Here is a 144,179-nt window from a genome sequence, read left to right on the forward strand (position 1 = left end):
ACGAAAATATTTTGTTCACGCAATGCCAACAGAAACTATTTTGATAAAACGAAGCAACGTGATAAGAAAAAAAAACGTAAGATAAAACAAGGTTCGGCGTGGAATCGAACCCAGACCTGCTACTCAGAAAGCAGACACTTTACCGCGGAGCTAACTTACTACGTTGAACTTTGTTTGTTTTATTCTCCTCAATATACCACATAAGAGTCCAAATGAAGGCAATTCAAAAATATGGCAATTTTGCATTCAAGATGGCGACTTCTCGAATGATTTGTTTCTTCACTTAAACTGAACTACGTCCTTAATAACATAGCGAAACCTGGCTTACCTACCAAGAGCACTACTTACAATTTTCATGGTTACAAATTTTTGAGCCGCCATTTTGAATCGAAGATGGCGACTTTTCCAACATGTCGGAATTTTCCCCTCACATACGCTGTAATCTACACACTTGAACGCAATTTCGTGATTCCACCATATCTACAAGTTGTGTAGAATTAGACGCCCCCTTATAACATTCCTAGCACCATCTTACACCGAACATGACTATTTCTTTCAAGTTTAAGGGCGGATTCGCAAACTACGCATCAGAATAAACATCACCTCGAAATTTCAACGTCCTACATACAGCCATTACAAATTTCACATTTTTTCGATTTGCGCCGCGAAACAAAAACGAATTTTAATGCTCTTTTTTCTATCATAAACTATGTTCCTAGCTTCACTGCCTGACAAAATATGACGTTTCTATGGTGTGTGGAACTACTCTAAAAACCAGCATTTCGAAACGACGAAAAATTTCGACACTTCATTTCCATGGAAAATGTCGCCTTTTTCGTGATATCGGAATTTTCCCATTACTCACATCCCATGACGAACAAGTATGCAAAATTTGGTGTTTGTATGTTTTGTGGAAGTATGCAAACAATTAAGTGTGTTTCCGATTATAGAGGTATATAATTCCCCACAGATGCAGGCCGCAACGTACCAGTATTATGTGAGCAGTAAGAACGAAGTCGAAAATCTAAGGAAATCGGTAGTGTAGGGGATTGACGTGAGCCTACTGGACAGGAGACCTGGGTTCGATTCCTAACAATCTTTTTCTCACTTTTTCTTTCTTTGAAAGTTTATTTTTATAGCATATATTGTTTGCCTAAAAGGTTGAGTCTATTATAAAACGCATTTCACTCCAACCGGTCCCTTAAACAAACTACTGAACCGAAAGAGGCACTATTCCACGTATCCCGTATATTATAACTATATACGCTGCCAACGAGAAAATTGTCAAAAGGTGCGTATATATATATATATATATATATATATATATATATATATATATATATATATATATATATATATATATATATATATATATATATATATATATATATATGTGTGTGTGTGTGTGTGTGTGTATTTCCTTAAAAGTTATAATCTTATACTTTTTCAGTTGTGGTATAGACTTCAAACTTGGTATACGCATCTATCTAAACGACCAGTATAAAAAGGGAGATTGTTTGCAATTATTTCCGGTTTGAAGCACACACTATCCTCGCGAGACAAAATGTATTTTTGTCTCGTCTCTATACTATATCGTGCAAATGATGCTCAATGTTTTTTTTCCAAAATGTTTTTTGGGGGTACACTGCCTCCTTGGGGCTCTTAGAGTGCCCCCGCAGGAGACCAAATAATACGTGTATAATAGAATATTAAATAGAAAACTATGAGCAGTGCCCCTGGGAATACTAACTGTGATCCTCAGGAACATTGTTTCTGAAAGAAACACTGGTGTTGCCCCATCTCTAAAGCTACATATGTTTCTTTCTAAATAGTTGAGTATCGTCTCGAAGCTTCACACGAACAAACTGCCTAGTTTCAAGACGATATCAACAGTTAGTGTATAAATATATTCTTTTCGTCTATGTCTGTAATAACGAAAATATTTTGTTCACGCAATGCCAACAGAAACTATTTTGATAAAACGAAGCAACGTGATAAGAAAAAAAAACGTAAGATAAAACAAGGTTCGGCGGGGAATCGAACCCAGACCTGCTACTCAGAAAGCAGACACTTTACCGCGGAGCTAACTTACTACGTTGAACTTTGTTTGTTTTATTCTCCTCAATATACCACATAAGAGTCCAAATGAAGGCAATTCAAAAATATGGCAATTTTGCATTCAAGATGGCGACTTCTCGAATGATTTGTTTCTTCACTTAAACTGAACTACGTCCTTAATAACATAGCGAAACCTGGCTTACCTACCAAGAGCACAACTTACAATTTTCATGGTTACAAATTTTGGAGCCGCCATTTTGAATCGAAGATGGCGACTTTTCCAACATGTCGGAATTTTCCCCTCACATACGCTGTAATCTACACACTTGAACGCAATTTCGTGATTCCACCATATCTACAAGTTGTGTAGAATTAGACGCCCCCTTATAACATTCCTAGCACCATCTTACACCGAACATGACTATTTCTTTCAAGTTTAAGGGCGGATTCGCAAACTACGCATCAGAATAAACATCACCTCGAAATTTCAACGTCCTACATACAGCCATTACAAATTTCACATTTTTTCGATTTGCGCCGCGAAACAAAAACGAATTTTAATGCTCTTTTTTCTATCATAAACTATGTTCCTAGCTTCACTGCCTGACAAAATATGACGTTTCTATGGTGTGTGGAACTACTCTAAAAACCAGCATTTCGAAACGACGAAAAATTTCGACACTTCATTTCCATGGAAAATGTCGCCTTTTTCGTGATATCGGAATTTTCCCATTACTCACATCCCATGACGAACAAGTATGCAAAATTTGGTGTTTGTATGTTTTGTGGAAGTATGCAAACAATTAAGTGTGTATCCGATTATAGAGGTATATAATTCCCCACAGATGCAGGCCGCAACGTACCAGTATTATGTGAGCAGTAAGAACGAAGTCGAAAATCTAAGGAAATCGGTAGTGTAGGGGATTGACGTGAGCCTACTGGACAGGAGACCTGGGTTCGATTCCTAACAATCTTTTTCTCACTTTTTCTTTCTTTGAAAGTTTATTTTTATAGCATATATTGTTTGCCTAAAAGGTTGAGTCTATTATAAAACGCATTTCACTCCAACCGGTCCTGTAAACAAACTACTGAACCGAAAGAGGCACTATTCCACGTATCCCGTATATTATAACTATATACGCTGCCAACGAGAAAATTGTCAAAAGGTGCGTATATATATATATATATATATATATATATATATATATATATATATATATATATATATATATATATATATATATATGTGTGTGTGTGTGTGTGTGTGTATTTCCTTAAAAGTTATAATCTTATACTTTTTCAGTTGTGGTATAGACTTCAAACTTGGTATACGCATCTATCTAAACGACCAGTATAAAAAGGGGGATTGTTTGCAATTATTTCCGGTTTGAAGCACACACTATCCTCGCGAGACAAAATGTATTTTTGTCTCGTCTCTATACTATATCGTGCAAATGATGCTCAATGTTTTTTTTCCAAAATGTTTTTTGGGGGTACACTGCCTCCTTGGGGCTCTTAGAGTGCCCCCGCAGGAGACCAAATAATACGTGTATAATAGAATATTAAATAGAAAACTATGAGCAGTGCCCCTGGGAATACTAACTGTGATCCTCAGGAACATTGTTTCTGAAAGAAACACTGGTGTTGCCCCATCTCTAAAGCTACATATGTTTCTTTCTAAATAGTTGAGTATCGTCTCGAAGCTTCACACGAACAAACTGCCTAGTTTCAAGACGATATCAACAGTTAGTGTATAAATATATTCTTTTCGTCTATGTCTGTAATAACGAAAATATTTTGTTCACGCAATGCCAACAGAAACTATTTTGATAAAACGAAGCAACGTGATAAGAAAAAAACGTAAGATAAAACAAGGTTCGGCGGGGAATCGAACCCAGACCTGCTACTCAGAAAGCAGACACTTTACCGCGGAGCTAACTTACTAGGTTAAATTTTGTTTGTTTTATTCTCCTCAATATACCACATAAGAGTCCAAATGAAGGCAATTCAAAAATATGGCAATTTTGCATTCAAGATGGCGACTTCTCGAATGATTTGTTTCTTCACTTAAACTGAACTACGTCCTTAATAACATAGCGAAACCTGGCTTACCTACCAAGAGCACTACTTACAATTTTCATGGTTACAAATTTTTGAGCCGCCATTTTGAATCGAAGATGGCGACTTTTCCAACATGTCGGAATTTTCCCCTCACATACGCTGTAATCTACACACTTGAACGCAATTTCGTGATTCCACCATATCTACAAGTTGTGTAGAATTAGACGCCCCCTTATAACATTCCTAGCACCATCTTACACCGAACATGACTATTTCTTTCAAGTTTAAGGGCGGATTCGCAAACTACGCATCAGAATAAACATCACCTCGAAATTTCAACGTCCTACATACAGCCATTACAAATTTCACATTTTTTCGATTTGCGCCGCGAAACGAAAACGAATTTTAATGCTCTTTTTTCTATCATAAACTATGTTCCTAGCTTCACTGCCTGACAAAATATGACGTTTCTATGGTGTGTGGAACTACTCTAAAAACCAGCATTTCGAAACGACGAAAAATTTCGACACTTCATTTCCATGGAAAATGTCGCCTTTTTCGTGATATCGGAATTTTCCCATTACTCACATCCCATGACGAACAAGTATGCAAAATTTGGTGTTTGTATGTTTTGTGGAAGTATGCAAACAATTAAGTGTGTTTCCGATTATAGAGGTATATAATTCCCCACAGATGCAGGCCGCAACGTACCAGTATTATGTGAGCAGTAAGAACGAAATCGAAAATCTAAGGAAATCGGTAGTGTAGGGGATTGACGTGAGCCTACTGGACAGGAGACCTGGGTTCGATTCCTAACAATCTTTTTCTCACTTTTTCTTTCTTTGAAAGTTTATTTTTATAGCATATATTGTTTGCCTAAAAGGTTGAGTCTATTATAAAACGCATTTCACTCCAACCGGTCCTGTAAACAAACTACTGAACCGAAAGAGGCACTATTCCACGTATCCCGTATATTATAACTATATACGCTGCCAACGAGAAAATTGTCAAAAGGTGCATATATATATATATATATATATATATATATATATATATATATATATATATATATATATATATATATATGTGTGTGTGTGTGTGTGTGTGTGTGTATTTGCTGAAAAGTTTTAATCTTATACTTTTTCAGTTGTGGTATAGACTTCAAACTTGGTATACGCATCTATCTAAACGACCAGTATAAAAAGGGAGATTGTTTGCAATTATTTCCGGTTTGAAGCACACACTATCCTCGCGAGACAAAATGTATTTTTGTCTCGTCTCTATACTATATCGTGCAAATGATGCTCAATGTTTTTTTCCAAAATGTTTTTTGGGGGTACACTGCCTCCTTGGGGCTCTTAGAGTGCCCCCGCAGGAGACCAAATAATACGTGTATAATAGAATAATAAATAGAAAACTATGAGCAGTGCCCCTGGGAATACTAACTGTGATCCTCAGGAACATTGTTTCTGAAAGAAACACTGGTGTTGCCCCATCTCTAAAGCTACATATGTTTCTTTCTAAATAGTTGAGTATCGTCTCGAAGCTTCACACGAACAAACTGCCTAGTTTCAAGACGATATCAACAGTTAGTGTATAAATATATTCTTTTCGTCTATGTCTGTAATAACGAAAATATTTTGTTCACGCAATGCCAACAGAAACTATTTTGATAAAACGAAGCAACGTGATAAGAAAAAAAAACGTAAGATAAAACAAGGTTCGGCGGGGAATTGAACCCAGACCTGCTACTCAGAAAGCAGACACTTTACCGCGGAGCTAACTTACTACGTTGAACTTTGTTTGTTTTATTCTCCTCAATATACCACATAAGAGTCCAAATGAAGGCAATTCAAAAATATGGCAATTTTGCATTCAAGATGGCGACTTCTCGAATGATTTGTTTCTTCACTTAAACTGAACTACGTCCTTAATAACATAGCGAAACCTGGCTTACCTACCAAGAGCACAACTTACAATTTTCATGGTTACAAATTTTTGAGCCGCCATTTTGAATCGAAGATGGCGACTTTTCCAACATGTCGGAATTTTTCCCTCACATACGCTGTAATCTACACACTTGAACGCAATTTCGTGATTCCACCATATCTACAAGTTGTGTAGAATTAGACGCCCCCTTATAACATTCCTAGCACCATCTTACACCGAACATGACTATTTCTTTCAAGTTTAAGGGCGGATTCGCAAACTACGCATCAGAATAAACATCACCTCGAAATTTCAACGTCCTACATACAGCCATTACAAATTTCACATTTTTTCGATTTGCGCCGCGAAACAAAAACGAATTTTAATGCTCTTTTTTCTATCATAAACTATGTTCCTAGCTTCACTGCCTGACAAAATATGACGTTTCTATGGTGTGTGGAACTACTCTAAAAACCAGCATTTCGAAACGACGAAAAATTTCGACACTTCATTTCCATGGAAAATGTCGCCTTTTTCGTGATATCGGAATTTTCCCATTACTCACATCCCATGACGAACAAGTATGCAAAATTTGGTGTTTGTATGTTTTGTGGAAGTATGCAAACAATTAAGTGTGTATCCGATTATAGAGGTATATAATTCCCCACAGATGCAGGCCGCAACGTACCAGTATTATGTGAGCAGTAAGAACGAAGTCGAAAATCTAAGGAAATCGGTAGTGTAGGGGATTGACGTGAGCCTACTGGACAGGAGACCTGGGTTCGATTCCTAACAATCTTTTTCTCACTTTTTCTTTCTTTGAAAGTTTATTTTTATAGCATATATTGTTTGCCTAAAAGGTTGAGTCTATTATAAAACGCATTTCACTCCAACCGGTCCTGTAAACAAACTACTGAACCGAAAGAGGCACTATTCCACGTATCCCGTATATTATAACTATATACGCTGCCAACGAGAAAATTGTCAAAAGGTGCGTATATATATATATATATATATATATATATATATATATATATATATATATATATATATATATATATGTGTGTGTGTGTGTGTGTGTGTATTTCCTTAAAAGTTATAATCTTATACTTTTTCAGTTGTGGTATAGACTTCAAACTTGGTATACGCATCTATCTAAACGACCAGTATAAAAAGGGGGATTGTTTGCAATTATTTCCGGTTTGAAGCACACACTATCCTCGCGAGACAAAATGTATTTTTGTCTCGTCTCTATACTATATCGTGCAAATGATGCTCAATGTTTTTTTCCAAAATGTTTTTTGGGGGTACACTGCCTCCTTGGGGCTCTTAGAGTGCCCCCGCAGGAGACCAAATAATACGTGTATAATAGAATAATAAATAGAAAACTATGAGCAGTGCCCCTGGGAATACTAACTGTGATCCTCAGGAACATTGTTTCTGAAAGAAACACTGGTGTTGCCCCATCTCTAAAGCTACATATGTTTCTTTCTAAATAGTTGAGTATCGTCTCGAAGCTTCACACGAACAAACTGCCTAGTTTCAAGACGATATCAACAGTTAGTGTATAAATATATTCTTTTCGTCTATGTCTGTAATAACGAAAATATTTTGTTCACGCAATGCCAACAGAAACTATTTTGATAAAACGAAGCAACGTGATAAGAAAAAAACGTAAGATAAAACAAGGTTCGGCGGGGAATCGAACCCAGACCTGCTACTCAGAAAGCAGACACTTTACCGCGGAGCTAACTTACTAGGTTAAATTTTGTTTGTTTTATTCTCCTCAATATACCACATAAGAGTCCAAATGAAGGCAATTCAAAAATATGGCAATTTTGCATTCAAGATGGCGACTTCTCGAATGATTTGTTTCTTCACTTAAACTGAACTACGTCCTTAATAACATAGCGAAACCTGGCTTACCTACCAAGAGCACTACTTACAATTTTCATGGTTACAAATTTTTGAGCCGCCATTTTGAATCGAAGATGGCGACTTTTCCAACATGTCGGAATTTTCCCCTCACATACGCTGTAATCTACACACTTGAACGCAATTTCGTGATTCCACCATATCTACAAGTTGTGTAGAATTAGACGCCCCCTTATAACATTCCTAGCACCATCTTACACCGAACATGACTATTTCTTTCAAGTTTAAGGGCGGATTCGCAAACTACGCATCAGAATAAACATCACCTCGAAATTTCAACGTCCTACATACAGCCATTACAAATTTCACATTTTTTCGATTTGCGCCGCGAAACGAAAACGAATTTTAATGCTCTTTTTTCTATCATAAACTATGTTCCAAGCTTCACTGCCTGACAAAATATGACGTTTCTATGGTGTGTGGAACTACTCTAAAAACCAGCATTTCGAAACGACGAAAAATTTCGACACTTCATTTCCATGGAAAATGTCGCCTTTTTCGTGATATCGGAATTTTCCCATTACTCACATCCCATGACGAACAAGTATGCAAAATTTGGTGTTTGTATGTTTTGTGGAAGTATGCAAACAATTAAGTGTGTTTCCGATTATAGAGGTATATAATTCCCCACAGATGCAGGCCGCAACGTACCAGTATTATGTGAGCAGTAAGAACGAAGTCGAAAATCTAAGGAAATCGGTAGTGTAGGGGATTGACGTGAGCCTACTGGACAGGAGACCTGGGTTCGATTCCTAACAATCTTTTTCTCACTTTTTCTTTCTTTGAAAGTTTATTTTTATAGCATATATTGTTTGCCTAAAAGGTTGAGTCTATTATAAAACGCATTTCACTCCAACCGGTCCTGTAAACAAACTACTGAACCGAAAGAGGCACTATTCCACGTATCCCGTATATTATAACTATATACGCTGCCAACGAGAAAATTGTCAAAAGGTGCGTATATATATATATATATATATATATATATATATATATATATATATATATATATATATATATATATATATATATATATATATATATATATGTGTGTGTGTGTGTGTGTGTGTATTTCCTTAAAAGTTATAATCTTATACTTTTTCAGTTGTGGTATAGACTTCAAACTTGGTATACGCATCTATCTAAACGACCAGTATAAAAAGGGAGATTGTTTGCAATTATTTCCGGTTTGAAGCACACACTATCCTCGCGAGACAAAATGTATTTTTGTCTCGTCTCTATACTATATCGTGCAAATGATGCTCAATGTTTTTTTCCAAAATGTTTTTTGGGGGTACACTGCCTCCTTGGGGCTCTTAGAGTGCCCCCGCAGGAGACCAAATAATACGTGTATAATAGAATAATAAATAGAAAACTATGAGCAGTGCCCCTGGGAATACTAACTGTGATCCTCAGGAACATTGTTTCTGAAAGAAACACTGGTGTTGCCCCATCTCTAAAGCTACATATGTTTCTTTCTAAATAGTTGAGTATCGTCTCGAAGCTTCACACGAACAAACTGCCTAGTTTCAAGACGATATCAACAGTTAGTGTATAAATATATTCTTTTCGTCTATGTCTGTAATAACGAAAATATTTTGTTCACGCAATGCCAACAGAAACTATTTTGATAAAACGAAGCAACGTGATAAGAAAAAAAAACGTAAGATAAAACAAGGTTCGGCGGGGAATCGAACCCAGACCTGCTACTCAGAAAGCAGACACTTTACCGCGGAGCTAACTTACTACGTTGAACTTTGTTTGTTTTATTCTCCTCAATATACCACATAAGAGTCCAAATGAAGGCAATTCAAAAATATGGCAATTTTGCATTCAAGATGGCGACTTCTCGAATGATTTGTTTCTTCACTTAAACTGAACTACGTCCTTAATAACATAGCGAAACCTGGCTTACCTACCAAGAGCACAACTTACAATTTTCATGGTTACAAATTTTTGAGCCGCCATTTTGAATCGAAGATGGCGACTTTTCCAACATGTCGGAATTTTTCCCTCACATACGCTGTAATCTACACACTTGAACGCAATTTCGTGATTCCACCATATCTACAAGTTGTGTAGAATTAGACGCCCCCTTATAACATTCCTAGCACCATCTTACACCGAACATGACTATTTCTTTCAAGTTTAAGGGCGGATTCGCAAACTACGCATCAGAATAAACATCACCTCGAAATTTCAACGTCCTACATACAGCCATTACAAATTTCACATTTTTTCGATTTGCGCCGCGAAACGAAAACGAATTTTAATGCTCTTTTTTCTATCATAAACTATGTTCCTAGCTTCACTGCCTGACAAAATATGACGTTTCTATGGTGTGTGGAACTACTCTAAAAACCAGCATTTCGAAACGACGAAAAATTTCGACACTTCATTTCCATGGAAAATGTCGCCTTTTTCGTGATATCGGAATTTTCCCATTACTCACATCCCATGACGAACAAGTATGCAAAATTTGGTGTTTGTATGTTTTGTGGAAGTATGCAAACAATTAAGTGTGTTTCCGATTATAGAGGTATATAATTCATGGCATCTTTTGGAAGCATTCGCGTTCCTTACAAAGAGAGCTGTAAAATTTAGTTTTGTTTAAAGAAAGCACTCTTGATTTTTTTTTCACACAGACTTGCATTTCTTGCACTTGTGGATATGAAACAAAAGGAGAGAGAGAGAGAGTCAATACTTTAAAAAGAAACACACACACAGAAACACTAGAACAGTTTTTTTCTTCATGACAACGAGCTATCGCTGTGACTGTGTTCCTCACGCTGTGTGTAAAGCTGCAGGTTGCTCTTGTTTTGTTTTTTCCAGTTCCTGACTCACAGACACTCGCAGTGAGTTGAAGCTGTGTAAAAACGGAGAGGGAACGGTTAAGCATACCATACCATAAACTAAAATCAATCGCTATTAGTAATAAATAGTAAGCTAATTCTGAATAAATACGTCATCAGAAAAACAAAAAGTTATTTCATTATTATACTGTATTATTTCGTTTCTTATTAACTTAAAAATTATACACTTTCTACAATGTTTTGTAAAGAAAAAAAATTGAACAGGACCGGATGGGATTCGATCTGGTGTCAAAACAGTATAAAAATTACTAGTCCGTCACTCTACCCACTTGACCACACAAATTTTCTTTTGTTGTCTATCTTTTTCTTAAGAAATAAATGCTCATGGCTATAGAGCAAGTCACTTCCAAACTTAAGACAACAGTTTTTCTCTTTGTTTATATTTTCCGTATAACATCTTGCTTACAGAAGCTAATTTATATTTGGCAGACAATTTACACCCTAGATTTAAGCCAATAAATGCAATATGTTGCTCCAACTTCCAGTTCCTTGATTCAGCTGTTCTCCTACTAATCTTGTTATTCTCTCTGCAATCGTGCTGTGCTACTCCAAAAATTCCCTCGAAAACATTATTGCCAGTATACACAAAACCGAACATAATTTTGTTTTTTGCTTATATTTTTATTATTTTATTATATTTTTTGGAAATATCTCCTTAGATGGATTGCTTTCTATTATCTCCACGTACTAATAACTGAATTTTACCAATGAACATATGGAAAATGGAATAATTGCGAAAAATTGTGAGTTACAGTATACGCGCAATATTTTTTGCGCATGGGAGTACCAGAAAAGAGAACTGTACTGTCGAGAAAAGAGGTATGTTCAATAAAAACGCAAATAGGTAATTAAAAAGCCTACTAATGTACCAATTCAGGAGAAGGAAGGAAATGATTTCCCTAAACTTGTGTTCACAATGGTGAATAGGAAGATGTGAAACTCTGTTACAGAAACTTCCTCCAAAATGTACTCCTTGAAGGCACTTAAAGTCACTCTCACACTGCGAAGAATATCCACAGAAAGAATTTACATTCCATAACTGTTCGTATCATAATTATAAAGTGCTTCGTTTGATGGTTTAGAACGCAATACCTCGTACAGGTTCTTCACGTCACGAAGAGCGTATCCGGCTCGCTACACCTAACTTTGAAAAGGCGATAAATATAAAAATCGGGCAAGAACGGGCAGTAGATCACAACTGTATTTCGAAATACATATATCAAACTACACCATGACGAAAGATCTCAATACAGACATGAACTTACATTTTTAAATCTCAATTTCAATTTCCAATAGCAGTTCTTCAATACGTGAATACTTCGACTCTCTAGAAATGCTTCTACAGAACAGCAACGTAAACCAATCAATCAAAACTTTAGTCAAACAGCAAGTACATATACATACCTTTACTCATAGCTTATTTTGCGATCGTTCGTTGCCTTTTCACATGCGCAATTAAACCGCAAACCTTACGTTCATACTACCCCAATTCAGTGCGCTATAAAACAGATAATGAACTATCAATTTTGAAGTGCTGCTGCCGCCACTATATGCTGTTATCCGTGTTTACTGATACGCAGCAAGAAACCTTATTTATTACTTAACACAACTGAGCTGTTCGAATGTAGATTAGACGTAGTTGCCAAAACTACTTTTTTCCAGTCAGATTCTGATTCTGGCCCACTGTGCAACGCCAGGCATGCCGACTAAACAAAAATCGCGATGAGTTGGTGGAACAACTGAGTGAAATGATCACCCACAATTCGAATTCGACTGTGAAATGGTGGCGGAGGAATTAAATACGATAAAAGACATGATTCACGAAATTTTGACAAAGGATTTAAAGAAACGGAAAGTCTGCTTCATTTGTTCCGTACACCTTAACTGACTACCCAAAACTTGCTCGCGTTGAACATTGCAAGGACTAGATTAATACAACCAGACGGAACAGAACATTCCTGGAATCGATTGTAACTGGCGATGAGACTTGGTGTTTCAGGTACGACCCGCAAACAAAACGTCAAATTACTACGTGGAAGTCCCCAGATTCTCCAAAAGTGAAAAAACTGCGTTTTCAAAAGTCACCTGAGAAGACAATGTTGATTTGTTTTTACGATTTCAAAGATATTATACTTCGGAATTCGTTACATATAGACAACCTGTTAATGGTGAATATTATCGGGGTATTGTGAAGTGTTTGTGGAAACAATCGTTTGCGTAAGGCTCAAATATCAAGCGCCAGGCAGTTGGTCTTTATTGCACGACAATGGACCATGTCACAGAAACGTCTCAGTTCGTGACTTTCTGACTACAAAACAAATCTGTGCTTTCACATCTTCCGTATTCGAGTGATTATTTCCTATTCCCAAAATTAAAACTGACCACGAAAGGAAAATTTTATGACAATGTTACACACTGTCCAATTTGTCGTGACGAGGGTCATTGAGGCGATTCCGAAAAAGGATAGTAAAAACTCTATGCTAGCACTGGTTGAACGTGCCCTGCGTTGTATTGATGCTGAAGTTATGGATTTTGAATAAAAAGAACTACATTTAGTAAAATACCTAATTCGTTTTGTTTAATTTAAAACGTTCCGTTATTTTTCTGACATACTATATGTATGTACCTGTGGTGGGAATTCCGATCTACAATTAAGAAAGTTGTCCACAGTAAAAATAGTCTACTTTCACTGGCTTTCCCGAACGAGGCATGGCCGTTGTTATGGCACCATACATTGCTGGCTACACTTGAAACTATAGGCTTACTTGATGACAATATCAGTTAAGAACTATATGTGGAACGATGAAGGTAAAAGTGATTGATAACATTTTGTAAGGAGTTCATTGGTGAACTCTTCACTTCCCAGTTATATTCACTTACTAGGGAAGTACTTGAAGTGGTACGGGGGAATCTGCATGTGTTGTACTGTATATCGTTGGAAAGGCCACACCCAATACACCTCATATGTGAAATATCTCGCTTGAATGAAGCTTGCAGGGGTCGTGGCGAACATTTGAATATCAGAACAAGAAACGCTCCGAAACACCAAAAAAGTGTACAAAATAGAAAACTATGATGTAATTGCTTTGAGACGTGCTGTATACGTAGGTTTGAAAGGTAGCTGAGTACGAATCTGACATTAAATGTTTACAAATCAAAATGGCGGATCCAATATGGCGGACACAAATTACAAAAAAAACTATGGATTCAAAATTGGGTATAAAGATATTCGACGTTAATATGCATAAATCGGATACAAGTAGTATAAAATTCAAATTGGCGAATCCAAGATGACGGACAAAATTCAAAACAGTGTTATGGAACTGAAAGCGGGTAGGTAGAGGTTTTCGTCGTCGCTGAGTAAGAATTCAATGCTAAAAGTGCAAAAGATATGTACAGAACGGACATATGTGATTCTTACACATGTAGTAGAAAAATTCCTATAGTATATAACGGGGTAAGTAAAGGCAGGTGATATTTTACAATAAACAGGGAGCATGTTTTGACATACAATCATGCCAAAATTGAGGCACGGAATGCAGGGCAGTTTTTTAGCGCACATGAAAGTTTTATGATACGAACAGATTGCAATGCAATCATAGACAATAATTATTTTACTACCAACTTCTTCCCCGCTCCCGAAGAGATACGCGGGGATATGCATGTGTTATAGGCTATATCGTTGAAAAGCTCTCACCAAGAACACTTTACATCAGTAATATTTAGATTGAATGGCGCCTGTAGGGTACGTTGCGATTATTTACAGATACCATCTGAGGATCCGAACAATGACAGTGAAAAATGTGAGTTGGAGTTTAAAACATCGTCATGCCTCCATAACTGTCTTTCCGGTTTCACATTATGCCGTGTAGACTTGTGAACCATATATATAACAAAGTAGGGATGGTTCCGACATCAAGACTAATCTCGATCCCGTTTCGGTCTCGTCTCTAATTCGAGACCGATATCGAGACGTAGCCCAGGCTCGTCTCGATACACATATGTCCATTCTGTACTTTTATACATTTGTCCGCCATATTAGATCCGTCATATTGCATTTTGCACTTTTAACATTGGATTCGTACTCAGTGGCGACGAAAACCTCTAACCCGCTTTAAGTTCCATAGCAGTGTTTTGCATTTTGTTTGCTATCTTGTATTCGCCATCTTGGCTTTTACACTTTTGGTATCCGATTCATACATAGCGACGTCGAATATATCTGTATAATCAATTTCAGATCCGTAGCTTGATTTAGAATTTGTGTCCGCCATTTTGATTAGTAAACATTTGATGTCAGATTTATATTCACATACCTTTCAAACCTACAGTATATATACACATCACGTCTCAATACAATTTCATCACAATTTCCTATTTTGTCCACGTTTTCTGGTGTTTCGGAGCGTACCTTGTTCTGATCTTCAAATGGTCGCCACGCTACCTACAAGCCCCATTCAAGCGAGATATTTCACATGTGAAGCGTACTGGGCGTGACCTTTTCAACGATATATAACACATGCAGATCCCCGCACGTACCATGTTAGCAATTTTAAAACTGTGTAAAGAGGGTTTGATCGTCAGCAAAGCTAATGTGGATGTCATTATCCCTCTATGTGCCCAACAGGTTACTGTGGTACGTGGTTGTCCGGGAATTGTAAGAAGAACATGGCCTCAATCGCTCGAACTCCAAACACAGTACGAACCATTAGAAAAGAAGTTATACAGGACAATCTCGCAATGCAGAGAACTTTGGTGGTCAGAAATCAAAGTTCTCCGCTTAACCAAATTTGATGTGTTGCTAGATCTTTACAAGCTGAACATGCATATAAAGTATCGTGCTGTGCAGATCTTCGATCTCGAGTTATTGGCCAATATATGGGATTTGGACTCCATTAGTACGGAATCAAAGGTCTGAACAGCATATTTCATATGCATACTAAACTCAAAAAGGTCTACCATCGTGCCTAATTTGAAAGTGCACAATTTGGTCAAAATTGGACGAGTTTTATCAATCACGTCTAGTACTTTTTTGCGAAGATTTACTACGTTCAAATCCCAAATTTGGTGATAATTAACGTGAGAATCAAACGACTCCACTTGACCATATCTGATATGTTGGTGGATCACGAAGAGCTGTGCAAGAGCAAGCTTGTGAAATATTATGTTGCGAAGGTTTTTGGTCTAGGACTTATTGGCCATCAAAGTTGAGGTTTGGATTTAGTCAAAAAATAAGTCCAAGCTTAAACTTTTATGGACAATAATTCGCGACCCAAAAGCGTGCATAGCGTAATATTTTACTTGCTTTCCAATCTCATGTTCACCCGCCCTACCAATTTTGGTCAAAATCGGATGAGTTCCATCAATCGCTTTTTAAAGTAAGTTTCCTCATTTCACTAACCAGTGGCCACGTGTAGAAGAATGAACGAGAAGCATAGTTAGATGTTCATTTTATTATGTGTATTAATCTCGTGAACGTTTATCCTCATATCAATTTTGGTCAAGACAGGATGGTCAATTTTCCATGGATCGCGTACAGCATAAAATAGACCTACCCTTGATTTTCCTTTTGTTTTTAGAAAATTGAAATTAAGGATGAACAGAAGTCCACGATAAAGCTAGCGGTAAGCTAATGAATAACAAATTCTAATCATAAATGACAAAGCCCCAGTCTCTGTGTCATGTTACCTCAGTTACACTCATAGATGTCGCTTCATGCACTAACACTTGAATGTCTGACGCTACAGATGTTGCTATGTGCGCTATCTGCTGTTAAACTGTACAGGCAAATTGTCAATTTAAAACTATTGTGGCGATTTAATTACAACTGAAAAACTATTGTTTTAATGTAATTATTTAAAAATATATCAAAATTAACACATTAAATCTAACCAATTTAAGGTACAGTGAGCCTAAGGTTCTAATGAAACAACTAGTAAAAAATAAGTAACAACAACTGAGAGTAATAAGACGTAAAGGTTCAAGGAACGTTAACTACTTCAATCGCATGAATAAAAGATAAAATGTCACTAAAAGTAGTGTTACTCAAAAACTCCTGTAATATAATTAATCAGCCCAAAACATTCTGTAAAGCTTGAGTACTAATCTGTAAAAAAAAATTCCGAAGCGGGACAATACATTCTTAACAATAAGGATAATTGACATCACGCGTTAAATAGGAATATAGGAGATGACTGTCAAGAGAGATAATGGAACAGCACAAACATGTAGCAAACAGAGAGACAGAAACAAATTCGTTAGGATTAGACTCACAGGCACGAACGTGTGCAAGGGTATGTAGCTGGAGGACATGGAGTATATCGGTCGTAAGTCTGTTGACCACTCAGAGCAGAGTTACATGGGCGTAAGTTATAGAACGCAAAATGAGCTGTACCGTAAGACTTGCACAAAATATGAAAAAAGTTTCATACTCCTCTGACGGCAAAACAATGAACAGAAAAGCGGAAGTTTCAACTGGCACCTTAAGATAGAACATCTAATTGTATTTTTGGTTATAATGTTGGAGGTTAAATAAGTTCTAATTACCGGGAGGGTTCATTGTTGTAGAGGTACCCAGGTTGAAATTTATGCTGGAAATATTGCTGGTCCAGCATGAACTGCACATTTTTCAGCAAAATAATTTCCATTATATCTAGCAACAATTTGATGATGGACTAGGAAAAAAAGTCTAGCGTTTTTCCTGGTAGTAGGAACAACATTCAGCATATATTGCTAGATCATCCAGCTTTATTTGATGGATATTCTGGTGTTTCCAGCAATGAATTCTAGCATGTGCTAGATTTTAAGCTTGCTCCAGCAAGAAATTCTAGCATGTTTTGGTGGATTTATAGCTATTCTAGCAAGAAATTCTAGCATGCTTTGGTAGATTTATATGCTACTTACTGAAGTCCTATATTCCTTTCCCACGGTTTTCTTTACATGGTGATTACATTATGGAATAATAACCTTTTCAAATCATAATCCCCTCTACACTTGAACTCATGAGTAACAGTCGATATAAACTGCAAGCATTGTATCAAAAACTATTGAGACAGTAAACAATATTGATAACTTATTATTTCAAGTAAGTTAAAGCCAATTGTACTCACAACTCAACACTAAGCACACTTTAAAGAATTCATATGTATTTTTACACACAATAAGTAGCAATCTGTTTGCCAAGCCTCTATGTAAATAAATTTTCATCTCTTAAAGTCGTAAAACAAAATATATTTTCCATTGTAAAATATTTTACACTTAAAGATGTATTTGTACGCTCTATCGTGTAAAAATACATCGTGGAATAGAAAATATTTTACTGTCAAACATGTATATTGTTTAGAAATTCAAGAGCATAAATGGATTTACTAGAGGCTTGCAAACAGATTGGCACCATCTCTGTTTGTAATTTTACATACATACATGAAGATAAGTATAGGCGTATGTATGTAAATTTACAAAATTATCTAATATCTAAATACATAATCTGTGTCGATATTACTATATGCTCCATCAAAGCGGACAAAAGATATTCCCTACACTTGCGACCAAATTGTTCAATACCTTATGGAATTACAGCATAGCCTAATACTTTACGTTAAAAAATTTTAAGAGAAAACATTTCCGTAAGATGTGAAACACGAATGTCATCTACCTAAGTCAAGGCAGGGCGAAGCTGGGTGGCCTACGCGTTACCGAGGAGGTTCGCCCAAAAAGAGTAGACGCGTCAGCGAGGGTAGTTACAGCAAGTGGGTTTTGGCAATGATACGAGTTGCAATAGCACTTATCACGGTTTCATACTAGTAGCGCTACACCTGTAAACATAAAATATAACTTCTGTACTGTGTAGAAATACACCGCCGGTGGAAAATAGCCATATTTCATTTGCACTCATTTATCCGTAGTAAAGCACTTGTCATGATTTTACATTAGTATCACTTCACTTGTAAATATAAAATACAGGTGTGTTATTTGGTACGTCTTTAATGCTATCACTTCCAAAAATTTGTTGTTTATAATTGTCTTTTCAGGCATAACTTCCAAAATAATTTTAACTTCCAAAATATGGTGCGCCAAAATAAACCAACATCCTTCGTACAATAATTCATATGCATTCTTGCATGTAACATTTAATTTCTAGGTACATGACGTAGAAATTCTACGATATCTAATAAGTTTACAGTTCTCATAGATGCAGTCACTCATTTTAATCTTGGAATTCCACTTTTGTGGCTACCTATTCTACTTCTGCACGCTATTAAGCCTCTAAAAGATTATTTATATATCTATAAATGACACTTACTAATAAAAATTAGTTCTTACCTTACAGTTATTATTTGGAACATAATTCATCTTTTAAAAACAAACACCCATTTTTCTTCCTTTTTCCATCAATGGAAAACTGAAACACTAGAATTCTTCATTACAAGTACGCAACATTTGTTTCAATAACTGAAATAAGAACCAGCCAGCTATTCTGGTTTTTCTTGGAAGCTACGGAAAAGCGAAAAACGGAAAATTTTGGGAAAAAATTTCAGAAAAATGGAAGACAGAGAATTTTACGGAAAACAGAAAATTTTCCAGATATTGGAAAACTGTTTTCGAAAACGGTAGAGATGGACATCGTTTGTCAGATAATCAGAATTCGAAAAGCTTTTCCCGGAAAGGGAAATAAACTTCGGATTTTTTCGAAAACCGGAAAGACCAAAATGGGAACACGTTAAATTTTCGAAAAAAGCTTTTTCGGATATGTGAATACAAAAAAATTGGAAAACGGGAAATTTTCTGGAAAATCGAGAAACAGGAAAGTCATCGATAGTCAGAAAATTTCTCGGGAAACGGAAAATCAGCAAAAATTTCTTTTTAAAACCGAGAAAAATTTAGAAAATACCCATTCATAAACTACGTATATAACTTTGATAATTATTTTTCAAATATATCATTCCATTTCCTCTTACTTATATACAACACAGATATTTTTATACTAGGAGTATACGTATAGAATGAATATCTGCAGAAGTCAATTCATATGTTTAGCAAATATTGATTTTAAACATATAGTTTGTAATATCCAGCAAAGGTTACGAAATGCCAGAATATTTAAATGGAGAAAATTTCCAGCTAACTAACAACATATGCTGGAAATCAGCTAGAAACCGTGGATTTTTACCCAGCTATAACCAGCATCTGTTGCTAGTCCAAAATTTTCCAGCTAAAAAAACAGCAAGTTTTTTTGCTGATTGCAAAAATTTCAAGCTGGGTAAGGAGAGCAGTCACTGTAAAAGCCGCCAAATTTTGAGATATCACGTACAAGATTTTCCGTCAAAGTTAAGTCAGTTTCGTGGAATACTACTGTGTATAATGGGACTTTGATGCAATAGTTGAAATTGAATTGTGAAACGTTTTAAAGTCATGAACAAAGTAAAACTGGGCGAAGGCAGTTTTAGCCTCTAGGGGGGATTCATTTGCACCTGTCGAAAATACCGTTTAAATAGGAAATTATTACTACTGGAACCTCCTACATTCTAAATTTAGGTAAATTTCCTATTTAGGAAGATGCCGGAATGAATTTCTTGTTGGAAAATAAATTACGAACAGTGGCGGATCCAGAAAAGTAGTTTGAGAGAGGCTTCACTCACAAAGACTTCGTTTTTTTTTTTTTTTTTTTTTTTTAAGAAATCACTAGATTTTTGGGGCGAGCTTGCAGCTTATACGTATAGGAATGACTAACATTAGATTTAAAAAAATAAAAAAAAAGAAATCATGCAATTTGGGTGAGTTTCAGCCTGAAGGTCCCATTTCCCGTAAATCTCCCACTAATTACGGTTGGGATGATAGTCTTGAACATAAGGAATAACCAACGCAAATCAGTTCACGGGGATTTTTTTTCTGTTCCCGAGTTGGCATTTTTTGGGGACATATACTAAACTATTAGAATGTGGTTCCTGTACCGGTACCAGAAAATACATAATTTTCTTTACAAATATCGATAGTTCAAACTACTGATACCGGTACCATCATTCTAATATCAATATTTGTAGACTGCATGCAGTTTTGTGTAGAAAGTAAAATGTATAAATACTGAAGAGAAAACATTGCACAGAAACGTTATGTTCGTATGTTGAACATACTTTTTTGTATGTTGTGCAAAGTAACCCCAGCTATGCACTAATGTTTTCCTTATATATCTAGCTATTATATGGTTAAAATACAGTGTTCTAAATCATTACGTTTCTAAGTTACATGCGATTTTCTTTAAAATGACTTAAATCTTGTGCAAAGTAACGCCGTTTTACGGTATAGTTAACGAGAAGTTTCTCATGACGATAGGGTGCCGATGAATCGTTTGCTTCAGCATTAAGACTAGTAACAGGACTAGTGCAGATAGCAACAATATCAACTCGCTTCAGCACAGAGGAATGAGCAAATGAGTAAGTAGTTCCTATAACCAACTTAGACCGAATTAGACTATGGTGTAATCTTAACAGATTAATATGATTACCATCCAAAATAGGGTGAGAATGTACACGAAACAAATTCATAGCTCGGTGACAAAAGTACTTAAGACAACAAATGTGTCGTGCAGACATTAAGCGGAATCAGATCCAACGAACTAACCAGACTGTAGGTCTTATGCAGAGTCGTTCTGACCCGTGATTAGTGCCATACTTAAGACTTCGACTAATATGTTTCCTGCAGTAGACAGACCTTTAGTATGACCTTAATCATACATCAAAACGACTCTGCATAAGGCCTTGTATCTTCAAACGGGAAGTGACTGTCACCGAGAAACAGGCCCAGATCAACATGGCATGTTGATTAGCGGCTGCAAAAGTGTACACTCACTGGGTTTTCTAAACAAATGAACAAAAGCGAAAGTATATCTCATTTGACCATTGAAAAACACGCTTTAATATCAGTTGAAGCTGATACCCCGAAGGTATCGGGACTGATAGTAAATAATATCGTCAACGTAGAGCAAACCATAGACAGGAGGATGAATTTGCTACATAACATTGTTGACGGCAAATAATGTGGCACTAAGAACGCTACCTTAGTGGACACCGCTTTCATACAGAAATAGCTGTGACAAACTGAAAGTAACACACACTGTTCCAAGTATAACCAAATGAGTATTGGCTGACGGTTGATTTTTGGCAGAACCACCATTTTTCAACGGTTGTTAATACATTGATGAGTCCTCTTTGCCGCAATACTTTTTAGTCAGCCAATTTTCAACGGAAAAGCAATCTAATTGACAACCAGATTTCAACTTAAACAGCAAAAATAAACATTGGTCACGTGGTAAATATTGGTTGGTTGAATGCAACGAAATTAACAAGCATAAATTCTACTTGATTACAGTGAAAATTCATTGACTGAAATAAAGTTTTCAATACCATAAAATGCTTGTGTCTCTGTCTTAAGCACGAAAAATCAACTATTCAAATCACAAAGCAACATTGGCCGATCATGTTGGTTATTTTGGAGCAATGTTAGTTTCGAGAAAGTTTGATCTGAATTCAGCCTTGAAGATACTGAGGAATGTTTCTTAAACCAATCGCGCACCATTGCGATCCAATATGATAGCGCGTTATCAGCGAAAATTGCATTGTTGGCAGGATACACGAAGTCTATAAAGAGCTAGAAATGATCACTAAGCAGCTGAACATAGGGGACCCAAACCAAGCCATGTAAACATGATCCTAACCATTATAGAGCTACCAATCTTTTGGAGAGTGCAGTTGTCAACTGGGTCCATGAACAGATGGGAACCTAGCCTCCTTCACGCGTGTCAACTGCAAACGTGATTCATCTGACCATGCTACACGTTGCTAGTCTTTATGGACCAATCTTATGTTTTCAAACCCACGTGAGCCGACGTTGCAGATGGTCAGCGGTTAGTCACTCGTGTCGGTCTGCGGATACGATATCACATGGAGACCAAATTGTGCTGCACTGATCTGTGCGACACGTTGTAGGGAAGACTTTTCACACATGCTGTCATTTCGCACACTGTTGCTTATCTGTTTGCCAGGACGAGTCTGCCCATATGTCACGATTGTTCGGCACATGTGGATAGTCACTACGTTATCCCCACTGTGTCATAATGCCTCCAATGCTGTATTCACAGTTCACCATTGACACTGTTGAGAGAGAAAAGTTTAATGTCCAGACGATTTCCGAAATCAAACCCTAGTCATCTCGCACCATCATCTGGCGACAAAACGCCGGTAAGTCCCATCAGATGCCATCCTCACAGTACACGTTCGACGCATTCACATAATTCCAGCTGACAGGACTGAAATGCTTCGCGTTGTTCGACCGGTTTTCCACGATGATTCCGCGACGTCAACTAGTTCCTCTCCGCTATCTTATGACTTTTGGCATTTAAGTATATATGAGGGGCAGTCAAATGAAAATCGATCACACGTGAAAAGGCACCAATGGAATGTCTTCTATTGAAAAGCAATTGTCCGACGCGTTAATACATTTATTCAATTGGGAGATGAGACAATCAATTCCAGTCTTGTAGAAGAAGTTAAGTCGCTGAAGGATCCACAACCTCAACCACTCATTTACATCCTTGTCCGATTGAAACCGACTCCACGAATGTCTTTCTCCAGGTCACCAAAAATGTGAAAATCACAACGGGGAAGATCTGAGCTGTACGGAGGATGATGAAGTGTTTCCCAGTCAATAAGCTCTAAAGCATACCCCTCACGAGATTGGCAGTATGGGGATGGATATTATCATGCAAAGAGATGATTCCGTCCGACAGCATTCCAGGGCGTTTTGACTGTGTCTGGAAAGCTGTAAGGACTAACATCACCTTCTGTCCTGTGAGTTCAGTTCCATCCCAGCCTTTGTCCGTGGTATTCTTGTTGGAGTGAGGACTTTGACCTCTCTGAAGGAAATCGGCTACGCCACTGAAAGATCAACCGCTCGGATCTTTTGGGGTTATTACAACGTTCATTTAAAACTTTAAGAAGAGTATATACTTGCTTACGCTCTGGGTGCAGAAATCTGTCATTTCGAAGTTATAGACCACCGAAAACAAAAAAACGAGCTTCAAAGATCCATAGCTCTAATACCATGGGGCCTATCGTAGTCGAGTCAAGACTTCACTTAGAAACTACTATATGTGCTACCCAAAAATACATGTTTCAAAATCCTGCGATACTCACGCAGCAATTTTTATAAGAGTTTGGCTAAAGGCACATAATTTAAAGTATTCACTAATTACCTCTATAAAAATTATAGCGGAAGTATCAGAGGATTCTCAAGCATGAAAATTTTAATAGCAAACATATTAATTCCTACGTAAAGTCTTGACCCGACTACGGTAGGTCCCATAGTTTTGGAGCTATGGACCTTTAAACTTAATTTTTTCATGTTTTCGACAGCCTATAACTTCGAATGGAAGCATTTGTGCACCAAGGTTAGTCTATACTTTTTGTCTTATCTTGGTGTCAGAAATCATCTCCCAAACGTTGTCGGTGTTGTTTTGAAACACCCTATATAAATTACTTCCTTCAATTTCCTTCCTAATCGCATAATCTGGCACCTATCATTACCATTTATTTCTCCAGTTGAAGAAACCTTTACGTGTTGCGTTTTCAGAATTTGAGTCGTGTGAAACGAGCTGCAAATAGGTGGATAAAAGACACTCGAAGAAGTTTGTTTGAAAAATGTTTTAAGCAAATAGTTTTACGCGGGAACCAATGTATATTGTTAAATGGAAATTATACTGAAACACTACAATTTAATATACATGAAAACAGGACATAATAGTAATAGCAACTAAAGTTCGTAGAACTGGAAACATCCTCTTATTAGACATACGTTGTGTATTAAGAGGTTTAATTAAGAATAAAAGGTTTTATGAAATCTGTAAAAAATATATACTTGTTATAATATAAAGAATATGTTTATTTGGTACAAAATTCGCGTTCTTTATATCAGGTACACTAACAAACTTAAACTTATATACAATATACATTATCATTAGCAACCATTTTGTGAAAAGAATTTGCATCCAGTAAACCACAATCCTGATTTACATCATGGCGGTTCTATCAAAGTAAGGATGCGCCATAAACTGGCCAATCTTCGCTCCGTTTTCGTAATAGTTGAAGCCCTTGAAACACGTATCACAGAAAAACATTGGATCTTGAGGAGTTCTGGTATGTTCTCTAGTGATCCACCTGGAAAATAACAATAATACTAATAATATCGTAGGCATTAAAAATATTATAAACATATGCTAACCTACAATCTACAAAGGTTTCTTGGTTTGTATGTTGTCTTCATTGATCAAGACGCATCACATGTTCCAGCAATAACTATCATTTATGCTGTCCTATTGAATTTCCAGTATTTGAATTTTAAGCCGCATATATACACGAATGTTTGTCTTTCTCATGGAAGTTTGATACTTTATAGTTTCCAAAATGACAGATATATCTGAATAACTGTGACTGAATGTTTAACTTTTACTAATACGAAAAAATACGAATCTAGAATGTTATAACACTGTGCAGTGGTAACAATGAATAGCATTTAAGCAGGCCTGTGAGGTCTAGTGTGGGAAGAAACACATTCTAGAGTGGGAATTTCTACCACATTCCTTTCACTTTTTATATGTAGTTCTACTGTTTCAATTAAGTGAATTAATATCAAAAGAAATAAAATACAAAAAAATTATACAACACAGTTCTCTAATACAAAAAAATAATACAACACAGTTCTCTACGGAAATAAATAAATAAACTAACAAAAACACTAGAGCGTCAGACATTAGTGTCTCTGTAATAAATACCCGTAACATTATGGAGAATTACTGAAAATTTTCTACGTCTGAAACTATGCATTATAAACACTGTATTTGAATCGTGGCCTAATTCTTCAATACGCTAACACGGCTACAGCAAACAGTACTGTTGGAAGCTTATTTTACTCTCTATATACTTCTTGTTTCCGGATAATTCAAAAACTAATAAAATGATGTACCACTCGTCTCGATAAATTTAACACTTGAACGTCTAAACTCTTTCTTAGTCAACACTGGCTGCCCAACAAGTAACCACTAAGGTTTATATATATATAAAGGAAATCAAGTTTAGACTACAAGACTAAACTAGTTTAGACTACTTTAAAATCAAGTTTAGAACCGATTGTTAGAAGTCAAATTTGAAGTATATATATATAGTTCTCAATACCATCTTAACTATATATAAAACTAAATGAGCCGACAAATTAAAGCAGTACTTCCGGTTGACGTGGAAAGTTGAAATTTGTAATGATTGTAGCTTTCCGAGACTAATTAGCAGGAAAATTACCAAAGGTGAATATTTTTAATTTTTAGGGAGTCTAAAGGAGGGATGAAGAATTTCCCATGTTGTTTAAATGGGTGTTTTTTGGTACCTGGAATTGGAATAAAAACTTGAAATTCGGTATGCTTGTACGTTTTCGTTAGCATTAACTAAGTAAATAGCTAAAAATAAAAATTTCCAATTGTAGAGTGATTTTATGGGGAACTGAAAAATCTTTCCCATGATATTTACATGGGACATCTACACCCCAAAATATTTAGGCACTTTCGGCAGGATTAGAATGATGAAATTTCGCATGATTGTAGCCTTTCGGGACTAACATACAGGAAAATTACCAAAAGTGAATATTTTTAGTTTTTAAGGTATCTATTCGGGAGAAGAAGTAATTCCCATGCTATTTAAATGGGTGTTTTCTTGTGACAAAATCTTATCTTGTAGATAGTTGAAATACGAAAAGAAACTTAAAATTTGGTAGAATTGTAAGTTTTAGGAGCTCAAGGCTGTAGGCCGAGCAAAGACGCGAGTGTTGGGCGAAGTCCCCAGCTGGGCAAATTCAGAAAATATGAAGAGAAATGCACGAAATTCACTGTTGATGCAAAGGCTGATACATAAGAGATGCGAAGCCGTAGGCCGAACAAACGCGGTGGTCCGGGGGCGGAGACCCCGGCTAACCAAAGGCTAGTCCTTATATAAAGTATTGTTCACAAAACGGTAGTATTTTGTGCATTTTCGTTTTCAAATGATAGAAAACAACATTTGTCAAGAAACGGGCCAAGAGGCTTCCCCTGCCTGTCTCTGTAAATTTTATCCAAAAATTGGAAAACGTGGTTTTTCAAACAGCACACCAAGAAATTAAGTATTTCATCTATTTCAATTATGGAGGTTTTTGTTTTATTAACGAAACCCAAGCATAGCCCATGATCAAACAAGGAAATTGAGTTGTACATATCCCCCAAATCCAAGGACGCTATGTAAATGTTATTCGTAATTACGAGCGATGTGGTTTAGTCGATAGTCCCACTGTTATCAACTACACTGAATACTCGAAAGTTTTTGTAAATCGTTTCAAAAATAGGATTAAATATTTTGATAGGAGGTAACATGGATAATTTCTTCTCAATATGATAGGTCTACGTAGAATATCTTCCTTGTGCCCTTCAGATAGTCCTATGAAGTGAGGGTGAATTCATTTCTACTTTATTTATTTATTTATTTATTTATTCTATCTCTTCGAAATGCCTGAAATCACTCATAGACAGGCAGATGAGACTTTTTCATTACGATGAAGGGATTAAAATTGAACTTGGACATGGACACTTTACACAAAAGTCGGAATAGCCTAGACATCTTCATCATCATCAACCAGTGAAGAAGAACGAAAATTTAAGATGTGTATTCTCAGGAGCAGCAAGATGTTTCTATTTCTGAATGTAAATACTTATTTCATACATCCTGTTTACACTAAATACTTGTTCTTATCGAAGTCAGTTGTCAGCGAAAATCAGACGCTTAATATGATTTTTTATAACAATCTACAATAATTTGGGGAAAAAACGTGAATACCTTCCGAGTTCTTTTTGATAAGAATGCTCTTCAAATGGTTTACATTATAATATACTATAATTAAAAACACTAGTTGAAATCAGTTTCGCTGGAAAAAAAAGTACTGTAGGTTGTTTGAGGAAACCAGAAACTGGAAGTAACTAATTTTACTTTATCACTGTTCGTTAACTATATCAATTGCACTCATATCAATTATTAGATGCACATTTCATTGCTAATCTAAACAAAACAGACTTACTTAGAACGTATTCAGTTTACTTAACTGAATAAAATAAATTTAACATACCTTGAAATGTACAGTGAACAAACCATACAGTATCTTGCATTTGTGGTGCACATGCTGCGGAACAATGGATAATCACCTGATGCTAAACTATCAGCCTTTTGAATAAGTCTGCAAAGAGGATTGAAATAAAACAATCAATTAAAACAGTCTTTTTATGTGTGCTGTCAGACTTCTGAACCTGTCATACACATAATCTGAAGTTCTGAACCTGTCATACACATAATCTAAATGTAAATGTGTAAACGTACCTAAATGTGATGTTTTATTAAAACAGAAATAATACCTTAATATAATCACTAAACTGTTTGTTCACAGTTATAAACAAAAACAATAGGGAGTGCATGTATATTTTAAATCCTCTAAATTGTTAGTTTCATATTCAAATTATCTTATAAAAATACTGTTACTAATTAGCAATGTATTCCATTTATTCAAATTTCATTTTACATTATTGTCATTCATTTCTTTGCAAATGAATGTCAATCCCTTAGCCATATCTGGATAAACGTAATATTATTAGAAAATTTTTGCAAGTCATTCTTCCTGGCGACCCTATTAACCTTTCCCATTAAAGATAAAAAAGAAATCAGAATACTATACGAATTTATGGAAATTACACAATATGCATTTCATAATTAAACAAACAATAACGATTATTTTGTATGGCTTATAATCCCAAGAACAAATGAACGTTGTGAACCTACGCAGTACTAGTAATTCTTGGGACGATTGTTTCGATTTACTTACGAATATTGGTAATTATGCATAAGTTTTCATCTGACGCAGACGAAAAGAGTTCAACAAGAACATGGTTCATTTTAATTATTTAAAAATTTCAACAATAGGTTTAATAATGTACGAAAGGGTCTTGAAGCAGAGCTGAAATCAGAAAATTTTGATATATTTTGAAACATTGAGTGCCTTGCTGCAATAAGGGATCAGCTTCATTTTTACTCTTATGTTGGGATTTTTTTTTTTTAATTCCATTTTTATTCCAGCTAGAAAGATATTTACAGAACTAGTAAGAGAAGCTAACTCGTTTTGCACCAATCACTTGAGTGTGAAGGAAGAACGAGTAAATATCGCAAACTGCCGAATTAGGAGCTACCTTCTTATTGCAGAATGCACCTCAATCGTCCACTAATAAATAACTGAAGCCTAAGGATAAAAAATGCTCTAAACCATAGGACCTACAGCAGACGATCTGATTTACACTCGTTCTTGGTGCATTATTCTGCACACACTGAAACATTACAATTGGAGGTTAATTGCTCAACATCTCAATAATCTTATCAACATATGTTTTCCGTGACTACTGCGATTATTTTACTTGTATATTTACACCCGAATGATCGGTACCACTTAGCTAAATATCTGTTGCGCAAAATCCTGGAAACAAAATTCGCTTTCCCCACAGTTGGCAGTCACCTACAACTTCATATTTAAACTTTCTATTCTTACTGTGTATGTAAATCCACATGTGCTGGAAGTATTTTACGCCATCCGTTTATTTTCCAAAACTGTTTCATCAAACGATCTTTGTAGGAGTGCATTTGCATTTGCTTCTTATTTGATATAAGCGACGAATATTACTGATACAATTAGTCAGACTCTCACTATCGCCAATTTCCATTCACAAGCGTAATATGCGGAGGAAATTCGAGACGATGTCGAAAATTAACACTTTCAGCCCCATGTGTATTTTTTTGATACACAGTGAGGGTTTACTGATGGACCACGTGTATCAAATAGATACACATTGGCTGACAGTGTTCATAGCAAACTGTAGTCTGGTCCCGGGGTGAAATTTACTCAAACAGGGTTGGGGCTGAAAGTGTTAAACATTGCATTGTGACGTAAGTTTGAATGAAATTACAGATGGACTACGGATTCAAGTTGTATTTGTATCTAACGCGTACCATAATTTTGGATATATATCTACAAACGAAAGGTTCCCAGGTGCTTATTACATTAGTTTTCTATTTATTTATTTTTAACGCCGAATCTCACTTAGTAGTAATGCTTCTCTCTCAAATTGCCCCTTTTTTAAACAATAGACAAAGTGGCTGAAATGCAACTTACGGTTCCTAATTTGCTATTCTGTATCCTTACAAGCACATGTTTCTTCGTTTGCAACAGAACAACAACTCGGACAGGTTTTGAATACAGAAGATATTTTTACAGAGTTATACCAACCCACCTATCATTTAGGTAGCTTGTTCATACAAATAAGCAAACATACAATATATGCATTATGACTTACTGCCATAACATTAAAATAGATACTTATGAATGACACATGCACGCGACTATAAATATATAAAATTTCCATCTGAAAATAAGTAAGACCTTCTATCCAGAAAAATGATTTTTTCTTTTACATAATTTCGACCCTCTCTGGGGCCTTCCTCAGAATATCTCACTTGCTGCTTTTCTTCTTCGTCCCCCACTTTTTTTTTATCTTTATAGGGGTCGGCATGCCCCACTTCTCACGAAGTCGGCGTAGAGATCTTTTCCTCTACCCTCTTCTATCCCGGCGTCTCCATTTTTCACCTTTCTCCTTCAAATCATCATCTATCTTGTCCTTTCATCTTGGGTCTTTTCTCTCCCTTCTTCTGTTACTTCCATCTTTCCAATTCTCTTTCGCATATAACCTCGTTTCTTTACGTCCAAGCCATCTCAGCCTCTATTGTTGGAACTCTTTACTCAAGGGTCCAACCTTAATAGTACCTCTTATATAATCGTTCATTACTCTATTCTTCTTCGTAACAGATAGAGTATTCAACGAAATTCTTCAAACAACAAAAACAATTCATATAATATTCTGTACCGGAGAATGGTCCGTTACAAATGAATAATTACGAAAATAATACAAGAAAAAGAGAAGTTATTTACCACGAACTCATAGGGGGTTGTAATTACATAAAAAAGAAATATTTTTGGAAATAATATAGGTCAGTACTTATTTTTAATCTATAAATATGTATCTTACAGCGTCCATTACCAAGTATAAACTACTCATAAACGTGATATAAGAAAGAAGAAAACGCCTTCACTTGAGACGAAGTGCATTTTTCCACACACCTGATATATCTTCATGTAAAGTAGAACACGCACAGAGCTTTCTAGTTAGCCCAGAGGTCAGATGTTCACTACTGCTCAACGCGGGGACACACCCTGTCTGGAAGAACTATTTTTTTCTTAATTATTCTCTCTTAATACCACGGTGTGCTGTTTTATATGAACGGAAGGATTCACTATTAGTATTAAAAGATTAATTTCTCTTTGAATTTTTTTGTGCTTTGAGGAATGCCACTTTTTGAGCGAAGTAACTTACACTTGTGAGGAGATAATATAATCCGACTCTGTGACGAAAAGCTACATCATTTAAACAATTACCACTTTCGAATCTAAAAAATGTAAGATTTCCACTAGATGCAACAAGTTCTTTAGTATCGAAATTCTTTATTGTCATTCTAAACCCAGGATTTACATTTTGAACTATATTCTTAAGAACAGGAACAGGAATTACCAGTTCTATCTAGCTTTGACCGGGTATAGCGCCTGCTCTGCTTTTGGAAATACAAGGTATTTAATAATATTTTCACACAAGACACTTTTGTCCCATGTTAAGCAACACTAAATATCTGAAATCTATTCAATTCACTCGGGCTTCTCCACGTAAGAACATTGTCTAGATGCAAAAAGCACCCCAGGCACCCCTAAAAGTAGCTTGATCATAAAACGTAGAAACACTTGGGAGAGCAATCTTAACTCAAATGGCAATATGCTTTGATAAAACTCGCACTGCCAATTTTGCTAATTCCGCCCCCAATGGTGCTGGAAAGGGATAAATTTACTTATATGATATGTTTCTATTGAATCGTTGCAATCAGGTCACTGAACTGGATACTGGTATATGGGAGTCTTTTCACATACATAATTCATTAAGTAATCCCCATCATGAAGATCTCAAGAGATGGGAGCAAGTTCAATGTGGTCACAGCACTGAGAAGGGGCGTATTTGAACATCTGAATGTGGATGGGGGTAAAGATAAAACTTTAGAATTAGGAAAAATTCCAAAGTTCGAGTGAATTTGATCTCGTTTCAACAGCAAGTCAATTACCTCAAATTTAGCATCTTCGATAGGTCTTCCATACATAGAGGTCTGAGCTGATATTTCAGTAAATACTAGAGATATATTTGTGTGAATTTCACGTGAAATTACATCTGACAATATCACAATTAATGCATTTAACTCAACTTGCACGGCCATCGGATTTCGCCCGAGATACACATAACGATAATAACTGTTAAACGTCTTACCTTGCGTCTGTAAATATGATCAAGTGCTCACAGTTTCCTTGGTGTTGGTAGACATACGGATAGCCAAGCCTAACAGTAAGATCTTCAAACTTTGTGGTTTCCATTCGAGCCGTTTTTGTTAAATTAATATCTCGCTGCGCTGCCCATTCCCTAATAACAGCACTGTAGTCCTTAGCCATTGACGAACGAAAATCATTGTAAAATGTATCTTCTATGAAAAAGAAACTTGATCTATACATCTCCTAAATAAAATAAAGAAAACAAACTGTGGTGAAAATTGCAGTTTTAACTGGCACCACTGCTTATAGTATGCTAAATTAAAAGCCAATATTTGAAAAACAATCTGCTACATTTCTCAATCTTTGGAAGAATCAATTTTGTCATATACAAGTAGTGGGTTGGTAACAAAATGGCACTTCATTCTTACTGGAAGGGGGCCAGCTGCGAGTAATAAAAAATATACCGGAAGTTTGACATAATTTAGCAAGAACGTTCTGCATGTAATATAATTAATTTAATACTAAAGAAAGAGAAAGGAAGAAAAAAAAATATTATAGTAAACATAAGTTTTTCCTCCATAAGACTGCTACACAAGGGTCTGCTGATAATCAATAAGGCAATGTTCGTTTTTCGATTTTTTGAAATAACTACACATAAGAATTGACAATGGCCATCGCCGTGATACATGATTTAGAACAGGGCGCAAAATTTCAATGTTAGACGCACTCGCCAATACAAATATGATGGTCGCCAGTATCTCTCACGTACAAATTATGAGAGATCCCCCCTCCCCGAGGCTTTTGGTTTGACAAAGAAAGAGATTACATCAGAGCATAAAATTTGAAAAGCAGACAATTAGATTCAGGATAATCAATTTTGAACTGGACAATTCATATACATGTTAAAAATTATATGAATTGTCATATACATGTCAATACATGTTAAAAATTATATGTTACCTTGACTTAACATTTGTGTAACGCCCTAGGAGGGAGGGGCGAATTACAACATTATGAAGACCTTACTTTTCATGTCCGTTGTGAAAACTTTACATTCTGTGTTTCCTTTCACTCAGTGACAATTATTTTCGTGCGAAACAGAAACAGCGCAGGCCTGTAAGTTTAGGCAGAAACCATTCCTACTGAACACTGAACGCCAGCTCCTTTCTAGTCGCCAATGACGACCGGAAATTTTGCGCCCTGATTTAGAGACTATTCTCTATTAAAATTAATTTTTTTTTTTTTTTGACAAGGACATATAAACAAATCTAGCTTTAGTCAAAATGAGTTTATATGTACAGTCAGCGACAAAAGTTCTTTCAGTTTGATAAAATTTATACTGGGAATAACGATGGTATGGCTGGAATGAACAGGAAATTACATTCTTTTTAATTTACTGAAAACTGTACTCAAATTGTCCTTCATTCTGAAGTTATGTACAAAACTAATTTCATCAAACGGAAAGAAATTTTGCCGCTGACTGTACACTCATGCACAAAACAAATTTGCGCATATACTGTAATTGTTTTTTTTTTTTTTTTTTTTGAATTATTACGTTTTTCTTTACCTTTTTGGTTAAGTTGAGTGTTTATTAAGTGGAGACGGTAAAACGCCGGCATGTATGATATTCTTTTTCTGCTTGGGGAATTTTGGGCTTTTTTTTCTTTCTTTCAAAATTCTGCTTTAAATTGATAAAGCAGACTGTTTCACTTCTCTACAACACAAAAACTCATTTAATTAGTGGTTGATGCAGATAATAATATAAAACCTCGAAAATAAACCATAAATAACTAGTACAATGTAAAAAACGCTAGATGGCATAAGAGTGCGTTTTACCATTAAAATTCATGCCATGAACATTTGAAAAAAAAAAATCTGAAAGATATAGAGAATGTATATAATAAGAGAATATGTATATTTTGGAAATTAAACGTAAAATATTTGTTTTATGGGAGCTATGTATCTATGTATGATTTTAAGATATTGATTTGGTTTAAAAATATATTATTTTTGTGTTAAATGTCAAATTGATTTCTATGTAGAAATCTAATCGAGAACGGAGTTCCCTCGTTTTGAAGGGAGGGCATGTAGAGAGATATTGGTTTTAATATTTTATTTTTGGTGATTGGAATAAAGATTTGTTAGAACTAAAGTTAAAAGATTAGAATGTTATGATGATGTGAGATTATGTCATATTGACACGTGCGTTTGTTTGTTGATGTAAGTTGTTGCACATGGTTGTGTTTATGTTGTGGTATTAATGAAATCCTGGCGAGACGCTAAGTCGCAGGATTGTGTAAAGATGAAAACCAAGAACAGTAATGTCAGCTTTGTAATGTAATCAATGTGTAATACAATTTGTTGTTAACATTGACACCATTTGAATGTGGCATAACATTCAGATTCGCAGAGATTGATAGTCTGGGAATTTGGTCACGATGTAATACGGTTTGAAGCAAATGTTTTACCAATAGCTGAGGTAAACACAATTGAACAACATGACGAATTCCAGCGTCTGGAATAGACAACAAAAACCCCGAGTTAGAGAGAATCTGGATTAGTGGTGGACCAGTAGAACATCAGACACTAGCAGCCTAGCAGCGGTCTGAGATTAGTGGAGACCACAAGTAGATCAAGGGTTGATCTACATTACGTTTCAATTACGTCTACATAGCGAGTAATGGTTGGTCTTTAGTTGGCAATCTGTGGAGACCAAGCGCAGATATCAACCTTGTCCAGGAGAGATCTAGAGCCAGGCAGTAAGAAGTCATCATTCCAGACAGTCACAACATATCCAAGGTATGTGTGCCTCAGCTATGTGTGTTGATCGTGATCTAAGTTCCAGGCATTTAACGATTTGTGATCTGAATCATGCCATATTCACTCAGTACACACACACTAACACAATGACATTAATTAGTCAAATACATAAGTTAAACGAATTATAGTTTTTTTATAATTATCCTCTCATTTAAACATTTACCTACTCATTTTGGATAATGAGCAGTAGCAGCTTCGTTACGTCACTACTAAAATATCCCCCTGCTTTATAGGCACGACGTAAAGAGGTTGTTAATATATATATATATATATATATATATATATATATATATATATATAGAGAGAGAGAGAGAGAGAGAGAGAGAGAGACTTTTATAGTGAGTTTGTATCATTACCATTACATTTGCATAACGTTTCTCTTTTGTTTTAAAAACAGTGTGTGTGTGTGAATGTCAGAAAGTTGAGCACCAAGAGATCCATGCAAGACGGTCCTCCGGAATTCGTAAAAAGACAATGTAACAGTAAGTTGTAAGTGTTTCAGTTGTTGTGTAGTTAGTGCAAATAAACATTTATTCATTTATCACAATTAAGCTGTTTTGTGAACATTTATTCATCAAAAGACAGAAACATTGGTCCTCCGGGCCGGATCACAGTGAACTAGCGTTTGATACAAACTGTGAATGTGTATGTGAACAATTGTTATATTGCTCTTTGTTTAGTTCTGTTCATGTGTGCAGTGATGTTTATTAATTCTTCTGGAAACTATGTGAATAGACATAAGTGAGAACACGTTCATCAGTGTGGACTTGTGTTTATTAGTTAGTGTGGACTTACAATATTTTTCAAGATGGAGGACTCAGAAAGAAGCAAGTTAGTGAAACAATGTGGTGTGTGCAAAAGTCAACTGACAAGAATTCAAAACTACGTAAGACTGCAATGATTGAGTTGTATAAAAAGTTCGATGAAGTACAATCACAGTTAGAAATAAATTACGAACAAGTAGAGGACGATGCATATAGGGAGGAGTTTGAAACCAGTTACTATGATGTATTAGCGCAACTAGAGGATTTTATTATTCAGCGTAGCCAGGAATCTCATTCAAACAATTCCTCGAAAAACGAGAATCAGGTGTCAAATGATCAATTAAAATTGCCTCGTGTTGAATTGCCATCATTTGAAGGATGATACGAAAATTGGCTTTCATTTTCAGACAATTTTAAAGTTATGATTCATAATAACAATAACGTGTCAGTGTTGCAAAAGTTCCATAACCTTAGGAGTGCATTGAGAGGGGAGGCGTATGATTTAATAGCGAATCTGCAAGTTACAGAAGCTACTTATAAAATTGCATGGCAATTATTGAAAGACAGGTATGAAAATAAGCGTTTGATTGCAGCTGCTCATGTCCGTAATTTGTTACATATTAAATGTATCACAAAGGAAACTACATCAGAATTAAGAGAATTTATTAATACAGCTACTAGTAACTTGAATGCATTACGAGCTTTAGATTTGCAGACACCACTAGAAGAGGTTTTGTTAGTTCAACATTTCGTTTCACAATTAGACAATAACACTAGGCGTGCGTGGGAGTTACAAATCACAGATCATTCTTTCCCTCCCTTATCAGAGTTCTTTGCTTTCTTGGAACGTAGGTGTCAAGCATTTGAAACTATAAAAAAATACACCATCGCAGGAAGTAGTGTCAAGGTCAAGGGGCGATAAAAATAGACAGAGTGCTGAACCAAAACAAAAAGAAAAAACAACCAAATCATACGTGACAACAACTCAGTCTTTCTGTAACTTTTGTAAACAAAACCTAATACGTCAGTTGTTTAAATGTCCTGCATTTTTAAACGCTAAAGCAAAAGAAAGACAAGACTATGTTCGAGATAATTTATTGTGTTTCAACTGTCTCAAAAAAGAATGTAAAGTAAAGACGTGCAGATCAGGTGGCTGTAAACGCTGTTCCAAAAGGCATAATACCTTGCTGCATTATGATGTAATGTCAAAAGCAGATGAGAAAACCAGTGTTGCTAATTCACAATCTAGAAATTTTTCGAGTCATTCTAATACTAATAGGAAAAATATGACACAAGGTTCTTATTGCATTTTCAAGGGAAAACCAAATGTTACTGTTATGTTATCTACTGCTATAGTAAATGTACGAGATGCAAATGGTAAATTACATTCATGTAGAGTATTATTAGATTCTGCCAGTCAAAGTAATTTTGTGACTAAAGATTTAGTTTAAAGGTTGCGTCTACCTAAAAATAAACACCGAGTTCCAATTCAAGGTATTAATAGTGTGATTAGTGAAACAAAGCATTGTGTAGATGTACATATAGAATCAAGAATTCGTGAATTTGCAATTGATGTAAACTGTTTAGTTTTGCTCAAAATAACAGATAACATTCCAAGTAGGCCAATAGATCATACTGATTGGAACTTGCCGACAGACATAGTGTGTGCAGATCCTAACTTTCACCAACCAGATACTACTGACATTTTGTTAGGCGCGGAAGTGTTTTTGGACATTTTGCGATCGCATAAACTAACTAGACCAGGGAATTATCCAGTAGTACAAGAGACTGAATTTGGGTACATTTTGGAGGGTAAAGCTCCTACAACAAGAGATTCTAGTATACCACAAGTGTCATTTTTTGTGCAAGAAAGTAACCTTGATAGACAGTTACAAACATTTTGGGAGCTCGAAACTATATATTCAACAGTCATGACTCAAGAAGAAAGGCAATGTGAACGACACTTTGAGGAAAACACTACCAGAGATAACAGTGGTCGATTCGTTGTACGTCTGCCAATTAAGCCAAACTATAATCAATTAGGAGAATCATATAATTTAGCTCTTCGTAGATTTTACCAGCTAGAAAGACGGTTGCAGCCGTGTCCAGAAATTAACGAGCAGTACTGTAACTTTATAGGGAATATGAAGAATTAGATCATATGAAACCAGTGCCAGAAGAACATAGGGAAATTCACTTACCGTTTGAATTTGAGTCCGAGTCAGGTGTTTCAACATTGGGTCCAACGTGGAATCCTGCATCAGATAAGCTTCTCATCACCAACAAGTCAGTTAAAGAATGTCTCACGACCAACATACCAACCAAACGTTAAGTGACTTCGACCATAGCAAAAATATTTGATCTTTTAGGACTTATAAGCCCTGTAGTTACTCCGTTCAAGATTTTCTTACAACAAATGTGGATCCATAAGATCAATTGGGATGATCAAATACCATCAGAGCTCTATCAGCAATGGTTAGATCTGTGTCATCATCTTTTAAGTGTTAACGAAATACAAATTGATAGATGTGTAGTATTGAAGAATTATGTTCATGTCGAGATACATGGGTTTGCTGACAGCAGTCAACTTGCTTACGGCTGTTGCATGTATGTTAAAACTGTGGACATTTCAGGCAAAACTACTGTTAAACTTTTGGGTTCTAAATCAAGAATAGCTCCTATTAAAAAGGTAACGTTACCAAGACTTGAACTTTGTGCGGCAGTACTTTTGAGCAGGTTGTATCACAAAATAATTCCGATATTAAACATTTCAGTGAATAGTACTTACGTCTGGACCGATTCAAAAATAGTGCTTGCATGGATATCATCTCCAGCTGCCAGATGGAAGGAGTTCGTGGCAAACAGGGTTGCAGAGATACAGGAGATCACATCAGTCAACCAGTGGCATCACGTGTCGTCAATGGACAATCCAGCCGACATTATTACACGGGGAATGGATCCGAAACAGTTAAAAGAAGCAGATATTTGGTGGCATAGACCCGCATGGCTTGAATCATCTGCATGGCCCGAACAATCAGAAGTGGTAGACGATGTTCCAGAAGAAAGGAAAGTAACGAGCATATCTTTAGCCAGTTATGAAGGTGACATAAGCTGTCTGGAGAAATTTTCATCATTGTGGAAACTATTGCGAGTTATTTGTTTGTGTCGTCGTTTTATTTACAATTGTAAAAATCGCAACGAGAAGAAAGTAGGAACTATTTCCACTACTGAAATTAGTGATACTTTACAGCAATGCATTAAGCTAATCCAACAAGTTAGTTATTCGCAAGAATTCAAGGACTTAGCTTCGTCTAGTGATACTTTACAACAATGCATTAAGCTAATCCAACAGGTTAGTTATTCGCAAGAATTCAAGGACTTAGTTTCGTCAGGCCAAGTTTCATCCCAAAGTGAACTTAATTCTTTGTATCCATTTATAGATAATGAACAGTTGCTACGAGCGGGAGGACGGCTAAAAAACTCTGGCTTACCGTATGATGGCCGACATCAGATCATCTTACCACCTAAAGAGCATCTCACCAAATTGATAATTGAAGCGGAACATAGAAGATTGTTACATGCTGGACCGCAGTTATTGATTGATTTCATCATTGAGGCAAAAATATTGGATCCCACGAGCTAAACAAGTCGTTCGATCTATCATTCATCAGTGTCTAGTTCGTTTTAAATTGAAAGCGTCAGCCTCAGAACAACTCATGGGTCAATTACCATCAGCACGAGTACAGCCAGCTCGAGCTTTTATTCATGTAGGGGTGGATTTCGCCGGTCCCCTAATGATTAAGCAAGGTACTAGATCTCGTAAAGTGACAAAGGCGTATGTTGCAATATTCGTGTGCTTAGCAACCAAAGCGATTCATATGGAGTTAGTGAGTGATTTGAGTAGCCAAGCATTTTTAGCAGCTCTTCGAAGATTTGTAGCAAGAAGAGGCAAATTTTCGAACATATATAGTGACAACGGAACCAATTTCGTTGGAGCTCAGCGAGAACTTAAGGAGCTTCAACAATTACTCAGTTCACAACAATTTCAAAACTCAATTCAAGATGTTGCAGTGCAAGAAGGATTTACATGGCATTTCATTCCACCCAGAGCAAGTCATTTTGCAGGCATTTGGGAAAGTGCAGTGAAGTTATTTAAGTTTCATTTAAGAAGAATAGTAGGTTGCACGATTTTGACATTTGAAGAACTCAACACAGTTATAACACAAATAGAAGCCTGTTTGAATTCAAGACCAATCACCGTTCTATCCAATGATCCCGATGATCCTTCATTTTTGTCGCCAGGACATTTCCTTATTGGTGAACCTTTGATAAGCATTCCTGAACCAGATGTAGTGGACATTCCGACCAACCGATTATCAAGATGGAATCACCTTCAGAAGATGAAGCAGCATTTTTGGAAAAGATGGTCTCAGGGTTATCTACATGAACTCCAGCAGAGAAGAAAATGGACAACAAAACAACCTAATATTTCTGTTGGAGATGTGGTTCTAATCAAAGAAGACAATTCTCCTCCATTGTCATGGAAATTAGGTGTCATTCAACAAGTGTTTCCGGGAAAAGATGGACTAGTGAGAGTAGTGAGTGTAAAGTGTAAGACAGGGACTGTTAAGAGACCAATTACTAAAATTGTACCTTTACCTAAAAGTGATAATGTGGATTATGTGTAAGTTGATTGACTTGGTTCAATCAAGAGAGGGGAGAATGTAGAGACTTTTATAGTGAGTTTGTATCATTGTCATTACATTTGCATAACGTTTCTCTTTTGTTTTAAAAACAGTGTGTGTGTGTGTGTGTCAGCAAGTTGAGCACCAAGAGATCCATACAAGACGGTCCTCCGGAATTCGTAAAAAGACAATGTAACAGTAAGTTGAAAGTGTTTCAGTTGTTATGTAGTTAGTGCAAATAAACATTTATTATCACAATTAAGCTGTTTTGTGAACATTTATTCATCAAAAGACAGAAACAATATATATAAAGATTTTAATTAAAGATTTTAAGACAAACTGCACTCGAATTATGCCAAATATTGTATATTCACAAATACGGTACGGGGGCCCACATGAACTTTGGAGGGCCCGGGCCCCCTCGGCCCCCCAGGATCGGCGCCCTTGCCCAGAACTGTCATGTAGGGTAATAACAGATAATGAGACATAGGTTTATGGGTATGATATGAAACACAGGCCCAATCTTCTCAGTAGAATAGCTCAGGTTCACCACGACCAAAGGAAGCGCGACAAAGTCGGTCGAATGTAAAGACAATGTTGGTGATTTTCTTTTTTCGATTCTGCAAGTATCGCGCATCATGAATTTGCCTCTAGGGGGCAAACAGTCAACCAGGAATACTACAAAAGTGTTCTTCAGCGTTTGCGCAAAAATTTGCGGAGGGAAAGGTCTGTCCTCTGGAAAAGACAAGAATTGGGTAGTAGTCCACCACAACGCACCAGCGCATTGTGCATTATCGACCAAGGAATTTCTAACCAAATTCAACATTCCTGTGCTTCCGCAACACCCCTATTCCTCCGATTTAGCCCCTGCCGACTTCTACTTGTTTCCTAAATTAAAATTGTTCCTGAAAGAGAAGAGGTTTGACTCAATTGAAAATATTCAGGTTAATAAGGACAAAGTTCTTCACACCCTTACAAAAGATAATTTTCAGAAATGCTTCCAGAAGTAGAAAATCTGTTGGAATCGGTGCATTCAGGCAGCAGGGTACTACTTTGAAGGAGATCCATCGCAATATCCTGTAAGTACTGCCATTTTCAAAGCCTAGTCTTAAAACTTTCCAATCACACCTCGTATATTTCCGTCTTTATTATAAGATCATGCCATTAATATAATATAAATTAATACGGATATCTTTCCAATGAATAAACTTTACGTAGTATTCCAATAAACTAATACTATGAAAAATATAATATCTACAATTCCGTAGACTGAAGACACATGATGCCAATATATCTGGATTACACATACAGGGTGTTTCAACAAAACATCAACAACGTTTGGGACGTGATACTTGACACCAAGATAAGACAAAAAATATAGACCGACCTGGATGCAGAAATCTGTCATTTCGGAGTTATAGGCTGTCGAAAGCATGAAAAATGAACTTTAAAGGTCTATAGCTGCAATACTATGGGACCTAGTATTTCTGATCATTAGGTCAAGACTTCACTTAGGAACTAATATGTGCGCTATCGCTACGGACATATAATCTGAATTACTCACGAACTACCTCTATAAAAATTGTAGCGTAAGTAGCACAGGATTCTGAAACATGGATATTTGGATAGTTCACATACTAGTTAATAAGTGAAGTCTTTATACGACTACGGTAGGTCCCATAGTATTGAAGCTATGGACCTTAAAGTTCATTTTTTCATGTCTTCGGCAGCCTGTAACTCCGAAATGACGGATTTCTGCACCCAGGTTGGTATTGGTGTCAGGAATCATCTCCCAAACGTTGTCGCTGTTTAGAAACACCCTATATAAATCAGTGAAATCAAGATATATAAGAGAAATGTAGTTGGTAACGGGAGAATAAAAAATATTTAGATAAATACTACTGCTATTGTTTACATATTTACTGCTTAAAAACAAAATTTAATAATAATAATAATAATAATATTTCTAGCTGTGTGCCGATGGTGATAAGAAATATTAAATCACTCTTTATTCTTAATAAAAGCTATAGTACCATTCTATTTTAAATCTACAAAGAGAAAGAACAAGCAAACACGGTTTAAAACTTAATTTGAGATTCTACGAAGAATTTTACACATACGGAAAAAAAAAAAGAAACTGCTGCAACAACAATATTCGTGTAACTGTAAAAATAAACACTTGTGCTAAATCTTTTTATTATTATTTTTTTAAACGTTAACACAGATTACTTACCTGAGCTCTGTGCATCCGGTCTTGAAGTGGATTTTCACTGAAGTCTCCTGGCACGCTAAGGTCTGAGGCACATAAGATTTTATCTCTAAGAACAGTTAAATACTGTCTACCTAACACCATCATTTCTTGACTGCAGCGTGGTGGTCTTGTTCTGCAATGATTACTGTTTTCATTAAGAAACTGAAATTAATGAAAGGTGTAGGAAACTAGTTATCGAAAAGAAACTAGAATATAAATTACCGTATTTGCGCGAATACAGGCCGCACTTAAACTTTTAACACGAGATTACAGAAAAAGTATATCTCGAATATTTGCCGCACTACTAAAATCAAGAGGAAGTTTTGTGTTGCAGCTTTGGTTGTGTGTCAGTCAATCCATTCAAAGCTAGTGTAAGACAATTCTATAGAAATTACATCATGATCAAAGCAATTTGGACGCCAGGAGCCGTTTGCAACGTGCGTCTGTCGGAAGTGTGCCGTTGGATTTTGGCTTCTTGACGGTCAATATCGGAAGAACTTGTCATGAAAAGTTTGAAAGGAAGTAGAATTTTCAATAATCTTGATGGGACTGAAAATGATCTTTGTGATAGTGACTTTGAACAGCATTCAGTATCGTCTAGTGAGGGTAAAGAATCAGACGCTGGTGATACTGAGATGGTGGGAAGTGATTGTGCTTGATTTGGGTGCGTACAAACAAGCTGACGCACTTTTGCGAAACGAAGTTGCTTTTTTCTTCTTTCTTCACGAGCAGTTACTGTATATAAATATACCATATATATATTATATATACCGTATAACAAAGAAATGTATTCCTGTTAATAAAAGTATTAAGTGTACAAGTGGTTTTCGTGCCAGACAAGGTGTTCTCGATACCCAATGAAGGTGGCAAAAGTAGCGAACAAGGTAAGTTTTTCTTCTATTTTTTTACGGCACAAAAGTAGCTTATAATGGTACTAATTTCAACCCAGAAAATACGTGTACATGTCATTTTGAAATTGACGATTTATGATCTGAGGAGGAAAATTTCGATTATACGCCGCACCATTATGTTTAATCTAAAATTTTGGAAAAACAATGCGACCTATATTCGCACAAATACGGTAACTTAGTAGCTCTCCAGCAATAAAGGGCAACCTATTAGTCGATGTATTTCAGGCACAATTCGTCACATCATCATCTACTACGAGAATAATTATCGAAAGCCCATATTATAAAAACATCAAATAGACAATTCACTAAACTTAAATTTGAATTTTATTCCACATTTAAAAATTTGTCAATTACTTACACATTTTTGAATATAAACTCCACACGGAATAGAAGTTAAGACAAACATTTGGCAACACACACTGTTATCAGTGACGTAACTAAGGAAAGGGGGGAGGGGGGAAACGAGGCTTGTTCCGGGAGTCGGATTGAGGGGCAAAACGGCTTTTTTTTTTTTTTTTTTTTTTTTTTCCTATAACGCAAGGAAAGGAGTTTTAGCAAACTGGAGATCATAAAACATTACCTCAAAAACTTAACACAACAACGACGACTCACCAACCTTAGGATCACATCCATAGAGCATAAGTTAACTTCAAAGCTATCTTTTGACGACATTGTAAAATCCTTTGCAGCCAAAAGAGTTTACAAAGTTAACTCCATCTAAATGTTAGTTCCAGCTTTTCGTGTTTTCATGTAACTTACATCGACTTAAGAGATTTGCAAAATGTCCGAGTATAATACTCGAGGCAACAGCTTAACTGTTTGTCATAGTTAAATATTCTATTCTAATGCAACAGATTGCATCCCGATATAATTCCAAAAACATCGTGATTTGCAGTTACTATGACAAGACTATAAGAATATGTCACGCATGCTACTCTCAGATTATTTAACAATCAAATACAAATTAGTTTGGTGTTTTATCTTGTACTAAAAATTAAATTATGTACAGCCATTTTGAAATCACGCTCTATTACTTGAAGAAAACATCGGAATGGGAGAATTACTTACTGAATGATGTCAATATCAGGTAGTCGGGGAGAGTTTTGGATTGGTTGGTCACACGAGGGAAACAGGGGGGGGGGGGGCAAAAACTAGCCTAGTTGCGTTGCTGACTGTTATACACTCTTCATTATATCAGCAACACATTGAAATTTTGAATACTTAACATCTTTCTAACACCCACTCATTACATCTGCTTTACTATATGATAACTTTGTATTGCTGTATGTTCAAATGCTCATATTTTCACGTTGTGCAATGAAGTAAAAAAAATCTATCATAAATAGTATTTTATTATTATTACTGTTATTCATACACGTTTGAAGATATTATTGGAGGTAATTAAACCACATACACACACACACTCACAAAAGTGACAGAAATTGACGCATTTTTAATAATACGTAGTTTATTGTTTAAAAACAATCGTGATCAAGATGTAGTAAACGGATAAAAGAAAGAAGAATTCAACTGACAGATTATATTAAAAACTATGGCAAAATATAAAGGAAATGAGTGTGTGGAAGTGGCCTAGTGGCGGTAAATGACGACGATGCACATGTATTCAACATATAAATCCCAGCCTCATTCTCTGGTTTCGTCATCCAATACGACGAATTACATTATTTAACAGAAAATTATAGGTCAGCATTTCCCTAAATGCCTGCTTAATAAGTGTTGATTGTTCTTTCTTATCTTGTTTGTGATTTAGTCGGAATCATGCATTCTATAGAGGAAATTCAAGATACTGTTATACAAGATAAAGACTCAATTTGTAGTATTATAGATACGAAATTTGGAGTCTTGAAAGGAGAGATCTAGTATTCGACCAGAAATTCCTACAGAAAATATTCGATAACAGGTAAGGATACGGAAGACTGGCGGATACGGCACAACCTTAAGTTGGATGAACTACATAACAGTCCGAATATAATAGGCTTTATGAATTACCGAACATCTTGTATGGTAGAGTCACATCATTAGAATGGATGCACATAGATGGCCTTTGAAAATGCTAGACTGTTCCGAATGAAAGAAAGCCGCTACGTAGCCCAAGAAAGAGGTGTAAGGATGGAATCCGTGAGAATCTATTATGAATCATCATGTGAAACGACTGGAGACAGACCAAGAGAAAAAAAAAACCTGAGGAGGAAGGATCTTGTAGCTGCATGCGGTCCTCTGGACCCGTTCACATGACAATGATGATTTTAGAGTCGAACATTCTAGGAGCCATGTATTAATAAGTGCTTCATATTTTGTTTTTCACTTATGTGCAAAAGATTACCATGAGAATTTGAGATCTCTCACTCTGCCTGTTCGCTTACGAAGACATCATTGAGAGAAAGTGCTACTTTTTAACATATAACTTTTTAACATAACATCTTTTCTAGCCGTGGCACGTCACTTAAATTATCAAGGGACACTTGAAAACAGTCCATTAAATGTATTTAATAATAATATGAGGTTCTGTTTAAATTTTACTAACCCTTCCTTTCTGTATGTAATTCACTCATTTCCATCTCTTTCTCATCATTCTTATTGATAATATCAGAAGTAACTTCCCACAGTTTATTTGAGTTATTTTTACATACTCAATTTTGATTCCTGTTACCAACAGTGTTACCTTCTTTCTGTACTTTCTGTTATTTATATATATCATGTATTTTATATAAAATAATTCGATTAAGTCTAGCTCTTTCTTGTACTGAAGTTATTAATCCCTTTGTTATTCACGGTTTTAGCTTTCGAAATTTACTATATGTGCTTTTTACGTCAACTTTTACACTTTTCTGTATACAAAATCTGATATTATAAATAAAATTTTTAGTTGCTGTGTTTACACAAATACGTTGGACACTAGTTCCCTAGTCACATTTCTCTAACTCTTTATTTCAAAGTGAGTATTCGATACCACTGGACAAAATAGTCTTGTTTTAACAGTGCTATTGGCACATTTATACTAGTAAGACAACGATCTGTGATTGATGTTTAGAGTATAGCTGATATACATTTTTGCGGCATTTTATGATTTTAAAAAGAATGTGATCAATGTAAGGTTTAGAGTTTGTTAATACATGAGATATAAGTATTAGTATACAACATACTTTAGTACGTATCTTTATTTTAACAGTATTTTTCTTTTGGTATATTAAAATTAATATCTCCGAATCGTGAAGATAAAAAGTTACCTAAGGATTTTAGAAATGCATCTTCATTACCATTAGGAGACCAATACATACGTGGGTAGTCCCTGAAGTACCCGACCTGACGTATACATGGCAGTTGTTTGAAAAGCATTATTATGCTGGAAAGTACCAACCTTATAAAGTTTGAAGACACTACGTTGGTTAGTATTGTTTGGCAGCCATCAATAGTAATGCTCTCAGTGAATTTATAAACTGGAAAAAGTCATCGTTGTGTGATATAATACTTTCATTTGAAATGTCTCAGTCCAACCAATATCAAAGCCTAGCTAGATTCAACTCAACGGGAGTCAGTTCCTTCGTTTACAACAGTAAAATATTGAATAGCACAGTTTAAGGCTGTACGAGCGGCAAAGATGATCATCGAAGTGGTCGACCAAATGAGGCGACCACGTCAAATATGATGAAAAAAATTCACAAATTGGCATTGGATGACCGTGGACTGAACGTGCGCAAGCTAGCGGACATGATAGGCATTTCAAAAAATTCTGTGCATCACATATTTTGACTGAAAATTTGGACATGAGAAAGTTGTGCGCGAGATGGCTGCCGCGTTTGCTCACAATGGAACAAAACAGCGTTGTGAGGATGTTTCAATCGGGTGTTTGGCGATGTTTCACAACAATAAAGTCAAGTTTTTGCGTCGCTTCATAACCACGGATGAAACATGGGTCCATCACTTCACATTTCAGATGAAGGAATAATGAAAACAATGGACTGAAAGTGGAGAATTAGCTCCAATTCCATGCTAGCAAGGTCATGAAGTTAGTTTTTTTGAGATGCGTGTGGAATAAAGAAGCGAAAAATAATCAACGGCGAGTATTATGCAAACTTATTGAAGCTTTTGAATGAAATCCAGAAAAAACGCCCGCATTGGGCGAAAAACGAAGTGCTGTTTCATCAAGACAATACACCAGTTCACATCCGTGGCCAAAATCAATAGTTAAAGTTCGAGTTGCTTCCTCAAACATCCAATTCGCCAGATTTAGCCGCCACAGATTATTTTCTTTATCGAACTTGAACAAATGGCTGTGATAAAATATTTGCCAACAATGACGAGGTGGAGTTTGCTTTCAATTGTTATTTTGAAGAACTGACGGTTCACATTATAAATAGGGTATCGACGCTATTGAACATCGCTAGGAAAAGTATATCGAGGTAAAAGAAGACTATATTGTAAGGAGTCCCACATCACAACATGAGATACGTGCTAACGTTTATAAACAAGCAGACGATACAATGAACAAGAAGACACAAATATCAACACAATGGGAACCGAAAGAGGAGGAGCCACCTGAAGAAGGCCTATGAAAGACGAACCACAGAGGAAGGAGGTAGTTGACCACTGATCGCCAACCCACAACAGCTCTGGACTAAGAGACTCTACCTATCCTAACATCCCTGGTGGCTGCTTTGAAGCGAAGGGGATTCCTCAACACAAACCATACCTCACGAGACTGCCATGAGCCGGGGAAGTTTCCTAGAACCATAAACGAGTCGCTACAAGACACCCCGGTAGCTGTCATGAGCGAAGAGGTTTCCGCATGAAACGTTATTTCCTTCACCCTTGGTTATAAGGGAGATTCTGATATATTAACTTTGTAAAACATATCTTTATAAATAAATCGGTGAAGGGCTAGATTCCTGGACCATTATTGTCTTTACCTACACAAAATATTACAATATTGAGAAATAAAGATACTTTTTTTTTTTTTTTTTTGTTAGGTCGGGTACTTTTGGGACTATCTTTACAGCTATATTACAATATATAACTTTATACGATAACTCATTTTCTTCGTTGAAGCTGTTAACTCCTTACTGTAGATTCTTTTTTCTTTTCTTTGATGATTATGGTTTTTTATTTTCTACAACTGATCCAACAAAATAAATAAAATAAAAAAAAAAAATAAAAAATAATAAATAGAACCAAGTTCGAGATTTTGATTTTGGACTTACTTTAAGCGAAAATTATTATCCGCATCTGTTACATAATGCATTGACAAGTACTTTTCAGAATGAGGAAGATATACAATAACAGTGAGTATTTAATATCCTTCTATTCATTAATAATTTTAGACACTGAATTCTCGTACTCTCTGATGAAAACGAAACCAATTTGTGACCACAAAAATTCTAAATGACTGGTTTTCACTATTTCCGGTTTAACTTACTAAAAACAAGGACAATTGGTCTCACGACTAACACATCAGACTTCCACGCTGAATCAATTTCTAGAGATGGACATTACAGTACATTTCTTACGTTGCACTTCCTGTACTAAGGTGTTAAAAACAACCTAATTGTCGACATCGACAAAAATGTGTTCGTAGAATTAATTTTTGCGAACGTATTTCTCCTGACGCCAACATACACGGTCACTGAAAAATAATGCCGCATTACAAATCTAATAACTTGAAAATATGTATCCGAATCATTCTTGTATTAAAATGCAGCAAAGAACATGTTGATTGATTGTTTTTGCATGTTTTACATTTACAATTACATGCTAAATACTACAACACATGAGAAATGAGTGAAAATAATACGTGAATTGTGAACTGGAACAACACAAAAATTTCTGCACATGACTCGAATTCGTGACCAACAACTGTGTACTCGCCAGCGTAAGAGCTGCCGATTAATCGAATATGGCAGCCAGCAGAACTCATAACTCATATACTATCGAACGTTATATAGTATTTGGTCTAGGACTTAATTCGTGCGGGTGGACAAGAGATGACGCAACGAACGGAGCGTCCCACAGTTCCGTGTATCCACACATGTGTTGCAAACCCCTGTCATCGCGTATCGTTCGTAGTATAGGGCAGTGGATTAAAGCGTCAACAACACCAGTTTGTAGTTAAGTGAACATGGCGCAATTTGTGCCTGATAAAGTGTTTTTGCGGGGTGTCCTGCTGCATTACTTTAACATGCAGAAAAGTGCGACTGAAAGTCATCGTATTTTGGTGGAAGTGTATGGTGACCATGCTCTAGCTGAGCGAACGTGTCAGAAGTGGTTTGCACGGTTTAGAAGTGGTGATTTCGGCTTGGCAGACCAAGAGCAAGCTGGACAGCCAAAAAAATTTCAAGACGAAGAATTGACAGCATTGCTCGAGCAGGATTCGTGTCAAACGCAGGAACAACTTGCAGCAGCATTAGGCGTTGATCAAACAACAGTCTCCAAACGCTTGAAAGCCATGGGAATGATTCAAAAGATGTCACATTGGGTTCCACATGAATTGAAAGACAGAGACGTTGAAAGACGAAAAACCATTTGCGAATTGCTGCTTCAACGACAGAGCGGAAAGGGGTTTCTGCATCGAATTATTACGGGTGATGAGAAGTGGATCCATTACGAGAACCCTAAACGAAAAAAGGCCTGGGTGAAACCAGGTGAACCAGGTCCTCACAACCAAAACGAGGTATTCACTGTGCAAAAGTTATGCTGTGCATATGGTGAGATATGAAAGGTGTGGTGTACTATGAGCTGCTGCAACCGGGTGAAACTATGAATGGAGAACGTTATCGACGACAATTAATGCGTTTGAAGCAAGCTCTGGCCAGAACACGACCAGAATGGGAGAACAGACATGATAAACTTATTGTTCAACATGATAACGCTCGCCCACATGTCGCAAAACCGGTCAAAACCTATTTAGAAAATGTCGGATGGGAAGTTTTACCCCACCCGCCGTATTCACCAGACGTTGCTCCTTCGGACTACTACTTGTTCGATTCCATGAACAACGATTTGATTGGACAGCGGTTTACTTCTTCAGAAGATATCGAAACATGGGTCTCTGACTGGATCGCTTCCAAGGATGAGGACTTCTTTCGCCACGGAATCCGTACATTGCCTGACAGATGGGCGAAAGTGGTGGCTAGCGATGGACAATATTTTTCTTAAGGCATTTATGTATTTTGTGTTTGTACTACAGCTTCAATATGTGCGTATCAACCGCACGAATTAATTCCTAGACCAAATATTTTAAATAATATCCTTACAAATTTAGACGTACATGCGATTATTCAATTATTTGAAACATACAGTCTATTGATACACAGCATTATATCATATATACATCTAACTCTTACTACAAAACATTCATTTTATTACCAACTCATACATACTTCTTCATTAAGTGGTTAGTATGGACCCTTTCTGTGCATGTTATTTTTCCTTGGTAAGGAAATGTTGCTCTGATCCCATATTAAATTGTAGTACTCATACACTGTATGCGCTGAAAAAGAACGCAAATACACGATTATTCACACTACTTTCCGGTTTCGGTGACTGTGTTGTGTACCTCTTTCCTGATCTCATACACTCATACACCAAAAAATGCTTGTAAATTATTGAGAAAAGCTCGATAGTAACTTAGACACCCACTGCTAACCACATCAAAGGTAGCACAGACACTACACTACCTTCGGTGCAGCTGACGCGACACGCCTTTCTATGTCGCAAGCTAAGCTACATTTACTTTTTTTTTTTTTTTTTAAGTATATTTTTGTTCATAACTATCATGTGAGTACCTGTTTATTTTCACATCTCAACACTTAGTTTCAATCACGTATATATACCGACCAGATGACCACTCTTCGAACAGGAATTCGATATTGCTGCCACACAAGTTTGATGATGCCGCAGCGCGCACACTCTCGTTATACAGATATGAGCGTATATGGCCTTTCGGTAATGACAGGTCGTATGTGATGGGTAAAGCCTACGATCTACATCACTGTTTTAGAAGGCAAATAGTGACGTCCCGAAGGATTGGTGCTTCGATTGTAAAATGAAATCATTCACATATGTAAGGATGAGGCTTTAACGGTAACCTCCAGTAAGAGCTACAGAACCACAACAACAAACACAGAACTAATACTACTGTTTGTTCAATCGGAATACTTACGTCCGCATTCCAACAACATGCTTAAATGGATGGTAAACACGTACAATCAGGACACATTCTTGCCCAGGAAGCATATCTTTCGCATTATTTTTGCTGTCATTCTGTAAGATAAAAGAGAGTAGTACTAAATATACTACAATTATATTTAAACAAAGAATGATATAACACAGAAAAGGAAAACTGATTAATAAAAAAACTGTTTAAAGTGTTTTCAGATTACAAAACAGAATTTTGATAACCCTCCCGTTTTTACAAAGATATGCTTAAAACAGAAAATGTGCCGATAGTTATTAAAAAGACTGAAAGATTCATATTCTACAACAAGCAATCTTTATGAGTTAGTAACACTGAACATTCGTCCTTTGCGACTGTTATATTTGGGTGATACTGAGCAATACACAAAGGAAGGAAGTATTATGGATTCGTGTTTACAATATGCAAAATGCAAAATGAGATATCTCTCAAATTTTTAAAGGGGACAAAATTGTGGGTGTACGGTTTATTGAAGCAGAGATGTATCGTGAGCAACACTGTTCAAGATGATAATGGCGTACAGTATTCGTAACAAGACAGCGTCAACAGTGGACGATAACGAAGCATAGCTGAGAGGATCACCGAACAACGAAATTATCATGAAAAATCGTAGAGTCAATGCAGCCGAATTGACTGCAAAACTGAATTAGCACCTGAAACGACCTGTTTCTACGAAAGTATTTCCAAAAATGTCCAACCTGACACAGAATTATCGCGCCACTAGTAATAAGGCATTCATGCCATGAAGTGTCATCTATGGAACGCATTATGTATCAGTTTCAACTTCCTAGCAGCATCAGTTCGTTAAGGGAGTTACATCAGACGCTAAGCACTGAGCTCGCGCACTGCATGACAATGCTCCAGTTTACAAGGTTGCTGATGCCAAGGCTGCAGTAAAAGACTGTGGTTTCGGGGAGATTCAGCATCCAACTTACATCCCACATTTAACATTGCACCTTTGGCAAGAAAAGCCATGTGGACTGCCTAGTATGAGAGTTCAACGTTTAGTACCGAGTTCAAATGACTCCCCTCAACGAATTGACGCAGCTAGATAGTTGAAACTCGTTCAGCGTTCCACAGACGGCACTGTCATAAACAGCTATTACTATTGTCGTGATATTTCAGTCAGGCTGAAAATTTTTGGAAATACCGTCGTACGCTCACAGTTCGACACGGGCTACATAACTCAACATTCAAAGTTGGGTTCCGATTCCTACTGATCGCCCCAAACGCAATAACATTGAGACCATCTTCCACAATTATAATGTTGACGCGTGTTTTGAGAAACATCAGGATGTACTTTAACATCTTCCTTCCCCGACTCGAAAATTATATTCAAATAAGATTGACAAAAACCACGTTTCTTAATTATTATTATTATTATTATTATTATTATTATTATTACTTTAAATCAGTTCTTTATTCTTAGATAGATTTGCTTGATTTATTTAGATTACATGGATAGAAGTTTGTTTGACTTTAATAGCCTTATACAACAAGAAAATTACAAAGAACGCAAACTATAGTTTAAAGTAGGGTCCGAGGTACTACTCGGCTTGCACCACAGAGAAACTGTCATTCATTTGGACTCGAACCTAGGACCCGTTAATTACAAAGGTGACGAGTCTACCGATTTATCCGAAAGAACACTTAATAGAAATACATTGTATTGATCTTGTGAACATTTTAAAGTCACTTCAGAAGGTCAAAACGATAAACAACTGCACAAATGAAATCACTATACAGAGTTGTACACATTACTAAAATAAATGAACAATTTTGAAAGACTACAGAGTACAGAAGATCTAATTTAGTACAATTATTTTACTGAGTCAGAAATACAGCGACTCAATTTTCATATAAGAAAAAGAAGTCAATAAAGATACGAAGTATTTGAGTTTTGACTCTGCATCTGAACAATTCATACTTATACATATGCAGAAAATGCTTTGATTTCTTTAAATCAGTTCATTCATGTTCTCTGGCTTTATAAACAAATCTAAATGGTTCAAGATATGTGAAAACGTCACCATGAAGTTTACATGATTTGTAGGATTCTTGTTTCTATTTATTCTTTTGGTTTAAACCATTTTTTCTTTGAAGAAAGAAAAAAAAACACATGGTTTAAACCAGGCTTCAGGCCAACTAAGCACGTGCTTAAATTGGCTAAAATGCCTATTCTTTGCAAGGGGAGATATAAATAATATTTGATCCCGCATCCCCTCCTCAGGATACGCATCTCAATCAAAGTCATATGATAAAAACCCAGCTTGAGGTAGGTACCATGCTCCAAAATTAATTTCGAACAAGTCAGTCGCTTTGCCGTGATGCGACTGCAAACAGGCAACGTAATCTCCTGCCCTCTTAAAATCGAAATTTTAGAAAACATCGGTACAATTTTCCGCGTATTTGTAATGAGGAGTTTATACTGAGTTTCATCTTTCTAACATAAGAGGCTCGTGTTGTTAAAAGGAAAAGGACATTTTCTATTATTGTTTCTTCCATATTAAAAATGATATTTGTTGTTTTTGATCACATCATGGCTGAAAACTTTTAAATTATTTCGGAACATATTTAATATCTACCTCGAACTAAGTTTCAATAGCTACTTTGATTAAAAGGCTTATCCTAAACTGGTATATGGGATGCCTTCCATTTCAATTCAGGCAGAGCATGTACCATCACCATCTCAGATATTGTTGAAACTTTTTTTATAGCAACTAGACATGTTTTTAAGAGACCCATATTTTTTGTTTTGTCGAAAAAAAATTCCCGCCAAGTAATGGGCCATCAAAGACGGGGAGTACAATTTATGAATTGTAGAAGACATAGAAAATGGTCAACTTCGGAGCCTCACCATTCGGCTATGGAGACAGGTAGAGTTATAATTCTTGTTGTGGTATGTACATAGGGATATAAATAAACTATATTTTATTATAGTTTGGTTTGCGCATGCGTATCTTTTTGTACATAAATTAACAAATGAACGTCAATTTATCTGAACAGTCGAAGTTTGCAAATTTTTTTCGAGCACTTTCGGTTCGAATTTTAAAATCCTGTTTTCGCGGTTGGTAAGACCTGGTTACCCGCTTTCAGAAAATTTTGCTTCGAATTCTGAACAGAAGGCTGTACGGAAGAATGAATGATGAAGTTGAGGAGGAGCAATTAGAGTTCAGGAGAGGTAAGGGCACAAGAGATGCAATTCGATTATTACAGGTAATCGGTAAAAGGTTTATAGAAAAAGAGAAAGCGGTAGCTTTTGATCGCGTAAATTGGGAATTGTTAGTTATAAAGAAAGTTGGGTTGGAATGGAACGATCGAAGACTTCATATGTGAACCAACAATTAAGTGTCCGAATAAGAGAGGAAATGACAGAGGGGAGTGCAATTAGAAGGGAAGTTCGACAGGGATGCTGTCTCTCGCCTACATTATTTAATATCTATCTAGAAGAGATAGTGAAAAAATGTGTACAAAATGAAGACGGGATTTCAGTAGGAAGTAGAATGATTAGGTGAATGCAGTTTGCAGATGATATGGCGCTTATTGTAGAATCTGAAGACAACATCAATAAGATGTTAGAAAACTTGGGGAATGGCTGTGAAGAATAGGGTAAGTGACCAAAATCTCATCATGTCCCTTTTTTCACTTTGTCAATTTCTCTATCACCTCTCTCTTTGTTTGTTATTTTGTTTCATTTTTTCTTCTTTACTTCTTCTTTCTGAGGTTCCTCCTTTCTTAAGTTTTCAAAGTATGCTTTGTAGTTACGGTAAGCAGACCTAGCAGATGTAAGAAGCTTCTGAGTAAGTGGAACCAGTTCTGGCCTATTTCCGTATTTCTTTATCCAAGACATTATATTTAACTTAGCACTGAGAGTTCTCAAAGCCATGAAATATTCAAAGTCATCACCTACTTTTAAAAGAACATATAAGGAGCATAACATACAATGAACATGATGAACCACATAAACACACACACACACACAACGTTGAGCGGAGCGTTAACTATTACGAGAGAAAACTAAAAGACAATTATGATGGAAGAAAGAATAGACAGAGAAGGGTTTTCAACCCCACCTTAAGAGCTTAAGCATCTACCAACCATCCACTGTGCTTTAGAAAGAATAAAAGCTGAAGTGAGAATAAACCTGACTGTTTCACATGTGGCAGCAAGTACTGAACCTTTCAGAAGAGTAATGAGTAACAAGTTTCTGCCTTTTTCCATTTAGTTTTACATTTTTCTTAGAAAACTGCCAATGCAAAACATAAATGACACAAAAAAGTCACTTTACCTTAAAAAAAAAAACTTTTAGTTTATATATATATATATATATATATATATATATATATATATATATATATATATAAACTTTTAGTGACAAATTTCAAAAAAGTAACTTTTAGTGACCAACTTGAAAAAAGTAACTTTTAGTTTAAAAAGTGATTCGCTATGAGCCCTGCAATATTAATCGAGAAAATATCGCGCCATATAAACCAACTTCTTTACGTGTACGTGACACGGATATTTGTCTATATCTATGAAGATATGATAGCTCTGTAAATATTGTTAAGAGGCTTAATCCATCATTGACCAAGTACCTTAACTCAACTGCACGGTCAATGGGATTGCTACTGTCTGGCACTACAAAATATTGCTAAGATTGTTAGATATTATTTTGAGAAAACATTTCCATGAAGAACTTACACGCTGCATGTTAATTATACTGCTCTGACGTTCACAAAATGAAATCTCTAAAACTGAACACTACATAAGGATCCTTACCAGCCATACGCTGCTTTTGTACTTGAGATTAATAGGATTGCCGTCCAAGTTGTCTCTCTCTTGGAGATGTTGTAAAGTGCTGAGATTTTCCAAACCTTCTTTTGGAAGCTCACTAAGTTCAAACAAAGCTGGAAAAGACAGAAAGGTAACGTTAGAATTTCCGCATTTAAGAGTCGAAGAAAGAAAGAAAGAAAAAAATAAACACTTCTTAAGTGACTAATTTCGGTAGTTAGGAACTCATTCACAGTGGCTAATTTTCTAGCGAATGGTGCGCACATGTGGATTTCATGATATTGTTTCAAATGCATGTAGTCTATGCAGACAAAATTCAATGAAATAGGAAGGGTTACAGGCTTCGAAGATTGTATTCCAACTATACTCAACTAATAACGTATGAAACTCACGAAGCTTTACAACTAGCTTTCACTTGAAGTACCTCAAGAGCTCTTTCACCAGAGTACAAATACAATTCAAGACTCAACATGGAAAAAGCACAAAAACTACTGAAGTGTGCTTTTCTCTGGTGCATAAAACTACCACTAACTCAACAGATGAAATTTAAAGAGTTGAACTCGTCGCACCCATTATGTATAGACCTTAGAAAAACAGCAACAACAAACCAGTTTTCTGCACCCAACAAAAGAACGGGAAATACAGATATATCAGCCTTAAAAATTTAAAGGGTTAAGTGAAGTCTTACGTGATTATAACAAAAATTTATTGTAAAAGCTGAAGAAAATAATTTAAAATTATACAAAATACCTGAACTTCATGACTCTCCCTTAGAACACAATACCGGGAGGTAATTACAGAATTTATTGCTTGATATTATTTGCTGTTTTGTTTTACTTTATCTGCACATTCTTCACTCACTTGCTTCTACTTTCTTTACAATTCCACTATTTCAGTTAAGTAATGACTGTGCTTTGCGTCCTATGTAACACCAATATGATGAAAGATGGGACCTACTACTATACTCCGCGTCACCCGAATTGACGTATGGCATCAGCCAATAAGCTTGTAGTGTGCCGTTACTAGACCTTCAGAGAGGAATCTAATCATTCATAATTGTTCACAAATACGAATAAAATCAATTATGAATGATTACATTCCTCTCAGAAGGTTTAGTAACAGCGCACTGCGAGCTTATTGGCTGATGCCCTACGTCAATTCGGGTGACGCGGAGTATAAGAGGAGTTCCAAACCACTACCGAAGTTTGAATCCGGTGCAGTTGCTGAGCGAACAAACCATCATGCAAGATTAAGCCTCAGAGCATAGACCATTCCCCACCACACTATTTGCTTTAAAAGGAGCTGGATTACATGATTATGCCACTGGGTCCGGTACTTTCGCTGAGTTTTGTGCAATGATTTTCAATGGACTATGACCCATTTTTCTAGTATCTTCTCTTCATACCCTATTGGTCTGGTCATACTTTATTGTAACAATATGTAATGTGAATGACAACGAGGCATGAAAAACAAACAAACAAACAGACAAACACACACACACACACATTATATAAATATATATATACATATACCTAGTTATATCATAAATACTGTCACAAAGTTTGGAGTAGCGCTGTAGGTATCCGGAGTGGCAAAGTGCTGCCATCTGTGTATAAAGCGGAAGATGCACGTAGTGTGTTTTTGACTGTTCATGACATACGTTGATATTGTACTGAGTTCTGGAGTGGGGCAATTACGAAAATCATGTAGCAGTAATTGCACTACACAAGGTTGGGAAGACAGCAGGTGAGATTTTCAACCTCCTGAAAACCCTACAAATTAGCAACAGATTCGTATATCGCGCCATACAGCAATACACCGAGACTAGAACGGCAGCTGACCGCACAAGGAGTGGCAGACCACGAACGGTACGAACCCCGCAGGTCCAGAAAGCAGTCGCAGCAAGAATTCGAAGAAATCCTGTTCGAACACAAAATGTGATGGCTGCTGAGAGGAACATAAGCAGAAATTTCATGTCTCGTATGCTCAGAAGTGACCTACATCTACGGGCGTATTAGAGGCGGACTAGTCACTTTCAGACCCAAACATTAATGTCGCAGATGGTCCTTAAATCAGACTGTTGCGACGTTACGCCAACAATCTACACAGAAAGATTTTGTTCCCTGACGAAAAGGTGTTCACAATTGAGCACGCCTACAACGTCTAAAATGACCGTGTGTATACCACGTCATCTACTGCAGCTGCTGAGGCAGCTCCAAGGGTTCAGAGAGCACATCATGCTGCCTCAGTGATGGTTTGGTGGGGAGTGAGCTACTCAGGCACAACCCAGCTGCATTTTTGCGAAACAGGTGTTAAAACATCTGCTAAGGTGTACCAGGACACAGAGCTAACACCTATAGTGAAACCACTGTCTGCTACCATGTTCCCTGAAGAAAGGTTGACCTTCCAGCAAGATTCCGCTCCAGGCCACAAAGCGAAAACAACCCAGGACTGGCTGGCACGGAACGTCCTCGACTTCATTTCTACCGCTGATTGGCCTTCTAGCAGCCCGGACCTTAACCTGTTGGACTACAAACTTTGGGCAATCCTTCAGGCAAAGATCTGTCTTAAACGGTATCCATCTGTTGTCAGTCTGAAACAATCCTTGACCCGAGCAGTGAACAATTTTCCCATGGACGTGGTGCGTAATACCATTGACCAGTGGCCGGACAGACTTCGTGCTTGCATCAAGGCCAAGGGGGGACATTTCGAAAAATGATTCGTGCGTCAGGTGTACAACATATCAATGCGACATGACCAAAATAAATTGCCTTGGTGTTAATACTCTCTGTGTTGTTCACATTCAAACTTGTGACAGTATTTATGATATAACTAGGTATATATATGTTTTTCCTTCTTTTTTTTTTTTTTTTTTTTTTTTTTTTTAAATCTATGTTCAGGAACCCTTTGGGTCTCGAAATTAAGTGTCTATATTTAGTATATTAAGTATGTTCTTGTTACTGCCATATCAAGGGTTGAAAAACTGTTGGGGCACTATCATGTAAGGAATCTTGAGACAAGTACTTTAATAATATACACCCAAAAAGGCCTCCTTCAAGAGTTGCACACCACCAAAAGTGCGAAGAATAAGTTTTAGAAACACCCTAGTTTGGCAGCTACTGAACTCAACTCAAGCAGCTCTCGAAAAAAAGAAAGAAGAAGAAAAAGAAAAAAAGAAATGAATTCTTTAAGTTTTATGTCCTAAGGTTATGCCGGCTAGGCTAAAGGAGATGGTGACGATGAGAAATGAAGGAAATGGTGGAATGAAGAAAGCGGAAGGAAACGGGAGAATTCCGAGAAAAACCATGCACACTGTTTTCCACCACAAAGCTCACTTGGCGCGAGGACCCCATGCACCACAGGTTAACACTCTACCACCAAGCTACCATGGCCCCTTGTCAAGCAGCTCGAAAAGTGATATACGAACCAGTACAAGTTCTGTCTAAATATCCATGCGCTACCTACATAATACCGGGATTTAGAAGGATTTCGAGCAGTCATTCAATATGACCTTCTAAAATGCCTTGTCTACGTATGGTACTGTTTCCGAACGGAAGTATTTAACTAGTTTACCAGTTCCCGTAAAAATTGTTGTACTGCTTCAGCTAACCGTACAGTTTTCATGATAGAACGCTTCAAAAATCTCTTTTGACAGGTTATCTAATCTTGAAAGGCGTTTTTCGACCATGTTTAATGGAAGTTTACTTTTTAATCTGAGATTTCTCAAATGATAGTATGCCTTTTCTAAAGTCTATTTCGGCCGAGGTGCCTCAGTGGTAGAGCGTTCACCTCTGATGCGTAGAGTCCCTGGTTCGATCCCAGCTTGCGCCAATTGGATTTTGTGGTGGACAAACACCGTGTAGGTGGGTTTTCTCGGGATACTCTCGTTTCCTCCCAATGTTTCATTCCACCATTTCATTCATTTCTCATTATCAGTCTCTTTTAGCCTACCGCGCATAATCATGGGACGTAAAACTCAAAGATTTAATTTCATTTCCTTTCATTTTCTAAAGTCTATTTAAAAAAAAAAAAAAAAAAAAAAAAAAAAAAAAAAAAAACTTCATACACTACACTTACTAAAGATTGTAGCAATCACTGAGGTACGTATATGTTATTTACTAACAGATGCCTTGTCAATAATTTGATTATGATAAGTTATACTTTCATAAATTCCATATGGCCCTGTTAGGGAAGAATGAGAGAACTCACGCTTATCAGAATATTTTCTCTTATTTTAATTGAAAAATTTTTCATCATTAAATTACTGACGAGATACTGTCCATCAAATACTTCGCCCTCATTTAATTAAATTAACTTAGAAAAAACATTTTTTTTTTATTTTTCTGAAAAGAAGAAAATAATAATATGATAAGAACACTAAAATCTACACAATTACCTGGCCTTCTTTTGAAATATTCAACGTCGACACCACTGAGTTCTTCAGGCACTTTCAACAGTTCTGAACTGCAGAAAAACGATAAACAAATTATTATATGAAATAATTTACAAGATGAAATTATCATGCCAACCCAACAGTATCTATAAATACTTATTCAACTTCCATTAAAAAAAAAGAAAAAGAAACTTCAAATTATCAGTGCGTACGAATTGTCGGAAATAAGGCAATTTTTCTCAGTACATAGTACTTCCTTCTACATATAAAACATCGTCTGTTATACTTTTTCAACAGTCAATTTAAATGAAAAAGCAATAGTTTGTTCTCTTATTTTTACCACACCTATATTACTTTTTAAAATTACTCTATCATGGAACAGAAAACTGAAACTGAAAGTTTAATTGAAATATATTTTAAAAATCAAACAAAATACGACATTGCATAGAACAATGATGAACAAACTTTTTTAGGAGAGAGCCAAAGAAGGAAAGAAAATATTTTAGGTGGGACAATATAATTTATTAAAAACAAGAATGACAATGTGCTATTAGGGCCGGATAGAACTTCCAGGGTGGTCGCCCGCAGACGTTGTTTGTCCATCACTGGCATAGAGAAAGAGTGAATTGTGCACGACATAGGTTCTCTAATTTCAACGCATGCCTTATAGTTTCTTACATTAACCACTAGAATTGCACTACTATATTTTCAGGAATAATAATAACAATAAATCGAAAGATTAATCGTATTGAAACTGATATTTTTCATTGTACATTGAAATTATTGTTCGTTTACTTATCAGTTGATTTTGAGTTTAACGCCCTTTTAGCATGATTAACGTGGAATCCGAACAACATGAGCTCCCGCCGGGAATCGAACCCGGGTCCCCCACGCCAAAGTCGCGAACGCTAACCGTTTAGCCACGAAGGAGCTTTTATTTATATTTGAATTTCACGTTTGCACCAAGGCTAACGGAGACTGTAATGATGAGATGGGTGGTTTTAATGGAATGAAAAAACTGTGAGAAACACGACAAAATCTTCTCACACGATGAAATCCAGTCCACCACAAAGCTACTTGGTGGAAGCTGGGATCGAACCACGGTCCCCACGAGCCAGAGGTAGGTGCTCTACCACTGAGCCACCGCGACTCCATTTATCGTTGGTGGATTCTGTATCAATATCTGAAATTAAGTTACCCTATTTTCACGTACATACGGAACATTAAAAAAAGTGTGTTTTATACACAAGACTGGTGTGATTTATACATCCGCAAAAACAGCAAACCGCAGTTTTTAATTTTTGCACATAATTTCAGAGAGAGAGAGAGCGAGCGAGCGAGCGAGAGAGAGAGAGAGAGAGAGAGAGAGAGAGAGAGAGAGAGAGAGAGAGAGAGAGAGAGAGAGAGAGAAAACACGAAAATAATCCGCAACAAGACTTTGTGATTTTATGTCTCAGATACGTGAAAACAACAGAACATAAAAACACTACTTCTACCTTTGCACAGAGTTTTACTTTATTGCAAATAGTTTCTTCTTGAAAGGCCCAACAACCGTAGTATGGAAATGCCATAGAAGGTAACGAAAACTCAAGAACAATGATGACTCATGTTTCTAGTGCAAACTATTTCAGTAGTCAGGATTTGAAAAATCCCGAGTATTTTTGAAAACACCCAAGCCACCTATGCCCATGTGGGATTCTCGAGTTTATATATTTTTTCGAAATATTTCAATGTCTTTGGGGTAAAAGTGTTAAAATATGATGTATATTTCAAGATTGTCATTGTCACAACTTGCAACAATTTTCTATTCACTGCTGTTTTGAAAAACTGGCCGCCAATTTGAAATTTCACATTGGATCGCCGAGAAAACCTATACAGCAAATTTAGAATATTCCCTGTTTCTACCTTCAAAATTTCAACTTAAAAGACCGAAAATTGTACGCTATAGTGTGTGCAGTACAGGCAGACAAACGAACAAATGTAGATCGAGTCATCCCAGGAGCCTCATTGACGTTCGCCAAATATGAATACCAAATATATTAATTTAAAACAAAGATATAATTCATGTCTTATAAAATAAATGGTTTTATTGTTGAAGTTCACTTCGATGCCTTGTGTGTTTAATCACGGGAATTTCCCGAGCACTTGTTGCATGACGGTTCTTTCCCAAAAATTAATTTAAACCAATTAACACAGATATAATACATATTTTATAAAGCATATGTTTCAAAATGTCTTAAATGAAACTAAATATCTTCCAGCGTAAAACTGTTTTATTGTTGAAGCGTTCACTTCCGATGCTTGGTGCGTTCAATTGCGGGAACTTCCCGAGGACTTCTTTCGGGACGGTTTTTTCCCGAAAATGCGTTTTTTTCTTTTTTTCTTTTTTTTCTTTTTTTTTTTTTTTTACTGTACATAGAAACTTCCATTAGTACGAAAGTTTGAATTCAGCACTTGAGATGCTAAGCGTTACGTAGTATTCGGAACTCCGAGCGTTAAGCTTCTTAAATTTGATAAAGAATTTTTACGCTATTGCTGATGTTGGTTCTACAGATGCTTATTTGAAGAGTAACAACAAATGACATATCAAATAATACTTTTGATAAAGTGGATACTTTCAAATATCTAGGATCAATATTAACAGATGAAAACCATATTCACGAAGAAATTAAATGTCGACTAAAAGCAGGGAATTCGTGTTATTATTTAGTTCAAAACTTCTTGTCGCGAATTCTGTCGAGAACTTTGAAGCTTAAAACATATACAACGGTAATCATACGTGTTTTTCTGTATAGTTGCGAAATATTGTCGCTTACTGTGAGGGAAGAACATAGAGTGAAATTATTTGAGAACAAGACGAATATTCGGATCCAAGAGGAACGGGAATGGCCAATGGCGGAAACTTCATAACGAGGAACTACATAATTTATACGGTTTACCAAAAATTATTAGGGTCATCAAATCTAGGAAGACCAGGTGGGCAGGTCATGTAGCCAGGATGGAAGAAAGGAGGAACGCTTTCAAAATCTTAGCTGGAAGACTAGTCGGAAAACAATTAAGAAGACCTAGGCGCAGACGGGAGCACAATATTAACATGGATCTCGCAGAAATAGGAATACAAAGTAGAAACTGGATCCAGTTGGCTAAGGATAGAAGTCAGTGTAGAGCTTTAGTGAGCGCGGCGTTGAACCTTCAGGTCCCATAGGCCATGGAGTGAGTGAGTTAGCAACAAATGACTGAACTAAACTACTGTTGTTGGAAAGCCAAACTTTACTGAAGAATACTACATTACCATCAAAGATAAGAAATCATACTAATAGCTTTACTAATATATTTACTGGTAGCACAAGCACTTATGACCTGTAAACCCCTCAATGTATGGGGGATAACGTCCCTTGGCGTCGCCGAAGTCGGCGAGCACACTATTCACGGAAAGTGTTTTCTAAAATATAAAATTGCATATTTTACTTCAAACAGGCTATGAGCATAATCCATACATTGATTTGTCCTATAATTATCTCAAGCCAAGGTAAGTTTTTTTATTTTTTAATTCATTCAGCGCACTCAGAAATTCATAAAGGTCTTATGTTGAATGTTGTTGTGTACCTGAACGTGAAAGCATCTAATTTGCCCAAGGAAAGTCCAAAATCTGATAAAAATCACTTTCAACATGATCACCTTAGTTGTACCAATAATATACTAACAAAAACCTCAAAATCCCAGGTGGGTGCAACCCGAAAAAACCCAGCGTTTTTTTTTTTGCGCTAGGCCCACTTGGAAAAAACCCTGGCAGTAGCACACCGGACAAAAGAAGAGCTTAAACCTTGTCATTTTGTATACAAGAAAGAAATGCAAAAGAAATTCTGAGAAGCGGGAGAAAAGAGAGCTTTCACGTGAGCTTATTAGATCACCGATGAAGGTAAGAGAAACTGCCGAAACAACAGTCTAGTTCAATTATAGTATATTTGGATGCAGCAAGTTGCAATACTAGATATGCAATAATTGTCACTGTATTGTTGTATTTGAAGATAGTAACTATTATGGTTTATTACTTTCCAACCGTGGAAGTACTTGTTAAAAGTACACTCCATATTTTGTATATAAATGAACAGACACAGCTGGTTATTCTAAAGGACAAAGCAGATACAGTGAGAAAAGTTAGTGAGAAGTGGAAGTGGATTTGTCTTTCCACGAATACTACTTTCACACCTTAAAAGCGAATGGACAAGTTCAGACCTTCAAGTGTAAAACATTTTTAATGCTTCTTGAATACTCGGAGTTTTTGCAACATAATGTATCAGTAATTTCGGATTAAGTTTGAAAGTTGGTCGTCCACTTCCACAAAATTTTGAAAATTTACCCGGAAGAAAATGATAATTTGCTCGTTTGTGTGCTGATATGTAAGGAAAGTTACCTCCACAATGCCCGCTTCAGCTGGTATATTCAAAGTTGGCTAAGAGAACTTACACTATATTAATTGTATGAAAATGGGTAAAAGCATCCCTAATCTTAAACTAACCCGTTCCTATCCTACCCAACTTCTCCCTATTTTATCCACTCTACTATACGCTTTTAAAGCGTTCCTACTTACCGATGGGCAACTGGAGAGTGTACCGTAAAGTTTACCAGGAAAGCAGAAAGTTGTGATTAATTTATTTTCTTATAAGCGATTATAAACATGGAAATATTTGGCAAGCGAAGGGAACAACTTCGCGCAAGGTTACCGCATAATTGGATTGTAGAAAAGTAACGGGCATTTGTATTCTAAACAAGGCTGCAGATGTGCAGAGACGCTCTAGAGGCGAGAAATTACACTCTATTAATTTTAACAAAATGGGTCAACACTTCCCTAACCATAAGCTAACCTGGTCCTACCCTACCCTACTTATCCCTACCTTACTCTTCTTTAGCTTACCCTACTCTTACTATACCTTTTAAAGCGGTTCTAGAAATTGACATTTAAATTTTCGTAGCTGTTATTATGCTTTTTTCGAAAATCAGGCAGATGACCACCTTTCAGAATAAATGCCGTAATCTCTTCCAATTTGTGGTAGGAGTGATAGCGTCCAAGGCTTCAACACGGGCCGAAGTATTGAATATTACGGAGTTTTAACACGGATGCAAGGTGAGTTCCTTTCTATGTTTAAATATGCATCCTGGAGAATCTACAAGTTATTATGTGAAATAGCATTATCACCACTAAATGAAATGTTTTATACTTTAAACGAAACTCTAGTACTGCTGATGTGCTTCCATGTGCTTAATCCGTGGAAGAGTAACAATACATAGATGCAAATTGAAAAATTTGTGCCGAAAAGATAGGTTCATTTGATTATTTCTCTGGGTTAAGTATCGCAGATGGTGGCTTCGAAATAAAAAGTAATTACAAGAAGATAAGCAGAATCAGACGAAATGTAAGCATCAGACAAACAAAAAAGAAATACATGTCATCACTGCAGGAAGACTACTGTTAATTAGGGAGAAAAACAAATTTAAAATGCGGACTATATGAAAGCGCGTATTGAGGTCATATTAGGTAAACTGGAAATAGAGTACAATGTGTCAATGTTTGAAATCCACTGTCTTGTTAACTAACTTAAGAAGTGCATACTCAATAATGAAGTGAAATACACACATGTTGAGCGAAAGCCATGAAACCACAGTTGCATGTTGATAAAATCTTGTTGAGACGTACTTTAGAATGCAATGTGATGTTCTCAAACGGGACAATATTTTGAAGTTGAAACGCCATCCACTGACCATTCCACAACTAAGAAATGCCCCAGAGAAAACTTATCTGCTGGACATTACCAGACGTATGTATTTGCACACAATGTCTACTGGAGAAAATAGATGTCCCAATATTCCTTGATTGGACATCCCTTGAACGTCTGAGGTATATATATCTTTTGCGGTCTTACAGGACGGTAGTGTACGACATCTTACAATTGTCTGTGTTAAGTTCGTAACTTGGAATGCCCTCCCATCACATAGCGTCGTGCAAGCCACCGCTACCATTTGGATCCGTCAGATAGCATCGGCACACAATATCCCTACAAACGCGACCTCTTAACTTGTGCCGCCGAGATACGTATCCTCTTATGACAACCTAGTACTGGTAAGAAATTATCTCGTTGGTGTCATGTAAATTTTGATCTCCCAACGACATCCACTAGACGTCCGAGGATGTGTGTGGTATGTTTAAAGCAAAATGAAATGAAACTTAATAATCACAACCACACTTATGTAATCTAAGCGTACTTAAAAGAAAGCTTGCACTGTTAGGAGATCAGTATATTAGTACCAGAATATTCGGTTCAGTAATGAAGCACTTTCGTTATAGCTAGATTTAAGGCATCCAAATTTTATAGCGGACCCTCAAACCCTCTCCTTCTTCAGTATATTAACATAACATTTTTTTTTTTTAAAGTTACTTATGATGGTTTGAAATATTGACAAAATATCCACTCTCACAGTAATATGGTAAGAACTTACTTTTTTCGTTATAATAGCTTACTTTTGGCACAACATTAGAAAGAATTGTTGAAAAATTATAGATAGAATTCAAGGGGGCCACCAGAAGCAATTATACAATTTTTTACGATCTGCGTATAAATACGCTTCCGGATGTACCAACCTGTGCTGGGTGGCAACTAAAAAGCACGAATCGTATCTAGCCGAGTCAGAGCAGAGCGAAGCTGGTAGGCCCGCGCGGGAGCGTGTTCGAAGGCAGCAGGCGCGTCAGCGATGGTTATTATGTGCGTATGCAAGGGTAGTGAAACGAAGTTGGTTTTTGCAATAATCGGAGTTTCAGTAGCACTTGTCATAGTTTTATACTTGTAACGCTTCACTTGTGAAGATAAAGTACAGGTTCCGTACCAGGGTTGGCAAAAACCATGGTTTTTATTAAAAAAACAAAAAAAAAAAAAACGGTTTTTTTGGTTTAAACCAGGTTTTTATGGTTTAAATGATTTGCTCTATATATTCATATCATATATGGACAGAAATAAGTTTGTTTCGCCTTGATGTTATTATGCAACAACCGGGTTATGCTGGAAGGGGTCACATAAGCTTGAAGCGGAATAAAAACCGCTTCTCGAGTTACATCCGAGAGAAATTGTCCTCCATTTGAACTCGGAACCAGGACTAATTGGCCACAAATGCGATACGTCTGCCGACTCACTCACGAAGGAATCCTGATAAAAAAATACGTTGTACTGATCTTTACATGCTTCTTAATATAACTGTCAAGAGTCATTTCAGAAGGACAAAAAGATAAACAGTTGCACAAGTGAAACCATTACACAGAATTAATTACATATGAACAATTTCAAAGTACGACGGAGTACAGAAGAACTAATCTAGTTCAAGTTAGTTAACAACGACTTTTATTCGTCCAAATTAAAGAAATACACCGACTTAATCTGCATATCAATAAGAAAAGGGAATAAAGATACGAATTATTTGAGTCCACTTTGGCTCAGACTCATTTATACATAAATAGATACCAAAGATACTTATTTCACTAAATGCCTCTCGTGGGGTCTGTATGAGTTACATCCGAGAGAAATTGTCCTCCATTTGAACTCGGAACCAGGACTAATTGGCCACAAATGCGATACGTCTGCCGACTCACTCACGAAGGAATCCTGATAAAAAAATACGTTGTACTGATCTTTACATGCTTCTTAATATAACTGTCAAGAGTCATTTCAGAAGGACAAAAAGATAAACAGTTGCACAAGTGAAACCATTACACAGAATTAATTACATATGAACAATTTCAAAGTACGACAGAGTACAGAAGAACTAATCTAGTTCAAGTTAGTTAACAACGACTTTTATTCGTCCAAATTAAAGAAATACACCGACTTAATCTGCATATCAATAAGAAAAGGGAATAAAGATACGAATTATTTGAGTCCACTTTGGCTCAGACTCATTTATACATAAATAGATACCAAAGATACTTATTTGCCTCTCGTGGGGTCTGTATGACCCCCCCCCACACACACACACAAAAAGTACGGCATTTTCGATGTATTTTATCAATAGTAAACATTGAAACGAAACAATATTTAGAATTTTTCTTCGATTGCAATTACATAACAATAATAACAACTACAAAAAAAATCACAAAATAAACATTTATAAACTTGTAAAAAAAAGTTGCTTTTGTAGTATAATCTTTTTGAGTAATGAATGGGGAATTTAGGTCTGAATATAATACGAATAATATACGGGAGTGAAACGTGATAACCCACAAATGTGTGTTCATCAAGATTTTACAAACACTTACACTTTTACGAACATTTTTTTGTTTTTTGGTTTAAACCAGTTGTTTTTTTTGAAAAAACCAGCTGGTTTAAACCAGCCAACCCTGTTCCGTACACTGTGCACAAATATACCGCTGGTATAAAATAGTATCTAATAGAGTCATCTTTGAATAAATTCTCTTATTTTATCTGCCGTAAAGCAGTTGTATGATTCTGCACTAGTTACCCTACACTTGTACAACTAAAAACACCTGTATTACGTTAAATTTAACTTTGTAGCTTGCTGAAATTTCCTCCGGGTTACGTTTAGCACAAGGGGTCTAGAATCACGTAAAACACAAAATGTACATGAGAAATGGATGATGGAAGTATCTAGAGCTAACATAACGTAACCAAATTTAATCTAACCGAATATAAGCAGAAATAAGCGAAAGTTTATTATTTTTTGGAAAATTATGCTGGACCCTACATTAACATAAACTAACCTAACCTAAACGAATCCAAACTCGGATGGCATTTAGTATCTCCCCCAACTCGTTTCATGGTTCCAGAACTGAGTACCTTGTTTTTGTCTAAATTGTGATAAAGGTAGAAGTACAAGCCGCCTGGGGGCTTCTAACTTCCTTCGCTAGCTGTATTTTCAGCTATATTTTGTTAAGTAAGTAACACACTGTAAATCTTATATGTGCAAGATTGGGGGAGATACTAAATATCAGCCACCAAGCTCACCTAAACTAACCTAATGTGGACAGAACTGACCAAAATTGTAACATTTTTCACAAAAATGTGAACTACCACCAATCTATCTAACTAAGGATTTCGCACCAAAGACACAAACAGTTCGAGGAAGTATAAGAACTGATTAGTCACTGTTCGAGTCAAAGTAAAATCTTGCCCATATATCATTCAAATAATAGCCTAAAGTGCCGCAGATGGTGGCTCCAGATAAGACCCACTTGAGCCGCTTTTCATTACTAAATTGCAATTGATATTACTTATCGCTTGTGACAGCTCGTTGCGCGCACGTGATGCTCAATGCTACGTTGCCAGCTTTTGCGTCGAATATTGAAACTACTCGAGCAGAACAACTGAATTGTTTCTTGTTCCATATTAATATTTACTAAATGGAGAATGCTAAATGACACAAAAATGAACTAAAAGGAATGTTTTCAATAACCACCAGGTCCAGTACTCAAGTTGACATTCGACTAAAACAATGTTCAAACTGGCAACGTGCGGAGAGGGTGGAATGTTTACCACTGCAGAGCGAGAGAAATGAGCCACTATAATTGGCTGAACGTGCTGTTGCCATAGAAACAGTGCTTCTTGGCTAATTGTTATGACCACGTGCAGGAAGAAAGGAGAGGGAAAAAACACAGTGGAAAGCAACTGTCACAAGGGCCAAGTCGCATCAATTGAATGATACTACTACTACTTATTTATTCTTTCTTTAACGAGGACGGCCCATTTTAGGTATCTTTTAGTTTCTTCCCAAATCTTACACATATAAAATCTCCAGTGTTACTTACTTCATAAAATAAAGCTAAGCGAGCAAAGGGAGTTAGAAGCTCCGCAGGGTCAATGTTTTCTACCTTTATCACAATTTACACAAAAACAAGGTACTTGGTTCTGGTGCCATGAAACAACGTCATCCTTCAATATTTTGGGGTTAAGTTTAGAGTTGCCCCTCCGTTTTTTATAAAAAATAGGAAAACTTACAAGAGAAACGATATAAGAAATGATATCTGCAGTTCTTATGTGATGTTAAGTGTGTAAGTTTGGCAGTAAAGCTATGTTTAATACAAGAAAAGAGATGTGGAAGTGAGTACTTATTGCAAGACGCGAGAGGTTTCCATGATTCAACAGAAAGCCCATTTTATGTCGAGAACAGAACCCAACCAAGCCCTGCGGGCATGGGCGGCGATTAGCGGGGTCAAAGGGAGGCAGTTGCCCCCATTTTTTGACGAAGTCCATTAAGGCATATAGTTTCATTTGGAAATCTAAGTTTTTGTATGTATTATTGGTTCATAGAAAAAATGGTACCATATAATATTTGCCGTTGCGTGAGTAGGCCTACGTATTGGTTGTCTTCCTGTGGAGTTAAGAAAGCTACTGGCATTGCGTTTTAATTGCCACCGAAAATAACCCCAAAATTAACCTGTTGGAACTCAACAATTCCAGCATACTTTCACTTCTTACAAGGGCTCGATATGTTGGGTCAGTCGCTTTGAAACTACCTAGCTAATTGAGATAATATCTCTCAAAAAAGATCATCACAAGTTATTCTTTAACTACACAAAAATTGACAGTTCCTAAAATGCCTTTTTTTCTTTCTAATAGTAAGGAATATTGGCATTTATTCCGAAGTTGGGCGTCCGCTTTCGCCACGTTTTTTCACTGTTATCTCCTTTCCACACTTTCTGCAATTTGTTATTAGGTTCATTAATCCGTGCTCTTCACAAACTTTTAAAAGATTTTGCTCGTTATCAATGTATTGCTTCACAAATGTTAAAACGATTAGTTCATTGCCCTTGTACATTCGCCAGTTGATAACATAAATGCTCGTTTCTTTCCCACAATGCAACTGTTTGGTTACCTTGCGCCAAGTAGTTCCCTCTGCTTGCCGTATAGTCTCATGTTTAAAACCGCTTATATATAACAAATAAACAGATTTTTCGAGACTTATATATTATCAAGAACACAAACGATCAAATTATCCATATCTTTCCTGTAAATTTTAAAAATTTTGCTGGAAACGGACGCCCAACTTTGGAATTTAACCCGGAATATTGCTTAAAAAGAGAGTAATATGAAACAGCTTCTACTTTTTCCATTGTTTTGCAGTGTAATATACGAGTGAAGTGGTGTGTTTAGGGATGTACAAGTGTATATAAAGTTAAATTTAGTGAATTCAACATAATTCTAGGTTTTAGGATTATTTTGGATAAACGGAGTGTGGAGTGATTCTAAGTATTGTGTTTTAATGTGGTCCAAAAAAGTAAAAACTGGACCTTCAACGAACATGTTTTGGGAAGCTGCAAAAGTAAATATTTCTTTAAATGTAGAATATGCTTGTAGTATTCATTGTCTTTCATTGTCTAAGAGTAATAACACATTTAATAATATGTGTGAAATTAAAAATTAAATTGTTCCTTAATCCCCAGTTTCAATGTGACTTCTACAAAACAAGCTTCATTATTCATTACTATGATTAATATTATCGTTTCTATTTATTTGTTCCGCAAACTTGTTATTAAATAATCTGATCACACAATTTTCCAGACAGAATTTCAAGATGTTCATGAGCAAGGAATCAAATTTCTTCTTACACCTCCGTTGTTTAAGAGTACAAAGAGCTAGTGCCTACTTGTGTTGCTGTTGTTAACAAGGATACTATAAAATATATTTCATAGCATCCTTGCTTGTTAATGTACTTAATAAAATATGAGATACGATATACGGTATTTTAACTGAAAAATATAGTACCCTATTCAGGGTTTGAAAAAGCCCAATCCACCTGGGCCCATATAGGTTTTTTCGGGGATTTTTGGGTTTAATTGTTTTTTTTCGGGTTTAATCGGGTTTTTTCGAATTATTTCAATGTCTTTGGGGTAAAAGTGTTAAAATGTGATTTTTATTTCAAGATTGTCATTGTCACAACTTGCAACAATTTTCTACTTACTGCTGTTTTGAAAAAAATGGCCGCCATTTTGAAATTTTACATTCGATCGCCGAGAAAATCTATACAGCAAATTTAGCATATCTCGTGCTTCCACCGTCAAAAATTCAACTCAAAAGACTGAAAATTGCGCTTGGTAGCGTGGATATTCGCTGTTTTGAAAAAATGGCCGCCATTTTGACATTTTACGTTGGTATGCTGCTAAAATCTATAAAGAAAATTTAGAGTATCTCCTGCTTTGACAATTTTAACTTAAAAGGCCGAAAATTGTACCCTGTAGTATGTGTGGTAGAGGCAGACAAACGAGTTAAGTTGATTTTGTGTTTAACGCCATTTTCAGCAGCGAGGCTATATGAAACGGGACCTACTGATTAACATGGAATCCGAACCACATGAGCTCCCTCCGGGAAGCAAACCCGGGTCCCACGCCGAAGACGCGTACACTAACCGCATAGCCATGAAGGAGCTCGGCAGACAAATGAACAAATGTAGATCAAGTCATCCAGAAGCCTGACTGACGTTCGCCAAATATGAATACCAAAAGGGGTCTATTAATTTAAAACAGATACAATTCATGTTGTATGAAATAAATAAATCTTTTAAAATGTCTTATATGAAATTAACATCATCCAGCGTAAATAAACCTGCCATATTTTCTCCATGAGAATACGGAACACCTCAGATCCCCCCCCCCCTCCTCAACTTTCCAACACAATGCAATGAACTGTAGTCTGGTTATGAACAAAAGTATAATAAGGCTGCGGTGGTTCAGTGGTAGAGCGTTCACCTCTAGTGCACGGGGTTCCTTGTTCGATTCCAGCTCGCGCAAAGTAAGCTTTGTGGTGGATAAACACCTTGTGGGTGGGTTTTCTCGGGATTCTCACGTTTCCTCCCACTTTCTTCATTCCGCCAGACTAAAACTACAAGATTTAATTTTATTTTTCAAGAATATAATAGGCGAAAGTTCACTAAGCAGCAGCTGCTTTTCTCTGTTCCTACGCTGCAATTAATTGTACAGACTGAAGATGCCTAAAAACTTAAGATGTGCTATAAAAATCCTTTACAGGGAAACAATATGCAAATTATTTAAATCAGTGGTACAATCTATCTTCAATATTCTTCGCGCGTTTAGCAATATTTATTTGCATGGCTGTATTTGCTGAAATTACATTCGTCAGTTTAATCTGATGAAAAGCGGATTTTTTTTCCTTGTGTCGTGTGTAATTGTCAGGACCAGATTTACATTTTTCTAAGACCTGGACCAAGACACAATTCTGTGCCCCTAGCCTCTGAAAAAGATTATAATTCTTAACTTACCTAATGTGTTGCTGCAGAAAAGGTTAGTCATCTTCCTTGTGTTTGTAAATGTAGAAACACTCAAAGCCACTTTTTTTTTTTTTTTTTTTTTTTTTTGTTCCGGAGTGTATCCGAGTATGCACTGGAAATGCAATGGAAAAAGTAGCATTGCAAATTTCGCTCGCTATCAAATCGAACAGGGTGGTGTAATAACTTGCAAACTGTTACATGCAACAGCGTACTGTTCATTCACTAATTACAGGATTCCCAGCCAATGTCAGAATTTTTTGTTTTTCACTTTTCGAATAAGCTCATGATGATAGCAGAAATGGAACGGAGTTAAAATACGGGACATTTCTCTGTCCCGACTAAATTTACGGGGACGCGAGCCTTTCCCGTATTTTACGGGACGTATGGCAGGCTTAAGCGTAAAATAAATAGTTTTATTGTTGAAGTATTCATTCCGATCCTTCTGCGTTTAATTTGGGAATTTCCCGAGCACTTCTTTCACGGCGTGTACATCAAAACTTTCACTAGTACGGAAATTTGAACTTAGCACTTGAAATAGTAAGCGTCAGTGACGGATCCAGGGGACGCCCCCTTCAGAAGAGGAAACTTTCTTGTTTTATATATAAAAATAAAACCCATCCCAGAGTTTGGAGCTCTTAAAAGTAACTCTAAGTAGCAGTATTACAACCCACCGACCCCTCCAGAAGTCCGTCCTGGACCCGCCCCTGGTAAGCGTTACATAGTCTTCGGAACCCCGAGCATTAAGCTTCTTAAATTTGACAAGAATTTTTGCCTTATTGCTGGTGTTGATTCTACAGAATGCTTATTTGAAGAGTAGCAACAAATGACTGACCTAAACTGTTATTGTTGGAAAACCAAATTTTACTTGAAGAAACTTGTGTTTTACATCAAAGGTAAGAAATAATACTAATAGTTTTATTAATGTATTTACATATGTACTATTAGTGCCGGCACCTATGACCTTAAACCCGTCAAACGTATGTGTGATAATGTCCCTCGGTGTCACCAAGTCGATGAACACACTATTCACGGAAAATATTTTCTAAAGTACAAAACTGCTTATTTTACTCCAAATAGGCTATAAGCATAATCCATACATTAATTTTTCCGGAGTATGTTTAGTACAAGGGGTCCAGAAGCACGTAAAACACACAAAATTTACAGGAGAAATGAATGATGCAAGTACTTAGACGTAACATAACGTAACCAAATCTAACCTAACCTAACATAAACTAACCTCAGCCAACCTGGACTAACCTAATATTAGTACAAATAAGCGAAATTCTATCATTTTTTGGAAAATTATGCGGTACCCCTACACTAATATAACATAAACTAAACTAACCTAACCTACCCTAAACTAACCGAATATGAACAGAAATTACCAAAATTGTGAAAAGAGCTGGACCCCTTCTGCTAAACATAGGCCATTTTTTCTATAACTATCTCAAGCTAAGTTTTTTTAAAATTCATTTAGTGCATTCAGAACTTTATAAAGGTCTTATGTTGAATGTTGTTGTATACCTTACCGTGAAAGCCTCTAATTTGCCCACGGAAAGTGTAAAACCTGATAAAAATCACTTACAATGTGATCACCTTAGTTGTACCAATAATATACGAACAAATAGGTCAAAAACCCAGGTGGGTTTTAAAGTGGGTTTTTTCATGTGGGTTCAACCCGAAAAAACCCACCGGGTTTTTTCGGGCTGGGCCCACTTGGGCAAACCATGACCCTATTAGTTATACAACCTTTCGGTAAACATAGTGTTAGAAACTCAGGAAACTTAAGTTTGAGACACAAATATTCAGATCATGTCTTCCCACCCACCCTACCACCACTACTACTTATCCAATGGATGCGTATAATAAAACTGCACGTTTTAATGTTTTCACTGTTTTTGTTGGTTTGAAACTGGAGGGGCAACTCTTAAACTTCAGCCTTTTTTTTCTTTCTTTTTATTTTCATGCCGATATTTTGTTTGATTCTGTTCATTTTCCCGTAAATTTTGTATTTTGCGGTCGCCATCTGCCGAAGTTAACCCAATTAATAAGTAACTCAATGTTGAGAACAGGTACATGCGACTGGATTCTGGGCTCGCTATCACCTAAACCGAAGCTATTTCTCTAAAGGTAGACAGCTTATTAATCTCCACGGAATATTTATAAAGATCTTACCTGCACGCTCTCTCTAGACTTTCCACCTGTTCTTCAGGCATTTCCTCAAGCAACAACCTAATAAGCCTCTCGTGTTTCATCCTAGGAGGTTGTCCTCCGCGTTCTTTAGGCTTCCTTTGATTTGGAGGTAAATCTCTATAAAAGAAGTTATTGATCTCTTTATTAAATTCAGTGAAATGTTCTTTCAGTTGTAATTTCTCGGACACCCATTGTCGAAATTCTGAGCCGTACACTGCATCCATCGTAGGAGATAAGAGATTATATTTCTCCCTGACAGTTATTGGTAGCCACTGTTGACTCAGTTAAAAAATCAGCACGCAAATTATAGTTTGATTATACACTTCTTTCAATTCTTCCTAACAGTCTGAATATGGTATCTTCCTTCTCTGAGGTTCGTTAAAAAGTTAAATCTATCGTGGTATAAACAGGTAAACTAATTTGACATAGTGTTGATGAAAACAGTGACGCAGTGTTGCCAAAAAGTTGACACAGAAAGTCACTAAATGGGACGTGAAATAATTCCAATTCGGTTAAAAGTCGCAAAAAAGTTATTCGCGATATTCCTGCTCTCTTTATATACATAAAAATTTTAAAGTTCCCAAAGAAAAAGTTTACCCCACTTCACCATTCAATCGGCGCAGTTTTTACGCCGGTTCACACACACGAATACGCTAATTTTCATTGTGTTGACGCTAACTACAATGGAACTAAGTCTCAAGTAGAAATAAAATTTTGTGTTTACTGCGAATAATGGTCATTTCTCAAGCTACAGTAGAACTCAAATAATTAGTGTCGTTATACATTGAATCCTTAACTAGAAAATGTTTCTGTATTTCTTGTATCAAAACTACAAAAAATTATAAACATCTTTCAAATATCATCAACTCTTGATAGCTCACGGGCGTCTCTGGCGGGGAGAACGAGGGGAACACATCCCCCCAATATTTTGAAGTACAAAATATTCAATATTTTATTCTAATTTAATTATTTACTGACGATAGAATAACATATAAATAATAATATTTTTTTTTTTGGAATATAATATTTAGGCTGTGAAACGATTATAACAGAGTTCTTGATATACCTCAAGGGATCCGTGAAGGTAAGCAGAAGGGTAAAAATGGAATCGAAGATAATAAACAGGTTGGACTAGGAAGTACCATTTAAATAAATTTCTTTGGTGTCCCCCCAAATTTTACATGCCAGAGATGCTAGTGCCTTAGCTAACGTTTCTCATTCAGGTCTTAAACGCATTTGACTTGACCTTGACATCTTCTACAATTTTAGACCATACGGTACTTCCTGAATATTGGTTAGGCACTTTGATTGTTTCATTCTAAGTAGAGTTATTCATGAGTAATAACTGACGAAGTGTACAAGAGAAAACCCAAAAGAAACCAGACTTCCCTTTAAAAAAAAAAAAAAAAGTGTTTTACAGAATTCTTTGTCTCCTTAAAGTACCCTCTATTAGATGTGATGCACTTCTCTAGTCTTCTTTTCCCACTACTGGAAGCATGCGCGCCGACTACGTGGGTGCTCCGGGGCTCCGACACCCACAAAAATAATCTTGAGAGTTTTATTTTGGACCCGGGTATGAGCCTGTTTCTCTTGCGTTTGAATCAGCCATCTTATCGATGGTATCGGTAGAGTTTACTTAATTACAGCACAGCCCTTTATGACAGTGTTCATAAAAGATTTTAACTAAAAATAATTCAGTAAAATATCGAGATTTCAATGAAAACTTTAGACTAACAAGTCCCGCCATTGATATACACCCACATAAATTTTGGAAAGTCGGCGCCGTTGCCTGGAAGCACATCTGGAACTCTGTCCAGTGCTCGGGAACAGAAACAAGTCGCGTGGTGCTAGATCTCGAGATTACAGAAGGTTGGGAAGTATAGCCCATTCCCTGGAACCCAAATTGCGGTTCAGAAAGTCGTGTGTGTGTGTGTGTGTATGTTGTAATAGTGAAGAAATCAATCGCCAGAATTCCGAATGTTTCCTCCTCACATCCTCTCGTAAACGTTTAACAACTTCCAAAGACAAGTGGTGGTTAACAGTCTGATTAGGTGGATTAAATATCCGGTGCGCATTTCCATGAACATTTAAAAAAATAATCATCGTCTTGACATTCAACCGTACTTTTTTTTTTTTTTTTTTTTTGTCAGGAGTCAGGGGCTTACACTGGCTAGACCCTTGCTTGATTTCGGGATCATATCCATAACTTCAACTTTCATCACCTCTAATGACCTTGGTCAAAAAAAATTGAATCACTTTTAATCCGATTTTTCAAGTCCTTGCCTCAAATTCAAGCGAATGTTTTTTTTGTCTTTTTAATCCTGTGTGAACAGGCGAGGAACATACTTAGCGGCTGGCACGAGATCCAATTCACTTCTATGTGTTCTGAAATCTCATCAGTCGTGAATCGACTACCTTCATTGAGTTTTTGGCGTATATTTTCAGTGTTTTCGTCGTTCCGAAATGATGAAGGACGCTCAAAAGACCATGGTTTTCAAGACTTATAATCACGTTTAAAGACCCTAATCCACTCGAAAAATTGTATGCGGCTTATAGCATCCTTCTTGAAAAGATTTTCAAGCAGCTTCCGTTTTCAATTATTCAAACAGGAAGCAAGTTTTCAAATATACTCTCTATTCATTTAAATCTGCAATAACAGTTTCACAGGCGGTAAACGAGAACAGTTGAGAAAAACAACCCTACGATTAAACATTAACCTCCTATGCAGGCGCTGCTTAGGCAATTGACTTGAGTTGATTTCGAGTTTAACGTCCCTTTCAGCAACGAGGCTATATGAAACGGGACCTACTGATTAACATACAATCCGAACCACATGAGGCAACTGATTTGTGATGGTCTCTACTAGACCCACTTAGTGGAAGAATTCTCTATTACACGCTTTCAATCCAGTTTCTTTCGGATTCCCCCTCGTGCCCAAGAAGCTAATGGGCATGCATCACATCACCAGATAGGGTCTATTACTAAATAAATTTTCAAGGGAATAATTTACTTTCAGGGGCCTGGAAATTTCTATTTATTCTATGTAGATAATATTCATAAATCAATTGAGAACGAAATAAATTGATTGACACCACTTATTGCCACGTGTGGAAAGTCACTTCCGCTCTAGAATCACTATATATTTTCCGGTGCATGGTTACTTCTATTAATTCTGTATACACAATATGCACATAAATGGATTCAAGATGGCGAATCGTATACATTGATACCAATGTCGACTATTCCGGAAAGTTACTTCCGGTTTAGAGTCACAATTTACTTTACGGTGCTTGGGCATTTCTAGTGACCCTGTATATTCAATATTAAAATCAATCGATTCAAAATTACGAAATGAATTCCTTGTTATCAACTATGATCTCTTCTAGAATGTTGCTTCAGGCTTAACGTTAGATTTTACTTTCTGGAATCCGAGCATTCCAAGTGACCTTATAGATATATTAAATATATAAGATATCCGATGAATATTTCTAGGGTGTAGTCCTTCAAATACTGGCTACCAATGTAATTGTTTGTCTCAGTGGTTGGAAAATTAACTTTGACAAAACCATAATTCAAATTTATGAAATATTAATCAATACTTCGATTTAAAAGTCTCAATATAAATAGCTAAAATGTTCGTCTCAGTTAAAAGCGATAAAGTGTTAATATTGCGATATCATTTTCCATCGAAGCTATATTAGGCGTAGTAATTTGGAACTGGATGTAAATTGTGTCTCGTACACAGAGAAGACAAAAAAATTTAATCCCTTGATTTTATCATGAAATTCGTTTGCTATTTCTGTTTTCTTTAATTTCCTGTTTAGCAATATTAATTTTGTCACTTTCAGAAGGCAAGTTAGTCTTTGCTATTTGTTTTATGACTTGACATTTTAGAAACACTCAACACTAAGCCGAAAAACAGATTTTGCTAAAGGAGTCTTTATATGTTCTTCTATGCTATTCATGATTTTCCTCAAGTGGTCAAGATTAGTATCAATCGATTTCTTTTGACACCCTGCATCGATTAATGTCAATGTTATATGTACGGCTACGGAAAATTTATTGTGGCTTTAAACAGGAAGTTAATCTAGGGTACTGGTCAAAACTGGAGTCACTCGATTCGTTTTATCGCCCGGATCGATTGATAAGCATATCAGATACATAGACTCACTAGAAATGCTCAAGTCTCTTGAAGAAAATTGTGATTCTAAACCGAAGTGACTGCCGGAAGTGATTAAGATTGATATCAATTAGTGTCTTTCATCTCCTCGAATCGATTGATGTGCATATTATATACAGTGTCCCTAGAAATGTCTAGGCTATTGAAAGTTAATTGTGACCCTGGCGCTAGAAGTGACTTTACGGATGTGCCAAATTAGTGTCACTCGATTCGTTTCGTCAACTGAATCGGTTGATTTGTATGTTGTGTATACGGACAAGGACGCCCATCAGGGGGGGGAAGGTGGGGCGCTCGCCCCTCCCTAAGAGGAAATTGTACTTGGTAATATCGAAAGCCCAATAGAATTTTTACATTAGTCACAGCAAAATTTGAAATTATATTTGAAACGTCGCTTATACTTGCCCTTCTTCGAAACCACAATATGGGCGCCCTTGTATACGGAGTTACTAGTAATGTTTCGTCTCTTAAAAATATTAATTGTTTATTTGTTTGTGAAATGTGAAATGAAATGGATGATATCTGTTAACAGATTCATTATACAGATAATATACAAAGTCACCTTCTGCTTTTTCGCTATTACAGGCACAGTTATGGAGAATAATTAATTAGTTATATATGTGCCATTAGCATTAGCAGATATCTTTTAAACAAACACATTAATAAATGGGAGCCAACTTGAGATTTGCATTCTCAAAAACAAATGTACTAGTCAATCATGATAATTACATAAATTATAAATCTGAATGCTCAGTAGTATAAGTGAAGCCTGTTGTTGGAAGACCTACCAACAATCTGGCATAGCTAATGTCATCATAACAATAAGCAGTTAGGAGAGAAAGGACAACTTACTGGCCAGGAGAGTGTGCTGCCATTCTTGAAAAACCTCGAAGAACCTTGGTAGTCGAATCAACTCGAATCTTCAATTATTCTCTTGTTGTTAAAAGTGAGTCCTTTTATATGGTTGTGGCAAGACACTTTCCCTTTCACCAGAAGTTGTTTACAATGATTTGTCCCTCTGATGAAATACCTTGTTTTCTAAAGAGTGTTGCTATTGCCTTGTATTTTAAAAAAAGTTTTAATTATACTCAATATCATTATCAAATTTATATTAAACAACACACAGCCCTACTTGCTTGAAGCTAGTTCTTAGTCATAGTCTTAAGGACATGACTCAAAAAAGAACAGCTTTTACATTTATTTTAATTATACTCAATATCATTATCAAATTTATATTAAACAACACAGTAATGTAAAGACCGCGAAAAGTAAATTGTGTTCTAAACCGGAAGTTAATCTATGGAAGTGGTCACGATTAGTGCGTACTAATTGGCTTCTATCGTTATCCTGAATCGATTGATGTGCGTATTTGTTATGCTGTGTTGCTAACTAAGGCCGCTACAGTATCACAAACAGCTAAATTTTGGAGGATTCTACAACAGTAATCACTGAAGTGACACGGGGAGGTAATGCATATTCAAAGTACCTTAATGCCGAATAATATGAAATTGAAAATTTGACTTTTCCAAAGGAGTTTATTTCAAAAAAGTGTTCTGAGGAGAATCACATCGAATTATGTATTCATACGTCGTCTTCAACATATATAAATGTTATAATTCCGTTTACAAAAATTTGTTATAGGTCTATTACTTAAAGTGGCTTATTTGTGGAAACTTTTCAAAACTTTTTTAAAAATTTATTTTGCTTCATACATTACAATACTTTTGGTAAGTGTAGCCACAATAAAATCTCGGAATTACATTAATTTAAGCAATGTTGCAAACTTCATCCGTTTTTACCAGGGGCAGATCCAAGACCGACTTCTGGGTGGGCGGTGGGTTTTATTTATATATATAAAATAAGAAAGTTTCCTCTTATGGAGGGGGGCAATCGCCGCGATCACCCCCTGGATCCACCACTGGTTTTACCATATCTTCAGAAACATTTGAAATAAAAAAAATGCTGTAAAAGGCATTGTGATATTTATTCTTTTTAATTGAAAACCATGTACGTAATTGGATGTAATACTTATACAAACAGTCTGGAATGAAAGGTATGACCTACGCAACCTGCTGAGTTTATTAGAATGTATTTCAGATCAGTATCAGTATCAATGAACACTACCGAATTTGTAGCCGAACCTAACGGAAACAAAGCATGTGTTAAACGTTTGACATTATTCTAGATGTGTCTCGGAGAACTACAGTTCTACTGGAAGTTGAGTATTTTACTTGACGACCAAGCTTCGTATTCATTTTGAAAGTGACTTGGTGACGTATTCTTATTCTTATTGTATTATTTCTCGGATCTAGGCCTGTGCAATATGTCGATATATCGATATCGTCGATATCGATATTGACATCAACATTCGATATGGCAAATATATCGACATCAATATATCAACATCCTAGATTTTCGATATCGATATTCGGGGTGAGGTATAGGGGTTCCTAAGACTTGCGATGGATGAAGAAATAAGACTTAATTTTTACAATAATGTCTTCTAATGACAATTTCTTTATGACTACAAATTGCAATGTAAATATCCACTTGCAAATTTGCAATATTATATATTGTAACTTCTTAGCGCCAGAATTTTCTGTTTCCTAAAAAAGAGAAACAACAGAACACCTGTCAAAAGCAAGTGCTTCGAACTATGACCTAGAAATTATAAGAAAGTTTTTTGTTCCTCTCTCTCTCTCTCTCTCTCTCTCTGAGATTTCCATCCCTTTTGGCCTTTGGAACCGCTCATTGACAAAAAGTGCACACATGACCGCTATATGCATTCCCGCTCTTAGGTAGAGTCAAATTTTGAAAAGGAACCGAATTTTTAATGATAATAATAATAATAATAATAATAATAATAATAATAATAATAATAATAATAATAATAATAATAATAATAATAATAATAATAATAATAATAATAATCTTTATTTTAGTGCCGCGAACAGCTTTTGGCAAAAATACAGCACTTGGTATCAGAGTATGCGATGGAATAATAATACTACTAAAAATAAATAATAAGAAAGAAAACAATAAAAAGAAGGGTACTAATATAAAACACAATGTAGCTAAAAGTCAGCTAAGCAGAAATAATTCCTTGTCAACGCAGTAAAACTTATCGTTTTCCATCCATCTAAAACAAGAAGAAGCTAAGAACAGCAATCATAAAATTACATTTGGCTTAATGTTTCTAAACGTCATTGATTAAAAACTATCAGTCAGATCACATAAAACTTTCCCATTGTTTAATACAATAAGTCTAAAATGAGCTTAAAGAATATGTAAATCTTTTTAAAATTTCACATTTAAAATTCAGAGGAACTAAAATCATGGTATTTCTTATGCTATGATTTGGCACTTTAAAACCTATGTTTTGTAAACAATATTCACTGATATAAATGTTATCTAGTATTTTTTGCATGCATACTCTGTCGAAATTTTTTCGTCTATTCATAAGGCTTTCTAAACCCCAATAATCAGTCCAATATTCATAACTATGTGAGTAATAGCTCATTTTCATTTTAAAACATACACGAAGTCGAATAAAACATTTTTGCACAGATTCAATCTTGTTTGTCGAAGTTTTAGAAATACTGTTCCATATTACCGAATCAAATTCTAATTTTGGTCTTACAAGTAATTTATATAGAAATACATACGTTTTATCTCTTTGAAATACAGGCCACTGTTTAAAAATAAAACCTATTATCCTTCTGGCACCTTGTATACACGACTCCAAAAGTGCATTACCACCTGCAATTCTCGTTTTCCTGCAATAGCAGGCAACCCAAAAAGCTCGGCGGTTGGGTTGGTTCCGAATTCGAAAGGCGTTGGACCAAACCTCAATTTTGTTAAAAATATATCAGTGTGGCAAACTGAAAAATAAGGAAATAAAACAAATTGTTAAGAATGACAATTTTATTATCGTGACGGAGTTGGATGACATCAAAAGTTACAAAACGATCTTACTTAAGCAGTTCAAAAAAGATGAATGGCAAAAGACACATATCAGAAAAAACATTTCTCTCCTTCTGCCCCCCAAAAAAAGAATTTTAAAAAAGAAAAAGTTACATAAAGTAAAGGTTTAATATAAAAGACTCACCCAAAATTTTGAAAATTGACACGCGAAAGGCAAGAATAACTGAACCCAAGTGAATAAAATTGTGCACAGATATTGCAGGCGTAAAATGTGGGAATACAGGCTTCATATTTTCCTGAAAAAAAAACGGTAGGGTGGGGCACGGACCCCTCCAAACCCTTGATCACGAGATATCAAAAATGCTTGTAACAGTATGTCAGATGTGTGTAAAGGACATGAAGAATTGTAACGAAACTTTTTCTATGGACAACACGTAAAAAATAAAGGAATACGAGGTTTTAATGTTCTGCGGAAAACAGTTTTAGGGGGCAAAAGCCCCCACGAAAAATTTTGAAATTTGACGTCCGAAAGGTAAGAAGAAGTGAACCGAACTGAATGAAATTCTGCACAGATATTATAAACATAAAATGAGGGAATACGGGTTTCTTATTTTCCTTTAAAAAACGGCTGGGTAGGGCGCGGACTCCTCCAAACATTTGATCATGAAATATCAAAAGTACTAGTAACAAATGTCAGATGGGTGTAAAGGACATGAAGAATTACAACGAAACTTTTTGTATGGACAATACGCAGAAAATAAAGGAAAACGTTTTTTTTAATTTTCTGCGGAAAGACAGTTTTATAGGGTAAAAGAACCCACCCCAAAATTTTAAAGTTGACGCGAGAAAGATAAGAAGAAGTGAACCGAAGTGAGTGAAATATTGCAAAGATGTCGTAGGTGTAAAATGAGGAAATACGGGTTTCGTATTTTCCTGCAAAAAAAGGTTCGGTGAGGCACGGACCCCTCCAAACATTTGATCACGAAATATCAAAAGTGCTAGTAACAGTATGTGAGATGTGTCTAAAGAACATGAAGAATTGCAACGAAACTTAATGTATGGATAATATGCGAAAAACATACGAATACTGTTTTTTTTTATTTTCTGCGTAAAAATGGTTTTACGGGGAAAAGCACCCACCCAAAATTTTGAAAGTTGACGAACGAAAAGCAAGGACAAGTGAATCGAAATGAATGAACTTGTGCACACATATTGTAAACGTAAAATGAGTGAATACGGGTTTCGTATTTTCCTGGAAAAAAACTGTTGGAAAGGGCACGAACCCTTCCAAAGTTTTGATCACGAAATATCAAAAGTACTAGTAACAGTGAGGTGTGTGTAAAGGAAATGAAGAATTGCAACGAAACATTTTGTATGGAAAATAACCATAAAATAAATCAATACGAGCGGAAAAACTGTTTTAGGGGTCAAAGGCTCCTAACCAAAATTTTGAAAGTTGACACCCGAAAGACAAGAAGAAATGAGCCGAAGTGAATGAAATTTGCACAAGTACTGCAGACGTAAAATGAGGATAAGGGTTTTATATTTTCTTAGAGAAAATAGTTAGGTGGGGCGCCGACCCTCCCAAACGTTTGATAACAAAAAATCAAAAATAATATTAATAGTATGTGAGATGTGTGTAAAGGAAATGAAGACTTTTAACGAAACTTTTTGTGTGGGAAATGTGATGAAAACAAAAAAAATACGGGTTTTTCATTTTTGCGGAAAAATGGTTTTATGGGGCAAAACGCCCCACCCCAAAATTTTGAAATTTGGCACCGAAAGGGAAGAAAAAGTGAACCGAAGTGAATAAAATTTTGCGCAGATATTGTAGACATAAAATGATGGTATACGGGTTTCGCATTTACCTAAAAAAAAAAAAAACGGTTAAGTATGGCACGGACTCCACCGAATCTTTGATCACGAAATTTCATAAGCGCTAGTAACAGTATGTCAGATGTCTGTAAAGGACATGAAGAATTGCAACGAAACATTGTGTATGGAGAATACTCAAAAAGAAAATGAATACTTGTTTCTTATTTTATGCGGAAAAATTATTTTGTGGGCAAAAGAATCCACCCCAAAATTTTGAAAGTTGATGCCCGAAAGGTAAGAAGAATTGAGCGTAAGTGAACGAAATTGTGCACAGATATTGTAGGCATAAAATGGGGGAGTATGGGTTTCGTATTTTCCTTGAGAAAACGGAAGCGTGGGGTGCCGACCCCTCCAAACCTTTGATCACGAAATATCGAAAGTACTATTAATAGTATGTCAGATGTGTGTAAAGGACATGAAGAATTCCAAAGAAACATTTCATATCGACAATACGCAAAAAATAAAGGAATACGGGTTTTTTATGTTCTGCGGAAAAACGGTTTTAAAGGCTATAGCCCCACCCAAAGTTTTGAAAGTTGAAGCCCGAAAGGCAAGAAGAAGTGAGCCGAAGTGAATTAAATTGTGCACAGATACTGTAGACGTAAAATGAGGATACGGGTTTCGTATTGTCCTGGGGAAAACGGTTCCATAGTGCGCCAACCCCTCCAAACCTTTGATCACCAAATATCAAAAGTACTAGTAACAGTATCTGAGATGTGTGTAAAGGACATGAAGAATTGCAACATATCTTTTTGTATGGACAATACGCAAAAAATAAAGGAATACGGGTTTATTATTTTCTGCGGAAAGACTGTTTTATGGGGCAAAACAACCTACCCCAAAATTTTAAATTTGAAGCTGGAAAGGTCAGAACAAGTGAACCAAAGTGAGTGAAATATTGCACAGATATTGAAGGCTTAAAACGAGGGAATACGGGTTTCGTATTTTCCTGGAAAAAGAGGTTGGGTGAGGCACGGACTCCTTCAAACATTTTGATCACGAATTATCAAAAGTACTAGTAACAGTATTTGAGATATGTGTAAAGGACACGAAGAATTGCAACATAACTTTTTGTATGGACAATACGCAAAAAATAAAGGAATATGAGTTTCTAATGTTCTGCGAGAAACGGTTTTAGGGGGCAAAAGACCCCATCCAAAATTTTAAAAGTTGACGCCCGAAAGGTAAAAAGACATTAGCCGAGGTAAATGAAATTCTGCACAGATATTACAGACGTAAAATGAGGATATGAGTTTCGTATTTTGCTGAAGAAAAAGGTTGGGTGAGGCACCGACCCCTCCAAACCTTTGATCACGAAATATCAAAAGCGCTAGTAACAGTATGTCAGATGTGTGTAAAGAACATGAAGAATTGCAACGAAACATTGTGTATGCGAAATAACCAAAAAAATAAATGAATACTGGTTTCTTATTTTCTGCGGAAAACTGTTTTAGGGGTCAAAATCTCTCACCCAAAATTTTGAAGTTGACACCCGAAAGAAAAGAAGAAATGAGCCGAAGTAAATGAAATTTGCACAGATATTGCAGACAGAAAATGAGGTTACGGGTTTCGTATTTTTCTAGAGAAAACAGTCGGGTGGAGCGCCGACCCGTCCAAACGTTTGATAACGAAAAATCAAAAGTGCTACTAACAGTATGTCAAATGTGTGTATAGGACATGAAGAATTGCACCGAAACTTTTGTATGGACAATGCGAAAACAAAGGAATACGGGTTTTTTATTTTTGCGGAAAAACGGTTTTATGGGGCAAAAGACCCCATCCCAAAATTTTGAAATTTGACGCCAAAAAGTAAGAAAAAGTAAACGGAAGTGAATGAAATTTTGCACAAATATTGTAGACATAAAACGAGGGAATACGAGTTTCGTATTTACCTAAAAAAAACGGTTAGCTGGGGCCCGGACTCTTCTGAACCTTTGATCACGAAATATCAAGAGTGCTAGTAACAGATTGTCAGGTGTGTGTGAAGCCCACCAAGAATTCCAAAGAAACTTTCTGTATGGACAATACGCAAAAAATAAAGGAATACGTTTTTTTATTTTCTGCGGAGAAACGGTTTTATGGGGCAAAAGACCCCATCCCAAAATTTTGAAATTTGACGCCAAAAAGTAAGAAAAAGTAAACGGAAGTGAATGAAATTGTGCACAGATATTGTAGACATAAAATGAGGGAATACGAGTTTCGTATTTTCCTGGGGAAAACGGAAGCGTGGGGCGCCGACCCCTCCAAACCTTTGATCACGAAATATGAAAAGTGCTAGTATGTCAGATGTGTGTAAAGGACATGAAGAATTGCAACACAACCTTTTGTATGGACAATACGCAAAAAATAAAGGAATACGGGTTTTTTATGATCTGCGGGAAAACGGTTTTAGGCGGCAAGAGACCCACCCAAAATTTTAAAAGTTGACGCCCGAAAGACGCGAAGAAGTGAACCAAATTAAATCAAATATTGCACAGATATTGTAGGTTTAAATTGAGGGCAAACGGGTTTCGTATTTTTCTGAGAAAAACGGTTAGGGGGCTCGGACCCCTCCAAACCCTTGATCACGAAATATAAAAAATGCTGGTAACAGTATGTCATATGTGTGTAAAGGCCACGAAGAATTCCAACGAAACTTTTTGTATGGACAAATACACAAAAAAATAAAGGAATGCTTTTTTATTTTCTGCAGAAAAACAGTTTTATGGGGCAAAAGAACCCACACCAAACTTTTGAAAGTTGACTCCCGAAAGGTACATGTTGTCTCAAAGGTCGAGGGCATTCTTTATTGTTATTTTAAGGAAAAAATTTTCTAAGTCCAGCTTCGGGTATCTTCGGGAAAAAGTAAACCAGGTTTGAACCTCGAAGTCAACCTTTGCAATCGGGAGAAATTTTGCAGATGTGTTTTTCTTCTTTTAAATATAATAAGACTTGTTATTAATTGTATAAAAAAGCAACATTGATTGAAATACTTAATAATTCAATATTTCGAAACTTTGTATTAATATCAGCACATGCCTCTTTGTCATTTAGCTCTCCATACGTAATGAAACATTTGGATACGTAAACGAATCTTTCCATATGTGAAAGAATGCAGAAAATTAAGACATAGAACACAATTCTCGTCTGAGTACTAAAATAAAAGTCAAAATGGAACAAAAACAGCGTTTGCAGTGGATATGAATCAGAGCCCTGCACCAGAGCCCTGCACGGGCCGGGCGCGCCCGATTCGGCCCGGTGCTCGGCCCGGCCCGACCCGTTTCAAGTAATATCAAACTGGACCGGGCCCTAACCGGGCCGGGCACATTTCGGGTCGAACCGGGCCGGCCCGGCTCGGCCCTATAGTCTGAAAGACGGTTCGGAAACTAATGTTGTCAGCCTACTTGTTTTTTTAATGTCCTCCACTACCTCTATTTTTGCCGTGTTTGTACGGTCTTACTGTCAGCCTATGTTAATCGTAATGTGTTTGGGAAACTGACTCTATATTCAAGACTGTGATGTACTGGTAATACTATTACTATTAATACTTCTACTACTACTATTACTACTTCTACTATTACTACTACGACCACTGCTAATACTACTACAAGTGCTACGACTTCGCGTCAGAGTTGACATATCTGATGGTACCGAATTTACCTTCTAAGTACAGAATAAAATTGAGAAATGCTAGTTATTATGGCCGGTCTGCGTAGAATGTGAACCGATGCTTGATCTACGAGGGAGAATAGTGGCTCAATAGAAAAAACACTCACATCTGGTGCTAGAGGTCGTCGGATCAATCCCTGCTCATGCTATGTGAGCTTTGTTGTGGACAAACATCGTGTGCATGGGAGTTTCTGGGGTGGTCCCGCTTCCTCCCACTGTTTTCTTTCCACCAATTCATCCCATCATCATCCATTCAGCCTGAGCCGTAGTTACCTAAAGAACGTATGGTAAAGTCAAGTACTTGACCTAGTAAGTAGAATTTGGTACGCTACCATTGGACCACGGAGGGCAAAACCATAAACTGGCGTGCTCATAAGATCAGTGCAATTTGTAGTAATGTTCAATTAGCAAGTCAAATATCGAATGGTGTTTCATGTTCATGTATTGTTTATAGTATGATGCTACAAATATAACAAAATATAATGATCAAATAAATCACCAAATCGCCAGGGTCGATTAGGTGTTCCTGGAACGGTGGCTCAGCGGTTGAGCGTTCACCTCTGGTGTATGGGGTCCCTGGTTTGATCCGAGCTCTCGCCAAGTGAACTTTGTGGTGGACAAACACCGTGTGGGGGGTTCGCGGCGTTCTCCTGTTTCCTTCCACTTTATTTACTCCACTATTTCATTTATTTCTCACCATCGTCTCCTTTAGGCTAGTTGGCATAACTTGGAACCACCTACCAAGAAGAATAAACTAATGGATTGGGAAGATAGACATTCAGTCTCTGGTGAATTTGATGATGAAGTAGACATCTACCTCAACATGCCATCATGTGTAAGAGAACTAGATATACTGCAGTGGTGGAAGCAACAAGAACAAACATTACCAAAATTGTGTAAATTAACGCGTCAGTATCTCGTCATCCCTGCTTCTAGTGCGTCTACTAAAAGAGGTTTTATTTATAGTACTCAGGAACGGAGAAATGCTCTAAAGCCTGAAACTGTTGAATCTGTTTCCGTGCTATTCGATGCGTACAAGGACATACAGTAAAGCGATGTTCATTTTGCACTATTGGTTTCTTAGGAAACCTTATATTTTCATTTTCTTAATATCAACTGTCCCTTCTATTATATGTGATGTTAAGAGGCATTTTTGATAGCTGATATCTATACATTTTTCATTCAGGGGACTTTTGAGGTATTTTTTGATCAACAATGATATGTGTGGATTTTGTTTTGATTTACTGACTCGCATTCCGTCATATAGCTCTGTTATTTACTTGTTACGCACCGTTCCATCAACACTTCATCGATCCTGGGGTCTGGGTGATTTATTTGATCATTGTGTTTTGTTATTATTATTGTAGCATCGAATTATAAAGAATACAGGAACATGTAATATGATTTGGAATCTGCCGTGCTAATTGAACATTACTACAAATTGCGCTAATCTTATGAACACGCCAGTTCATGGTTTCGGCCTCCGTGGTCTAATGTAGCGGAACAAATTCTAATTAGTAGGTCAAGGACTTGACTTTCTCATATGTTCTTTAGGCAATTACGGCTCAAGACGTATGAATGATGATGGATGAATTGGTGGAATGAAGACAGTGGACGAAAACGGTCTAATCCAAAAACTCCCACGCTCACGATTTTTGTCCACAACAAAGCTCACATAACACGAGGAGGGAACGATCCGACGACCTCTAGCATCAGATGTGAATGCATTCTACTGGCCAGACTACGCAGACTGGCCATAATAACTAGTATTTCTTCGATTTTTTCTGTACTTAGATTGTAAAGTATGTACCACCAGACATGTCAACTCTGACGCTCGTAGCAGTTGTAGTAGTAGAAGTAATAATAATAATAATAATAATAATAATAATAATAATAATAATAATAGCAGTAGCAGTAGTAGTAGTAATAAGAGTAGTAGAAGTAAAGTACTTTACAGTCTTGAATAAAGAGTTAATATCCCAAACACCAGTGGCGGCAGTTGGACGTTAAAAGTGAGGGGGCAAGACGTGATCTGAATATTTGTATATAAATGTTAGTTTTCCTGGTTGTTTCTAACATTTTGTTTGACGAAAGGTTGTATAACTAATAGGATACTATATTTTCAGTTAAAATACCGTATATCGTATATAATAGTTTATTAAGTAAATTGAGAAGAACAACGCAAGTAGATACTAGCCCTTTGTACTCTTAAACAACGAAAGTGTAAGAAGAGATTTGATTCCTTGCTCATGAACATCTTAAAATTCTGTCTGGAAAATTGTGTGATCAGATTATTTAATAAATTTGCAAAACAAATAAATAGAAAGGATAATATTAATCATAGTAATGAATAATGATGCTTGTTTTGCAAAAGTTATATTGAAACTGATTAAAGTCATTACGGTGGCTACAAAATCCGAATGAAATAACTACACAAAATTTCGCAGATATCAGGCGGGAAACTTCCAAAACTTTTAGAACAAAGAAACGGAATTTTTTGAAAGCTAAAATTAAGGAACTTGAAGATAATTGTAAAAATAAAAATATTCGGGACATGTATAAGGGGATCAGCGAATTTAAGAAAGGCTATCAACCTCGTGCTTATATATTAAAGAAATCTGACGGAACAGTTCTCACTGATACGGATAGCCTCTTAAATAGATGGAAAGATTTCTTTGACGATTTGCTGAACACGCAGCCAAAAACTAATGTACGTGGAGAAAAGGAGATACACACCGCAGAACCGTATATTCCAGAACCCAATCGAATAGAAGTGGAAGCCGCTATAAAGAAATTAAAGAAACACAAATCTCCGGGTGTAGATGAAATTATGGCTGAGTTAATTTTAGCTGGAGGCGAAAAATTGTGGAACAAGATACACAAACTCATTCTCCTTATCTGGAACAAGGAAGAATTGCCACAAGAGTGGAAAGAATCAATCATTGTTCCAATTCACAAGAAAGGCGACAAAACTGACTAATAATTATCGAGGCATTTCTCTTCTGTCAACATCCTATAAAATCCTTTCAAATATTCTGTTAGCAAGATTGACCCCATACGCAGATGAAATTATTGGAGATTATCAGTGCGGATTTAGACGAAATCGATCAACTATCGACCAAATATTTACCATTCGCCAAATACTCGAAAAGAAGTGGGAATACAATACCCCGGTACATCAACTATTTATTGATTTTAGAAAGGCTTACGACTCGGTTAGGAGAGAAACATTATACAACGTTCTTACAGAGCTTGGAATACCGAGAAAGCTAATTAGATTAATTAAGATATGTTTAAGTGAATCCCAAAGTAAAGTCCGAGTAGGAAAATTTTTGTCCACGAGCTTCCACGTCGAAAATGGCCTGAAACAAGGAGATGCGTTGTCGCCATTATTATTTAACTTTGTGCTGGAATACGCCATAAGGAAAATCAAAGATAGCAACCAGGGCCTAGAGTTGAACGGCATTCACCAGGTTATGGCATATGCTGATGATGTAAATTTAATAGGGGATGATAGGAGAACAGTAGAAATAAATGCAGAAATATTATTAAACGCTTGCAGGGACATGGGTTTAGAAGTAAATGCAGAGAAAACTAAATACATGGAAGTGCGTCGGGACCGTAATACGGCAAATTGTGGAGGCGTTAAAATTTAAATAATACTTTTGATAAAGTGGATACTTTCAAATATTTAGGATCAATATTAACAGACGAAAGTCATATTCACGAAGAAATTAAATGTCGACTAAAAGCAGGGAATTCGTGTTACTATTCGGTTCAAAATCTCTTGTCGTCGCGAATTCTGTCGAGGAATTTGAAGCTTAAAATATATAAAACGATAATCATGTCTGTTGTTCTGTATGGTTGCGAAACATGGTCGCTTACTCTGAGGGAAGAACATAGACTGAAAGTATTTGAGAACAGGATCCTGAGAAGAATATTCGGACCAAGAGGAATGAGAATGGGGAATGGCGGAAGCTTCATAACGAGGAACTACATAGTTTATACGGTTTACCCAACATTGTTAGGGTCGTCATGTCTAGGAGGCTTAGGTGGGCAGGTCATGTAGCTGGAATGGAAGAAAGTAGAAACGCTTTCAAAGTCTTGACTGGTAGACCCATAGGAAAACGACCATTGGGAAGACCTAGGCGCAGATGGGAGGATAATATTAAGATGGATCTCGCAGAGATAGTAATACAAAGTAGAAACTGGATCCAATTAGCTAAGGATAGAAGTCAGTGGAGAGCTTTTGTGAACGCGGCACTGAACCTCCGGGTTCCATAGGCCATAGAGTTAGTTATATTGAAACTGAGGATTAATGAAAAACTTAATATTTAATTCCACACATGATATTAAATGTATGTTATTACTCTTAGAAAATGAAAGACAGTAAATACTACAAGCATATGCTACGACATTTAAAGAAATATTTGCTTTTGCAACTTCTTGAAATATGTTCGTTGCCATTAGGTGCAGATTTCACTTTCTTGGAACACATCAAAACACAACAATACTTACAATCCATACTTCAGTTATACAAAATAAACTTAAAACCTAGAATTATGTTCAATTTACTAAATTTTATTGTATATACACTCGTACATCCTTAAACACAACACTTCACTCGTATATTACACTACAAGACAATGGAAAAGGTAGAAGTTGTTTCTTATCACGCTCTTTTTAATCGATATTCCTTACTTTAGAAAGAAAAAAAAGACATTTTAGGAACTGTCAATTTTTGTGCAATTAAAGAATAACTTGTGAAATAGGCCCTACTTTTTTGCATAATGTTCTTTCGATTAGCTTCAAAGCGGCTCACTAACATATCGAGCCCTTGTAAGAAGAAATGAAAGTATGCTGAAATTGTGCTCCAATAGGTTATTTTTGGGGGTTATTTTCTGTGGCGATTAAAACGCAATTACTGTAGCTTTCTTTACTCCACGGGAAGACAACCAATACGTATTCACGCAACAGCAAATATTATATGGCAGCATTTTTTCCTATTAATCAGTAACACATACAAAATCGTCACATTTCCAAATGAAACTATATACATTAATTGGTTACTTAAAAAAAGTGCGGGGGCAACTGCCCCCCTTTGCCCCACCTAATCGCCGCCCATGCCAAACACATTACGATTAACACAGGCTGCCAACATTAGTTTCCGATCCGTCTTTCACAGTGTTCGGGCCGAGTCGGGCCGGCCCGGCTCGGCCCGATTTGTGTTCGGCCCGTTTCGGCTCGATTTGTGCCCGGCCCGGTTAGAGCCCGGCTCGAGATTCGGGCCGGGCCGGGTCGAGCCGGGCACAGAATTCAGATCCATTCGGGTCGGGCCGGGCCGTCTTCGGGCCTGGGTTTGCAGGGCTCTGCCCTGCACGGGCTGGGCGTGTCCTGTTCGGCGCGGACAAAAATGCTATAGGGCCGAACCGGGCGCACGTATTTCTGGGTTGGAACCGGGCACTCAAGGACAGATTGGAAACTAATGTTGTCATTTTTTCCCTCAAATGTCCTCCACTACCCCTGCCTTTGCCGTGTTCGTACGGTCTTACTGTCAGTCTATGTTAATCGTAGTGTGTTTGGGAAACTGACTCTTTATTCAAGACTGCAAAGTACTGTAATACTACTAATATTACTACTACTTCTATTATTACTACTACGACCACAGTTAATACTACTATAACTGCTACGATTTCGCGTCAGAGTTGACATGTCTGGTGGTACAGAATTTACCTTCTAAGTACAGTATTTTATAACAAGACTTGTCAAACAGGGTGAAATATCCCTATTTTCATTTTCCAACCATTTTTGACCATAAATCGACTTTTGCGAGGTGAGAAAGGAAGATACGACAGAAGGAAAACAAAGTTATTGTAGAAGCATTATCATCAATATTTTGCATTCCAAAATACGGAATGTTACTTAAAAAACATAACTTTAAAAGAAATATCTACTAAAATGAAAGAACAATCATGGCATTTTAGGCGTGTGCGTAACAGTAATATACAAAATAAATATTACAATACTTTTGAGGGTCTAGATCACTTAGATTAGATATTGGTATTCCAAAGGTAAACAAATGAAATATTTTTTTTCTTTTGACTGAAAACGTGATTTTGATTATATATATATATATATATATATATATATATATATATATATATATATATATATATATATATATATATATATATATATATATATATATACAGACTGTTATACAATTCGTGTAATTCGCTACAGCACTGGGAGAAGATGAAGTTTTCACACCATTAATATAAAATTTGGCACTCTTATTGAGAAATATCTGAATTTTTCGAATTTCTAAAGGAAATAGAAGAAAATTAATGTTTAGCCCCCCTTTTGGAAGTGTAAACACAGAAGTTCATTTTCCTTATGGGAGGTTCAATGTTAAATTTTGGAAGCAGTTTTCTCCAATAATTATTCGTAAAGATTTTGGGGCAAATGAGTTGTATTTGTTACGAAATGCAAAAACACTCATTCACAAAGCTAGTAAAGCAGTCTCAAACATTATTTTGGGAAGGCCCCCCTTTGGGGGGCAAGGGCCGTAAAAAGCTGGTGGGTGATGTGTTAACAAATCCCAAAATTTATTTTCGGAGTGCCAGTAAACGTCAGATTAATCACGAATGTCACATAATTAATGCTCCAATTCTCCTTACATGTAAGAGTGACTGATAATGGGGCTACAGCCCCCTTTCAAAAGTAAGAAAATCACCAGAAATATCCTTAGTAGGGACATACGAGAAGAAGGTGTTTTTGTTAATTAGTGTGAAATTTGGCGTCATTGTAGCAAAAGAGTATGCATTTTTGAAATATGGAATGCTATTTTGGTAACGCACCGCCTTAGGGGGCACAGGGGACGAAGCATTAGATGATGTATCTTTATAAAAATTCAAAATTTTGTTCCGGAAATGCCAGTTAGCGTCAGATTTTTCACAAATGTCACAGAATTAATATTCTAATGCTCCTTGCATGTGCCAGTAACTTGTGTGGGGCTATAACACCCTTTCATAAAATATCCCCATAATTCTTCAATTTATTTGAGGTGACCTTTGTGCTGCCTCTGTACCATATCGGGTTGTGCATTAATGGAAGCCATGGCTAAAAATAATATACATTTCCTTTCCCCCGATTTCGATCCGACATTTTGTTCTCGAGTTACGGCTGTTTTGGGCATTTTTCCGACTGGTTTTTGGCTGGTCATAGCGCCAAAAGGAAGCATTGTGCACCCAGGTTGTCTTATCACGGTGTCAGGAATGAGCTCTCAAACGTTGTAAGTGTTGTTTTGAAACACCCTCTATATTTCTATCCTGTTTCTGATTAGCTTCTCTTTGCCAATCAATTTCCAGTATTTCCAAAATAAACCAAAAGTGAACTAAATTCACTAAATCGCCTTCCCCCTATGCTTTCTTCTTGTATAGTACTTATTATATATTTATATTGTAATTGACAGAGATTGCCAATATTGATTGAAATATCTGGTTAAAATTCTATTAGAGGAATTCCCTCTTCAGTACAGAAATTCCCTTCTTGCATCCTACCGCCATTTTAGGCGAGATGGGATTAAGTAAGATGGAAATTCCCATCTCGCCTAAAATGGGAGACATTCTTATTTTGGAGATATAAGTGGCTGATAAATCGTTAGGCGAGGTGGGATTAGGCTAGATGGGATGGAATCATCTGAAAAGGTAGGAGTACGGTAGGTAGCGGCATGACGTCACGCCGTCCCCCATGCCTATCTTTGCCCATTGTAATTTCTTAGGAAGTGGGAGGACGCCGTACACAGTTTTTTGGAGGTGGGGATAGGGTCCCCCGCGTTCCCACCCACTTTAACCCCTGCTGCTAAGTATTAATTGCTGTGAGGACTAACGAAAAATATTATGTGATAATAATAATAATAATAATAATAATAATAATAATAATAATAATAATAATAATAATAAAGTATCTGAATGATACAGATATTTTTTCAACTTTTATTACAATTGCTGTGGGTTCCCATGAATCTGGTTATATTGTTTTTGAAAGGAATAAAGAGGCTTCAAACAACAATATGATTTGTATAAAAGAAAAAAAGCCTTATCAGTTGCAAGAACTGACAAGTGGCCTTGTGTCTGTTTTTTTAAACACAATGTTACGAGTCACAGAAGCCACCACGCCTGCGGTGTGCTTGCTTTTTTGCCTCAGGCAGCTTCAGTACTAAAATTAAGACTTTGCTTCAGGCAGACAGTACTAAAATTCTGTCAATTTATGTGTAGCTATCAGCAACCACACAGGTTCTTTGAAACGCTGAAGTTTACAAGAAAGGTTTTGTCCATCGGATAGGAAGCGAACGAAGCCCATCGTACGTTGTAATCCCTCCTCTCTTTTGCACACTGTGTGAAATTTAACTTGTATACTGTAGTAAGTTACAGAAAAGAGAATGCTATTTTTTAAAAAATGACATTATCGAATAAGATTGACCATTATTACAATATATTCAAGATGAAAAATATTCTTTTAACAGTCCTCGTACTTAGTTGTCTGCACTGAAATTCCCATAATGTGCTTTCTTCTTTTCTAATATGAGCTCCGAGCTTCTTCGTGTCTAAGTGGTTAGCGTACGTGCCTTTGGCGTGAGAGACCCGGGTTCGATTCCGGTGAGAGCTCATGTAGTTCGGGTTTGTCAATTAATCAGTAGGTCCCGTTTTATAGAGCCTAGCTGCTGAAAGGGATGACAAAATCAACTCAACTCATATTGAGCACCATAGGAGATATAACTCCGAGGTGAATTTTGTCCCTGGAAAACCTCCCAAAATCACCAACGGTACGAAATATGTCTGCAATGCAACATGTCTATCATTTCCAACTCTATGCTCTGTGATCTAGTTTGCTTTTCATGTTTTCAGTAAACTAGACAGACAAAAGGAAGAATAGAGGCTTTCTTCCAGAAAATTGTGTTCGAGGGTGGGGGGTCACACAGGCTCGTATCCACGGGGAGTCTAGGGGGCCGGGCTCACCAAAAATTTTTACATTAGAATGATTTATGAGCATTAAAGTAGTCAGCCATTAGGATTTTTTTGTTTTAGGATGATACCAGATTCGACTCCTGGTGTAAACTCAACTTTCAGTAATGTGTCATTTGCAGGTCTCGTCTCATACAGATTCGTTAAAAAACCTCTAAACATGTGCTATGACTAGTATGCGAACTAAATTTTTTTTTAGCAAAAGAGAGAGAAATTTCTTGCTTTAGACTCTGCCCTGTAATCCAGTTTTTCTGGAGGCGAGATAGTATGGTTGGGAACGACCTATCAGATTCAAGTTCCACACCCACATATAAAAGACCTTCCTTTATAACCTTGGTGTTGTATAAAGACGAAAAACAAAAATATACTGATAGCTCCAGTAATAGATATTATAGCAAAGAGATTTAAAAAATAGGTGGTTTTGAAATAGAGAAAGGACAGTATCTGAGCTTTATTAGTATTACTAGCATATATTACCCGCTTTGCTAAGTTAAAATGAAAATTTTAAAGCACAATTCCGTATTTCATGTGTTTAGTACCCGTGAAATATGCTGTTTTCGTTTTTAATGGCATCGATTTAAACAGCATCGGAAAGATCATTGATCAACTCGGCGACCCCAAAAATCATGGATTCGACACCAATAATGGTCATTTCCTCCTCCCCTATGTTGCGGGCCATGGCAACGAAAGTGTCACTGTTCATCTCAGCGACCCCCCACAAATGTGGATTCAGCACTAATTAACGGTCATTTTCCATTATCTTTAAATATCTCTTCCTCCCTTTCCCCCAAGTTGTGGGGTTGAATTTGAATTTAAACATGATCGAAAGTACCACTGCTCATCTAAGCGACCCAGAAAACTATAAATTTGACACTGATAGTGGCCATTATCCATCATATTATATATCACTTTCTCCCCTTCCCGCAAGTGGCGGACCTGATTTTGCATTTAAACCGGATCGAAGATGTCACAGTTCATCAGAATGATCCCGAAAACTATGGATTAGGCACTAATATAGGTTATTTTCGATTATTATTATTATATATAGCTCCCCCTCCCCCGTGCTGCGGCACACGAAATCAGAATTGTCACTGTTAATCTCAGCTACTCCTAAAACTATTGATTCGACACTAATATTACTCAGTTTCGATCATTTTTAAACGTTTATCCCCCTCTCCTCCATTGTACCCTCCACCTTCCCAACTATTAGGGCTGAACTTGGATTGAAACAGCATCAGAAGTGTTACTGTTTGTCTCATCGGGCCCGAAAACTATGGATTCAACATTAATATCGGTCATTTTTGATCATTTTTAAATTTATCTCCCTCTCTCCCTCCCCTACGTTGTTTCGTCAAAGTAAATAGCCTAAAGTAATCCCTGCCCCTATACTCATGTATATTGAAAATTTGATTTAGATCGGTCGGGTGGTTCAAGAGTGATGAAGTCACAGAGACAGGCATTTCTATTTTTTTTTACATATATCTGCCCCCTCTTCCTCCCCTACGTTGTCTCGTCAAAGTGAAATGATAAAAAAACACCCAAGGCCCGACCCTCATATTTGTTGAAAATTAGATCGAGATTGGTTGGGTGCTTCAAAAGTTATTAGGTTTTATTAGTTTCTATTTATACGTTCCCCCTCCCCCTTAGGATGTACCGTTAAAGTAAAATTACAAAAATGTTTCCAGATCCAAACCTCATACATCTTGAAAATTTGATTGCGAACGGTCGGATATTCAAGATATAGTTCAAGAGTTATTAAGTTACAAAAATAGTGGCTTTCAGTCTTATATAAATTGATTTTTATATATATCTCTCCTCCTTCTCCGCCCCCATGTTACTTCGTCAAATTTAAATAACACGATCCCATGCCTGAGCCTCATCTATGTTGAAAATTTGATTAAGATCAGTGGGGCGGTTCGGGAGAGTTATAGTCACAAACATAGTGTTTCTCATATATATATATATATATATATATATATATATATATATATATATATATATATATATATATATATATATTAATAGTGTCGAATCTAGATTTTCCTATGGGGGCAACGTAAAATTTTACGGCACATTCCACCAGAACGGCGAATATGCATCGTTTTTACCACTACCACTCTACATTGAGACTTTTCCCAAATAGGCAGTACTGGCTTCGATAGAAGGAAAAAAAGTTTGAATGGCGGGATCGGGACAGTGAAGAGAAGAGTGGCACTGTTGGGCAAATTTCAATTGAATTGACAATTAACAATTAATCTGTAAATTTAATTGTTAATTGCAATTGACAACGGAAGTAAGTAATGGTTAATTGTTAATTGCAGTTGCCCATTAATAAAGGAGAATCAATTGCAATTAATCAATCGATTGAAAGTAATTGCAATTGAAATTAATTAGCAATTAATTCAATTGCAATTTTTGATTTCCACAGCAATTACTTTCAATTGATTGATCAATTGCAATTGATTTTCACTGATTAATTTTCAACACTGTAGTTCAGAGAGAGTGTGGGGCAATGAAAACTTTAGCCACGACCAACTGACTCACCACCCATCGTGACCCATGACCCACCGTGTCCCACTCTGTCCCACCACCCACCATGAACCACTGTCACACACTGTGACCCAAGACCCACCGAAACCCATTGTCATCAACTCTGACCCACGAATCATGCCCTCTTCTCTACTGACTAAAGAGTTTAAACTTGTAATAAAAAAAGGTTATGAAATTATCACTCATTGGATTTTAAATTTCTACGATCAATCACTCAAGCACCGCTCTATTACAATAACGGTGGATCTGACCTTTCTAATATAAATAAAATAGAGTTTGCCTGAGTGTCTGTCTCTCTATCTGTGTGCGGCCCGTGGACCAGACGAGTGGACGAAAGTTTTTAAAATTTGGTCGCGGGTAGCTTGGTCTAGGCCACAGATCAAGACGAAGAGTTTTTTTTCAACCGGGACCGGCCTGGGAACCAGACAAGTTGGCCGAGAGTTACCAAATTTTGGACACGGATACCTTGGTTCAGGTCCCAGACCAAGGTGAAGCGTTTTTGACTAAATTCGAACCAGGGGGGTCTCAGGAGGGCGTTAACCCAGACATGTAAAAGTGGTAGAAAATGACCGATATTAGTGTCGATTTCATAGTTTTCGCGGTCGCTGAGATCAATGGTGATACTTTCATTAGCGATGATTTTCTAATTCAGCCACCATTGTATGTGGGCCGGGAGTCACCGGGGTGGATAATTGCGTGACATGTAAAAATAATGGAAAATGACCGATATTAGTCTCAAATCAATAGTTTTCACTGTCGCTGAGATGAATGGTGATACTCACACAGGCGTTGACTTCTAAATACTGCCCCCATCGGATGCTGGCCAGAGGCATGGTTTTTTTCAAAATTGGAACCAGAGGATCATAGGGGCTTTTATCGGAATATGTAAAAGTAGTAGAAAATGGCAGATTTTAGTGTCACATTCATAGTTTTCGCGGTATCGGCTGGAGGCCAGAGGCGATTTTTTCACAATTCGAACCAAGGGGGTCTCAGGGGGCGTTTACCGGGACATGTAAAAGTAGTAGAAAATGACCAATATTTGTGTCGAATCCATATTTATCGGGATTGCTCAGATGTATAGTGACAACCCCGATAGTGTTTACGTTCAAATTCAGCCCCCATCGGCCTTCCCAATGAAAACACATGTATATATATTATTTTGTTTTCCATGTAGTTAACATTAATGTCATAGTAGATTAAATGATAAAATTCGAATTAGTAATTCTGTTTTACATTGCTCCATACATACACTGGAGCAAATCCCGGGGGGATGAAGGGGACATGTCCCCTCCAATCTTGGAACTGGGGAGATTGTCCTCCCCAATAATCCGATTTGAAATGTGTTTTTTGGGAGAGAAATTTGATTATTTGTGTCCGATCGCTAGAAAGGAAAGTGAGATGAAATTAATGTCCACTCAGAATAAGCCTCAAATCTACCCGCCTCCCAATGTTGAAGACAATTCTGCTCCCCTGGTCCTCTACAGCATTGTTTCTCGGCTACAGAAATATTTTGAACATCGCTATATATGTATATATATAATATGGGAACGATCTTACCCTTCCCCCCTCCCCTAATGTTGAAGACAGATTTGCGCTGTTGCATACATACGTGTCGTTTCTCGTTTCTTTTTGTCCATGAACTCAAAATCCTGGACAAGGCCTGCATAAATTTCTCGCCGTGCTTTTTGCTTTTCAATCCTGTCCTTGAAAGAGTCTGTTATCTTATCCCATATGCAAAGTCTACATTCCACAAGTTCAATAACGGTTAAAATATCGAATGGAAAAATTCCTGCCATCTCTAAAAATCTAAGCAAAACTAGAAAGGTAAGAATGCAATAATACACAACCTTTTGATCCAGTCACTGTAGCTAAAATGCAGAACTCTATCAGGGGGTCGATCCCGGTACAAAGGGGAAAGGGAAAACTTGGATACATAGCTTTGGTCTTTGTTTTCAATTGCCATTCTACACATTATTTTTTAAAATGGGAGATTTGGGATAGTTTTGGAAGTGAGAGAAAAAATCTGTAACAAGTGAAGCATGAAGTCACATCCCTATTGTTGAGATCACAATAAAGAAAATGCCAAGTAAGTAACTTGTCCTTGGAGCTTGGGAAAGAGTGTTTGATTGTGTTGGTTTCGTTTCAAAATAATAATTCTACTTTGACTTGTCAAAAAATATTGCATTCAATCACTGCTTATTGAGTGGAACCGGGAAAAGTGATCTGCACACAATTCTAATGAAAATAAAAGGAAGTAATAATAATCAGGATTTTTTCCATATGCTTATGTTCACAGTGTATCAAAATTTGAAAATTACGCTTAAATTAATTTCCAGAATGTATTGAAATTTAAATGCATTAATAGATTAAAAAATATACCATCAAAGAGTGTGTGTGTGAGAGAGAGAGAGACAGAGAGAGAAAGAACAAAAATTAAAAATTAGTGGAAAATAATCAAGAACTTGGTTATCTAAATTTTCTATATTCTATTTGGTAATAGCTATTTAGAGGGAAACCAGTACTCTTCAAACTTCCCACATTTTATACTTATTTAATAAAGGGAATTAGCTACTCCAAAACAGAGACTGTAAAAAAATAATAAGCTGTTCCGAAGTTGTTTATAGGACAAGATAATAATAATATTATTATACAATTATAATAGAAAAAAATGGAAACAACAAAATTCCAAAGACAAGAAACGAAACAAAAATATACAGCGCCTTGTCACTCACTCTCTTCATCTAACCCACTGGCCGGCCGACATTATCGGCCACATGTGCATCCAATCATAAGAAAACATTGCCACCGACAAAATCGGTGTCGGCGATACCGCCGACATTATCTGGGGCTTGGCCGACAGCATCTGCGTGTCGGAGGATCGGCCGATAATATCGGTGGCGTGTGTAAGCTACGATTTGAGTACATTGAAGTCGATTTCACCGCCGACATTATCGATGCTTCCACCGATATTATCGTTGCCGTGTGCAAACGCACTAAGACTTCTCTTTGATCTGTATGTAAACTTTTGTCAGTTGATGCAAAAAGTGAGTTTGTTCTACGCTCTACATTTCGAAACTGATTTTATAAGATGAACAGACTCCCCACACTTGAAAACAACATAGACAGATTTTCTGAAACTTTCGTACGTTGTTAGCTGCAATATTCCTGTACAGGTAATTATTCGCGGAGATGTTTACATACGGTGTAGAATCAAGGAAATCTTTACGATCTATGAAGAGAAAGAAAACAGACTTTGTTCTTATTTGCTGTCAATCTGCATTCCATCGGTTTCTTTTTCTCCGCGGACAATCCTAAGTTCACGCACGTGACCTAGCGAGGGAAGAGAGAGAAAGAAATCTACCTGGTTAGATTCCTATCTGCTGTTCTGCACTGTTGCAAAATGCAGCCAATATCTTAAACAGCTTTTAAATGGAAGAAAATTAATTTTTAATTAGCGCGCTATAATATTACCTTAGCAAGAAAAAGTAAAAGTGAACATGCAATATTAATACTAATAAACATTTGGCCGAATTTTGAACTCTATAAAATAAATAGTTTTTATAAAATTTTGGAAAGAAATATGCTATGTTATTATATATATTAGGGATGGCCAAAAATTTTCGGATCCGGATATACCAGATCCAGTGAGATCCGGATCTTGCCGGATCCGGACCTAGATCCGGATCTCGGATCCGAATCGCAGATCCGGATCTCGGATCTTGGTCCGGATCTCGGATCTGAATCCGAAATTCGAATTTCAGATCTTGATTCGTATCCAAACCTACATCTGAAATTGTGATCTTATAAAATTGAATATCTAAAATTCGTTAAAACTTTTTTCGGATTCACTGATAGGTTGCTGTGCTTTTAAATGTTTCCGTAACACGTTTGTGCTACCTTTGTTCTTTATTTTATTTTAACCTTACAATATTTACATGTTGCACTTTCTGTCGAAGTCGCTTTAGTAAAATGTTTCCAAGTTTGATTTCTTCCCATTTCATAGTATAGTGAACTGTCTGAAAACTGATGTAAATGGTAACAAATTCTTCTGTTTAGCTCCTCTTCGAAACTTAATGTTAACTTCACATTGATAATATTTATTTTATTCTTAGAAAATAAACTTTCTCCTTTTCTCAGATACAAATGAAATATCTTTTAGATAAGGCCCTTTTAATCGCAGGAATACTAGACAAAACAAACTCTTTATTAATAGTAGTTTCTGACTCACTAGAGTCCAACCATCAACAAATGTAATAATGAATATCTTTCACTTCGAAGGTATATACAACAAAAAATATAGACTGGTTGGCGTGAGAATTTCAGGAGAGCGATATGGTTGTGTTCGTTGTATGACTTTATTACCTAACTTATGGCTTGCCCTTCTGAGGTCGGTCGTTTGTTGAAGGAGTAAATATAAAAGAGATTTCTATTATTTTTTCTTCACCCTCCATGTTTCTTTAAACATACATTGCAGGAGGTAACCAAAACATATCCATGCGTCGTATCATTGAAGCGTTTTGTGTTTTGAATATTAAAGTGTTCGAAAAATATTTAACATATTTGCATTTGTTCATGTGATCTCAGGTTCAATTCTCGGTGGAAATATACATGAGAAAATTGAAAGCTGAAACAATATGAAAATAGTATTTAAAAGTCAGGAAATTGATATTAAAACTTTAGCTATATATTGGGACTGTAAGGCTGTAGTTAAATTAACCCACACGTTTCGTGAAGATATATTACGTCGTTATTGTTTTTTCACTATAAGCTACCAGATACATCCTCAGAGACTACTTTACACTGTAGTAATCAACAGATGAAAACATTGGAAAAGGAATGGAAGGAAGGTCTCCAGAGCCTTAGATCAAGGTACTAACCTAGCATTTGCCCAGTATAACTGAGAAACAACCCTGGAAAATCCTCAGTCAGGATGGCTGGTCTCCGAATTCGAATCCGGTATTACCCAATTGCGAAGCAAGAATCATAACAAGTAGCCTGAGCTCGCTCCGTATTATTATTATTATTATTATTATTATTATTATTTAATTAATGTAATGTTTTAAAATTAGTGCAAATTAAACCGTACTTTATTTATTGCTGATGTTATAGTTAATAAGTCTACATGAGACATCAGTCCGCTATCAAGAAAGAATACTAGAACTGGAATTCAGGAAGCGGGGGTAAAGAGATTAATGAGGATGAGGAAACTGTACGATGCAAAAACTGAGTAATTATGACTTGGTCACAGATATATTCACTTACATACGTCAATTAATATTTCTCTGATACAGTGCACTCTTACTTTCTATAGTGGCAGGAAAATGGCCCGCTTTTGTAAACGAACACACTAAGCACGTGGGTATAGGTGCAATGTCCGTGCAAAGAAATATAGGTAAAACTAGAAAAAAAATAGGGAAAGCGAGGGGAAATGATAAACCGCCCTTCAACTTTAAAAAAAACTAAAAATAACTAAACTTAGAGCTACGAAAGACGCGAGACGAATTTTATTGAAAAGATTGTTTTTCCTTACTGATTAGTTCTTCTAACTATGAACATGAATTAAAAAGAAAACAAGTAACTAGCTCCGAGTTTCGCAAACTAGTTGAAAAGAAAATATTGGATAAAATTTAATAATAAAGAAGGCATTTATGATAATTAAAACAAACTAAATTCTTGGCACGACAGTCCTTTGGTTCCTACCAGCGGCCTTACGTTCAAAGTGGGGATGTGTAGTCAACGCATCGACACCCGAAGTCCTTATGGCGGCTTTCTAGACTGGAGTCCGCTACCTCTTACTTAAGATAACTCCCCCACGATGGTGGGTCAACATCAAAATTGTTGAGTGCCTGTCCGGAAATTGAACCCATGACCACGGGCACCGAAGGCATGCTTTCAGTCTTCTATAGACGAAAAGCTATAGTTACCCACATTATCTAATACAGAAATAAGTTCTGATTCTCTAATAGCTGCTGATGGTGATAGTCAAGGTTCACCGAAGCATGAACCCAAACCCAAACTGAGATATTGATGTCGCTGGAACGCCTGAAAAGTCATTGTGGGTAAGTGAATTGCCCGGATGTCCGGAATTGTCAGGATGAAGGGCGATGGTGATGTGAAATGCGGGGCTGTCAGAGGTACTACTTATGATAATTGGATTTATAATCTATGTTGCCATAAACCCTCTTCAAGAACATAACTGTTAATCTTAGCTTTGAAAATGTTACATAAGGAGTTTTATTGCTATTATTAGGTTGCATTAGGAATTATCGGATTTATTTTAACGCTTAATTTTTACATCTCTTCTAATTTACGAATATTTAAATCGCAATTATACCCTTAAGGTCAATTAGTGATATTTTAAATCATGAAATGAAATGAAATTTTTAAGTTTAACGTCCCGCGGTTATGCCGGTTAGGCTAAAGGAGACGGTGATAATGAGAAATGAGTGAAATGATGGAATGAAGGAAGTGGGAGGAAACGGGAGAATACCCACGAGCACGATGTTTGTCCACCACAAAGTCCACACGGCGCGTGCTGTGATCGAACCAGGAACCCCAATCACCGGGGGTGAACGCTCTACCACGGAGCCACCGCACCCTTCATTTTAAATCATTTCGAACCAACTTTATATACGGTTAGTCTTACTATATTTGAATAATTGAGACCAGAAGCAGTCTACACGCTAAGTCCAAAAGAATCTTGGCCGACCTCCTGATAAACCACGTCTTTCAGAAAGGTGAATTGTGGCAATCCGATACCCACATGAGGAAATCTTCGGTTCAGTGTGAAAGCTTCCATAAGAACCAGCACTCTCATCAGTGAAATGTGCTTTGGTAATTTTTATTCAATGTGAAAGTACCTAACTTTATTGCTAAAAAAAGGCATTTATTTCAAACAAGTCGCCATTACAGTTTTCGTATTTAAACACAACACTCATGAAAAGTCATGTTAAAGCGCGACTTGCCCCTGAAAAGGAATATATATCTGTTTTTAGTTTCTCGTGTTCCCCAAAGTACACCCGGATTTAGTGCAAGTGCCTTCCGCTCTCACTACCTAGGTACAAACGGCTACGATCTTGGTACTAGCACTTGTTTCGGTTTCCAGATCTCAAATATTTATCTTTCAGCCTGATTCTATGTATGAATCCGAAATCTCAAATCTAGATAAGGGGCACCAAAATTCATAGTTTATTCTCGGTGCTCATATTGTGATTTATTAAATAATTATTAAATCTAATTGTAAGTTATACATTTGATATTTTGAGCAGACTTAGCAAGGTAAATATACGTAAGAACTAGTCAATACTTATCTTAACTGTTTATGATTTCTTAACTGTCAATGAAATACGTGTATTGAGGAATTTTAAATATTCATGTTTTGTATTCCGGTTTCAAATATAAATATGTATGTATTTCATCTCGGTCCTGCAACCGGGTGGACTTAGATTCGACATTAGAACTCTCATCCGGATCAAATCAGATTATTTTTTAGTTAGGCAAGCATTTAATCGTTAGTGTAGATTGAAGGAGACAAATAGACTTGCCAGTATTCTTCTTAATTTTCTGTTTTCTTCTTCACTGTCAGGACTTCGTGAAATTTCTTTCGGCGAATTTTTGATATTCAAGTTTATCACAATTTGGGTGGGATGGGGGTTTGGATAAGAATCAAGATCTGAGATCCGAATTTCGAACCCAGATCCAAATTTCGAACCCAGATCCAAATTTCGAATCCAGATCCGGATCCAGATCCGAGATTCGAGATCCGGACCCAGATCCGAGATCCGGATCCAGATCCGGCCATCCCTAATATATATAACGTTACCCTCGCGTTCCCCCTCAGTTTTACCCCTACTATATATGAGAATTAACATTTCCCTTTATACTTATTATGGACATAACAAAATGGATACTCAGAACAGTTTTGGTTTTCAAACACTAATGCCAAGAAGCAAGCATATCTCCATGAAACAAGCATATCGTTTTGTTTATTTCTTTCTTTCTTGACTGTTCGATCTAGTCGATCGCCTGAAGGCAAAACATCGCACAGCAAACAAGCTGCTTCGACACGTGCCAACGACAGAACGGAAGTCTTGATTTTAGTACTGAAACTACACTCAGGCAAAAAAAAGCAAAATGCCCGCACGCTTCTGTGCCTTGTAACATTGTGTTTAAAAAAAAAACAAACACAAGGTCAGCTGTCAGTCACTTGATAAGACTTTTATACAAATCGTCGTTGTTTGAAGCCTCTTTATTCCTCATAAAAACAATATATCCAGATTCGCGAAAGCCCACAGAGATTGTATTAGAAAGTTAAAAAAATATCTTTATCATTCAGATCATTTATTATTATTATTATTATTATTATTATTATTATTATTATTAGTAGTAGTAGTAGTAGTAGTAGTAGTAGAATTACCACATAATATTTTTCGTTAGTCCTTACAGCAATTAATACTTAGCAGCAGAGGTAAAAGTGCTTGGGAATGCAGGGGACGCCGTCCCCCACCTCCAAAAAATGTGTACGGCGTCCCCCCAGTTCCTAAGAAATTACAATGGGCAAAGATAGGCATGGGGGACGGCGTGATGTCATGCCGCTACCTACCGTTCCCCTACCTTTTCAGATTCACTTTATCTTTGCTTAGCAGGAAATCGATACAAGAGTTAGTAGGACAGCCACTCTTTATGGATAAAAATCGTAATTTGGCGTTATTAAAAACAAAATTTCTGTGTCTAGAGGTAGAAGAGAGGGGACCATGGAAGTTACTATTGCCACGTACAAAAATGAAACCTGTATTCAACACTGACTACGTATAATTCAAGGATTTTTTTTAAAGAAAAATGTTTACACCTTTTCAAAAGTAAAATTAAAATAATTACTAAGAAATACATTCATTGAAAAACTCAGGGGTGGCAAGTCCACCGTTTTAAATCTGCTGCAGAGCGTTCGAGTCCAAATTCAAGTAAAGTTAACGCATGGAAGACCCAGGTTCGATTCCCGGTGGGAGTTCATGTGATTCGGATTCGACGTTAATTAGTAGGTCCACGTTTTATATAGCTTCGCTGCTGAAAGGGACGTTAAGTTCAAAATCAACTCAAGAAAAGTTAAAACAATGAGAATGTTTTCTACTGTTTTGTCGTATGCAATTCTATGTTAAATAAAACTACATACACTATTTGATAATGGAAGCATCGTCAGAAATACAGTATCCAATAAATAAAACTTTTCACGGAGGGTTTATCTGATGATACATACAAATATTGAAAATAGTTTAAAAAGGTGCATAATGCGGAAATACTATTTTATCGCGTATGAACTTAAGGCTTCTAGAACAGCAAGTTCTGACCAGATATTAACACCGCAGAACCAGAATATGATCAAGGGATGGACTAAACCAGCGTTTCCCAACCGGTGTGCCGCGAATGGGTCGCTGGTGTGCCGCGAGGAAATCGGAACAAAATTATTAATTCTATAGCAATCAAATTGCAAGACATACAGAAAAAGGTATATTTGTATTTCAAATTACTACTGTGAATCTAAAATTTAAAGTTTCATACTGTGTTACTTTTCTGTAGAACATTTTTCTGTACATTTCTAATTTTGAAAAAAAAAGTATTTGTTATCATTGTTATGACCATTATTGCTTCTTTATTGTTGCAGACTATTTCGTAACTTGAAATTTTAAAATATTATTCAATCCTTCCGGCAAAGTAAACATGCATACGAATTACCTATATTTGTGTTTTAAAAGTAAAAGAGATTAGTTTGTTCGTTCGTTATTTAGTGATCCTCCTTCTTAATGAAAGGTTGGATACAGTTTTCGAAAAAAAAAGTGTATTTTTAACAACTTGAGCCCTATATCTGATTGTAATTGTTTTCTATTTTTAAATTAAAATGAAAAATAAGCATAATGATTTACCACGGGGAAAAAACAGTGGTGTAGCTTTCTTCTCTGTGAGAAGGATGTCAGTAATCAGAAAAAAATACTACAGTATTTTATATTTTCAAATAATAATAATAATAATAATAATAATAATAATAATAATAATAATAATAATATGTGTGCCGCGAGAATTCAAGTTACCCTGAAGTGTGCCGCAAGTTGAAAAAGGTTGGGAAACGCTGGACTAAACCATAGTTTCCAACTTTACTCAGTGTAAATAAAGTAGGATTGAAACCCACTCTATCCAGTGTACACCTGAGCGTCATGGGGGGGGGGCTGTATCCCTATCCCCTATAAAATTCCTCTTGGATCCGCGCCTGTTGAAACCAATTCCTATTTCATAACTTCATACACGGCACGATCAAGCACTGAATCTTACTACATAAAATAATTATCGAGTGTCTACACTTTTTCTATTAAAGCTCATAGTATATTCTATCATAATATAAATTGTCACTCATGTAGTGTGTGCTAATATAACTAGGGATGCGCACGAGACAAGATTTGTGGCTGTCACGTCTCGAAAATGTGCTGTAAAAGTGATGTCTCGACTCGAAAAATGTATATTTCTCTATTGGAAGTGCCATGTCTCGACTCGAATTTTGTCAGGAAAATCCTGTCTCGATTCGTCTCGTGCGCATCCCTAAATGTAACTCATGACAAAAATGTTTTGTTTTAAAACAAAATTAAACGGTTGAAGTGGACTCTGCCGAGTAGAAGACATCCAATTTATTAAACCGCCTTGCAACTCACTTGGCAGCACACTTAGGTTACACTCTTCACCTTTTTCCCATGTTATCTAAAGTATCGGCTAATCTTAAATTCGCATTGCCGATTCGGGTTTTCTAACAAGAATTATTATGTTGCAACTTAATTTGGATGTGAAATCCTGACTTAATTAGCATTTAAGAACTTCGAAGTCTGCATTAAAATCATTACAGAAATATAGTTAAATCTCAGTTCTAAATTTTATGTCTACCTTGCGTCTAAATACTTGTGCTGTCATTTCTTTCAATGCTGGTAGGAGCCAAAGTTCCAATTGATCCCAATTTTTCGCTTTAATTCCCTCTATTTGTTCATAAAATTTTAGAGAAATATTATTATTAACAGGCAACACTTCTGAAGTGTAACACTCCGATCTTGATAAAATTTGGAAGGTAGATACTATACATGAAATAAACGAATACGTGTTTCTTATTTTCTGCGGAGAAAAGGGTTTTAAGGGGCAAGAGATCCCACCCACAATTTTGAAAGTTGACGCCCCAAAGGCAAAAACCAAGGAAACCGAAGTAAACGAAATTTTACACACATATTGCAGATATAAAATGAGGGAACACGTGTTTCGTATTTTCCTGGAAAAAACGGTTAGGTGAGGACCGGATACCTCCAAAACTTTCATCACGAAATATCGAAAGTGATAATAGCAATATGACAAATGTGTGTAAAGGACACAAAGAATTGCAACGAAACTTTGTGTATGAACAACATACCAAAAAATAAAGGCACACGGTTTTTTTATTTTGTGCTGAGGAACGATTTCAGGGGGCAAAAGCTATCACCCAAAATTTTGAAAGTTAAGGCCCGGAAGGCCAGAGGAAGTGAACCGAACTGAATGAAATTGTGCACAGATATTGTCGACATAAAATAAGGGAATACGTTTTTCTCATTTTCCTGAGAAAAAAAAGAAAACCGTTTAGGTGGGACACACACACCTCCAGAACTTTGATCATGAAATATCAAAACTGCTAATAACAAAAGTGTTTGAAGGACATGACGAATTGGAACGACACATTGTGTAGGGACAATACGCAAAAAATAAACGAATACGGTTTTTTTTTATTTTCTGCGGAAAAACGGTTTTAGGGGGCAAAAGCCCCCATCCCAAATTTTGAAATTTGAGGCCCAAAATGCAAGAAGAAGTGCACCGAATTAAATAAATTGTGCGGAGATATTGTAGACGAAAAACGAGATAATTGGGTTTCGTATTTTCCTGGGAAAAGCGGTTGAGTGAGGCACGGACCTTCTAAGCCGTTGATTACGGAATATCAAAAGTGCAAATAAGCATACGCAAAAGTTCCTAAAGAATATGGAGAATTGGAACGAAACTTCGTAAAGGGACTATTTGCAAAACAGTATATGAAACGTGTTTTAGTTTTTGCGGAAAAACAGTGTTGGGGCCTAGGTCCCATCTCCCCCCAAAAAAAGGAAATATTACCGTAATAGCTCAGAAAGAAGTGGACCCAAGCAAATCAAATTGTGTGTAGACATTATATGTAAAATAAGGGCTCTCGTGTTTCTCAAGTGTTCCTATCCGTTTTGCTTCAAATTTGGCATACCAATAGCAAACTGGAAATAAATCGACACGTGTTTTTCTTTATGCTGAAAAAACATTGCAAGGGTTAAAGGTGCCTCCTGAAATACTATAAAATACGCTATACTGTTTGTGTTTGCTGTTACTTGATCTGCCAAATTTGAAGAAATCGGATGGAGACACGACACTTGTGAAACACGAGAGGTCATATTTTACATATCCAATATCTACATACAATTGCTTTCGCTTCGGTCCACTTCTCCCGCGACTCAACGCCTCGGTTCACTCACAATTTTTTTTTCTTTCAGGAAAATACGAAACACGTATTCCCTCACCTTACCTCTACAATATTAGTGGACATTTCATTCACTTCGGTCCACTTCTTCTTGTCTTTTGGGGTCAAATTCCAAAATTGTAGACGGTGGCTTTTGCCAACCAAAACCGTTTTTAACCAAAATTAAAAAATGTATTCGTTTATTTTTTGCGTATTGCCCATACTCGCAGAGCTCCTCCGTGGCTAAGCGGTTAGCGTACGCGCCTTTGGCGTGGGAGACCCGGGTTCGATTCCCGGCGGGAGCTCATGTGGTTCGGATTCCACGTTAATCAGTAGGTCCACGTCTCATATAGCCTCGCTGCTGAAAGGGACGCTAAACTAAAATCAACTCAACTCAACCCATACACGCAGTTTGATGCAATTCTTCATGTCCGTTACACGCATCTGATATACTGTTACTAGATATTTTGATATTTCGTGATGAAGGGTTTGGAGGGATCCATGCTCCACCTGGCCGTTTTTTCCAGGAAAATAAGGAAACTTATTCCCTAATTTTGTGTCTACAATATCTGTCCATATTTCATTCACTTCAGTTCACTTCTTCTTACCTTTCGCGCGTCAACTTTCAAAATTTTGGTTTTGGGTTCTTTTGCCCCTAAATCCGTCTTTCCACAAAAAAGAAAAACATATTCTTTATTTTTTGTCCACAGAAAGTTTTGTTGCAATTCTTCATGTCTTTTACACACATCTAACATATTGTTACTAGCATTTTTCATTTTTTGTGATCAAAGCTTTGGAGGGGTCGGTGCCCCACCCAACCGATTTCTAAAGGAAAATACGAAACCCGTATTCACTCACTTTATGTCTACAATATCTGTGCACAAATTCACTCCCTTCGGTTCACTTCTTTTTGCCTTTCGGGAGTCAACATTCAAAATTTTGTTTGGGAGGTTTTGCCCCCCAAAAACCGTTTTCCCGCAGAACATAACAAAACCCGTATTCATTTACTTTCTGCGTTTTGTCCATACACAAAGTTATGTTGCAATTCTTTATTTCCTTTACACACATCTGACATACTGTTATTATTACTTTTGATTTTTCGGGATCAAAGGTTTGGGGGGGTCTGTGCACCACCCTACTTTTTTCCCAGGAAAGTACGAAACTCGTACCCTCATTTCACGTCTGCAATATCTGTGCACAATTTCATTCACTTCGGCTCACTTCTTCTTGCCTTTCGGACGTCAACTTTCAAAATTTCCGGTGGTGGCTTTTGCCCCTGAAACCGTTTTTCCGCAGAACAAAAAAAGTATTCATTTTTCTGCGTATTGTTAATACACAAAGTTATGTTGGAATTCTTCAAGTTGTTTGCACACATCTGACATACTGTTGGTAGCACTTTTAATATTTCGTGATCACAGGTTTGGAGGGGTCCATGCAGCACCCAACCCTGTTTTCCAGGAAAATAGAAAACCGTATTCCCTCATTTTACGTCTACAATATCTGTGTAGAAATTCATTCACTTCGGTTCACTTCTTTTTGCCTTTCGGGCGTCAATTTTCAAAATTTTGTGTGGGAGCTTTTGCCCCCTAATACCATTTTTCAACAGAACATAAAAGAACCCGTATTGCTTTATTTCTGGCGTATTATCCATACAAAAAGTTTCATTGCAATTCTTCATGTCCCTTATACACTTTCTACATACTGTTATTAGCATTTTAATTTTTTGTGATCAAAGGTTTGGAGGGATCCGTGCCCCACACGACTATTTTCTCCAGGAAAATATGAAACCCGTATCCTTATTTTATGTCTACAATATATGTTCACAATTGCACTCACTTCGATTCACTTCTTGGGGCCGCGGTGGATCAGTGGTAGAGCGTTCACCTCTGGTGCTTGGGGTCCCGGGTTCGATCCCAGCCCCCGCCAAGTGAACTTTGTGGTGGACAAGCACCGTGTTCGTGGGTTTTCTCGGGGTTCTCCCGTTTCCTCCCACTTTCTTCATTCCACCATTTCATTCATTACTCATCATCACCGTCTCCTTTAAACTAACCGGCATAACCGTGGGACGTAAAACTTAAAGATTTCATTTGATTTTTTTTTTCGATTCACTTCTGTTTGCCTTTCGAGTTCAACTTTCAAAATTTAGGGTGGGAGCTTTTGCCCCCTAAAACCGTTTTCCCGCAGAACTTAGAAAAACCCGTATTCGTTTACTTTTTGCGTATTGTCCATACACAAAGTTATGTTGCAATTTTTCATGTCCTTGACACACATCTGACATACTAGCACTTTTGATATTTTGTGATCAAACGTTAGGGAGGGTCCGTGCCGCACAAACTCCTTTTTTCCAGGAAAATAGCAAACCCATATTCCCTCATTTTATGTCTACAATGTAAGTGCACAATTTGATTCACTTCGGTTCACTTCTTTTTGCCTTCCCGGCGTCAACTTTCATAATTTTGTGTGAGAGCTTTTGCCCCTAAAACCGTTTTTCCGCAGAAAAACCCTTCTCCATTTTTTTTTTGCGTATTGCCCGTACATAAAGTTCCATTGGAATTCTTCATGTCCTTTACACAAATCTGATATACTGTTACTAGCACTTTTGATATTTCCTGAGCAAATGTTTGGAGTGGTCCGTGCCCCACCTAACAGTTTTTTCAGGAAATACGGAACTAGAATTCCCACATTTTATTTTCACAATATGTGTGAAAAATTTCATTCACTTCGGTTCACTTCTTCTTGCTTTTTCGGCGTCAAATTTCAAACTTTTGGGGTGGGTTCATTTGCCCCCCTAAAACCGTTTTCCTGCAGAACATTAAGAAAACGTATTCTTTCATTTTTTGCCTATAGTTCATACACAAAGTTTCGTTGCAATTCTTCATGTCCTATACACACATTTGACATATTGTTACAAGAACTTTTATTTTTCGTGGTCAAATGTTTGGAGGGGTCCTTGCCCCACGCGGCCGTTTTTTCCAGGGAAATACGACATTCGTATCCTCATTTTACGTATTCAATATCTGTGAAAATTTTTATTCACTTCGGTTTACTTCTGCTTTTCAGGGGCCGCCGTGGCTCAGTGGTAGAGCATTCACCTCTGGTGCTTGGGGTTCTGGGTTCGATCCCAGCCCCCGCCAAGTGAACTTTGTGGTGGACAAACACCGTGTGCGTGGGTTTTCTAGGGGTTCTCCGTTTCCTCCCACTTTCTTCATTCCACCATTTCATTCATTACTCATCATCAACGTCTGTCTCCTTTAGCCTAACCGGCATAACCGTGAGACGTAAAACTGAAAGATTTCATTTTTTCTTCTGCCTTTCGGGCGTCAACTTCCAAAATTTTGTGTGGGAATTTTTCCCTCTAAAACCGTTTTTCCGCGGAAAATATAAAAAAAAACAATATTTATTTATTTTTTTGTCCACACATAAAGTTTCGTTGCAATTCTTCATGTCCTTTTCACACATCTCAGATACGGTTGCTAGCACTTTTGATATTTCGTGATCAAAGGTTTGGAGGGGTTAGTGCCCCACCGAACCGTTACTTCCAGAAAAATACTAAAACCGTATTCCCCCATTTTATATCTACAATATCTGTGCACAATTTCATTCACTTCGGTTCACTTCCTTTTGCCTTTCGGGCATCAACTTTCAAAATTTTGGGTTTGAGCTTTTTTCCCTTAAAACTGTTTTTTTCACAGAAAATTTAAATAAATGTTTTCCTTTATTTTTTGCGTATTGTCCATAGACGCAGTTTGATTAAATTCTTCATGTCCTTTACACACATCTGACATGCTGTTACCAGCACATTTGATTTTCCGTGCCACGCTCCGTGCCCCACCTAACCGTTTTTTCGAGGAAAATACGAAACTCGTATCCTCATGTTACGTTTGCAATATCTGCGCTTAATTTCGTTCACTTCGGTTCACTTCTTGCCTTTCGGACATCAAGTTTCAAAATTTTGGGTGGGAGCTTCTGCCCCTAAATCCGTTTTTCCGCAGAAAATTTAAAAAGGCCGTATTCCTTTAGTTTTTGCGTATTTTCAATACAAAATGTTCCGTTGCAATTATTCATGTCTTTAACACACTTCTGACATACTGCTACTAGCAGTTTTGATATTTCGTGATAAAAGGTTTGGAGGGGTCCGTGCCCCACCCAACCGTTTTTTCCAGGAAAATACGAAACTCGTATTCCCTCCTTTTAAGTCTACAATATCTGTACACAATTTTATTGACTTTGGTTCAGTTGTTCTTGCCTTTCGGGTGTCAACTTTCACAATATAGAGTGGGGCTTTTATATTAAAACTTACGTAACTTTATGTAACTTTTTCTTTTTTATGAGATTCTTTTTTTGGGAGGTGAGGAGAGAAATGTTTTCCTCTGATATGTGTCTTTTGCCATTCATTTTTTTTGAACTGCTTAAGTAAGATCATTTTGTAACTTTTGATGTCATCCATCTCCGTCATGATAATATTATTGTCATTTTTAACAATTGGTTTTATTCCCTCATTTGCAGTCTGCCACACTGATATATTTATTACAAAATTGAGGTTTGGTCCAGCGCCTTTCGAATTCGGAACCAACCCAACCGCCGAGCTTTTTGGGTTGCCTGCTATTGCAGGAAAACGAGAATTGCAGGTGGTAATGCACTTTTGGAGTCGTGTATACAATACAATTTATATGATTAGAAAACTTTAACTGACTGTCAAATGTAATACCTAGGTCTTTAATAATGCTTACTTTCTCAATTTGTACACCATTGACCTCATATTTACTGACATAATATTGAGTTTGATTGGTGTATGTCATAAATTTTTTCTTATCATTAATTTTTAGAAAATTATTTCTACACCACGTGTTTATTGCATTTAAGTCTTGTTGCAGTAAATAATTATCGAACTCATTGTTGACTAATCTGAAGAACTTCATATCGTCAGCATATAGGAGAATATTAGAGTATTTTATTTTTTCTGTCCGGTCATTTTAAAATAAAGAAAATAAGAGAGGGCCCAAGGGCGACCCTTGTGGTATTCCGTTTTTTACATAGCCTACGCTAGAATGTACAGGTCTGATTTTAACTTCGTAAGTTCTGTTTGACAGATAACTTTCAAACCAGCGAATGTACAAAGGTGACAAACCAATATTTGATAACTTGCTAATGAGATACTTATGACTGACAGAGTCAAAAGCTTTTGATATATCTATGTATATTACATCGACTTGCAATTTATTTTTCAGTGCGTTATAGGTAAAGTCTGTAAAATGAATTAGATTTGTTACAATTGACTTGCCCTTATAAAACCATGTTGAGACTCATTTAAGATATTTCTTACATTAAAATATATGTGTTTATGGACAATTAGTTCAAATATCTTAGAGAATGCATTGACAAGAGTTATTGACCTGTAGTTGCTTGCAATCTGTCTATCAGCTGATTTATACACCGGAACAACATATACTTGCTTCCACATTGAAAGATATACACCTGTACGTAATGAAACGTTAAATATATTTGCCAAACTAGTTGAAAGTTCAGTTGCACAAGCTTTTATTACATAATAAGGAATATTATCTGGACCTGGAGTAGTGTTCGGTTTAATTAATTTAATTGCTTCCATTACATCTAAATCAGTAACGGTGGGAATTCCGATTAGAGCACTATTACTAACGATATTCTCAGGCAATACCTCTTGACCTACTTCTAAGTTAAAAGCTTCATAAAATACACTCTTAAATGCCTCAGCAATTTCGATAGTGTCTTGAATTAGCATACCATTACAATTTATTTGCTTCGGTACTTGATTACAGTCAGACTTTTTAAAAACGTTCCAAAAATATGAGCTGTTCTTATAAATACTATTTTCTAAACCTGAATAATAAGATTTTCTTGCTTCAATGTATTTCTTTTTTACAAGTTTCCTTAGGTCTGAATATCTCTGATACCATACGTCATCATTTGTTCTTTTGGCTTTAACAAATTATTTAGTTCTTTTGTTTATTAGTGATTTCAATTCTCGCGTCATCCATGGATCCTTATATTTTTGTTTACAACCAATTGACTTCTTAGATATATGCTCATTAAATACAGAATAAATTAAATTATATAAATGGTCAGTGGTTTCATTGACACTGTTACTGCAATTATTTATTAAGTCAATTTCTCTAATGCCCTTGTAAATACCTAGGAAATTTGCTTGTTTGAAATTATATGTATCGTACTGAGGAACGGGACAATATTTGCCACTATCTATAATTTTCCACTCAAACATGAATGGGGGATGGAAGCGATCGACTTTAGTCAGTGGTGGGATGTCAAAATACATAGTACTGTTATCCAAATTTGTTAGCAACAAATCTAATACTCTTCCCGGATTACTATTGTCATATGACTTGTTTTTCTGGTTTAAATTTAAACTATTGCTTAATTCAAATATTTTTTCTGCTTTTTTCTTCGAATAATAATTATCAGTTGTTATATTACCTGAAATACAATCTATGCCTCCTGTGTTAAAATCTCCTAATATAATTACACTAGCAGCGTTCACCCCGCTTCGCTGCGGTCACCCCGGAACGCAATAAACGTTGTTACTTAGATAATTTTTACTTTTTCGCTTTCAAGTGATATGATAAAAACCATAGAAGATTGCATTAAATGTTAACATTATATCGCCTGTCATTTATGTTAACCCGCCCCGCTTCGCTGCGGTCACCCCGGAACGCAATAAACTTTGTTACTTAGATAATTTTTACTTTTTCGCTTTCAAGTGATTGCAGTAAATGTTAACATTATAGCGCCTGTCATTTATGTTAACCCGCCGAGTGACACGGTCATGCGGGTTGCATATAAATACGTTTATTTTTACCTATGATGATCTAACAAAGGATTTGTACGTTATGGACACTTGAATGGTCAATTATCTCAAGACACTGGTAATTAAAAATTAAAGTGATATGATAAAAACCATCTAGGGTCCAAATCCTAATAACCCCCCAAAAATAAAAGAAATTGGTTCAGCCGTATTAGCGTGATGAGGGAACAAAGGATTTGTACGTTCTCTTTTATATATATAGATTAAAATCTTTCGTCAATACAAAAGAACATAGCCAATCACAGTAGTTACTAAAATCTTGAAGTAACATGTCAGGAGGGAAATAAACTAAACATAAAATCAATGGGGTGCTGTTAGGAATTAAATTTTTTGCTATAATAATGTCTAAGGATTCGTCAGGGGGATTAAGGTTTTCATAAGAATATTCATTTTTTTATTAAGAGTAAACACCCTCCACCTTTAGACTTATTTGTGAGGGTTAGATTTCTATCTTTTCGTATCTCACTGTAGTTTCTAGAGATTTGAGAAAGGTAACAGTTTTCCTTTTTATACCACGTTTCTGTTATACAATAAAAATCATAGTTCTCACAGTTTATTTCATCTGTAAATTCTTTTTCTTTTGTGTGCAAACCATTAGAATTTTGATAGTATAGTTGTAAATATCTCGTATGCATTGATTATGTATTACTTATCAATATGATAATAATAATAATAATAATAATAATAATAATAATAATTATTATTATTATTATTATTATAAGAATTCGGTTTACAACTAGAGTCCCATCTCTTTGTCTTGCATGGGAGGTCCGCAAGTCTACTACGCTGCTGACGTCCCTTATTTGTGTTTGTCTCTCCGTTTCGTGTGGATGTTTGTTTTTGTGCTGTTAGGCTTTTATATTAAACCTTTGCATTATGTAGCCTTTTTCATTTTTTACGAGATTTTATATTGGAAAAAGGAGAGAAATTGTTTTCCTCTGATATAACGTATTCAGCCGATGCGTCCCTGCTAAAAAGCACGTCAATGCCAGTTATCCGTGCTGGTTTACCTATGATATAATCAAAAAATCAAACGGAAATCTTACCATCGTAAAAAGTGGAAAGAGAGGCTAAATAATATCGCATACCATCGAGAACAATTCCTGGAACTACGAAAAGAAATTAAATCAGAAATTTCGAGAGCGTACAAGGCATTTATTTCACATTCTGAATTTACTGTAGAAAAAGACCCACGGCAGTTCTGGTATTTTATTAAAAGTAAAACCAAGCATCTTTCGTCAGATTCTCTAACATATAATGGTAACGAGTTAAAACATAACAAAGAAATTTCTCTGGCATTCGCGCATTATTTTCAGTCGGTATATAGTAGTGTACCCGCTAAATACGACACAGATTATCTAATAACAAATAATTCGGAGTGTAGTATATTAGACACCTTTCATATACAGGAAATAGAATTAGAAGAAATTGAGCAGGCTATTAAAGCGCTGAAACCCAAAACATCTTGTAGTATAGATGACATTCCACCGTATGTGGTGAAGGGCTGTTTAGATATATTCAAGCATCCACTCCACATTATCTTTAATATGTCCATTAAAACCAATATATTTCCGAATAAATGGAAAGAAGGTCTCATTTGCCCTATTCCTAAATCTGGAAACAGGAATGAGATAGAGAACTTCAGACCCGTAGCCATCCTATCTCCCTTTGCAAAAGTTCTTGAAACCATATTATACAACAGAATTTTAACCCATGTAAAGCCTGTCATATCTGAACATCAACACGGATATTTAAGGAATAAATCCACAACAACCAATCTAGCAATAATAACGGATTACATAGCAAGAGATTTAGACAAAGGCGGTCAAGTGGACGTCATTTATACGGATTTCAGTAAGGCTTTCGACAGAGTTGACCATGACGTGCTACTACAGAAATTGGTATCTTTCAATTTTTCTAAACGAGCAATAGAGTACTTCGCTTCCTACTTGTGCAATCGAGAGCAAGCTGTCTCTTACAAGGGATATATTACCACGAAATTTACCACATTATCGGGTGTTGCTCAAGGATCCCATTTAGGTCCGCTATTATTTCTTCTTGTAATTAATGATATTTCAACCTATGTTAAAAACTCTCACTTTCTATTGTTTGCCGATGATCTCAAATTATATTCTAAAATAAGCACAATAGATGACTGCACACAACTCGAGCAGGATTTACAGGGTGTTGGGCAATGGTGTGCCCAAAACAAACTTTCATTGAATATCTCTAAATGCAAGTCTTTATCGTTCTCAAGGAAAGAAAATCCCATCAATCATCTGTATATAATTAATGGCATATCTCTGTGTAAACCAAATTCAGTTAAAGATTTATTAGTAATTTTTGATTCAAAATTGACCTCTCATCACATTGATGCAATCTCTAACGCTGCATTCAGAAACCTCGGTTTAATCTATAGAATGGGTAAAGAGTTTAGAAACGAGTCAATATTCATTAAACTTTATAATTTGTACGTAAGGTCCCGATTAGAATATGCGTGCGTTATTTGGACACCGAATGTAAATAAATACTTACAAGAGATAGAAAACATACAATTTAAATTTCTAAAAATGCTTACGTACAAAAAAAACAGCTTTCTATCCCAAACAGATTCCCTACGTGGACTTAGTAAGGAGTTTGAATTTCTTAACGTTAACGAATCGACGAAAGATGTTTGATTTACTATTTTTATATAAAGTATTAAATAATAAAATTGACTGTCCAGAGCTACTCACGAAAATATATCTCAGCGTTCCAACAGGCAGAACAAGACCAGGGAATACTGGTATATTTTTCTGTGAAACGGCACAAACAAATATTCTCAGTAAATCTCCGCTGTGGAGAATGTGTGACTCCTACAATGAATTAAGTCATAAAACTGATGTATTAGATACATATATTCAGTATGTCAGAATATGTATTTAGAAACAAGATTACCGAGTACCTAACACTCGAAGTGCATTGATTAATTGTACAAGTAAAAGTATATATGTATATGTATGTATTATACGAGACTATAATTAGGCATTGAGCCTGTTGTGTTGTTTCCTAAATAAATAAATAAATAAATAAATAAATAAAATAAATCTTGTTTGAACTGCTTAAGTAAGATTATTTTGTAACTTGTTATGACATCCATTGCCCTCACGATAATAAAATTGTCATTCCTACCAGTTTATTTTATTCTCTTATTTGCAGGTTGCCACACTGCTATATTTGTAACAAAATTGAAGTTTGATCCAACGCCTTTCTAATTCTCAACGACAGCAACGACTCTGTTTTTTGGGTTGCCTACTATTGCAGGAATTGCAGATGGTAATGCATTTTTGGAGTCGTGTATAGATAGAGTATATCTATTTGGATCGTTAAATGCACAAGGGAATCAAGTCCACTTTTGATCATTTTGGAAATATTTCATCCGTAAGGTCTATATCTGAAGCTTCTTTCATAATTTAAAAGGTTCAAGTCCAGATGTTGTAAATAACCTTCGCATAATGAGAATAATACATTTTGTGGGGTGAGATATTTGAAATGATTGCACACATGCAATCTTTATACCAATCAACTCGTGTTGACGAAAGAAAGCGATAGGTATTGGAGTTCGTTACTTCCCATCACTGACTTGTATACTGTACCTAACATGAATTTCGAACAATTGCCTGCATTCGCTATAAGTTTGAAGCTGACAGATCAGTTAAAGACATGGAAAAGAAATATCAGCCCAGCACGAACAGCTAAGTCAGCTATAAGTCCGGCGTCCAGTGTTGTGGTGTTGCATCATTTCCCCCTATCATCCTAAAAATCAATAAACTAGGGACCGCGCGAAAGTGGAGTGAGCCGGTCAAGTGTAAGACGCATTCTGAAGAGGGCAATGTGGAATTGTATATACATTCCAAGACTGCTAACCGCGATGAATGTGGACGATCCAGATCGAAGAATGAAGTACTGTGAATTGTTTCGGTACACGGTTGGCAAGAATGTGGAATTTGTTTGAACCGACGAGGAGCAATTCCAACTTAACAGTACTATGAACTGCCACAATTGTGTCTACTGGGCTGCCGAAAATCATCACGCTCAAGTTGGACAGGGCAGTAAGTCTACCGGGATTTGTGAGTGGTGTGGTCTATCAATGCTTCATGTGATTTGTCCCTTCTTCCAGGGTACCGTAACTGATGAGCGTATCTTGATATGCTTCAGACAAGGATTTTGTCTGTCACCCAAAACCTATATGGCGATGAAAATTTTTACATGCAACAAGACGGAATATCACCTCTCCACCATCGAGATGTCAGATTTCATGTACAAGAAATCAATATATATATATATATATATATATATATATATATATATATATATATATATATATATATATATATATCGTGATCTTAATTATCATTTGTATAATAAGGACGGCTATAAACTATAGGATAGATCCTGGGAAATTTCTTACGATTTCTCCTAGAGTCAAAATCTGAACATGTATGGCATCAGATCGCATGTCTTTCCTGTCTTCTGAACAATTCTATAAGATTTCTCTTGTTTAGAGCACACTCTATTCCGAAAGAAAATTCTTAAGATTTTGATTAAGGCGACATGAGGTGAGAGAAGGTGAAAACAAAACCAGTGGAAACAAACAACTGATGAGGTACTGGTACCCTTTGATACTTCATCTTCTGAAGGGGGTGCGGTGGCTCAGTGGCAGAGCGTTCAGCTCCGGTGCTTGGGGTCCCTGGTTCGATCCCAGCTTGCGCCGTGTGGACTTTGTGGTGGACAAACACCGTGCTCGTGGGTTTTCTCGGGGTTCTCCCGTTTCCTCCCACTTTCTTCATTCCACCGTTTCATTCATTTCTCATCATCACCGTCCCCTTTAGCCTAACCGGTATAACCGTGGGACGTAAAACTTAAAGATTTCATTTCATTTTTTCATCTTCTGATCGAGTAGGTTTACTTTTAGCGCACCACTCGAAGTAATTGTTGAAAAATTATAATTTTTCTCTAATTTCCTTCTTATTGTTTTCTAAATGAATTGCGCTGAGAGACATGAAATTCGAAGAGAGATATTATGGTAGTGTGCAGCAGCTCTACCATTACCACACTAAGGTTGAAGATGATTGACATCGGCAAGGCTCAGTTGTGGACAAAGACAGGCACGGACAGAATGTCCTCTAAGACTGGTTCCCTGCGAAGTGGAGGGACACCACCACTTTACTCAGTGTCTAGGAAACAACATTGAAAGAGAAATAAGAGAATGTAATATTAGGGAATACGACACTACTGTTTCACAGAGGATCGTCCCCGGCAGTGGAGGGAAACACAGCAGGGCCTCCTCGGTCGTCATCAAACGAAACCCCTGCAGGATAGGAACCTGTAATGTGCGATCGCAACTACAGTGTGGAAACTGGAAAACCTGAAGAAAGAAATGGAATGTATGAAGATAGATATCTTGGGAATCATTTAAGTTAGGTGGCCTGATAGAGGAGATATGTGAAGCAGGGACTTCAGAATTATTTACTCAGGACCTGTAAACAGTACAACAGGAGTTGATTTGTCTTGAATAAGAAGATAGGACAGAAAGTTATAGGCAGCTGGAGATAAAATGAAAGGATAGTAATGTTGAAGATAGCAACCGAACCGAGGAATGTGATGATAATCCTAGTATATATGCCTACATCAAACTACAAGGATGTGGAAGTAGAAGAAACCTATGAGCTTATAGAAGAAGTATTGATGAAAGTTGAAGACCAGGACAATTTAATCATCATGGGAGATTGGAACGCAGTAGTAGGCGAAGGCAAAGAAGAGAATGTAACTGGGAATTTCGACCTAGGAGAAAGGAATGCGAGAGGTGCACGATTAGTTATAGTTCTGCAAAAGCCATTATCTGACGGTAACGAACACTCTCTTCGAGCAACCACTAAGAAGAAGATACACATGGTCAAGACCAGTATACAAAGAAAGATATCAAATAGACTATAAACTGGTCCGACAAGCATTTAGAAAACAAGTGAAGAGCAGTAAGAGTTGCCCAGGAACAGACGTTGACTCAGACCATAATTTAGTTTTGATGAAGAGCGATCTCCGACTAAAGAGGAAACGATGTGGTAGCACCAAACAAAAGATGGAACACAATCAAGCGAAGAAGAGATGAAAACATGAAAGAAGAGTTTGCAAATGCAACAAAGAGACGTCTAAGGTAGATTTAGCAGGTGATGACATCAACTCGATATGGGAAGCCATGACTGCAGGGATTACAAAAGCTGCCGACGAGCACATAGGAAGAGAAACGAAAACCCAATATAAACCCTGGATAACAGCAGAAATATTGGAAATGATGGAGAAAAGAAGACAGTTCAAGAGAACAAACAAAGAACAGGAATACAGTAGGTGCAGAAATCACATCAACAGAGACGTAAAGAAGGCCAGAGAAAACTGGATAAAAAAACTTGTGCAAAGAAATTGAGGAAAATATACTCAAAGGCAATACAGAAACGGCATATAGAAAGGTTCGAAAACAGTTCGATGAGAAAAGGAAAGACACATACATTATCATAGACAAGGAAGGAACTACGCTAACAGAAGAGAAGCATACAACAAAAGGATGGAAGGAATACATTGAAGAACTCTACTAAGGAGACACATTGAACGAAGAAGAGATAGAGAAGGAAGAAGACGCCGATGAAAATGACTTAGGACCATCAATTTTAAAGTGCGAATTTGACAACGCTTTGGAGGAAATGCAACATGGTAAAGCCCCAGGAATAGATCAAATACCAACGGAAGTGATTAAGTATCTGGAATAGCAACAAAAAGAATACTATTTAATCTTATTAGTGAAATGTACATCTGGGGAAAAATACCAAGAGCCTTCTAGAAAAGCATATTGGTCCCTATCCCGAAGAGGAAAGGCACATGGAAATACGAAGAACACAGAACGCTAAGTTTGCATGAAAAATACTGTGCAAAATTATCGCACAACGAATAGAAGGGAAAATCGAAGAACGGCTATCGGGGGACCAGTTTTGATTCAGGAGGAAAAGAGAAACAAGGGAAGCAATACTGAATGTGCGGCTGATCATGCAGCAGCACATTAGAATAAAAAAAACAATTGTGATAGCATTTGTAGATATAAAGAAAGGCTTTGACAACGTAAATTGGAACATCATGTTCAGGGAGTTGAAGACTGAAAGTGGATTACAGAGACAGGAGAATAATATAACAACTTTATAGGAACCAGACAGCTGTTATAGGAAAAGTTCAGAAGGAAGCAAGAATAAGTAAAGGAGTGAGGCAAGAATGTGTACTTTCGCCTCTCCTGTTCAACGTCTATATAGAAGAGGCTACGAAAGAATTCTTTGAGAAAAACGAGAAAGGCGTAAAAGTAAATGATCAGGTTTTCAGCACAAGAAGGTTTGCTGATGACATAGCATTGATAACGGAGAGCGATAAGGACATGCAGGAAGCACTTTCAAACTTGAACAACCAACTGGAGAAAATATGCAAAATGAAGTTAAATAAGAAGAAAATCAAAGTGATAAAGTGCACAATAGCAGGAGAGAAAGAAGCAAACGTATGGCTAGATGGAGAGAAATTCGAAGACGTTAAGACTTTCCCTATTTAGGAAATCTATTATCCTCTGACGGAAGAAGTGAACAAAAACGTAAGTTCCAGAATAGCGCAGGCTAAACGGGCATTCAATAGGAAACGAGGACTACTAACATCAAGAAATGTGTCATTGGACGTTCGTAAACTATTTATTAACACGTTGACCGCCACTATATATTTTGACCTTTCTCATCTGTGCGCCACGGGCAACAATCCGCCACTAATCCTTTGTTTTCGCCTTTGTTTTAACCCCATAAATGTATAATTTTCTTTGTGTATGGTTTTACATACACGCGGCGTGGATATTAAATTTTGACTTCTACGTCATATGTATGTAATAGCATACACACCTATAGAGCGAACGTGAAAAAGTGCAATATATATATATATATTTGGTTATGGAAAACCATACACGAGGCGCTGCATGAAGGAGCCGTGTGTATGGAAATCCATACCCATGGCAGCCAACGTAGACTCTGGTATGTTGCGTGGCGCTTTACGGATCGGAGACGTGGACATTGAGGAAAGCTGAAATATCCAAACTGGAAGCATTTGAAATGTGGTGTTGGCGCAGAATGCACCAAGCTGAATCGATTGATATATAGATTGTATATGTTTCGTTGCTGATTGTACCCCACCCCCGGAAACTAAATTAGGCTCAGTAAACCGGAAGTGGCTATCCGGAAGTAGTTAAATTTAGTATCGATCGATTTGTTTTGTCAAGCTGAATCGATTGATATATAGATTGTATTTGTTTCGTTGCTGATTATACCCCACCCCCGGAAACTAAATTATTCCCCGATTTCTTTTGATACCCTGCATCGATTAATGTCAATGTTATATGTACGGGGTCACTAGAAACGTACAGGCCACGGAAATTTTTTTGTGGCTTTAAACAGGAAGTTAATCTAGGGAACTGGTCAAAACTGTAGTCACTCGATTCGTTGCATCGCCCGGATCGATTGATAAGCATATCAGATACATAGACTACACTCACTAGAGCTCCTCCGTGGCCAAGCGGTTAGCGTACGCGCCTTTGGCGTGGGAGGCCGGGGTTCGATTCCCGGCGGGAGCTCATGTGGTTCGGATTCCACGTTAATCAATAGGTCCACGTCTCATATAGCTTCGGTGCTGAACGGGACGTTAAACACCAAAATTAACTCAACTCAACTAGACTCACTAGAACTGCTCAAGTCTCTTGAAGTAAATTGTGATTCTAAACCGAAGTGACTTCCGGAAGTGATTAAGATTGATATCAATCGCTGTCTTTCATCTCCTCAAATCGATTGGTGTGCATATTATATATACAGTGTCCCTAGAAATGTCTAGGCTATTGAAAGTTAATTGTGACTCTGGACCTAGAAGTGACTTTACGGATGTGGCAAAATTAGTGTCACTCGATTCGTTTCGTAAACCTAAGTCGGTTGATTTGTATGTTGTGTATACGGACAAGGGCGCCCATCAGGCGGCAAGCTGGGGCGTTGCCACCCCAAGTGGAAATTGTACTTGGGAATATCGAAAACCCAATGTAATTTTTACATTAGTTACAGCAAAATTTGAAATTATATTTGAAACGTCGCTTATACTTGACCCCCTTTGAAACCACAACATGGGCCCTTGTATATCTAGTTACTAGTAATGTAAAGACCGTGAATAGTAAATTGTGATTCTAAACCGGATCCTTATTCTTTTTAATTGAAAACCATGTACGTAATTGGATGTAATATTTATCTAAACAGTCTGGAATGGAAGGTGTGATCTACGCAACCTGCTGAGTTTATTAGAATGTATTTCAGTTCAGTACGTACAATAAACACTTCCGAATTTGTAACCAAACCACATTCAAACAAAGCATGTGTTAAAGGTTTGACGTTGTCCTGTATGTGTCTCGGAGATCTACAGTTCTACTGGAAGTTGAGTATAACAATTGGGTTTACAACTAAAGTTCCAGCTCTTTATCTTGCATGGGAGGTGCGCAAGTCTGCTACACCGCTGACGTCCCTTATTTGTGTTTGTCTGTCTCTCCGTTTCGTGTGGATGTTTGTTTTTGTGCTGTTAGGCTTTTATATTAAGCCTTTACATTATGTAGCCTTTTTGATTTTTTACGAGATTTTATTTTGGAAAAAGAAGAGAAACTGCTTTCCTTGATATCTATTTCTTATCATTCATCTTGTTTAAACTGCTTAAGTAAGATTAGTTGGTAACTTGTTATGTCATTCATTGACCTCACGATAATAAAATTGTCATTCTTACCAGTTTATTTTATTCTCTTATTTGCAGTTTGCCACACTGCTATATTTGTAACAAAATTGAAGTTTGATCCAACGCCTTTCTAATTCTCAACGACAGCAACGACTCTGTTTTTTGGGTTGTCTACTATTGCAGGAATTGCAGATGGTAATGCATTTTTGGAGTCGTGTATAGATAGAGTATATCTATTTGGATCGTTAAATGCACAAGGGTATCAAGTCAACTTTTGATCATTTTGGAAATATTTCATTCGTAAGGTCTCTATCTGAAGCTCCTTTCAGAATTTAAAAGGTTCATGTCCAGATGTTGTAAATAACCTTCGCATAATGAGAATAATACATTTTGTGGAGTGAGATATTTGAAATGATTGCACACATGCAGTCTTTATATCAATCAACGCGTGTTGACGAAGAAAGCAATAGGTATTGGAGTTCGTTACTTCACATCACCCACTTGAATACTGTACCTAACATGAATTTCGAACAATTGCCTGCATTCGCTATAAGTTTGAAGCTGACCGACCAGTTAAAGATGTGCAAAAGAAATATCAGCCCAGCACGAACAGCTAAGTCAGCTATAAGTCCGGCGTCCAGTGTTGTGGTGTTGCATCATTTCCCCCTATCATCCTAAAAATCAGTAAACTAGGGACCGCGCGAAAGTGGAGTGAGCCGGTCAAGTGTAAGACGCATTCCGAAGAGGGCAATGTGGAATTGTATATACATTCCAAGACTGCTAACCGCGATGAATGTGGACGATCCAGTTCGAAGAATGAAGTAGCGCGAATTGTTTCAGTACACGGTTGGCAAGAATGTGGAATTTGTGCGAACCGGCGAGGAGCAATTCCAACTTAACAGTACTATGAACTGCCACAATTGTGTCTACTGGGCTGCCGAAAATCCTTACTCTCAAGTTGGACAGGACAGTAAATCTACCGGGATTTGTGAGTGGTGTGGTCTATCAATGCTTCATGTGATTTGTCCCTTCTTCCAGGGTACCGCAACTGATGAGCGTATCTTGATATGCTTCAGACAAGGATTTTGTCTGTCACCCAAAACCTACATGGCGATGAACTTTTTACATGCAACAAGACGGAATACAACCTCTCCACCATCGAGATGTCAGATTTCATGTACAAGAAATCAAAATGTATATATCGTGATCTTAACTCTCATTTGTATAATAAGGCCGGCTATACACTATAGGATAGATCCTAGGAAATCTCTTACGATTTCTCCTAGAGTCAAAATCTGAACATGTATGGCATCAGATCGCATGTCATTTCCTGTGTTCTGAACGATTCTATAAGATTTCTCTTGTTTAGAGCACACTCTATTCCGGAAAGAAAATTCTTAAGATTTTGATTAAGGCGACATTAGGTAAGAGAATGTGAAAACAAAACAAGTGAAAAGAAACAACTGATGATCTACCGATACCTTTTGATACTTCATCTTCTGATCTAGCAGGTTTACTTTTAGCGTACTACTCAAAATAATTGTTGAAAAATTATAATTTTTCACTAACTTCCTTCTTATTGTTACCTGAATGAATTGCGCTGAGATACATGAAATTTGAAGAGAGATATTATGATAGTGGGCAGCAGCTCTACCATTACCACACTGAGGCTGAAGATGATTGGCATCGGCAAGGCTCAGTTGTGGACAAAGACAGGCACGGACAGAATGTCCTCTATGGCTGTTTCACTGCAAAGTGGAGGGACACCACCACTTTACTCAGTGTCTAGGAAACAACATTGAAAGAGAAATAAGAGAATGTAATATCAGGGAATACGACACTACTGTTTCACAGAGGATCGTCCCCGGCAGTGGAGGGAAACACAGCAGGGCCTCCTCGGTCGTCATCAAACGAAATCCCTGCAGGATAGGAACCTGTAATGTGCGATCGCAACTACAGTGTGGAAACTGGAAAACCTGAAGAAAGAAATGGAATGTATGAAGATAGATATCTTGGGAATCATTTAAGTTAGGTGGCCTGATAGAGGAGATATGTGAAGCAGGGACTTCAGAATTTTTTACTCAGGAGCTGTAAACAGTACAACAGGAGTTGGTTTGTCTTGAATAGAAAGATAGGACAGAAAATTATAGGCAGCTGGAGATAGAATGAAAGGATAGTAATGTTAAAGATAGCAACCGAACCGAGGAATATGACGATAATCCAAGTATATATGCCTACTTCAAGCTAGAAAGATAAGGAAGTAGAAGAGACCTATGAGCAAATAGAAGAAGTATTGATGAAAGTTGAAGACCAGGACAATTTAATCATCATGGGAGATTGGAACGCAGTAGTAGGCGAAGACAAAGAAGAGAATGTAACTGGGAATTTTGACCTAGGAGAAAGGAATGCGAGAGGTGCACGATTAGTATAGTTCTGCAAAAGCCATAATCTGACGGTAACGAACACTCTTTCGAGCAATCACTAAGAAGAAGATACACATAGTCAAGACCAGTATAGAAAGAAATATATCAAATAGACTATATACTCTTCCGATAAGCATTTAGAAATCAAGTGAAGAACAGTTACAGTTACTCAGGAGCAGACGTTGACTCAGACCATAATTTAGTTTTGATGAAGAGCGAACTCCGACTAAAGAGGAAACGAGTGGTAGCACCAAACAAAAGATGGAACACAATCAAGCGCAGAAGAGATGAAAACATGAAAGAAGAATTTACAAATGCGACAAAGAGACGTCTAAGGTAGATTTAGCAGGTGATGACATTGACTCGATATGGGAAGCCATGACTGCAGGGATTACAAAAGCTGCCGACGAGCACATAGGAAGAGAAACGAAAACCCAATATAAACCCTGGATAACAGCAGAAATATTGGAAATGATGGAGAAAAGAAGACAGTTCAAGAGAACAAACAAAGAACAGGAATACAGTAGGTGCAGAAATCACATCAACAGAGAAGTAAAGAAGGCCAGAGAAAACTGGATAAAAAAATTTGTGCAAAGAAATTGAGGAAAATATACTCAAAGGCAATACAGAAACGGCATATAGAAATATTAGAAAACAGTTCGGTGAGAAAAGGAAAGGCACAGACATTATCATAGACAAGGACGGAACTACGCTAATAGAAGAGGAGCAGACAACAAGAATATGGAAGGAATACATAGAAGAAATCTACAAAGGAGACAGACTGAACGAAGAAGAGATAGGGAAGGAAGAAGACGCCGATGAAAATGAATTAGGACAATCAATTCTACAGTGCGAATTTGACAACGCTTTGGAGAAAATGCAACATGGTAAAGCCCCAGGAATAGATAAAATACCAACGGAAGTGATTAAGAATCTAGAATAGCAACAAAAAGGATACTTTTTAATCTTATTAATGAAATGTTAAATAAACACAGAACGCTAAGTTTGCATGAAAAATACTGTGCAAAATTATCGCACAACGAATAGAAGGGAAAATCGAAGAACGGCTATCGGAGGATCAGTTTGGATTCAGGAGGAAAAGAGGAATAAGGGAAGCAATACTGAGTCTGCGGCTGATCATGGAGCAGCACATTAGAATAAACAAACTAATTGTGATAGAAAGAAAATGAAATCTTTAAGTTTAACGTCCCACGATTATGCTGGTTAGGCTAAAGGAGACGGTGATAATGAGAAATGAGTGAAATGGTGGCATGGAGAAAGTGTGAGGAAACAGGAGAACCCCGAGTAAACCAACGAGCACGGTGTTTGTCCATCACAAAGTCCACACGGCGCGACCTGGGATCGAACCAGGGACCTTAAGGACCGGAGGTGAACGCTCTACCACTGACCCACCGTGCCCCCCTAATTGTGATAGCATTTGTAGATATTGAGAAAGGTTTTGATAACGTAAATTGGAACATCATGTTCAGGGCGTTGAAGAATCTGAAAGTGGATTACAGAGACAGAAGAATAATATACCAACTTTATAGGAACCAGGCAGCTGTTATAGGAAAAGTTCAGAAGGAAGCAAGAATAAGTAAAGGAGTGAGGAAAGGATGTGTACTTTCACCTCTCCTGTTCAACGTCTATATAGAAGAAACTATGAAAGAATTCTTTGAGAAAAACGAGAAAGGCGTAAAAGTAAATGATCAGGTTTTCAGCACAAGAAGGTTTGCTGATGACATAGCATTGATAGCGGAGAAAGATGAGGACATGCAGTAAGCACTTTCAAACTTGAACGACCAACTGGAGAAAATATGCAAAATGAAGATAAATAAGAAGAAAATCAAAGTGATAAAGTGCACAATAGCAGGACAGAAAGAAGCAAACGTATGGCTAGATGGAGAGAAATTCGAAGACGTTAAGACTTTCCCTATTTAGGAAATCTATTATCCTCTGACGGAAGAAGTGAACAAAAAGTAAGTTCCAGAATAGCGCAGGCTAAACAGGCATTCAATAGAAAAAGAGAACTACTAACATCAAGAAATGTGTCATTGGACGTTCGTAAACTATTTATTAACACGTTGACCGCCACTATATAATTTTACCTTTCTCATCTGTGCGCCACGGGCAACAATCCGCCACTAATCCTTTGTTTTCGCCTTTGTTTTAACCCCATAAATGTATAATTTTCTTTGTGTATGGTTTTGCATGCACGCGGCGTGGATATTATTGACTTCTACGCCATATGTATGTAATAGCATACACACCTATAGAGCGAACGTGAAAATGTGCAATATATATTTGTGGGTATGGAAAACCATACACGAGGCGCTGCATGAAGGAACCGTGTGTATGGAAATCCATACGCATTGCAGCCAACGTAGACTCTGGTATGGAGCGTGGCGCTTTATGGATCAGAGACGTGGACATTGAGGAAAGATGAAATATCCAAACTGGAAGCATTTGAAATGTGGTGTTGGCGCAGAATGCTGTACATATTGTGGATCGAAAGGAAAAGGAATGAAGACGTACTAAAGGAAGCAAATGAAGGACGACAGATAATGAAGATAATAGGAAAAAGAAGGAACAGGATGCTTGGCCATCTTATTCGGCACTCTGATTGGATCACCGTGCTGATAGAGGGAAAGCAAAAGGAAAACCAGGAAGAGGAAGACCAAGGATAGAATATCTAGATGCAGTTACGAAGAAGAGGCCTTATCAAAGTATAATACATCTCGCCGAAGGAAGGGAAAAGTTCTAGAATTTCCGTGTTGTCCACCAAACTATGGTTGAGATGAACAAGAATATATATTCCGTGCAAAGGATATTCGAGAAGTACTTTGAAACATTTTCACCTATATGTACGTGGATAGCCAATCAGCAGTTTCTGAGAAATTTGCATATGTGTGATTTCTTTGAAATTTTCCGGGTAACGAGAGTTGCGCGAGAATATTTTATCCTGACCCACTTCCACATATCGTAGAGCGATGAAATGCTCAGTATAACTCCAAATTTCATTCATTTTTGTCATTTCTTGTAAGTTTAATCTTCTAGCTGTATTTTGAAGTGATCTATGTAAACTATTCAGTTTTAGTCATTTCTACTTACCACCTAATTACCCACTATTTTCAACGTTGTTTAGTTGAACTATATTATTATGAATACTGTTGTTACTTGCAACCAGTGGCGTAGCAGCTGCCCCCGCAACCCCCGCAGTGCGGGGGGGCCCCGAGGTATAGAGGGCCCCGAAGTCTTGCGATAAATAAAGATTTAAAGAAGTAGAACTTCAACCTTACTTCTGTCGGCTTTACAACTAGGGCCCCTTCTCTATACTTTGCGGGGGGGCCCGCAAAAGTGTGCTACGCCACTGCTTGCAACTCTACCTTCGTACCCTTCAGTTCGTCATCGTTCATGAATTTGAATGTACTAATTGCGTATAACAAAGCCACATATGGATTTATAAATGTTCTTAGCGGTTTTCCAAGAAGAAGTAAACAAATAGCTTCTTCCACCATACTTTGCGAAGTTCGGACGTATCATATTCATCCTCTACATTTGTATCGATTATCATTTTATTTTAAGTTTTGTTATAACATGTTATTCATTTTCCAGTGTATTCTTTGTTAGCATTTGGTCTTCATTCCCTAGTAGTTTGTGTGTATGCAACTCAAAAGTTGCATTTAATTTGTGATAATTAGGATAGTAATCACTGCCTTTTACAGTGAAATGAACTTTTGAAACTGTAAAACTTACTCAAAATCTGAGATATAGGTATTCTCTCGTAACTATATGTTAACATAGACGCTGGGGATACGCTCCTAGTGAGCAGATACGTTCGTGAAGGTGATTTTAAGGTGAATAAGCGCATAATTGAAGATTTGTTTCAGCATTTGTTAATACGACTGGTTCTCCATGTCTGTATAAGCATTTCAACTGGAGAGGGTTTTTAAAAGTTAACCCTTCATTTTTCCATCTTTCTCCCTGCACAATTTGCTGTCCACGCTAATAACGTTGTCTGAAAAACTGCAATGTAATGTTTTACTTTATTTGAATAACGTAGCCCATAGTGAATCAACTCATCTGTAACCTAACAGAAAATTAACTGTAAGTGTTGAATCCCTGAGCCCCATCACGAAATCGATATTTCGAGGGAAAAAAAAGTAGTGAAGAGCGTAGCTTTAGCGGGAAGTAGAAGCACAAGCTCGAAATTTGAATCGAGAGATTTTAAATATTTGGCCTTCGATTTGATTTTGATGTCAGAAATCGGGACCAGCAACAATCCATTTCTTGTTTCATAGGCTAATATCTAGATTTATTTTTTTTTTTAAAAAAAAGTATGTCGGGTTTAACTGATAATTTTAGTGGTTTTCACAAGACTGAAGTTTTTTTTTTTTTTTTGCAACCTGTATGTAATAACGCAAAGTGGAAGATTTCAATATCAGTGGAAAAATTAACATATGCTTGTGATAATGGCTATCGCTCGGGCCGAATTATTAACTAAATAAACCTTAAGAGCTACGGGGACAAGAGTGAGTGTATTTAAACACGTTCAGAAAGATTTGGTGGTGTGTGTGTATATCAGATAATATATACGTCCATAGTTATTGTCGGTAGATTTATTAAATTAATAAATCTCTTATTTATTACAGATGTCATATATATATATAAGGGTGAGGCATTATTGTCTCCTTTTTAAATTTGCGCACCTTCAGATTTTATGTTCTGTTGGTCTAATTTTATCCCCCCCCCCCAATATAGATGATCTAATTCGCACACTGCATGTAATCCTGTATACCTATGTAAATCATGTAATAATGTATAGCTCGTAACTCTGCGCCGTTGCTGTCTTGTAGGTTCGAACGTGAAGTAAGGTGTAGTGGTCCAAAATGCAACACTGCACCTCAGAAACTGGCATAGCAGCATCACAGAAATATTTGCCCTTAGGAAAAGACTGCATAGTCGGGAAGAAGCAAACGTATGGCTAGATGGACAGAAAATGGAAGACGTTAAGACTTTCCCTACTTAGGAAATCTATTATCCTCTGACGGAAGATTAAAAAAAAATCATAAGTTCCAGAATAGCGCAGCCTAAACAGGCATTCAATAGGAAAAGAGGACTACTATCATTAGAACGGTGTCATTGGATATTCGTAAACGATTTATTAAAACTCTGGTATGGAGCGTGGCGCTTTTCGAATCAGAAACGTGGACATTGAGGAAAGCTGAAATATCCAAACTGGAAACATTTGAAATGTGGTGTTGGCGCAGAATGCTGTACATATCGTGGATCGAAAGGAAAAGGAATGAAGACGTACTAAAGGAAGCTAACGAAGGACGACAGATCATGAAGATAACAAGAAAAAGAAGAAACAGCATGTTTGGCCAACTTATTCGGCCCTCCGATTGGATCACCGTGCTGATAGAGGGAAAGGCAGAAGGAAAACCAGGAAGAGGAAGACCAAGGATAGAATATCTAGATGCAGTTACAAAAAAGAGACCTAATCAAAGTATAAAACAGCTCCCCCAAGCGAGGGAAAAGTTTTAAAATTTCCATGTTGCCCACCAACCTATGGTTTAGGTGAAAGAGAGAGTTTAGATAAAATTGAAGGGGACCATCAAAAGCCATTGTTCAAAGCTACAATTCTTGAACGATTTGCGTATAAATACGGAGTCCGGATGTATAGTATAAAAACCATAGCACAAACGACACAAACCAACCTGTGCTACGAGGCCACTGAAAACACGAATGCTGTCTAACCTAGTCAGGGCAGGGCCAAGCGGGGTTCCGAGCGTTAACGACGGGGGATGCATCGGAAGGAATGAGGCGTGTCAGCGAAGGTAGTGAAAACGAGTGTTTTTTTTTTTTTTTTTTTTTTTGGGGGCAATGATAGGAGTTTGAATAGGACTGGTCATGGTATCATGGTAGTAGAGCTCAATTTATAAATTACAACTTCTGTAAACTGTGCAGAAATACATGGGTGGTGTAAAATAGTATCACCGGTCATCTTTCATATGCACTCACTTAGGTAAATCTTTCGCAGAATGTTTCCAGAAGTACGTAAAAGACAAAATTTACAGGAGAAACAGAAGATGCAAGTAGTTAGACCTAACACAACCTTACCAAATTTAACCTAAATTAAACTGAAACTAATTTAAACTAACCTAATATTTAATAGAAATAAGCGAAATTCTATCACCTTTTTGAAAATTGTGATATAATTTCGCTTATTTCTACACTAATATAATCTAACATAACCAGAACTAACCTGAAGCAAACTAATGTGAACAGAAAGTACCGAAATTGTAACATTAATTCTTGACCCCTTTTGCTAAACAATGTCCCTCACTTATTTCATCAGCCATAAAACACTTATAATGATTATACACTAGTAACCGTACACTTGTAAACATAAAATACAGGTGTATTACTTTGTATTTAATTCTATTACTTGCAGAATTTATATATATATATATATATATATATATATATATATATATATATATATATATATATATATATATATATATATATATATATATATATATATATATATATATATATATATATATATATATATATATCTTTTCATGCAAATTATTGAATTTTGCCTGTAAATCTTCTAAAATGTGGTGCGCCAAAAATACACCAACACCTTTCTGATTTTTAAACTTTGTTTTAGAGGTATCCAATTTAACAATATAGTGCCTGGTATTTACGTCAGTATAATGTAGTTAGCATAAAAATTCATCAATTTTTTACTTTTATTAAATAAAACTATTTTATAATATTGAAAAACGTCATTCGGTCAGACAGGAAAACTCTTCACGTGTATGGCACAAAAGGGTAGGATTTTCTACGAGATATGTCGTAAAATTTTTCCGAAGATAAATCCTATGACATTTCCTAGGACTTATCTCATAGTGTATAGCCGACCTAAGTGTGCTTTTTGTCACGTAGTAGCCTACTCCATAAGGAACATTGATGAAGTAAAGTCCTATGTGAAAGCAGTGTTAAAAGTTACCACAGGAGTGTTGCAAGGCTGTGCCATACGCAAGGTATATCTATTTCTATGTCATATGAAGTGTTTTTCCTTCCTCCACCTTCCTCCTCCTCCTCCTCTATCTTCATCCATTTTCTTCTCAACGACTAACTACTCTCATCAATTTAGAGTATCTTGTTTGAACTTGCAAGAAAGGTTTCAGAGAAAACAATAATAGTACTATATGTTTACTACAATAGCATCTTCAGGCAAAAGTATAGAACTTTCAAAGACAGTGAGGTAGTAAAGGTTACATGTGTCGGAAAAAAAGGAACTGACCAGATAATGTGGCAACGCTTTTCTAATGCTACCATATATTTTCATACCATATTATCATCTAATGCTACCTATGTATTTTCTTGCACAAAACAAGTTTTTTTTTTTTTTAAATTTAAGGAATGGAGTTCTAAAACCAGTGAAAACCAACATTAAGATCTCTGAAAGTGCTAGTACTAGTTTCAAATTATAACGTTGATGTACTTATTAACATCTGTCTAAAACACGCTCACATATTTTCGTAAATTAGCATTAATCAATGAATTAAGAGGAAGAAAATTTAAATATTATATTCATTTCAATTGTATTAAATTCAGAGGTTATTTATTTTTAAGTTTATGCAAAATAAACATTTCACTAGATTTTTCTCGACGATCTTAACACATTCATAGGCAGAGTGTTTTTTTTTTAATTTTTACTATCAGCGCCAAGTTGATGTGCATCAAAATGATACACGAAGAGTAGGTGAAATACCTACTCAAAAAGGAAAGTATTAACTGACGCCAGAATAACTGCTGCAATATGCTTTTCCAGCGCCCTGACTACAGGTAAGATATGCTAAATATACCAGCCTGTGTATCAGATCGTATACACGTGGCGATAAAAGAACGTTCGTTGTGTATCAGAAATGACACACGAAGCGTAGGCGGAACACGCCATGTGTATCACCTGTAATATACATGGCGATCATTAAACGACAATAATGCCAAAACGTATCTATAGTTTTGGATTGCTAATTACCATGATAATCTTACTACTTATTTTTGGTTCTGAGGATACATCGCTGAAAATAACAACACCCTGTAGATGAAATATTAATTTTCATGCAGCAACAATTGAATATCCACAAAAGCAGAAATATCAAGAATCAGAACTTTAAAATCCTTTAACGTGCAAGAAGGAAAGAAGAAATTTCTGAGTAAAGTATGAGTTGTATTGATTTTGAGTTTAAAGTCCCTTTCAGCAGCAGGACTATGGACTAAAATTTCAAATTAGCGTTCCCCAATATATCCAGCAATACAATCTATTTCATTCTCAAATTTTATTAACACAATAAAATTTACAACTCACTGAACCATAACCATCAAAAAATCTCATGGCAAACATCATCACATTACATCTTCCTAGCCAGTGATAAACCTCTATACTTCACCAATAGAATTTATTGGTCTCTCGTTTTAGAAAAGTATCAGAAATCACAAATAATGGTATTACATTTTGGTTCTTTTCGTACTCTCTTCGCCATCCTCGAAGAAATAGATTTGCTTTTGAATATTCTATTTTTAAATATTCCAGAAGTCAAATGATTCCAGAGATTTGTAGTTTAATCTTAACATATGATCCTTGAGCACACGTATAATATTAGTCCAGGTTATACATTAATTTAATAGCGCATGTTTTGTTGACATATTACTACAGTTGATTCTGTAATATTTGGTTTGTTATATTCAATTTAAATAGCCACAATTTCAATAATTGCATTGCCTATGATACTGACTTCATAGTGTTTTATCTGTTACATATTTCATTACAGATCTTGTAAATGGTGTATGGAAAAAGGTAAAATTTACAAGTCATGTCTAGAATAATAATTTGATGTCTTCAATAAAATTTTTAATGCTGTAAGATATTTCCTAATTAATATTAGCAATTGTTCTTCAGAGATGTCCTATCTTGACTGAAGCAAATTTAACCCTTGTACGTCTCTTACAACTGATGTTGAAAATTGGCGTTCCGAAATGCTTTCCCCCACAGTTTAGCCATCCAGTGTCATCTTCAATTATAAACACAGAAAATTTAGAAAACGAAATGTTATCAATTGAAGATTTATTGATTGACGTTGATTGAATCCCTTGTTTGTCTTCCATGACTGACGCTGGCAATTGCTGTTTAGGGTTTGCCTCCTCCGCCTCTTAGCCATCTCTTATCCTCTCCAAATATAGACGAAGAAAATTTAGAAATACGCCGAATAATTATCAATTGAAGATGTCTTGATTGGTGTTATCGTAACTGAATTCTTGTTCGTCTTCAATTACTGACATTGGCAATAGTTGTATGGGGATGGCCTCCTCCGCCCCTTAGCCATCCCCTGTCCTCTCCAACTATAGACACATAAAATTTAGAAGAAGAACGCCAAATGATGTTATCAACTGAAGATGACTTAATTGATGTTAATGTAACTGAATTCTTGTTCGTCTTCAATGACAGGTTGGAAATAGTTGTTTGGGGATGGCCTCCTCCGCCCCTTAGCCATCTCTTATCCTCTCCAAATGTAGACGAAGAAAATTTAGAAATACGTCGAATAATTATCAATTGAAGATGTCTTGATTGGTGTTATCGTAACTGAATTCTTGTTCGTCTTCAATTACTGACATTGGCAATAGTTGTATGGGGATGGCCTCCTCCGCCCCTTAGCCATCCCCTGTCCTCTCCAACTATAGACACATAAAATTTAGAAGAAGAACGCCAAATGATGTTATCAACTGAAGATGACTTAATTGATGTTAATGTAACTGAATTCTTGTTCGTCTTCAATGACAGGTTGGAAATAGTTGTTTGGGGATGGCCTCCTCCGCCCCTTAGGCATCCCCTGTCCTCTCCAACTATAGACACATAAAATTTAGAAGAAGGACGTCAAATGATGTTATCAATGAGGGTGACTTGATTGATGCTACCGTAACTGAATTCATGTTCGTCTTCAATGACTGATGTTAAAAATATTTGTTTGGGGATGGCCTCCTCCGCCCCTTAGCCATCCCTTGTCCTCTCCATTGACAGCAACAGGAAATTTTTAAGTCAGGTGCCAAATAATGTTATAATATAAAATAGAGCCTTTGTAAGTGCTGTAAAAAGTAAAAAATTTAACTAATGAGTATTGAATATTACTAATTGTTACTTACACAATAGAAGTAGATTTTTTTAGATCCTACAATCTGAATATAAGCAGAAGAGACACAAACAATATTAAATATGAAAGTTTTGAGATTAATCTTTGTAATAACGGGTTACAACTAAAAATCTGCACAAAATTTGCGGAGTCATAAAATAAAACCTATTGACACAGTCGTCGCTATTCTTTTGGTATGTTGATAGTACACTCTTTGTCTAATTCACAATATCTTTGCATTCTTTCAGATGCGATGTAACTGGTAGAAAATGGCGTCAAAGGAAGAAGTCTTCCGTGCACGCATTGTAAATTTCCACGAAAAACATCACGAATTGGGGAAATCATATTGTGTGGAACACTCTGCTGCTGAAGATGTGCCAAAAAGAACAATTTATGCGATATTTAAATCCGGAACAATAGAAAGGAAGGCACGAAGTGGTCGAAAGGCAGCAATTATGACGAATAAAAATAAACAAAGACTAAGAAAGATGTTTGACAAGA

The 144,179-nt window shown here is 36.6% G+C and overlaps 1 protein-coding gene across 2 annotated transcripts; it reads right to left on the bottom strand.

Moving 5' to 3' along the window:
* Positions 1 to 24,733: 24,733 nt before the first annotated feature.
* On the bottom strand, positions 24,734 to 77,117 carry LOC145666488 (snRNA-activating protein complex subunit 3-like). 2 transcript variants are annotated; one of them, XM_081733752.1, is made up of 8 exons: positions 76,644 to 77,117; positions 61,191 to 61,258; positions 56,783 to 56,910; positions 51,971 to 52,071; positions 42,866 to 43,016; positions 32,365 to 32,606; positions 28,038 to 28,145; positions 24,734 to 25,060 (listed from the first exon to the last, which is right to left on the bottom strand). In XM_081733752.1, exons 1-8 carry the CDS (start codon positions 76,883 to 76,885, stop codon positions 24,913 to 24,915), a joined length of 1,188 nt encoding a protein of 395 aa, XP_081589878.1. In that variant the 5' UTR covers positions 76,886 to 77,117; the 3' UTR covers positions 24,734 to 24,912. The 2 variants fall into 2 exon arrangements, with proteins under 2 accessions (XP_081589878.1, XP_081589877.1); XM_081733751.1 differs by having other exon boundaries at positions 42,866 to 43,028.
* Positions 77,118 to 144,179: the final 67,062 nt, after the last annotated feature.

Source organism: Thermobia domestica, chromosome 12 (genome assembly GCF_964235325.1).
Source record: "Thermobia domestica chromosome 12, izTheDome1.hap1.1, whole genome shotgun sequence".
In the NCBI taxonomy this organism is placed as follows: domain Eukaryota; kingdom Metazoa; phylum Arthropoda; class Insecta; order Zygentoma; family Lepismatidae; genus Thermobia; species Thermobia domestica.

Excerpts from the sequence above, each read along its gene's own strand:
- LOC145666488 (XM_081733751.1), bottom strand. The coding sequence starts at position 76,885 with ATGGATGCAGTGTACGGCTCAGAATTTCGACAATGGGTGTCCGAGAAA. Across the intron at positions 52,072-56,782 it reads ACAAAAGCAGCGTATGGCTG|AATGACAGCAAAAATAATGC; the intron begins GTAAGGATCCTT and ends TTTATCTTACAG. Across the intron at positions 32,607-42,865 it reads ACCGGATGCACAGAGCTCAG|GAGATGTATAGATCAAGTTT; the intron begins GTAAGTAATCTG and ends TATTTTATTTAG.